The sequence below is a fragment of the Rutilus rutilus genome (genome assembly GCF_951802725.1).
Source record: "Rutilus rutilus genome assembly, chromosome: 24".
NCBI lineage: Eukaryota > Metazoa > Chordata > Actinopteri > Cypriniformes > Leuciscidae > Rutilus > Rutilus rutilus.
This window is the reverse complement of record NC_140228.1, coordinates 14,963,336-15,107,514: the sequence shown is the minus strand read 5'-3', so window position 1 is coordinate 15,107,514 and position 144,179 is coordinate 14,963,336. Positions and strand designations below refer to the sequence as shown.

Here is a 144,179-nt window from a genome sequence, read left to right as displayed (position 1 = left end):
TGCCCCACGCGTACAGCAGATCCCCAGCTTACCTCCTGTTGTGAGCTTTCATTCCTGCACATTTTGATGTAGGTTTAAAAACACAGAATTTGTGTTTTTTTTAGAGCATTGACTTCACTTTGATGACGAATATCAATAAGTTTACACTTTGAGATGTGGTGGGTGTTGAATAGGAAAGTGTGTTGAGATTTGGAATGTAGTGCATAACATCATATGAAATACTTTTATGGTGTGTTTTTTCTTGTCCTTTTCTAAAGTTTCACTGTACACTCTCAAAAAAGGTACAAAAACTGTCACTGGGACAGTACCCTTCAAAAGGATTCTAATATGTACCATTTAGTTACTAATATGTAAACTTTTGGTACCAATATGTACCTTTTGAGGGACTAATATGCACTCTTTAGGTACAAAGGTGTACCTTTTGAAAAGATACCACCACAGTGACAGCTTTTGTACCTTTTTCCATTAACTGGTATGGAAAACAGCTGCTGGACGAGTCTTTAAAATATAGAATTTTGTCCTCCATGGACAAAGTTATACAGGTTTGAAATGGAATGAGGGTGAATAAATGAAGTGATGTCAAAATTGGATTTTTTTTTTATTTTTTATTTTTTTATCTCTTTAACCACAAAGTCAGTATTTATATCAGTTGATTAAAGATTGACAACGAAAGAGAGAGGCAGAGATGGGGAGGCAGGTAAAACGGGAGGGCTGAGGAATCCATTTTTAATCGCTCCATGGTAACAAGGCGAGCTGGCCATCACCCAGAGGTCCTCATTAAAGGCATCAGTGAGCCAGGTATTTAATAACTGTCTACTTTGACAGAGCTTCACAATCACATGGAAGTTGAGGTAAATGGAAATTGGCAAGCTATAAGACTGCTAAGCATACCTGCCAGAGAAACTCTTCCTTTTTATTGTTGTTTTTCTTTATTTCTGTCATAGCTAAAGTAATCACTATTTCCTAATTAGAGAACTATAATAGGTTTGAGAGACCTTAGGTTTGAATAATTGGAGTAATTTGTGTAATGTAGATATATAAAGCTGATAAGGGTTTGGTATGAACAAAAAAATCTGTCTGTCTGTCTCTATTTAATTGTCCAACTTTCATCTATTTACCTATCTAGATATATCTATCTGTCTGTCTGTCTATTTAATTTTCCAATTTTCATCTGTCTGTCTAATTGTCCAATTTCCATCTGTCTGTCTCTATTTAATTGTCCAACTTTTATCTATCTATCTGTCTGTCAGTCTATCTGTCTATCTAATTGTCCAATTTTCATCTATCTATCCGTCTATCTATCTTACATATTTTTTTTGTGGCACTAATATTTATATAAATATAAACAATATTTTACATTTATATTATTTAATTATTTATATTATCCATTATTTATAATATAGCCTACATAAGTAGCCTATATGATATCATCAAACTTGTAATTCTGAATATGCATGGTTTCTGTGTTTGGGGAAGTTGCAGGGCATTCCAAATGAAACAACAAAAATAGTCCAAATGAAGACGACTTCTACAGAAATCCACTTCAGAAAGCAGCGAAGAGTATACGTCTGAATTCAGAACGCAGTTGCTGAATGTGTGGTGAGGTCTACGATGGCCAATCTAGTCCAAAACCGTACTTGCTATTGCCCTTATAAAGAGTTCTGAGAGAGTGGAGGGAGAAAGATCAACGGTGCAGAAACTCTGACACTGAGGAATTACATTGGAATGATCTTATACTATAGGGTCTAAAAGGGCACAAGACCACAAATCTGATAACAGCAGCCATACGGGAGGCTCTTTTTCCCCTGCGGCCGATGGGACATAGCTCTGTGGGGATGGGTAGACAGTTAAATCTGCTGAACTAACGCGGTTCAAAGGCCACATCCAGTAATCTCCACACGACAGGGCCTGCAGCACTCTCACTCTGTCCTGGATCTCAGGGAAGAGCAGCTGGCGTGGGAGCGGTGCAGTCACATTACACTGGCACTTTTCCAGTTTGTTTGGAAAAGAGGACAGGGTTGAAATGCCTGCAGTATAAAGTTGCTCACAAAAAACGTAAAGCAGAACACAGAAAGTGATAGGAACAACAGTGAACCAGTTCTGCTGTGCTGTAAACCAGGTGTGATCTTGGTAAAAATCAATAAAACACTGCATTAAGACTTCAGCAGATTCCGCGGAATGCATCGCATTAAACATAAAACTGTGTCAAAATAAAAAGTTCCATTTGAATTTTAAGAGCTGCACCACTGTGCATAAACTTTAAAAGGCTTTATAATAAAAGAAAAGCACTTTGGAAGCTTTGCTTAAGCACAATAACCTGAAAATTGGACACATTTGTTTGAATCCAGAGAACAGCGGCGTTCCAACACACTGTCTGATTTGCTTCTTAATTTACATAACTTTCATAAGCCTGCTTTATTGATTTATTTATTTTGCTATTTCATCCATTTCTAAGACTAACCCTTCAGCTCACAGAATGCATCTTTTGTGTTGCCATGAAACAGTCTAGAGCTTTATTAACCATATAACTGGGAAAGAAAGGAAAGGGGGGGAGGGGAATATATATTTATCATTCTCCTCTAACCCCAAATAGTGTGATAATTGGATTACGAGTTTCCACAAAACACCTAAAAGTGGACGCTAAAGCAAACTTCAGTATTCCAGTTATGATAAATATGTAGGCAGAGGTTCTTCATCAGAGGATTGCTGGCTTTTGAGCCTATTTAATTTAACCCTGAATGCCGGCCTGCTGCAGGATGCTGCACGCCGCTGGAGCGATAAGTTGAGCCGGATCAAAGAGACGACTCTATTTATGCAGAGGGAATGAGGTATGTCACTGTCCCAAGGTACTGGGTGACACTTCTGAACAGAACTGAGTACCTCAGGATTTCTGTTTTGCTTGCTTGTATCTTGTGCTGTTTTTTTTCTTCTATCTCCAAAATGTATTACGACCATACATGCATACATAAACAAATATTTTTTCTGAAATGTATTCCACAATTATTTGCACCTCTTCATTTAATACTTTGTGCAGCCCCATTTGCCAAGATAACAGCTCTGGATCTTCTCCTATAATGTGTTATAAGGTTGATGAACATAAGGCAAGAGATCTGAGACCATTCCTCCATACAGAATCTCTCCAGATCCTTCAGACTCAGAGGTCCATGCTTGTGGACTCTTTTCTTCAGCACATCCCACAGGTTTGGGTCAGGGGATGCCCATGGTAGAACCTTCATTCTGTGGTCGGTCAACTATTCTGTTGTTTATTTTGAGATGTGCTTTGGATCATTGTCATGGAAGATCCGACCACGGCCCAGTTTAAGCTTCCTGACACGGTCAATCAGGTGTTGATTTGCAGTTTTCCCTCAATTGCTTTGGATTCTTGAATGCAATTTTTTCTCTCTCAAAACAATAAGTGCAGTTCTCTGAACAGTTAGTTTTTTGTTTACATCAGAATTGAATTTCTTATTGATTTAAGCCAATTGCATGTGTTTTGGCACGTGTGCAAAAGAGTAATAACAATTGTCTACAATTCGCTCAATAACTAAATGCACATGGCTTGCTGATCAAAACTGATGAGTTGATTCTCAGTGACATTTACGAACTCTTCACAACTTCTAAACATTCTTTCACCGCGTGAGCCATCACATGGAAAATTACCCATTCAATTATCAAAATCTGTCGGACATGCATGTATATTCAATAAAAACCTGTGACATGGAATGTTGGTAATGTCTGCTAAATTGGCAAATGGCCTGCCATTGTAATGAAATAAGAATCACAATCTTACCAATCAACCAATCAAGTTTGGAAGCATACAGTATAGGCAATATGGAATTTGCCAAGCACAATCACTACCTTTTTTGATCTTCAGAGTGGGATTGAGATACTTTTCTGATTGGTTATTCTGACCATGCCAAACCCACCTCTGGATTCTTCCCAAAAACTTTTAATTTGGTCTTTTTTTTTTAAAGATCAAATCAATATAACCAGCAAGACACATGTAGTTAGGGTAAACCCCCACAAACAGCCATATACTTAGCAAATATTGCCAAGATGAAAAATTGACTTTGTATGTGTGAGTGATCACTAAGGTGAAGCTAAAAATATACCATATGAATGGGAATATACTTCAGTTAGATTTTTTCTCATATATATATATATATATCAGCAATAGCAGCAAGGCAAAGCACTTCTTTTCTTCCCCGAGAGAAAGTTCATTATTAATTAGACATTGTGCTTCTTCACTGATGTTAGTCTCCCCAAAGACAGCATGGTAACCATGGATACCAGATTCAAAATTTCATTCCCATACATATGAACAAGAATGCATGCAGCTACATTGAATTCATGGCCATGTCAAGCTCTAGGCTATACTGTGTGATCCAAGCATGTATTCTTTTCAAAGACTGAACATTTGAAAGAGCAGAACACAAGAGTTCTTTCAGCCATTTGTCCATGTCCTTATATATTTGTGCACTTCTGGGTAAAGAAACCCCAAGCTGAACAAATTTATATGACGTAAATGTATTTTTATTATCACAGATATTAGAATATTAAACAAAATGTGTTATTCTACCATGGTCTGTAAGTTAAGTAATATATCAAAAATATATTTCATTTAATTATACATTAAATACAAATAAAAGTGGCATAGATGGCTATTCAAATTGATTATTGATTTATTAATAATCAAAGTATTGTCTAATCTGATTAATATTGTCAAATGCCTCATATGTGTACGAGTAATTCATACAGAATCTTTTAAGGTATTATTAAATTTGACAGCCATTATTTGAATTTTTATTCCATTTTAATTCTACTCAAGTTCAAATTAAATTCTGCACCTTGTTTGCCACCTGAATTCAAATACACAAACTGAATTGCGTTTTAAAAGGTTTTTCAGTCTGAACGCCGCACAATTCTGTCCATAATATAATATTTCATATCTGCTATTGCCCAAAATGTGGACTGGGGAAGTATATCTCTTCAATTTTAAATAAGTTATGATTTTTGCCAATAGAAGATCAAAGTAGAAATCAGTTCAGATCTGCTCAATATGAGCATTTGTAAGATTTCTACAGAATCTGCTTTGCTTTCAAATTTAAAGATGTGGCTGCTCAAATACATGGTTTTAGTCAGCAAAAACTAAAGTAACCAAATCCTGGATTCATATTCTGGGATGAATGTTGCTTTACTTACAGTCTGTTGCCATTTCACATGTGCATTTCAGCACAATTAAAGTGCAAACTTGACAGGAAACAGCTCAAATGGACCTGTGTTAAAGGGAGACTCTAGACCACTTACTATTTACTTTTTTCTAATAATATGTCCTATAAACTGTCTGTGCACTGAACATGTGCCTTTTGAATATTAATCACACAACGTTGTGTTTTTAATATTCATGAGTCAGTTTTACAGTCGTGTCATCCTTTCATATTTCAGATAGCTGTTTTTTTTTGTTTTTTTTTCAACAAGGTTATTTTTTCCCACTTGACAGGTTAAGTATGTTAAAAAAATGAAAACCAATATTTTTAACAACCCAACCTCCCAGTTAACAAATATATGTTCTAAAAACATTTAGCTAATGTTCCCATTAAAGTGCCCATATTATGCTATTTCAAAGGTTCCTTATTTTTTTTTTCTCCTATACAGCTTTACATGCATCAAAGGTAAAAAAAATAAAAACCATAAAAATGTAAATGTTCTCATAATATACATTGCACATCAACACATTTCTCAAAAGCTCTAAACCCACTCACCCACAGATTCATTCTCTCTAAATCCCTCTTTTCTTAGAGCCTACTCTGCTCTGATTGGTCAGATGGCTCAGTCTGTTGTGATTGGTCTACAGCTTACATCAGGTGTCAGAAACGACACATAACCATGTCTAAATTTCAGCTCCTGAGGCTTCATAAAGCTCAGTAATTGTACATCAAAGCATGATAACTACCTAATGACTGAAGTCATTGTAAGCTGTAAGATTTTGAATAGTAATTCTTTCCGATGGATTTGGTAACACTTTAGTCATTACTAGTGTGTCATTACTAGTGTTATGATCTTCCAAATAATTAGTAGTTCCTTTAGAAAGATGTAGTATCTTGAGTCATTACTAGTGGGTTACCATTACCTTTTATTATAAATTATGCATTATTCATGTTAATTATGTATGTAGTAGTTCTTAGTAGTCTTCAGTGAGGTATTGATTTAGCTAATAGTGAGCTACCACATTCAACTGAGCGCTATTACTTATTAATTTGTTAATCAGAGTTTCTTGTTAATTGTATAGAATGTTAATAGTGCGTTACTCATTTGTTCCTGTGTAGTTATTCATTAATGAAGCAGGAACAGTATTCTAAAGTGTTACCCATTTTTGTACTAACATTTTGAGAACTACTATACCAGATAACTCTGACTGAACGTTCTATTAACGTCACTGAAAGAATGTTTGCTCATTACTTTAGCTTGGCTCCTTGACAATGTATACATTTTGCCCAAATGGCTCATATTGGAAAGCAGGTGAATGAGGGCGTTTGTATATACAGCACTGTCCTGTTCTGTTCTACACTGCAACACTGAGTGCCCTTGAGGATGAGCCAAGTGACAGAGGTACATGATGAACTCTAGACTGTGCACTGTTTTTATGAGTGATGTTTCAGAGATCTGTCTGGAATAGTACACTTTTACAACAAGCATGCAATGAGAAAATGTGCACAATTTTTGTAGAAAATGTCATTGTCAAATGTGTTTAAAAAAACATTTCAAGAGTACAAAAGGAAAATTAATATGCAATAAAAGCAGCAACGGTCTAGGGACTCACGCTTGTGAGTGCTTGTGAATTTTAACATTCAACATAATTGAAATCTTAAAATTAAAATTGTTAATCTTATAATCAAAAAACGTCGCTGCAAATTTGTAAGTACAATCAACTTGGATGTTTAAGTTATTTAAACTCAAATTACATCAAACTGACTTAAAAATGAGTTGAATCTTGCATAACTTTTATTTTAAAAGTTTAAAATTGCTCAACTTATTTCGATGAGTTAAAGTAATGTAAAAACATATGTTGTCATAACTTATTGATCATATAATTTTTTACAGTGATGTTTTAGAATATATGATAAATAAACCGTATACACTATATTCATTGTTTTTTTCAGTTATATTTTGGAGATTTTTGTCATAATTCTATTTTTGTGGTTAGCTTCACTCTTTTTAAAAAAAGGTTCCAAAACGGGGTTTTCGTAGTGATTTTTTTCCTTATAGTGTAAAGAATATTTTATCAATCTGAACGTTTTTCCACTATATAGAACATTTTGTGCAATGGAAATGGTTCTTGATGGAACCATCAGTGCCATTAGGTTTTTTTTTTGCAATCGCTAGGACACATTTCTCAATACTTAGGTCACTTTTTCAAAACTCTTCACAGTGAGCACAACAGCAGTCTATCTAAACTGTGAATCATTTATCATTGCTTTGGCACAAATTGATTCAAATTACATGAATTAATTTCTCACTCAAACTACCGCCAAAACTCTTTACCCACAGGTCAATTTGCACGTTAACATACTCTTTTCAAAACTTAACATACCGGTAATAAAAAATTTAATTAGACAGCAATATGCTACATATCTACAGTAATACCATATTACAAAGTGAGTTTGTTGGTTGAAAACCTTTGCTAGTGTTATGGACGAATCAGTTGATTTGATGCCTGAATTAAGTGCTTTGGTAGTTTTAGTGCATTTTGAACGTGAAATTAACTGAAAGTTGAAAGTTGGTAAGGAGAACTGTGTGAAGAGTTTTGAAAGAGTGACCTATGTATTGAGAAATATGTCCTGGGGATTGTAAAAAACTGTAAAGAATCTTTATTTGGCATGGATATTTTTCCATTGAAGGTTAAATTCTTAAATGGTGTGGACAGGAAGGATTTATCTGTCTGGCTGTGTGCAGGTGTCCTGGTTTCCCCTTTAGTTTTAACTCAGTGGTGTCTCATTTTTTTTTTTTTATGTTCAGAGCTATCCAGTGTCGATCTTCTCAGCAGATAGAGAGGGGTGAGCTGCCTGCACTTATATCAATGACATGATGATCAATAATAACCCCAAAAAAGCTTTTACCAAACCAACGTTAAGTCTTGGTCTAACTTAAAAATTCATCACAAAGTCGAATGACTGCAAACATTGGGCTCTTGAGGTTCTTATGGTTTTATTTATTTTATATTTTATTCTCCCTTGTACTTTTCTTTGTTTATTCTTTGTTTATTCATGCTTTTTTATTTTGCTCAGTTGGAGCACAACCAGCCTTGATTTGAAGATCACTTTTGTAAAAGTGACTTTAAATGGACACTAAAAAAGTGTATAAACAGGTAAGTGTCATGTTGATCTTTGCAGCTCTAAGAAGAAACTCTATGGTAATCCAATTTTATTTAAATCTGCAAAGATATTATTTAAAAAAGCATTTTTTCTCTTTTTTTTAAATAGTGGAAGCTGGTTAATTTTAGTTCAAAGTCTGGCACATAATATCTCTGATTATTCTGAAGTGTGTTGCTTCAGTGACAGGTGTTATTGATTATTCATTTCCTATCCTTCAAAACAGCTCAAATGAAAAGCACTGCTCAATATTTGAGATGAAGCAAAACATTTCCATAAGTCTGTAGAGCTACTTTGGGTTCTTTCTCCAGCAGTCTGTCAATTGCACAGCATCATTGGAAGTGTCATAAAATGGTTTATTTATAAACGATCACTCAGCATGGTCAAGGGCTCTGATAACCTTGGATAATCCCACAGATGGTCCTTTGTTCCATGGCACAATTTGCGCTAAAATGAAAGGCATTATTCTTCAGTCAATATCTAATTTTCTTGTTTCACCAGGTAGAACAGAAGAGATCTACTCGGCTTCCTGCATGCAATTTTTATTGTGGTTTGCTGGCACCATTTGTCCTATGCAAATGTGTGATTTATTCGTGAGCTTTAACAGTGTATTGCAATGACAGAGAGGCACCATGAATTCTGGATTAAAATTGACAGCAGTTCATTAATTTTGATGTCCCTCAGCATGTGTGTTAGCTTCTCTCTTATGCTGTTATTGCATTAGTCATGGAGTACTGTACACCAAAATCTAAAACATAAGCATATCACAAGGGCAACCAAAGGAGCCTAAGACGAATATGAAAGAACATCGGTTTCAAAAATAAGTGTGATTAATATCACTGACCTTCAAATATATTTTTACCTACATACATTTAAGTAAAATGTTTGTTGTGTATTGTACTGGAGGAAAATTAAAGGGATATTTCACCCAAAAATGCAAATTCTATCATTGACTCACCTTCATAACTTTCTTTCTTCCATTGAACACCAAAGTTTAGCAGAATACCCAAGCAGCTCTTTTTCATGCGATGAAAATGGATGGTGGCAGGGGCTTTCAAATTCCAAAAAGGACAAAAAATAAATGCCATATAAGCATAGTAAACGTGGCCCATGTGATGTGTTATCAGGCCGGATCTGGGAATTGGCTGAGCCCACCCAAATGTCACAGCCTTGCCCCTCCACAGGACTCTTCCATCATTTGAAGAAGACTTGGTTGTAAGGGTACCGATTATACTGTATTTTTCTTTTTTGAAGAGATTCCAATCATATTTCAAGCCATTCAAAACCATCATGGCGAACAGTGCGCATCTGAATTGTCTCAGCTTAAGGAAATAATACATTATTTATCTGCTTTAATATATCAGACTAATTGTCTTATCGGGCCAATAACGATAACATTAAAAATGGGCCGATACCAATATGGTGGCCGGTATATCGTGCATCCCTATTCATAATTACTTAACCACTATTCAGCACTGGTGCAAGAGTTGTTTGAACATCACCCACATTTTAGGAAGATGTTCCGTCCACCTATTCTCTTTTCCTGAATCCAATTGAGGAGTTGGATATAATCGCCACCCTTACAACCTAGTCTTCTTTAAATGATGGAAGAGGCCTGTGGAGAAGTTGAGGCACAAGCATGTCAAGGACGGATCTTTGGACTCATGAAAATATACAGTATGCTGTGATGTTGATGAAATTATCTTGCCAGATGCAAATGAGAGGCAAGATAAAAAAGTTCATTGATTCAATGATTGCAGTACATTTATGTATTTATTTATTTACTTATTTTATTTTTTTGACAAAAACTCATTATAATACAACTTGATGTTACTATTTATTTTTGATAAATGCATTACTAGAATAAAATGCAGTGCTTCATTATGCAGTGAATATTGAACTGTTTCGCCAACATAACAGTGTGTTTAGTATGTTTTTTAGAGCAACACAAGTTGGGCTTGTTTTAACTTGAGTGTCGCGTTGTTAGAATGCAGCTGCATTTTTGGATCATGGATGCGGAACACGAAACGCAAGCGCAACAGTCAAACAGTGCATGTTTACATTGAAAAACAATGGAAAAGTAGCAGCAGTGCAGTGGAATGGAAAATCTAATGTTAAATAATGAGACCTTATTGTAAAGTGTTACCAAATAAACTTTCGTTATTCACTGAAAATCTTACACGACAGCTGTGGTCACCATTAACTTTCAGTGCATGGAAAAAAAGCAGCATGGACATTCAGCTAGAAAAAAAGTCACACGGGTGATGAAAAAAAGAGTCAAATATTCCATTTATCATTAAACTCCCACTTCATAAATTCACAAAGAACTAAGTATATACAAATTTATAAATTACATTGGTTATGTATATGATTATTATGAAATTATAGGGGAAAATATTAAAGATTAGGAATTCAGTAGCCTATTCAATGTTTCCCACTCTCCCAGATGAGCAATGAAGGGATCCAGACAGGATCAAGACATGCACGCCAGCTCCATTCATAAAAGCAGAGTGTCTGTATATGCAGGAATTTGACAAGCATCCACCAGTCTTACTCCCCCTGAGGAGGTAAGAGAGGCCAGGCTAAGAAAAGGACTAGCTTTTATAAGGGGAAAGGAGAGTAGGTAAGTTTCCTCTGTTTCTTGCTCAGTTCATCTTATGAATTATTGAGAAAGAGAAATATATGTTGGGTGGATGGAATGGGAGATGTGTAGCATTAGTAGTTTGCCCTATTTTCCCTCTAGCTTGTTAAAAGCAATTGTCCAACCAATTTGTCATTCTGCCCAAAACGTCTCCTCCAGCAAATGCTGACGAGAAATAGAGGGAGGTGGCATGAAGATGAATGTCCTCCCCAACTACCTGCCCAAACCTCACATTTCTGTTTAACAAATGATAAACAAAAGCAAAACAAACTTGACTCTATATTGAGCTCCAGTCTAGGTGCTGGAATCTCATGTGCTGATGAGAAGAGACCACACCCACCTTCAGGACCTTGTCTGCATATTCTGACACCCACACCTTAGATTTCAATTCATAATGAACTGCTGTTAACATCTGTTGTGCACTGTTATAAAAAGTCGCCAATTACAGCCTTCAACAACAATGTGAGCGTGAATTACACCCACCACAAGCAAAGCTATTTATTGAGCTGTGGCTTATGTTGGGAACTTGTCGTATAGCAAGTTTTATCACCAGATGCACCTATTCTCTAAAAAACGATAGGTCAAACATTTCAAAATGCCAAAACATATATCTTGTGATCTGATTTAATAAGTGTGACTTATGCACACTAGATACCAGATAAAGTTGCTAATTTGCAGTGTATTGTAGACTGAGTCAAGGGCTGCATCTGAAAACGTAGGCGGCTGATTTCCTTTTCCAAACTGATTTCAGACAGACTTCTGAAAGGGTGGTGTAACAGTTTAATGATCTACAGCAATATAGAGCGAGCTTTGGTATCAACTAAACAAATATTTAAAGGGGTGGTTGATTATGATTTCACTTTTCTAACTTAAGTTAGTGTGTAATGTTGCTGTTTGAGCATAAAATCTGCAAAGTTACAATGCTCAAAGTTCAAGTCAAAGGAAGATATTTGCTTTTAAAGAAATCGATTTTTAAGAAATCAAAAATTTTCAGCTCTTACCTTTAGGATGAATATGTTAGCCTTAATGTTATAAATAAGGTGGTGTGTTTCCAAAACAGTGACAAAGTTCACATTTAGGAGATCTAAGCATTCAAAAGTTACAGTCTCTCACTTCCGCTAAAATGGATCAGGGATTTTTATGACGTCACCACAGACTTCAGCTTCTATCACATCTTCTGTCCAATCAAATGCTCTCTAGAATCTGAAGCATCCCGCCCCCTCTGCTATAAATACGACCTGGCCAAAGCGACCGTGGCTGTACCTGACTGTACTCAGTGTCAGCTGCTCGTTCTCATCAGTCCCATCAGTTAACTCTCGGAGTTACTGGAGTAACAAACATATAGCCTACTCTGGGATATTGTTTATTTCGAGTCGGAGTGACTGTCAGGCACGTCCGAAAGCGAGTAACTTTAGAAAACTGGATCAGCGCTGACTCTGTTTTGAACGATTCAGTTCGATTTGGTGAACTGGTTCGACCGGTTGAACAAAAAAAAGAACGATTCGTTCACGAACCGTGCATCATACCGTTGTCACGTCACGGAGCAATATGGGTTGGAGATGTTATTCGGCTGCTCAAACGCTCGAGTTTTATTCGGTTTTCAGAATGAAATGGCTAGAATTTATTCACATCTCTAATGTTACTATTGAATCCAACGTATCAGCGCTTGGATCATTTCCATGGGGCTGTCAAGTACAACTCACAGTCTGTGTAAACTAAACTAAACGCTATTGGCTATTAGGCTATTGACTAGGCGAAGGAGCCATTCAATATGTCCCGCCTTAGCTTCCTGTTTCAGTGGAAATGATGTCAATGCATCAAACAAAGCTGCGTGTTTCAAGGCACTTCAGTGGGCCTTAGTCCCGTAGCTCAGTGTTTCTCAACTCCAGTCCTCGTGACCCACTGCTCTGCACATTTTGTATGTCTCCCTTATTTAACACACCTGAACCAGATCATCAGCTCATTAGGAGAGACACCATGAACTGAACTGAGTGTGTCAGATAAGAGAGACAATACAAAATGTGCAGAGCAGTGGGTCACGAGGACTGGAGTTGAGAACCACTGAAGTAGCTGGTCTTCTTGCGTGCTTTAACCTCGCGCACAAGCAGATCCGTTTCCTCTCTGGAGACGGGTTCCGTCTTTCCACTTGCAAATTCCGCCGTGTAAATAGTGAATCTGCCATGGTGCGAGCACAACTGGCTCTTAAAGGGAATGGGAGATGAGACTCTGATTACTGATTACTCTGATTGCAAAACACATTACTCATTAAGAAAATAGGGACAACCCTTTTAGACCATTTTCCCGTTGTTAAACTAGTAAAAGTTAACATTCCATTTTATAATTTTGCAAACATGATGGGCACATTACTTTTAATGTTCTCTGAACATTTTAAAACAACTAAAATGTTTCAGAAAAAAAAGTTCCATGAACAATGTATAATGTTTTTGTGCTAACATTTTGAGAACAGAGATAACTCTGAACTAACGTTCTATTAACGTTACTGGAATAATGTTTTCAAAACTTTGTGAGAACATTTAGCCAACGTTCTGAGAATGTTCCCTGTTAGCTGGCAGCCTTTTTCTGTAATGTAAAAATATCTGTGTATTCTATTGAAATAAACATGTGTTTGTGAGCAACATTAAACTTTTATATATCTTCAGTCAATCAGCATTGCCATGACAAAAACTTTAAGGAGCAATGCATTTGTCCCCTGACTGGAGAGCCTTCTTTGTTATTCCACTGAAGATGCCCCATGTCCATTTGAAAGTAAAGAAAGAGCTTCATAATGAGATTTATTTCGAGCTTCAGGCCATGAGCTATTGGCTGAACGGTGGCAATCAGCAAAAGCTGATGCATTACTGTAATTTCCTTTGATTTGCAGCGAATTTGATCACAAGCACTATAAATCTCTTGGAAGCTTGCAGAGGAGCAGCCTGGGTTGTAATCATGCCTTTTTGACGACCTTCTATTGTATAAGAAGTAGGAAGAGAAATGGAGATGAATGGCCACAGCGTGGTATTTATATATATGACTGTGTTATTTACAGAGCTCTGGTGGAGAAGGTATCCAATAATGCAAGGAAAGTTTAACTTAATGTATTCCAGATGAAATCACGCTCTGGCATAAATATTTCCGTTGGGAACAGAATTGATTGTGGATATCACACCAGGAAAACCTAATAATGCACATCTGACTGCTTTAATGGGAAAGTTTACACAAAAATTAGGCTACTCATTAGGCTACCCAAACTTATATGACTTTATTTCTTCTGTGGAACACAAAAGAGTCATTTTCTAAGAATATTCTGGTCACTCTTTCATAAAATGAAAGAAATATCTGAGTGGCCAAGATATAAGAGTACTTGATAAGAGTATCTGAGTGGCCAAGAGTACTTTTTATGTGTTCAAAAGAACGTAGAAAATCAAGTGGGTTTGGAACGACATGAGTGAGTATGAGTAAATGATAACATTAAAAATTTTAGGTGACTATACTTGAATGGGAAATATTGAAATTTAATAAAGTCTAATGTGGTGATTCACGCTCATGATTTTGAATAAAGATGTGATCAAATTAATCCCAGAGGTGAGGATCTCATTAAGCAGAAGAGCTAAATTGACTGATTTTGAAATATAAATGTTAAAACAAGTTTTGTCCAAGCCGATCTCACGGCAAATCATAAAAAAATTTACGAGGTGGCTAATTCGTATGAATTCGTACGAATGACCTACCCCTGACCCCACCCCTAAACCTACCCAAAACTGGGGTTTAGACAAATCGTACGAATTCGCACAAATTGGTCGTGAGATAGCGTTCCTTTTGTCATGAAAACTCTATGAGTGTATGGCATGGTAATGAGTATGTTGATATGTTTGGTCTAGGATGAATAGATCTGCTAAGCTGCTGCAGAGCAGGTACGGAATTGCTACTGCCAATGCACACAAGACACGCTACTGTGAGTAAGTAAGACAATATACTGCAGCATACATGAATTACCCATAGCAGATCTATTCAGGTGAAGCTGGGGAAGGTGGCAAATACTAACCAAGTATTTGAATTAGGGATGCAACGATACCGATACCAGTGTCGGTATCGGGCCTGATCCTGCGCTCTCGTACTCGTACTCATACTCAAAAAAATGCTCTGATACCAACAACCGATACTAGTGTTTGTAAAGTGTTTGTGTCCAGACAAAGAAACATCGACAGCAGAGAGTATAATGGGGATAAAACAGAAGGCCGTCTATAAAGTAAATGTATCTAATTAGTGGAATATTAAACAAAATATAGTAAAGCCTATAGCTGTGGTGCTCGAGCTGATAAGCGAAAACGCGCAGTGGATTGAGCACGCGGACACGAGAGCGTGTCGAGCGCATCCCTTTTTCACAGACATCAGTGGCAAGTTTGTAGCTCAGTCGGATGTCAATGGCAAATAAACAAAAATAAGGCATGCAGCTTATTATTAACGTTACCTGAATTCTGTTGAATTCACTTGATTGCTGATCGTTCACTCAGCACACGTGTCATTTGGATTAAAAATAAATCGTATGTAAGTAAAACATGAACTGTTACCGGATTTGTTCTTATTTTATTACTGATTGTTTACTTGTCTTTAATAATGTTTTAAATTTACATTAATTAGGCTAATAATTTTGCTGTTGTATCAAAATTGGAATAGAGAACTGGGATATTTCACTGGTGCCTAAACATTTGAACCACTGACAATCCTCAGCACTGAGCCCTTATGGAGCCGCCCTAAATATGCACTGTGCTGTTGCATAAAATATGATATTTGCTGAACAAATTATATTCTTTTGGTTCCTCTACCCAATACATTTAAAAAGTACAAATGCATTAAATTGCAGGTATCGGTATCCTGCATCAGCAAGTACCAAAAATGTAAGTATCGGTATTGGACTCGTTCTGGAAATCGGTGCATCCCTAATTTGAAGGTTGAGCATGCAAACTCATTGGCTACTGAAACGACAGGAACCAATCAGCTGTGCCCTAGAGAATGATGTGATTGCAAGCAGGTTGAGTTAAGGACTTAGTCTCTAGACTAGAGTTTCATGACAGATCTTTGTATTTACAACTTTAAATTTAAGTTGAGAAGATGTTAACTTCAGAACTTCATTTAATACCTCTAGTATAACTCAAGGTGACAGTCTTTCCTATAAGGGTAAATCTTATGACTGTTTCCCAGTGTATACTGCAGTTTAATCAAATGTTGTGGTTCTCAATAACACAGTGTGCCATCCATTTCTGATGAGCTTTCAAAGAGCTTCGACAGACTGTGGAGCTCACAGTTCTTAAGCCAAATGTCATTTCACTGTGAAGCAGTTTGCTAAGAGGCGTGTTTATTAATTCAAAACAGAAAGTCATTTCATTTCTAGGAGCTCGCTGTACACCGGCTTCTAATTGTATCCAAATTTTACTGCTCATCAATAGATCTCGAGTGAATTTGACTGCTTAATTCTAATAATGCACCAAAATTTACTTGAATGAGAGAGAGATAAACATTAAGAGCGAATTAAACACAAGTTAAACACACAATGCACACTGTTTTGGGTAAGTGTCTTTATGTGAGCATGCAGCTCACTGTGGGAACACTCTGGGCAGCCCAGCGTTACACGGCTCTGTCGACATGTGTGGGTAATTATAAGGTAGCTCAGTCTGCGTTGTGACAGACCCATAATGATTGAGTCAGACAACTCTTAGTGGAACTGCAGGCAGACTGATTGCCTGTTCCCTCTCCATCAGAGACCAGTTAGGAGAAGACCTGCCAAATAGCCAATCACAGTTGTCTCAGAATGAACCAGAATGTTATCTTTTTCTAAGATTTAACACATACAGTGAGGCTTAAGTCTGAAATCACTAGTAAAAATGCTGTTTTTGTTGTTGTTGTTTTGTTGCATTTTTATTTATTTTTTTCCTATTTAATTTTTTTTGCATTACAAAATAAATGTATCAGCATTGACAAAGTTGAACTGAAAAACCTTTTGGGTTAGTAAGATTTTTTAAATGTTTTTGAAAGAAGTCTCTTATTCTCACTATAAGGCTGCATTTATTTAATCAAAAATACAGTAAAACCAGTAACATTTTGAAATATTATACATAAAAAATAAAAGTAAAACTTTGTCAAAGCTGAATTTTCAGCATCATTACTCCAGTCGTCAGTGTCACGTGACACTTCAGAAATTATTCTAATATGTTGATTTGGTGCTCAAGAAACATTTCTTATTATCAGTGTTGAAAACAGTTTTTGTGAACAGGATACTTTTATTTCAGGATTCTTTGTTATAATTCAAATTGAACATATATTTGAAATATAAATATTTTGTAACATTATAAATGTGTTTACTTTCACTTTTGATTAGTGAACAGTAAAAGTATTCATTTCTTTTGAAAAAATCTTACTTACCCCAAATTTTTTAACTACAGTTTATTTATTTCTTAGTATTTGGTCTGTCACCCTGTTGCTTTGATTTGCTTATTTGATTAGTGATCGGAAATAGTGCTGAATCTTAATATTTTATTATTTATTGCACTGTACATCATAGTATTTGTTCTTACATTCAGATGTTTATATTTTTTGATCACCCAAGTGTCTGGATAAGCACTCATATTGCTTTTGTTAAGTGTAAGCTAAATATTCACTTGTATTCATATTTATTCATGCCTCGAAATGAGAAAAACATTGTATTGGGCTATTGAAGAAGTTTAATTTGGTAATTCATCATGTTGTATAAAATACAGTATGAAAAATGCAATGTGCTCGATTTCGTGAGCCACTGTGGTTGAGATGAGAAAGTCATTTCAGTTTACTATTTGTTGTGTTTGATACAGCCAAATATTAAGTGTGCCCAAAAAAATTGAGTTTTATGAAACAACATTCTGTTTAAAAATGCATATGGATTTATTTTTTCATATTTTGTTATGAATTATCCATGAGCATTGACTTAGGCCTATACTTTTCAATGAGAATCCTTAAATTTTGCAGTGCTAGAACTTTAGTGTTTAGTTACATTTTACAAGTAAGAAAAAATTTCATAGAGAGTGTCAAAAAACTTCAGTTGCTTAATAAATATATAAAATAATCACAGTATGACACGATGATATGAGAGAATGTTTCTATTGTTTGCTCCAGTATGCTCTGACTGACAACACATCCAGCCATCTCTGCTCTTTTAAAACAGGGCGATTTCGGCATATTGAACTCAGCCAGTCGTCCTGTTTAGTATTCGGTTCTCAAACTGAGCCGAGCATATGTAGCTTAACTTGACCTGCCAACACCGATTCTATGGTTGAGAGAGCACAGGACCTGCTAGTCAAATTTATTTTAAGGCTCTTCTCAGCATTCTGACATAGGTGTAGACAAGCCGCAGATGTTTTAAATATGAAAAGTGTTATGACTGAAATAGGTGTCTCATCATAATACTTCAATCTGAGAAAGAATGCAGAGGAAATTAAATGTGAAGTGTAGTGCCTTATATTTCAATATATTTAAATTCATGTCTTTGTAAATGCTATCAGCTGGATTACCCTAAAAAATGCTGCATAAGCTCAGCCTTATTTGATAGCAGACTGAATGATCTTCATATCATCTGAGTTAACATTGTCCAGTGACATTTCATTGCCCTTTGTCAAAATGAAAATATTTTCCTAGAAATAATGAAGCTTCATGTATTATTAACTTCCCTTTACCTTTCAATACTTTAACTACCTTTCCATCTCTCTTCTTCTATATGTTCAGATTGCTCCTTTCAAATGGCAAATCTCATGAATGGACTCAAGCCATGCAGTATAACTCATCAGGTAATTATTCAACATCCAAAAGCTAATTTCGTGTTTTTAATGGAGTCAGAAATTTGAACAAATAGTTATCCAGCTAGTCTGATATATCATTTAAAACAGCATGAAATCATAAATTCAACACATGCCCTTGGTCTGTGCCTGATTTGTCTTTGCATTTTATTCGATTTTCATAATCATAAAAATATGATTTTCATAATCATAAAAATATGATTTTCCTCTTCAGCAACTTCTGACCTAACCAAAGCTGTGTGGGCAGGGAAAAATGAACCAGTAATATCACAAAATATAACCGGAGTTGCTCACAAACCAACGAAACACATCCTACCATTTATAATCAAGCCCAGTCTACATTATTTCCTGTTATTTCCTACATTATTATGTTCTCTGTCACTTTTAAATATACAACATTAAAGAAGTTAAATGTGTTGTGAATGCATTTTAATGCTGTTTTTAACTCTCATGGTCATTTTAGCTTAAAAATAACAAGTTGATATTTAAAGTTGTGCTTAAAGAACTTAAAGAAATTGATACTTAAAGGGATAGTTCACCCCAAAATGAAAATTAGCCCATGATTTACTCCACGATTACAAATACAATCGAAGTTATATAAAAAAAATGTCCTGGCTCTTCCAAGCTTTATAATGGCAGTGAATGACTGTTCTGTTTTTAAGTCCATAAAAGTGCATCTATCCATCATAAAAGTGCTCCACACAGCTCTGGGGGGTTAAAAAGACTGCTTAAAGTGCAACTTACGCAACTTGTGACGTCGGAAGTAACGTAGTACGTCTTGGCGTAGTGTAAATATCGGCAGTACGTCGCATTACTCGCATAAGTTGCGCTTTAGGCCCTGTTTACACGAGAACGCTCGCGGGTGAAAACGTAAAAATATTTTATCAGATGTGCCTTTCGTTTAGACGGCGACGGCGTTTTTGGGGCTTAAAAACGCAAAAAAGTGAAACCACCCTCCAGAGTGGAAATCTTAAATATGCTCCACCGTCGCATTCCCGTTTAAAGGGTAAAAACACAAAAGTCTGCTAGACAGTGAAGGTTGTACGCAGGCGCGCGGACTTGGTGTTGTTGTGTGGCAGTGCTTAATATTGCCACCTAGCCGCCTGGAGTGCATACTACATTGAATTTCACACACTTTTGCGTCACTATATGCACGCAGATTTCCCCGCCATAACGCTCGTCTAAACGCAGAATAAAAAGTGATAACGCAACGCCACTTTTTCTCTTCAGTTCGTTTCTGTGTAAACATAGCCTTAGACTTAGTGGAATTGTATGTTCGTTTGGCCAGAAGCTAGTTATTTCACTTTATAAAGTTTTAAACATTGGTTATTTTTCTTACACAAACGCATCACTTCGCTTCAGAAGGCCTTTATTAACCCCCCAGAGCTGTGTGGAGCACTTTTATGATGGATAGATGCACTTTTTTGGACTTCAAAACAGAAACAGTAATTCACTGCCAGGACATTTTTTTTAAATATAACTCCGACTGTATTCGTCAGAAAGAATAATGTCATATACACCTAGGATGATTTGAGGGTGAGTAAATCATGGGCAAATTTTAATTTTTGGGTGAACTATCCCTTTAACGAAAATAAAGTTGATACTTCTTGAATGAATCTTATGAGAACTGCATAAACAAAATGTCAAGTTAATAACACGCTTTCAGCTGTCCTCCATGAAAATCGTACATTTATTTGTGTTTGGGGTCTCAAAGACCCCAGATAAGCATGAATGAACGTGATGGATCCTAAACATAAAAACAGTATAGTCAGTCTCAAGCCAGCATGAAGGTTTAAAGAGATAGTGTGGACACTAATGCTATTACTACAACAACTGATAGTGATGGTGATGATGATTTTTTTTTTAAGGGATAAGTTTATTGTTATGGTTCCCATTTTGTAGAATATATCTACACTGTAGCAGCACAATGCACAGCATGTTAAAGAAGCACTTCATAATCTTCAGAGATGTTTGAAGCATTTCCATTACAGAATGAGACCGTCTCTTCTCAACATGAAATGGTTTTGATACAAAAATGGAGAGAATTTAAATTACTGTGAAGATGATCACAAATTTACCATAAAATGCAATTTTAAAACAATTTTCAGGTCTACTCTGCAATAAGTAGCGAGCAATCTGAGAGTTCAGTGTTTCATCTACACATAATTTCAGACTCCTCAGATACTTAAATCTGCTTGTGTTCCGATTCAGTAATATCGGTTACTTGCAGGCAGGATCCATTAAAACATGTCTGATGCACAATCACTGTGGCAGCTTAAGAGGCACTATAAGCGTTATTGACCTGCCGAGAGCATGCGGTTGTGAAAATTGCACTGCGTGGTTGTCAGACTTTCTCAAAGTTAGAATTTATTTTAAAGTTTCTATTTTTAAGATTTTCTATAAACAAAAATTATACTTCTAAAAGATGATCAGTATTTTGGTCTGCACGCGTCAGCTGGTAAGTCTTGATTTTACCATGAGATTATCTTTTTCCAGACGAAATCACAGAGCAATTAATTGTTGTACGTCTCTGAGAAACTAACAGGTGTTTTGGTCAATTAATCAGTTTAGTGAATGATCCAATAATTCACCCAGAAAGAAAATCTTCCTGGATGAATCAGTGTTTTTAATGAATCATTTGACTAAATGATTCAATTATTCATTCATAAAGACAGTGGCTGCATCTGAGTACTACTTCCCTACTATATAGCAGGCGAAATACACTATAAGGAAAAAGTCACAGTATTCATAAAATGGTCATAAAGTAATTTACAGACAGTCACTTACCAGCTAGTCAGACTGACAGCAGAAGTTCTGTCTGGACTTCATAGCAGCTTTCATTGGCTAAGGACCGCAGAAGAGGCCATCTGACTGACATGTAAATCAACCATTCATAGTTTGTTTTGTTCAGCGTCATGTTTAGGGGTGTGACAATGTAAAGTCAATTGTCCCAACAATAACAAACTGGCGTTTAAAACTCTTGGATGTATTTTAAAGAGTCTATGCCGTAAAATCCACATACTTTTGAAAATACAGCATTTAGTTGATCATGATAAGCGCTCATTGTCTTTGTTTCCAGGTGGACTGTTAAAGAATGCGACACGCATGTCTCCCGGAAATCCTTGCAGCATATTCCCATATATTTTTGTTCCGTAAGGGACAACTATCCATTTCTCAGTTTCTTACCTGCTTACTTCAATTATCTGCCAACCTGCATATAAACTTGCTATTTGGATATTACCTGTATTGCATCCTTCTGTGTTATGACACATACAGCACCTTTAAAGGATCCTTTGAAGGAAGACAACCTATGTTTTGCATCTTTCATTCAGCCTGTTTTGAAGTGTGCATCAAGTGTATCCTTCGTGTCCTCCAATTACCCACAATCCTTTGCACACATTCTAATTCACAAAAAAGAATGAACAGAAAATGAATGGCATTGAGTTTGTCCAATTTTACAACGTAATCCAAAACAAAAAATTATTGATGATTAAAGCATCATGTTTTCTTCTGTTTTGTTGTAAATTAATTACATAATGCTAAACTGTACATAATCACTGGAGACCACATATGGTTGTCATTACCTGTATTGCATTAATAGAAAGGTTAATACAAAGGTTTTTTATTTTTCAAATTTTAATATCGTAGTCATGCGCACTTAGACCTTCTCATTATTTAATGCTGAGGAGGACTCTAGCCTGAGGAAGGACTAGACTGGACTTCCATTTGAGAAGCACGCTATAATAACCCTGTAATCCTGAAGAACTTGATTAGCTTGTTCATGTGCGTTTGATTAGTACAACTCTGCAGGAAAGTGGTCCTTGAGGGCCAGAGTTTAGAACCCCTGCGGTAGACGCTGCATGTCCGTGAAGATTAATTGTAATTGACAATTATATATGAAAACATGATCAAAATGTTAAAACAATAAATATTCAATTTAAGCTTTGCCCTGCTTTAAAGAACAAGAGTGAAAATGCATGAGCATAGGTGACAGAAGGTGAAGGTGAAAGAAACACAATGTTCAAGTGAAACATTTGTTAAATTTCTAAAACATGTTGTTCTCACATTTGCTATTCACACCTCTTTTTTTCTGCACTTTACATTTACCTTTCCACAAAGTTCGTCATCTTAACACCATTTTTCCTTGTAGCTACATTTGATTTACCTCCATTAATAATCTCCCTCATTTTGCATTGCTGTAAAAGTTTAATATTGTTTGTCTGACAAAACTTTTATCTCAAAACAGTTTCAGAAGGCAGAGTTTTAAAGGAACACGCCGCCTTTTTGGGCCTTTGGCTTATTCACCGTATCCCCCAGAGTTAGATATGTCCATACATACCATTTTCATCTCTGTGCATGCCGTAACTCTGTCTGACGCACCCACCGCTAGCCTAGCTTAGCACAAAGACTGGAGGTAAACGGCTCCAGCTAGCACACTGCCTAGAGCCCTGCACGGGGCAAAACATCTAGCCCTAACCGAGACCTGGCCCGTGGTGTACAAGCCCTAATCCGGCCCCAAGCCCGAAAACGTCTGCAGTTTTTCAGCCCGAACCCGACCCGAGACCAACATCAATATCACTTTGAGCTCTCTCTGACGCGCGGTCTCTGATGCGCGCTGTCTCTGCTAGACGCACACACATAGGCCTACACGCTACTAGGTACAATTTTATTATGGGCCTCAAACATAACTACCACCACCGACAATTATGCCCACAAATATTAATACAGACTGTCCATTACAGAGAAGCATAAGCATGCAGTAGTAGAGAATATTATATAGCCAAATGTGATCCAGCAGTAAATAAAGATTTACGGCCTACCTTTCTTTGATGTAAAGTAACTTTACTGAAGAACAACGTTTCAAAGAACTCTTCGCCAACTGGCTAACGTTAAATAATAATACAAATATAATAAAGCAAAAAAAAAAAAATCCGTTGAACTGAGTGTTAGGCTCATTCACTGTTTATTCGCGATCGTTGTGAAGAAGGAGAATTCCCGGTGGCCTGGCGACTAATTTGGCCTGCTGCCAGCTAGCGTTTTTATATATATATATATATATATATATATATATATATATATATATATATATATATATATATAATACTACTACCTTTACCAGTGATCATTTTCGAATTCGTCATTCAATAAAATTATTAGAATTGGTCAATTTGGTCAATAAAATTATTATTATAAAATAAAATCATGAATCTGTTAGTCTTGACTGGCAAGGCTATACGATTCGACTTTAATTGCATCACCCGATGATGGAGAGAAAACGGCCAGGAGCAGAGAGGGGAAGGACAACGAAAAAGAAAGCATTCAGAGAACAAGCATCAAAATGTTGCAAAAATGTTGCAAAATGAATGACCTGTTCAGGGCTTCAAGTGCAGGTCAGTTTCATCTGTAAATACTGTACTTTTTTCTTCGTTAACTTAGTATTGAAATGCTAGCAAATGTAAGCGGTAGCGCCCCTATTACTATCGTCACTCAAAATACTGTATGCTAAAGGAGATTAATATTATTTAGTGTAAAGTTACATTAGTAATTTAGCAGACAAATATTAACATTTATGTGGTACTGGAAGCAGGGAGACAAGAGTGATAGTGCAGACATCAACAAAAAATAATGCAATAACATTTTATTAGACAATTTAGAAAATTATGTCTGCCATTTGGTGAGGTTTAAAACTTTTTTCCTTTTTTTTTCTTCTTTTTATCAAATGAAGGTGGAGACAGTCAACCTAGCACTAGTTGTGGTGCAATGATCACACATTCAGCCAGGGAATGAGATGACATGTAGAAGCAAAATAAGATTATTATTTTTTTAACATATTGTATGAAATATAGTGTTGCTAAATGTTGGATATTTAAGTAATTTTTAGATGAAAACAACAACATTTTGTCATAAATATAATACTTATAAAAAATATGCACACTTTATACATGCATACATACACACACACACACACACACACACATATATATATATATATGTGTGAGCCTACCGTTCAAGAGAAAGCCTTTAATTATTTTACACGGCCCCAGCCTAAGGATTTAGACCAATAAATGTAATTTAGGAAAAAATAGGGTTGTCCGTGTTTCTAAATTTTATTTGGGTTCATGGGATGGCGTGGATGGGTGTGGGATTTCCCGGTCTGAAATTGTGTCCCAGTCCGGCCCTGGTTCCCAGTATATATACAGTTAGAAGATGGTTGTGTCTCATGTGACCTTGTTATTCGTACACGCTGTGACTATACAAATCACAACATGTAAATAGGAAAATGTTGGCGTTATTTTGTCACTTATTGGGAGCAGTATGCTAGCTGGAGCCGTTTACCTCTAGTCTTTGTGCTAAGCTAGGCTAGCGGTGGGTGCGTCAGACAGAGTTACAGCACGCACGGAGATGAAAAAGGTATGTATGGACTTATCTAACTCTGGGGGATAAGGTGAAAAGTCCCAAAAAGTCGTTCCTTTAAAAGAAAAGCTTTGTTTAGGTTGATAGTATGTTATTTTAACTCTGTGTGTCTAATGAATATACCCCAAAAAAGAACTCTTTGGCTGAAAATGATTTAATCATGGACAGTGGTTCCACACGATGGAACCATGTTATCTCAACTCAAATACTTCATGTTGGATGAACTTAAGCAAAGTGAGTAAACTTAATTAAAATTAGACACGTCCAAATAACTTAATTCAATCACATGGAACCACTGTCCATGACTGAATCATGTTCAACCAAAGAGTTATTTTTTGGAGTGTAGGCTCTGCAAACAGAGCCTTAAGCGCTGTTATGAATACATTAATCAAAAGCATAAGAGCTTGAGTCGCATCGTTTATTCTCTGGTCATTTATTTCTGATATGCACAACCATTCATTATTTACTTTTGAATCATTTAGATAGTAATGCTAAACAAACACTTTATTCTAAACCCAGAAAAACTTTAATTGCATCATGCTATCATCAATATTTTACTTTATTTGTCATCGACCATTGCATCTAATATACCTTTTATTTATAGATCTGAGATACAAATAAAAGAATCTTTTCTGAATCAGCTCAGGGAAAAAGAAATATGAAATTTCAAATGATAACTGAGCTTTTAATGAATCATTAAACAGGGAACACTGCTGGGATGAAATATTCTTTGTATTTTTCTGAGATTCTGTGGCCAGAAATTGGCTGACAAGACTTTAGGGGTAAAGCTTTTCACCATATGTGAGATGAAATTTGTGGCCACCAAGCTCAACACACTCCTTTGAACTTTCTATTTCTATCATAAACTTACATAAGTTATTTGTTTATTTTTGAGAACCGTAACAAAGAAAAAGGCTTTGAATTGTCAGCAGCCTCAAACCAGGGGGCGCTCTAACAAGGAGGCTATATATAAACTAGGACTTCATTTAGTTGTTTTTACACCATAAGACTAGAACAAATCCAATCCAAAAAATACATTTTTAATATAATTGCACTTGTTAAGCTAATCGAACATGTTTATGAACCTCATGCACAAATAGTGAAAGATGTCTATTTCTTATAGCTCTGTCTTTTTATCTGATGTCAAAACTCTTGTTGGACAAAGTCATGCTTTTATCTTTATTGTAACAGCTTTATCTGGAAGGAGAGAGACACCAATTGAGTCCAAGTGTTGAAAATAAAGTCTTGATGTTATCGCCCATCAAAAAAACTGTTCAAACATGTGGTACAATAACATGGAAGATTTGCACACAGAGTTTAGATAATTAAACAGTAAAAAAAAAAATGGCACATTGCATCTCCCAATGACCAATGTAGTTAACGTTGTCATATAGTTTGCAGAGTCTGCCAGAAAAGTTAGAAGGACATGTCAATGATAGCACTTTTACAGTTGTTCAAAAGCTATAAATCAATGCTCTGGTTTCTCAATCAAGTTTCTCACACACACACACACACACACACACACACACACACACACACACACACACACACACACACACACACACACACACACACACACACACGCACAGACATACACACACACACAAAAACTCCTTTATTGTTATTATTCATGCAACTCCAGTAATCTGGTTATGTTTATCTGTTTCTTGCCAGGCAGGACGTAATGTGTACGAAATGGCAGGCGACTCCGACGATACAAGCTTGTGCGTTTCTTACTGGCTTGTCTCAGGAAATCGGCCTTATCAGTCTTGCCCAAGCTGTTATACAGCAGAATAATTTTACAGCTGGCTGAGAAAGCCTTGGCGACCCTGGATCGTGTGCTGTGCAGGCAAAATTTAACCTTGGTGTCCCTTATCAAATTAGAACTGCCTTTTGTTTACTACCGGCTGACAGAAAGCCATATTTGTGATGGGTCTTTTTCTCTGGGTGAGGCCAAGTCGCTGATGGATCATTTATGATTTATGTATATGTGGCAAAACACACTGCTATATACAGCACTGACATGAAACCATAGAGACCATGAGATATTTGTTTTGCTGATAAATAAAGTAACCTGTGAGGGCTGAGCTGTGGAAGACAAGTCATACATTTCTACAGGTTGATCAGTTGCCTTAGACGTCGGATTATTATGCACAAATATTTGACTTTTGAATGCTGTGATTGCCCAACGTGAATTTAATATTTCAGAGAGCTGTGCAAAATATTTATCTATTCTGGATGCTATTGCCAAAATAACCATTTATTCACTCACATAATATTTAGGCCGACAAATAAAAGAAAAATTCTAAAATGACAACAGCAGAAATTAAATATCAAACAACTATGATTCCTTCTTTGAGGTTATCAGTTTATATTATAACACATATAGAAAAGATAATAAATGCAGAAATTAATTTAAAAAAAAACTGTATTTATTGATTTATTTAGGCCTACCTCTTTATTTAATCTATCTATCTATCTATCTATCTATCTATCTATCTGTCTATCTGTCTGTCTGTCTGTCTATCTATGCTTGATTTGCATTTTACAACATTTCCAAAGCCTATTACTACAAATTGAACAGGACAATACAATAGAAATGATACATCAGGAAGTAAATAAGGTGCTAAAAACAGAAATACAAATGAGAAGAAAATGAGAAAGAGAATCTATCTATCTATCTATCTATCTATCTATCTATCTATCTATCTATCTATCTATCTATCTATCTATCTATCTATCTATCTGTCTGTCTGTCATCGCATTCTGGAAGACGACCTCAATGGGATCCGTGTAGGTGTATAATCCACCTCTAGATGTCGCTGTGACAAACGTCACACAGTAATCTGGAGCTCAAGCGCTTTCTTCGGCACTCGTTGATTGTACACAAATGTGGACTGGACGCATGCTGCTGGATACCCATTCACAGAGTGAGTACACGAGATACACGCTGTATCTAATAACCTAGCGGGCTGACAACCTAGACAGCGATGTTATCCGCGTTTGATGCCCCCAAAAAAACTTGTTTCTACTCAAACGCTGAACGCGCATACGTCTGCTGTCTAGGTAAGTTAGTCTGCTCTCTAGGTTTTGAGACAGAGCCAAATGTCAAGTGTTCAGTAAGTGCTTGTCGCTGTGGGTTCTCTCGCTGTACACTTTGATGGCATGTTTATCTTCTCCATCACTTTTATGGACGGATTATTTCTCATAGTTCATCCTCTGTATGTATTAATCTTCGTGATGTAATGATTTCTTTACGATATCTCTTGAGGTTTGCTTTAAACTCGGCCTGCAAAATTGATGAAGTAGTGAGCTTTGCCAAAGATTTGAGTGAAATCGTGCCAGAGCTGAAAGCTGTAGATAATGATATTTGACTTTCATTAAAAATACATTCTGTCCCTGAAGAAGCACTTGTGTGATTTACTTGTACACATAATGAGGGAGTTAATAAAGTTTGTAAACTGTAAATTATTTGGGCACTCAACCTTAGAATGAACTCTGGCTCTTCTTTAAAGTACAAGAACTGATGTCAAGCAGAGAATTTCCCCAGACTAAGTCAGAGAGCCTTGAAATTTCATTCAATAGAAGTAATTACAAAAACACCCAGAGGGAAAAAACGACACAACAAGGGCCAAATTAATTAAAAACACAATGGAGGAAAGAAAGAACTCACTTTAGCCGTTGACAAGGCTGATTTTGAACTGTACTGACAGTCTTGTCTTTTGAAGTAAAAAAAAAAAAAAAAAAAACCTTCCTCAACCAGTCTTTTACTGTGTTGTGATAAAGATAATTGTGTGGCGTTTACCCCTCAGAATCACCTTGTTAACAATTCAATAATAGTAATTATAATCATTTCACTCATAACATCTTTGTACATAATTGCACATTCTCAAGCAACTTATACAACAAGCACACAGGTGTGACTTTCTTCTCTGGAACTTTTAAAGTATTGAGCTGGTCACTCTATTCCATGTAGTTACAATCAATGGGAACTTTTCAAGGTTTTCCAGATTCAAATTTAAGTAGACTATGACTTCTATGCCATAATCGAAGTCAAGTGATAATGTAGCTTTGTGCAAGGAATTGATTCGCTAATTGAACATTTTCTGCTGTAACTGTTTATTGAGGCAATGAGTCGAACTTGAGAGTCAGACAAGTCAGATTTATGAATGATTTATTCAGAATGGTTTTGTGGACTCATTGTATGTCTGCTTGCACCAATTTTCACATGTCGGAATGAATCCAACGCATTTTCAGATTCTGAAAGTTCTGTTTGAACCCTAAAAAAGTATGGGTCACATATCCGTTTACATGTGTTGTACATGCATTCCGAAAATAATTTTGTCTTGATGACATGTACTGTCTGAAGAGCTTTTTTAATAAATAGTATATTCAGTCTCCTCCACTAAGCAGTTCATGAGATGTAAAAAAAACATACACACTTTCGTAAGGGGCAAAACGTATGTAAACGTATACGCATTACAGCACCAGACATGTGTAAAGTATTTTGGAATCCAATTGAGAAAATGTTGATTTGTATTTTTTCAGGGCTACAACTCCCCTTTTCAATCCAATAGAAATTTTATTTGGATTTGGATTGATTGACATGTTTATATCAAGGCTTTTCAGTCCAATTTAGCCATCAGTCCAATTATAAATAGTGTATTTGCATACATGTAATCTGCCATTGATAATAACCCATACACAAAAGAAATATATTTGAAATATATTTTCAGTATATATTTTGGAATATATGCAAATATTTAAAATTGGCCCGATAAATATATTTCACACTTAACATCATATATTTTTGTTATATTTCAGAATATATTTCAATGTATTTGGAATATATGCCACATATATTTTGACACTTTTGGGGACCCATACGGAAAAAAAATACATTGAAATATATTCTGAAATATATCAAAAATATATGATGTTAAGTGTGAAATATGTTTACTGGGCCAATTTCAAATATTTGCATATATCCCAAAATATATACTGAAAATATATTTCAAATATATTTCTTTTGTGTATGGGAAGACTTAAAGGAATACTCACCCTCAATCCATCCTAGGTGTTTGACTTTCTTCTTTCAGCCTAACTAACACAATCAGAGTTATATTAAATAATATCCTGGCTCTTCACAGCTTTGTTAAGCCATTAAATAGTGCCTGAGTTTTTGAAGCTCCCAAAAGCACATCCATCCATCATAGAAGTAATCCATGCGACTCCAGTGGGTTAATAAATGTAATGGCAATTACTATAATTATTGGCTTCTGGCAATGGTTGTAAGTTCCGTCGGAAGGGTGACCTCTGACCGCTTCGCTTCAGAAGGCATTTATTAACCCACTGGAGTCGCATGGATTACTTCTATGATGGATGGATCATGGATGTGGTTTTTAGAGCTTCAAAAACTCAGGCACTAGGCTATTCAGTGCCATTACGAAGCTGGGAAGGATCGTTTTTTATATAACTCTGATTGTGTTCGGCTGAAAGAAGAAAGTCATATACACCTAGGATGGCATCATTTTCATTTCTGGGTGAACTATTCCTTTAAATTCTTCACTCAATACTAGCTTCACATGACTTCAGAACTATTATAATAAAGTGCATGAGTCATATGAGCCAATTTTATGGGACAGTTATGGGGGTTTTGCATCCTTTTTTGAAGCTGGTAAAAAAATTACCACGACGATTCTTTAAACTGTCTCTTTTGTTTTCCACTGAAGAAAGAAGGTCATACAGGTTTTATTGGACATGCGGGTAAATAAATAATGACAAAATAAAACAATAAATGATAAGTGTTCATTTATGGGTGCACTGCTCCTTTAAAGGAATAGTTCACTTCTAAATGAAAATTCTGTGATCATTTACTCACCCTCAAGTTGTTTCAAACCTGTATGAATTTCTTTCTTGTGCTGAACACAAAAGAAGATTTTGAAGTTAATGGGTAACCAACTACTCCTTTAAGGCCCAACTGCTTGAGTTTGAGTTTCTTGAGTTTCAATGTCTTTTTGACAGCACTCTACTTTCATCAATAGTTTTGTGGGTGTCAGGTTGGATTAGCCCCTTTTAGTTGCTATGTTGATCCATTTTGTCAGAGTGTTAGGGATGCACCTCTCTACCTTCATTGATCTGTTATTCTCAGTGGGATTGATCCAAGTAATGACATTTTGCACTGTGTGTTGAGTAAATAATTAAATATTTATCTCGCATATAAAGCTCGAAGTGTTGTCCTCTCAACCAGTGCTTTCATAATCAGCCAGGATAAGATATCTGCTTCAAGGACAGAATACAACAATCAATGAAATTCTCTTTCTGGCCGAGAAGCTTGAAACTTTTCAGTTTATCATTTAAATGATACGTTTAAAAGGCTTTATAAAGGTCTGATTACATGTTCTGTCTACAAACGTTTGAGTGATTGAGGAAACGGTTGTTCTCCCAACATTTGGGTGTACCTTTCGACCCACCGCGGCCATAAGGTCATGATTGAGAACATGGTCCACAATTGTGGCCCCTAGCCTATTTCATCAGAAACATGTCTACAATCTTTGATCTCTTCCACTGTTCTGCCTCCGTACCCTTCCACCTCTCATCCTTACTCCTCTTCTTCTTCCCGGCCTGTTGACCCTGTTTGTTTCCTTGTTCTTCTTCCATTGTCAGAATTTGTAACACTGTGTTGTGCGTAGACGCTTGCCAAATGAAGCTTCATGAGAACTTTTGAAGCTCTTTTAGAGAACTGGTTGATCATTGGTCATAGCCCTGCACACCATCTAGCCCTTTACATTTCCCTTCATTAGTGAAATTCAGAATTCATCTTCGCAATTCATCAATTTAGGACACATTTACAACAACAAAAAAGTCTAATAGAAATGTATAGAAAATATGCTTGACAGTTTATGACAACTAGCTGGAACTATTTTGTATTTAACGATTTATGCAATGAGCCTATGCCTAGATGGTTTGAGGGGTAAGACTATTAAACAGGGAACCATGCATTTTGATCAACATGACATAAGCAATTGATAATGTATGAAACAGACAATTGTTCATAATCTATTGCATTAATGTACCAAAGCATTTGCAATTTGTTCAAAAGAATGAGAAACTGCTTTTATGATGTGTACAAGTGACTAGATGATGTAGTGTAAGTAGTTTTGAGAATTTCAGTTGTGATCTGAGAAATGTACCAAAGTGACTGTGTCACAGAAAACCTGTGTGTTATGAAACAGTTCTATTAAAGCGCAAGTACACTTTAAAAAATATATACTTTAAAGATTTGAAGTACACTTCAAGTGCACATTCGTTGCAAATTTTATACAGGTTATTTTCTGAAATTATTCAAATAGACTAACAGGTAATTATCATTGAATTATTCACTCAAGGGATTCATTCAAAAACACTAATTCATTCAGGAATTAAACACTCCTAGTGTTGCTAGGAGGCATGCAGCGTTTGATTCTGTTTTGGCTTTATTATAATAAGCAAAAATACAAGTGTAACTGCCAATATTGTGTCTAAAAGGTTACTCATGTTAGCTTTTGTTTATTGAGCAAAATCACACATGCGAGTTCCTGATCAGAATAATCTGCTGTGCAGACCAGTAATCTGGCTATGTGAGACTACCATGACCTAATCTAGTAACATATTACAGGAGTAGAGCATAGGTAAATTAGATAGGAAAAGTTAGTATTCACAGGACCGAGAGTTCATGTAGGCAAGACCGTGAAAGAAGGTGAGCGATGGAACATTTCTTCCAAGTTTTTATCTTGTATTTTAGACGTTAAATGGTCTATCGTGTTTTATTTTTCAGTGCATTACTTTATCTGTCATAATAGAAATAGAAACCTGCTAGAAACCTGTTGTTTTGATTAGAACATCTAATTTGCCAGATCTTCTACAGAGATGAAGAACTTTTTGTGTTGTCTTTTAATATGTTTTTATTTGTTTTCTCCTTCAGTTGATGAATCCAGCTTATTATAAACACGGCCATGGATGAGTTCGCTCCATTAGATTGCCTTTTGCCTTCAGGTAATTATTCATTTGAAACCCATTTAAATGTCTGAATGTATTTATTCTTGCCCATGCATGCATTTACACTTTGTCCAGAAGAACATAAGCCTAAACAGTTAATAAATATATCACAGAAGTGCAGCGCAGTTACAATTTGCCACTTTGCATGTTCACAGTTATTATAATGTGCTGGCTTACACGTTATAGCTTAATTTTAATGAAAATCTTTTACTTGCTGAGAAAAAGATTTTCAAAGAAATGAAATGGTTTCCTGTGTCCATCATGCTTCTCCACAGTGTTTATTCAGGTGTAATACTTTTTTAGTCGTTTACTTGTTTTGCACAGATAAGACTACACCAACACAGTCATATTGATAATGGCAAATTTCTGTTTGGCATATTTTATCACACAATGTGGGTTTCTGGGTGTGTTTTTATTAGATCTGTACATTTATTATTGGTTCTAAGAATAGATGAACCTAAAACTGTTTTAAACTGCTGTTTTCTTGAGCAAAAATCAGGAACTATTAAAACAAGCCAAATTAACACAGTGGTTTATTTCCAAGTTCAGGCAGTGCTGGATGTGGCTGTCTAGTTTTTTGCTTTTTAACAGGATTGTAGAAGCAGTTTGGCATTCAGCTAATGATCTCAGTCAAGTTAACTTTTTGCAGAGCCCCACCCCCATATGCAATAGCTGGACAAAACAGCCCCATTTAATCTGATAGCAGTCTACAGCAAAATAATAGATTTTTTATTCAAAATGATATCCCTCTCTGGGTAGGTGCCCCATAAATACATGACCAGAAAGTAAGTAATCAGGTTCTAATGATTGGCCAAGAGTTGCGGCCATGCTTTTTAATATGTCTGAGACCGCCTGGTCATTACAGTAATGAATGCATTCTCAACGACTAACATCAGCTTATAATGTCCGGTTCCGTACAAATTTTTGCTGGTAAAGTGGTGAAGGTCGTTTACTGTCAAATTCAGTAAATTGTAAAAAAATTAGTGCCGTATTTTTTGTGTCCTACTCACAGACCGCACACAATGCTGTTTAACGAGACTGAAAAGGCCTTGTGCCCTGTGAGAATTCTTAAACCATGCTCTCTATAAAAGGTTAGGCTCAGCCATTCTTACTGTAATTAGAATTAATTTTAGAAATGTTAAGAGCGGTTTTGGCTGTAGACTGGAGTGCAGTGTTATTATTATTATTATTATTACGGTATTATTATTATTGTAGGATTACTTTTTTTATGTTTTTTGTGTTTTTGTTATTTTTATAAAAAAATATGTATTAAAGTTTATAATTTTTTAATTTATTTTTAATATATGGATTTCAGTTTTAGATATTTTAGTAATTCAATTTAAACTTCTTTTATTTCAGTTGGTTTCCTAGGCAACATTTAAAATTTCGTTTAAGTTTTTTAGTTTTGACTTTTTCATCTAATATTTATATTTTATAAATATTGCATGAAACAACACTGCTGCAGTGGTGGAGTGTGAAAGCCCGAAGAGGATTAGCATTATTACAGTGCGTGCCGTGCATATAGGCAAGTCAATATTCTGATCTTATTTTTTATTCAAGCCCATTTTACCAATTCCAAACCACATCAATCTTAATAACTATTACTTTTCTAGAAGTGATATATAATTGTTAATGAGGGCTGGAAGTGAAAAATTATCAAGCAGGTTTTCTTTTACAGGTAAAATGGGCCAAAAGGAGATTTAACTCGCACAAAGTAAAAAGCTATTAAATGCTCATGAGAAGGATGCAATACTATATACATTTCAAAATTAAGGGATGACCATTGGACAAGAAATGTTTATTCGGTCAGCAGGTTCACAGAAAAACAGGTAAAGTAAAAAAAGATATTAACTACAAAAGACTTTAAGTATTAAGGCAAAGAATTAGGTGTGAAACCATCAGGAACCCTAGTCTCCAGTGCCACCATTTTACAAAACTGTAACCTAGTCTACAGAAGTACAAGGTGTCAGTTTCTCTGAGACTTTGCTAAGGTAAGATTCTGAAATCCCCACTTAATAAGAACCACAAGCTGAAGTGTTGTGAAATACATGAAGACTGATTGTTTTAAAGGCGTTATAGACAGATAGGTTGACAGTGACTCTTGAGGGTCCAGCACCACTTCCTCTCGTATTTGAGGAATTGATCTTCCTGAATCTGGCAGTGAGTTTTTGGAGTTGATTTTAAGTCCATCTCCTTCCCTGAAAGGTTCGTCTTGCTCATTGTTAGTAGCAGTTCACACCGTGACTCCCTCACCACCGCCGCTGTTGTCTGACTTGAACTGGTGCTTATCCCTCAAGAGTCACTCTCAATCTATTTGTCCATAAAACTATTTTGAAAGTCAGTCTTCATCTATTTTATGACAGTCAGCTTGTGATTCTTATTAAGTGCGTGTCATGTTTCAGGATTCCTTGCCTTAGCAAAATCTCAGAGAATCTGACATCTTGTACTTCTAGAGACTGCAGGTAGTTTGCAGTTCTGGAAAATGGAAGCCGTGATGGAGACCAAGAATTAAAGTTGAAGAATTAAGTGTGAAACCACCAGAAACTCTTTAAAATCTTTTGCAGTTAACATCCATCATTTCCTCTCGACCTGTTTTTTTCTGTGCCCCAGTGAACATTTTGATTTCTTGTCCAATGGTCACATCTTAATTTAGCATTTTCTATAGTATTTCATCCTTCTCATGGGCATTTAATAGCTTTTGACTTTTCAATGTGAGTTCAATCTTTTTTATTGTTGTTGTCCTTTTTACCTGTAAAAGAAATCCAGCTTAATAATTACGCACGTCTGAATATAAGGCGTTTTCACTTCCTGCCCTCGTTAACAATTATATATCACTTTAAAATTATTATATTCAAAATTAATAGTAGTTATTAAAATGTATGTGGTTTGGAATTGTTTAAATGTGCTTGGGAAAAAATATTTTTAGAATATCGATTTGCCTATTAATTATGCACGCACTTCTGTCTTATTTTTTTAGATTAAGAAATACAAACATTTTTTATTGGAATCTCAACTTAAAAGTATTTTTTTCTTGCTCCTAAAGTAGAGCTCATCTCTCATGTAAAGAACTGGTTTTAGTGTGTTCTTGCTGTGCTTAATTTTCACACCGTTTTCCCATAAGGTCCACATACTCAAGAGATTTCGAGACAAAAGACTCATGAGAACAAAAATACCCTGGAATAGAAAGATGTGACTTTACACTTCTCTGATATGTTCTATATAGCCCTTCAGTGAAATGAAGTCTAAAGACATGGCCTAGATTTTTGACCTAATCCAAAAATACGCCATTCTCAAGTCTCAGCATGTCCTTACGATCCTTCGATTCATACATATTCAATACATTTATGTTTAATGGAACTCTGTTTAGAATAAGAAATTGCGTTTCATGTCCTATTCATTCCAATTTGTGAACTAATCAAACCCAGCTTGTTTATATGTTGAATTGCAAATGTGTTGTATCCTAATGAACAGCAAGCTTCTCAGTTAATTTGGTATATGATAATTTCTGTGTATTTCAATTGATAATTCCCAGAGAAGAATATTCAAATGTGGAAAACGTCCTTGGCGCCCTACTACAAGTGCATGCTGTCAAAAATGCAATTTACAGGAAGAAGAGATCTGTGACTGAAATGTGAAAAACCGATTTTGTATAACTGTTGCAAAATACAGATGTTGTCCTTTCACCACTGCCTAGGGTGTTGCGATAGCTCTCATTATTTTATACGGTGTTTTCGCACCTCGAGACCTTGATATTTACCCAGTCTGTTCCGCAAGATGTGTTCTGTTCACGCCCACATCAGTATACTTGTGATTTATTCTGAGACAGTTTTGACACATACACTGTGTACTTCACTTGTCATGTTTCCTCATTCTGTGAAGTTGGTGATTCTTTTTCTAACAATGTGCAATAAAAACAATGCTGTAATGCTGACACATGTACTTAATCCTGCCAGCATTTCGCCATGTAGAGACTTCAATTGTAGCATTGTGCTGTTTGGAGAAACATTTGATTAGCTTCATGTTAGAATAACTATAATTATAAATGTGAGTGGCTTGGCTCTGAAATGTATCGCAATTAAATGTGTGAACCCATGCATTTTGTACTGTTTTTGTGGACTGGGAGGCCTTACAGAACATCATCTTGAAATATAAATAACGCGAAATTATAGATTTACCAAATTATGTTGTCTTCTATGTAGTGTTTCAGGCTGTATAGTTGGATCAATATGTGACAGAAAGCTTATCATAATTAGAACTGTGGTTTAGCGGTTAGATGCACTGCATGCACACATTGAGCTTTGGTGCTGTGAGTTTGAGTTGGGCAAACCTATATTGTTCTGAACCTGTTGGCACCTCTTCGTCCCATTATTTACCGTACTTTTCTTGTCACTGCTTCTAAAAACCTTTTATTTATATAAAAATACAATGGAATTATAGGGTTCGCCTCTAACAAAAAAAGTAAATAAAATGATATTTTACTACAAAAAGTGTAAGATTAAGAATTTATTTCATAGTACCCCTTTCCCATTTTCATTCATTTATTTGTTTGTTTGTTTGTTTATTTATTTATTTAATAATTCATTTATAAAAAAAAAAAAACGTTTAAAAAAATCTGTTCTTTACTGACTATAATTGATTTCCTGTAGTATCACTAAGAATGAAAGTGAAATATATTTGTGTTATTTAATATCTGTAAAATTAGCTGAAATTGATTTGTTAATATCACACAGTTTGCTACATATAAAGCACATCTAGCAGTTGCGAAAATGCATCAGAATTTGTGTTTAGGCAATTACCAAAGGCCTGTATTACCTGTATTATTATCACAGTGTATTATTATTACAGTTATTACTCTTGCTGTTTTCATTGGCTGCTTCTATTTATCGCACAAGATTAAACCAAATATTACAATGTGTTTTTCTCAGTGGCACACTGTAAATGAAAGAGACCACATCATAACCACAGGATGCTATTGAAATATGTCTGCCCATTAATGTTCACTTTTGTGTTCTTTCACCAGGAAAACAGAGGATTTGCTTGGTTATCCTAAATCAACCGTTGGATGAGCGGTACTTTCATGTACTGTGGAGTAAAGGTATTGATTTTGTGATGAACTTCACACATCAGCCTTTGATTTGATGCTTGTCTGTACTTGTCTGGCTTGCTTTTGCAGTAGAGAATGGTGAGATAGCTGGCACAGAACTCTCTAGATAAGGTCAGACAGGCCTAATTGGTGAGATATAGAGGCGCTGTATGCTATAAACCATAATGCATTAGTCATCTTTTTGATCCCCCACTGGATGATGTACGATTACATAACTTTTTTGTTTTCTGTTTGTCTTTATAGTGTTGTGTGCTTTCAGGTACCTTTATTGGTTGATCCCAAACAATTTTCAATTGCAGCCGGATTTATAGCTCTTGTATTGAATTGTAGATCATGACTAGTTGTGTCTCGAATTATGTACTGTAATGTATTATACAATACGCACTTATATTATGCACTGTGTTCTCTCTTGTTGGAATTGACAGTGTGAACCAGTGTTGTTATTGTTAACTAAAACTATTAAAATGGTTTTCGTTAATCTAAAATTAACCATTGGCAACAAACTGATAGAAAATAAGCTGAATCACTAAGGTTACTACAACTGAAACTGAAAAATAAATAAATAAAGCTGAATAGAAATATATATATATAAAAAAAAAAACACTAAATAAAATTGACAAGCCTGTAACAAAATTACTAAAACTTAAAATAAAATGAGAATGAAAACTGAAAATATAAAATATTCAAAATATTAATAAATATAATAGTATATAAAAATACTCAAATAACACTGATGTGAACACACTACTTGCTCTAAAAACTGGCATAGCATAATGCATAAAAATGCACATAGAAATCAATTAAAATTTTAATCTAATTCATTTCACGATATTCTAATTAATTGATTGAATTTATTAATAAATGTTTGCTGTGAAACTTCCTTAACTGGAGGCTATTCATTACATTAGACATTACAGTACTGAGGCAGATGACTAAATTATTGAAAAACATTTTTAGCTAAGGTTTAAGGGGGCATGATTAATTGCATTCATTTTCATTTTGCATTATGTTTTCGTAATTAATTGGACTAATTTTGTGCATTCATTTGATTGCCCTAGTTTTTACATCCAGGATTTTTCACATGATTTTTAGGGTTAGCAAACCGTTCAGCAGTAAAAATATGTAAAGAAAACGATGAATCATTTGATGTAGACTCTTCTCTTAAGATAGTTGCCGGTTTGGTTCTATGCGGATGAGAGTTTGTTAACTATGTTGCATTAGTTTTTTTTTCTCTCATTTAAAAACTCTTGATCATAACTCCCCTGCCATTGCATCATCAGAGCTGCTGTGCATGTTTCATGCAGCTTTGCTCTGGAGGCAAATCAGGTGGGCGATGAGTGCGTTGCTGGGAGCAGGGTGAGCTTATCCAGATGGTTTCCTTGAGGGACCGGGGCAGGGCGCTCCACCCCTCCTCCAGTGAGCCTCAGAAGTGCAGCCCTATGGGCCTGTGGCACCACCAGCTCTCTATAGGGCTGGATGATCAAAGACTGCTCTTTGCAGATACCAACACATTTTTGGACTCTTTTCAAAACTGCTTTCAAAAGTTCACTTCTTTCTTAGTCCAGTTGTGTCATTAGTACTTAATTTAGAACCGGAAATGCTTTGTGTGGAAGTTACTAGTGGATTAGTAGATGCCATCAGAGTAGCTGCCATGCTTAATTCAAAACTAACGAAAACAAGGCTGCGAGGAACGGAAATGCAGTTTGTTTGTTACCTGTGTGCCCATTATTGATCCTTCTGTACTTCTGTTACTCACAGCCTTGTTTTTGTTAGCTTCAATATAAAAATGGCAGTTACTATTTTGTACACTACCATTAACTCAAAATTTGGGTTGGTAAGATTTATTGTTATGTTTTTGGAAGAAGCATTTATTTGATCAGTATTAAGCCCCTTTCACACAGCGCGATGATTCCGGCAAATTGCCGGCAAATTGCCAGAACGCCTTCTGTGTGAATGCAAACACGACCCGGGATTGATGCCGGCATTGATGCCGGGTTGGGGACCTAGTAACATTGCTGTGTTCAGTCCCGGAACGCGCGCTGTGTGAACAAAAGCCGTAATAATGCCGTGTCGTAGTGATGACGCTGAAGCCGGGATCGTTCGCCAGCTGTGAAACGGTACGTAATGCGCAAGGTTATGATCGAATCAGAGAAAAAAATGCACAAGCGTGGTTTCTCGAGAGAGAAATCGCAGCTCATAAGCAAACTTAAGACGTTGCTGAGACATTACTAGTCACATCAATGTCACATGTCTTTACGGGATTTTTACGGGTTGTGTGTGAACGCACTCTCTGATTCCGGAAAATCACTGGTAGTGTGAATGATCCAAAATCAAACGAACCCGGGTCACTTTATCCGTGTATTTTCCGGAATCTCTGTGTGAAAGGGGCTTATAGACTAAAAACATTTTTATATTGTGAAATATTATTACAATTTGAAATAACTGATTTTATTTTTTCATATATTTAAAAATATGATTCCCTTTGATAGCAAAGCTGGATTTTCTGTAGTCTTTAGTGTCACATGATCCTTCTGAAATCATTTTGGTGATCAAGAAAAAAAATCTTATTATTATAACAGTTGTGCTGTGTAATATTTTTGTGGAAACTGTGATGAAATTTTTTTCAGGATTCTTTGATTAATAGAAAAAACAACATTTATTAGATTTTTTTTTAACAATGTTAATATCTTTATGGCCACTTTTGATCAATTTAATCTGTCCTTTCTTAACAAAAGTATTAAATATAAACTTATATTAGCTAACTATTAACTATGACTTTTGCCTCCGTAAACTAAATTACTGCTTATTAGTTAAGGTATTGGGGTAGTTTAGGTATTAAGTTTAGGTATTGTGTAGGTATTAAGGGTTGTAGAATATGGTCATGAAGAATAATTCATTAATATGCATTTTAATAAACAGCCAATATCTTAGTAACATGCATGCTAATAAGCAACTATTTCATTGTGAGAATTGGACCCTTAACTAAAGTGTGTCACGGGTTGATGCAGGAAGGCAGATGAAGACGATGAATAAAGTTTCAAAACGACGTTTAATGAGGAAAGTACAAATACTGCACAGACAGGCAGGGCAACACACACCAAATGATGTTAAGACCGAACAACTAAATGAGAGGGATGAACTTAAACCGATAAAGCAGACACAAACGAGGATAATTAAAGGAACACAGCTGACACAGATGAAATAATAATGACGGTTACCAAGGAGACAGCTGAGTGACAGGAATCTGAACAAAGACATGTAACAAATGACGACAAACTGAAGGTTCATGAAAATGTTAAACAGAACACAATGTGACAAAGTGTTACCAAAAATTATTTTTGACCCCAAAGTTTTGAATGGTAGTGTAAAGCCAGAAGTTTCCCTCGGATAATTGGTATGAAACAAGTTGAAAATTCATTTTTGATATGCCCAAATCAAATCTGTTTCATTTTTTAAATTGGTGAATCCAAAGTTTCCAAACCACATCAATCTTATTTTTAAGATGTATACTGTAAATATTTTTTTGCATTGTGTCTCAGTCAGAATGTTTACATTTATATTTTTATGAAGCTGTATTACACTCATTTTTATTCACCCTATAGACGACATTCACTATGTAGTGAATGTAAATGAGTGTACGAGTCAGCGGTTTTGGATATGAATTTGTGTGTAAAATGTCACTTATGTTGTCTCACGCACCTTATTAGTTCATCATTATGGTGAGTCATGCTACTGTAGACATGAGCAATGGCAAATCTTCCACACTTACGCTCTTAGTTGTTGTACAAGAAAGTCTCTTGCCATTCTAACATCATCAGTGATATTAATCACACCTGACATTGACTACGCTGTCAAAAACAAATTTCATCACTTGCAAAATTGACAGTATTGACAGTCAGTCTTAAAGGTTGAAAACTAAATCGGATTTGTGAAAGCCTCAGTCGTCTCCTGTAAGCTGTTCCTCTCCACCTTCCTCTAACACTGGGGTTTATTGAAGGAAATGCTTCAAACGTCCTGTTTTGATAAAAGCTTGGTGTGTTGAAGAATTGACAGTGCCACAAAAATCAGACACACTCTAGTACAGCATTTCTCTCTCCTGTCCAGAAACCCTTTTTCCACATACCGTGGTATGTGAAATCATTATTATCCTTTCCTCGGTATTGGAAAGTGTGAAACAGCCTTATGTTTTTTGATGGTTTGTTTTTGCAATATAGCGAGGATTGGCAGAATATTTTTTTTTTTTTTTTTGAGCGTTTTGGTCAATGGACGGATTCTGAGTTTGGATCACTTGATTGGCTTGATAATGATTTTGTGGCGACGTTTTGTGGCTTTTATGCCATGTCTGTTATAGATTTGAGGCCGTCTATGTTCGTCAAGGATTCTTGAAAAATATGTATCACGTTTCCACAAAACTAATAAGCAGCACAACAAACTGCATTTTTCTTTGATTTCTGAAGGATCATGTGACACTGAAGACTGGAGTAATGGCTACTGAAAATTCAGCTTTGACATCACAGGAATAAATTACATTTTAAAATATATTCAAAATTATTTTCAACTGTAATATTTCACAATATTTTTTACTGTATTTCCGATCAAATAAATGCAGCCTTGGTGAGCAAGAGACTTTTTTCAAAAACATTTAAAAAGCTTACCTTCCCCAAACTTTTGGACAGTAATTTGGACACACGTTTAAAATGTAGCTAAAATATTGATGACTCATCTTGTACTCCACTGATTTTTGTCCAATCAGATCTCTAGAATGAGAAATACCAATGCTGCAACAGACAGCAAGAATCAAATGATTTATGCCTGTGAAAAAGGCTATTAGAAAACATATTCTGCTCAAACTTTCTACTTCAAAGGAAATACAAAATTATAGACTTAAATTAAAAGTTGTGTACCCACTCTTTCTCTGAACTCTTTTGAAGAAACCAGCTTAAAAGGCAAACTAACCTTCCATTTTGCTCGTTGACCACTCGGCCCTCTTTGATTTACAGAGGCCGCAGGCTTCACTTCACTTCCGCTACCAAAAGACATTAAATCAGCGACAGCAAAGTCTGCCTCATCAATATTTGTCCCCCATAAAACACAGACCGAGTAGCAAAAGTTCATGACAGGAAGAGGAAGCACCGCTGGTGGATTATGAAGTGTTTATTTACAAGGTTATCTGTCCTGCACCAGGGCTTCAGTGAAAGAGCATTCAGAGATGATTTACCCCCTCCAGCATCTCCGTGCGTCGTAATGCTGCCTCACCAAAAAGTGAGAATGGTTGGTTGTTTACTATTGGAGGTCCCACCGTAAACTTCTTTTTGATTGTAATGACTCACTGATTCAATGTTCCTTACTGTTTGAACGATGCTGAAAGATGATTGGCATTCAGAGTCTTAGACGAAGCAGCTCACATGATCTTGCAGCTGTGATTGAAACCACAGGTTAGGTATTCACAGCACATTTAGAACTGGCAGCAGTTTAAATGCCGTCGATTCTCAAGATTCATGGTCATGAATGTTAGACTATTGCCTTTTGTGCTCTGCATGTGGTTAAGTCTTCATTTTATTGAAGTCTTCATATTAATAGATTTGCCTGGTGTTGAAATAATGAGTCATTTGCATTCAGCCTGGAGCTTTCAAGTCTTGCTCCTAGATGTAGTTCACGGCTAGACTGAATTACGCCCTGTTTTTTTCCAGTTAGAGATGTTGCATGCTGTTTACTTTGATGGGGTCTTTACAGAACAGCTTCTTTGATTCACCTCCCGAGACTGCATTGAAAACGCCAGTGTAATCACACTATGAACAAATAATGATGTCTTTGCCAGACCAATTTAGCTGTCTGGGAACTAATGAATTACTGGCCTGGATGCATCATCATGAGGCATTATTTCAGAACTGAAGAGCAAATGATTTTGCAGTGTAATCGTGTAAACATGGGTCCATGGGTCATTACAGAGAGGAGTGAACCTCTTTTTTTCTTTTTTTTTTTGCTTTTCGATTAATTATTTTCGAATTTTGCACTAACAAACCACTCTTTTAAATAGTCTAAAATAAATTATTTGAATAAAAAATGCAATAAAACAACATGTAGAAAATACTGTCTTGACCCCCTGGGGTCGGCGGTTGCGCCAGCGCAATCATCACCTCGCTTTTTTTCTTATCAGTGCGAAAGAGTTACCCAAATAGCTCAAAGATTTTTGTCATACATACAAGTCTTTAAAACACAAATAAAAAAAATCGATATGTATGTTCAAGAATATGGAAATAAAAAACCTATAAACTTTACACTATATACACTTTTTGTCTATTCAAGACTTTACTTAAATAATCTTACGCACAATAATGCAATGTCTTAATTCATTAAATTAATTTAGGGGCTTTTCTCAGCATGGATGGATACCGTTGATTTTGTACGATGAGATTTTTTTTTTTTTTTTTTGATGCAGAAAACTTTTAACGTTTTTTCAGTTACAATAAACGAATAATCATTTTAATGACTTTTCTCATGTGATTAATTGATCTTAATTGACAGCCCTATTTTTGTGTAGTGAATGCCCTGTTGATATAGGAGACTCTCGGTAGCTTATGTCAGTCAGTAATTGACCACAGAATAGCCTTTAAACTGCAGACACTGCAGTACAAATGCAAGGTTGACTTTGATTTATTGAGTTATGTAGTCTAAGACATTGTTTAGAAGTCTAGACAAGTGGGAGAACAGACAACAATGGCAACAAAAGTGTCATTTGTTTGTCACCCAGAGCAAGATGACCCTTACAAGCATTCATAAAGTGTATTATCACGTTTTCAGGAGTGCAGAATTTTATTCAGTCATTGAAGGTGGCATGTAAATTGAAAGTGAATGTTCTTGTGTTGTTCAAGCGCTTCCACCCCCTTCTGTGTCACCAGTACAGGTGTTTAACTGTTTAAAACATTTCCCTTGATTCTCCTCATGCTTTCACCTGAAAGAAGTTGTTTTCACAGTATGCCCAAAGTCATCCTGTCCATTAGGATTGCAGGAGTGTCTTACAAACGCATTCCATTATTCATGAGGCGTATGATCCAATTCTCTTCCCTTGACGCTTGGTCATAAACCAACTGTGCTGACAAGATTACGTTCTTCTTGACACGATCTTTGTGACAATTCCTCACTCTCATAAGCATAACATCTGAGTGATTGTCCCAGAATAGCGTCTTTGTTTCATGCAACCGGGAAAATGTTCCCTCCCTTTTTCATGGAACTTATGTGAGAAAAACAAAACAAAACATAAAAGTCACCGTCGTTTGTACCAGTTGGGTTTGTGCATGTTGTTTTAAATAATAGGATTGCAGGCTTATAACCAAGCTACTTGATAAAAAAAGGAAGAAAAGTCTTCAAAGGAAAGCCGTCACTCTCAAAGCACCTGGTTTAAAATAACTAATTTATTCAGTTAAAATTTTACATTCCTGTTTGTTACTTCTTGCTATTGTCTAGAGAGTGAATCCCACATCTGGGACTATATGCAAAATTGTTAAGTTTTGAAAATCTATTTGTACTCTTGTGCTTTTAATGTCTTATTTTAATTTTGGGGATGGACCTAGATATTTCTTGTGCAGCACTTTGGTCAACCAAGGTTGTTTTAAATGTGCCTTGTAAATAAATCAAATCAAACTTGAAACATCTGTGTGCTTTCGTTCAGAAGCTACAAAAAAGTCAAGAGCACTTCTTCTGAACTTCTGCTCGTGTCAGACTTCAAAGTCGGCAGGATTATCATTTTAATGTCACTTTAGATGTTTTTTTTTTGTACGTTTCCAACTGAGCATATGCTGCGACATCTTTCCAAGATTTGTTAGCCTGCACTGAATTCACAAACTAAAAACCGAATCTCAGGTAACACTTCACGTGAAGCCTGTTTATATAGTGCTTTATAAAGGTTGTCATAATATGTATTTTCATAGTTTTATTAATAGCTATTATGCATTTTTTTACTAAAAATATTTTGTGTTTTATATATTATTTATTATAATAATACTAAATCTGAAATATATTGCAAAATATATACCATATGAATATGCTTTATGCACTTTTTTATGCAGTATATTTAATAATTTTAGGATGTTATTTATTTATTTGTATGTAATAAATATACCAATTATGTTTTTATACATTTATCATATTAATTGTATATAATATTATAAGATTGTATACAATTATACAAATATTATGTATATATATTTAAATATATACTGAATTATTGAATATATATATTCAATAATTTAATAAATATTCAATAATTGATTAAATAAATGTTTCTATTAAATAAATATATATTTAGTTGTTATAATGCATTATAAATGAATATATAGGTGTACAATTTTAGAATATTTTCATATTTATTTATATATTTTATCTGTTTTTCATCAAAGGTAATACCTAAAGACATCATTATGTGATATAGTATATGAAGTATTACACAGTGTAGATCAAGATTCAATATGTAGATGTGGCTGTCATATCCCTTGTCAAAACCAGTGGCATGTTTAACTGGATTTAGCTTCCCACTGGCCTTACCTTGAAAATGACAAGCCTCACCATGCTTATCAGAATCGATGATGATCCTGACAGGACAGACTGACCTTCATCCTGAAATGATTAGTGCTTTCACGAAAGGCACAAGGGAGCCATTACTGTCATTATGGCCATGATCTAGAATAATCTATTTGTTTTCATTTCGGCATGTCAGCAGTTACCGAGATGGGCTCTGAAATGGCTTCAAACGTATAGCCGTATAATGTGATTTCAATGATATTTACCTCTTCACTCATTTTTGCTCCGAGATCTAAATTGTAATGAAGGCGATCAAGGATTCATCTAAGCACCTCCTATTTCTTTCTTTTTTTGCCGTTTCAGCCAAGATCCGGGCATGTGCCGACGGAGGTGCCAATCATCTGTACCGGCTCACGGAGGGTCGTCGCGAGAGGTGAGAACCTATTTTGGCTCCCATCACTATTGACTCGGAGGGCAGAGATGGATCTGGTGATGTCAAGGTTCTGGTGTCATTGCACATGTTCATTCTCAGAGCTGCTGGACTTGTAGGAGGCCTCAGGAGTATCCTGTTTGCCAGAGTGCTTTCAGAGGACTTAACTCCTAATCCATCACCTTTTGTCAGTGGCTGACAGGCCAGATTCATCTCCAGGCCTCTAAATTGGGTACTTCTCTCCTCTCCTGAGCGGTTTTCAATTGTTTTCTTTTCTTTTGTTTGGGTCCCCTTTTCATTCTACCACCTAAAAATAAAGCTGAATATCAGACTCTCCAAGCATGGAGTGATGGAACTAAACACATACTGGAGCATTTGTTTATTTAAAGGGATAGATTGTCCAAAAGTTTAAATTCTTCATTACTTAGCCTCATGTCCCTCCAAAAACAAATGCTGTTATTTTGTCACCTAGAAAATGTTTAGTTGTCAAGCTTCAAAAAGAACAAAAAAAATTGTTGTATGGACTATTTTGGTGACTTTGGTGTCTTTACATTTCGTCACCTTACTAAAATAATTGCCTAAGTCATTTGATCTTCAAAATGACTCGAATTATTTTAGGAAGGTGACGATTTGGAAAGATCATGTATTTGGAGACAATGTTTGTCTTTTGTTAAAGGAACATTCCAGGTTCAATACAAGGTAAGCTTTATCAACAGCATTTGTGGTGTAATGTAGATTACTGCAATAAGTAATTTTGACTTAATCCCTTGTTTAATTTGTTAAAAGCAAAAATCGAGATTACAGTGAGGAATTTGCTGTATGAGCCTGTGCAGCTTATGATTTTATTAAAGCACAGTAAATTAATTATTTTGTTCAAACTTATGTCAGCTGTTATGTATTATGTCAGCTGTTAAGTAGTTCTTGTCATTTTTACAGTCATGTTAGGGTTTTAATGTTGAGTTGTCATGGCAACAAACTTGTAAAATTGAATGCACACAGAAAAGTTTACTATTTATGTATACTTTTGAAACAGTGAGTATTTTAAATGTTTATGGATTGGCCCTATTCGCTTCCATTGTAAGTGCTTTTTATGTAACCCAGATTTTTGCGTTTTTTAAAGAAAAGGAGCGACAAGTGGAAACCTTGTGCAGCAAGTGTTGTCGATAAAGCTTAAAGGGTTAGTTCACCTAAAAATGACCCAAAAATAACTATAGTCACTGGCTTCCGGAAACGGCCATACGCGAGGTCACTCTTCCGCCGGAACTCTACTCGTGTACAGCCGTTACCGAAAGCCAATAAAGTTGTACATATGGATATTTTTCTTACAAAAACTCATCGCATTGCTTCAAAAGGCCTTTATTAACCCTGTGGATTTGTATGGATTACTTTTATGTTGGATGGATGCGCTTTTTTGGGCTTCAAAATCTAAGGTACCATTCACTCCCATTATAAAGCTTGGAAGAGCCAGGATTTTTTTTTTTATATATATATATAACTGAACTCTGATTGGGTTTGGCTGAAAGAAAGATGAAGGATGGCTTGAGGGTGAGTAAATTGTGGGATAATTTTCATCTTTGGGTGAACTAACCTTTTAATTCAAGTTGGCAGCATGAAGCAAAAGAAAGTAGTAAATTCGTAATTCGTAACACAATTTTTTGTATTTAAAAATAGCCACTGTCTTTTAATGGCATAACAATGATTGTTAAAACTTTTAATTACTGAAACCATGAAACGCTCTCCCTCTCTGGCAAGTACACTTCTTTAAATTGATAAGCATGATATTGGTTTTAAAAAGCCTGAGCCAGTCAAATTATTCAAATAGGATAATAAACAGCAAATTGACATATATTGCGCCACATATAATAGACTGAGCTGCTGCTTCAAAACAGCTGGTTTATTATGACGGCAGGCATATTTAAGGGAGTCAGAATCTCTTCATAGGGAGCTAATGATCCGTTCAGCACACTGCCAGTAAAGTATGTTTCGACTGCGATCGTCAGAAGCTTGTTGTTTTGAGCTTATCAGCTTGCAGCAGCACTGCCAAAGACACCTCAAAGGACGTTCCAAAAAATAAACAATCTCTTCTGAATGCACACATACAGCAGGCCCTGTTCCATGTCACATCCATCAATTCTCTTGTACCTGTCATTGCTTTACTCCATATGCTTTTGTTGTCATCTGTAGATTTTATTCAGAGCTGCCAGAACGGAGTATAGAAGTCTTCTCCAGACAGTTAGCCAAATGCGTTGTCATTAGGGAATATCTATTCGCTGGAAATTAATTGGGTCTGAGCAACAAGCAAAATATTCCATATTTGGAGATGAATATCATCAACAGATGCAGTGCTTTTTTAGTTCTTCCTTTGATGGAAGTAAGGAATTAACATTTTTGAAGGAATTAAAGGGATACTAAAATTATATTTGTGCTACCCTCATGTAATTCCATACATTTCCAATGAATTAAAACAATTGTTTGATTCAGTCAAAACTGATCTGAATAATTCAGATCTTTTTATCGAATTGGTTGATTTGGTTCACAAAATCACTCTAAATGAATCAGACCTTGAAGTGAATCAGTTGACCCAGTTCATAAAACCAGTCTACATGATTCAGATATTTGTAATGAATCAGTTGATCCAGTTCACATAACATATATTATTCAAATATCGGTTAATTCCGTTTTTTTTCCAGATCAAGTTCACAAAACTTATCTGAACAATTCAAATATTTTTAATTAATTGGTTAAGTTAACCTTTATTTAACCAGGCAAGTCACTTAAGAACAAGTTCTTATTTTCAACAACAGCCTGGTTGATTAGATTCACAAAATCACTCTAAATGGATAAGATCTTCACGTGAATCAGTTGATCCAGTTCATAAAACCAGTCTAAATTATTCTGATATTTGTAATGAATATTTGAATACAGTTCATAAAACCAGTCTATATTAATCACATATTTGTAATGAATCAGTTCCAGTTCACATAACAGATATTATTAATTCAAAATATTGCTTAATTCAGTATAAAAACAAATGGTCTGATTGATCCCAGTCTTTTCAATAAATTGATTGATTCAGTTCACAAAAATGGTCTGAATGATTCAGATCTTTTCAATAAATGTGTTGTTTCAGTTCACAAAACCAGCCTAAAGTTCAACTCACTTGCCAGTGATCCCCAGCGCGTTGAGGGTAGGATCATCAATGAATAACAACTTAAATTGTGGTCTGTTTCTAACACAAGAGTTATTATGTTGAAAAGATGTGAGGGTGCATAAATGATGACAGAAGTTTTGAGTGAACTATCCCTTTAATTGAAAATTGCTGAGTTGACCAAAACCTACCGCACAGTGTGTAACTAATGATACTTGCAAATCTGTCTGCACATTGTGACATCTTTTTGTTTTATGCTCATTTGTGAGCAGCGATCATTCCCAGAAGTCTTTTTGATGCAGGACCGGAACACATTTCATATGTCTGGCAGACCTCTGGCCTTGCCTAATTACATGCATCCACAGTGATTATTCATTTTTAATCTCACTGTGCAAACAGGAGCTGACAGGGAGGGAAATCTTCAGAGCTGGTGCACAGATCAAGACACATCCTGTTATTATCTCACACTGCCTTAAATGTAATTACTGCATTGACCTTTCCTGGTACATTTTGATTAGTTTAGAAAGCTCAGTTTTATTTTAACTGAAGTAGTGAACACACTATTGCTTTGGAGCTCATGAAACATACCATGCTTTATTCTACTATTTGCAGATGGTATCGGCCATTATTATGGAACAGGTTTCTAGTCCCAGAATTTCTGGATTATCAACATTGATCGCTCTCTGGATAATCTCAAATGTTCAGATGTCTCATTAGCTGTTAGATTGGTACATAAATACATTTCTCTTAAACCCGCTACTGTTTCAAACAGACAAGTGAGAGCTTCAATCTGAAAGTTTCATTAAAGGGGTAGTTCACCCAAAAATGAAAATTCTGTCATTATTTACACAATCTTAAATTGTTCCAAACCTGTATGAATTTCTTTCATCTTTCGCACAAAAGACGACATTCTGAAAAATGTCAGAAACCAAACAGTTGATGGACCACATTGACTTCCCTAGTATTTTTCCCATACTATGGAAGTCAATGGGGTCCATCAACTCTTTGATTACCCATGTTCTTCAAAATATCTTATTTTGTGTTTAGCAGAAGAAATAAATTCACACAGGTTTAGAACAATCTGAGGGTGAGTAAATGATTGCAGAATTTTCAGTTATGGGTGAACTATCCCTTTCAATCTTTTAATCGCTGTGGTACTATTTTCACAAGTAAGTGTAAATGTTAATCTGAAGAATCATGTGACACTGAAGACTGGAGTAAAGGCTTCTGAAAATTCAGCTTTGCCATCACAGGAATAAATGAGATTTTACATTTAACCTTTTTCTGTCCTCTTTTAATCTACTTATAATGTTAGTATTTTAGATTATTATTTTTTGGCCATTCCTTTAAGACTTCTATGTGTAAATTACTGTTGTTATGATTGGCTACCACATATGAAATAAGTAATAATGCTTACTAAATAGTTTCAAAAACCAACAATGAAAGGAATCAGTCCATCAGTTAAAGTGAAAATCAAGCTTTTAATGTTGTTTATACTGTATGTCTATGTGTTGTTTTTAATATGCTTTAAGACAAACCATATGCAAATTCATAAGTCAACACCATTAATGAGTATTTTCTCTTTAAAACTGCAGTGAACCAAAGACAGTCTCAAAAACACGGTTTAAAATCGCTGGTGTTTCTGACAAACTACCTTTTAACCAATCCCTTCAACGTGTGATTGTCAACAAGTGAATCTCTGAGCTGGTGTGAGTGAGTGGAGGCGGGGCTAATTTGCATATTCATAGAACTGTGTATACTAAATGGGGCAAGGTGTAGAGTTACTTTCAAGCTATTTTAAGAATTGTTTTTTTTGTTTGTTTTTTTTGTTTTATTATTGACTACAGGGGGACTTTAAGGTTGTACTAAATGAACAGGCGCTTCAGCCAGTAGTTGTGACTTCATTATCGTGACTATGAATAATATTAAGCAGGGAAGTTCAGTACACCTATTCAGACACAATGTGTGTCACCATGGATACACAGTAATGTACAGTACTTCAGCTTGGTACTTGTTGTGTGTCTGTAGTTATTCGAACTTGTGTGACCTTTACTGATTATGAAGGATTCGAAATTGAACTCTGAGGCATAATCAAAAGCTGATCGTCTGTTCAGATGCTCCACTCAGGAGGGGCGGCTTTATGATTTCAACAGACTGCCTGTAATGAAGCAACAGCTGAAGAGGTCTCTTGAGGGGTCTTCTGAGAGGTGTGTGAAACTGCCAGGCATAAAGCAGGCGATCTGTTATTTAAGTCCTGAGTGGGCTTATTGACTTAAAAAATAGAGCGGAATTTGTGCTGCACCAAATGAAGCCAATACCAAGCTCCCCTGTTGATGAACAGTCACATCACTTATTAGAAAACAAAGGCTGCAACAAAATACAAGACGTTTAAGGATTTGCATGTAGTTTTGTTCCTGAATGTCACTTGGGAGCCCAGTTTTCACCTCCCCACATCCTCATTGATGTTATTTTAGAGTGCGTAACAAGAAAACAACCAGGAAGCCAGACCGATAACTGTGATCTCGTCTGTCTGTCTTGTATCTTTGGGCTGTGACAAAATGAAAGAAGCATCTGATGTGACAGAGTGTCTGATCTCAGGTTCTCCCATTGGGGTTGGTCTTGACCTTCTGGAATTACTTCAATTCTTAATTCTAATTTTCTCTGTGCCGGTCCAAATCGAGTTCTTTTCCAACGAGGTATAGTCCCTGCGTTACGATTAAGTTTAAGTGACACTTTAATTTGAATGTAAAAGAGGTGTATTTTGCCTCCAATTTGAGCTCTGCGGTGGGAAGAGCTGTTTTGCTGATAAAATGTCAAAAGGAAAGGTTTAATTTAGCTTCACCTTAATGTGGCCGGAGAACTGTCACTGCTGAGGGTTATTTATGGGTTCCTGTTTAACCATTGTCTGTTGGAGCGCGACAACAGGAAACTTAAACTGTTTATTGCTTTGAATTGCTTTTTCTTGCACATTGAACCCTTGGTCAAAGCCAGAAGTGTTCTAGATGATCCAGCTTTTTTGGCAGAAAGATTAATTGGGGCTTATAAATCAATTAGTAGGTGCACAAATTGTAACCACGTTGAATCTTAACATGATATAATTGATCACTTTTTGATTTACGTTTAACGGTTCCATTAATGGTTTTCACATTTTGACCCCTTGTTACGGACAGAATGTTTTATTAACTCTTTCCCTGCCATCGACTTAAATTTCCATCATTTATGAGACAACGCTTCCCTGCCACTGATGGAAATTTCTGGCTTTCCGTGTTTTCACTGTTATACGGTAGAGGGGCGCTATTAGGCATCTTCTGAAAGAGTACTGAATCTCCTGATCAAAACGAAAGAAAAAGAAAAGAAACAAGCAATATCATATGTAATTATATGCATATGTAAATTAAGCACGATCATCAACATTAAATAGCATATAAATCAAAACTACCTAATGTTACTGAATGAAATGTCGACCCAGGAAGTGGTATAGGACTGTGCAAGCGTTGATGGACTCGATTCTACTCCATCTATGTTTTGATCGTCGTTCTGAATTTTCTCAGCTTTATGCTTAAAATGTTGCTTTTTTAATGAAACTTACCCACATTCTAGTGTTGATTAAAAAAGGAATGCATGAAGCTAGAATAAAACCGTTTTTTTATATATATGTATATATATATATAAAGCTTGTGAGTCATTGTTTAGTGAATCAACCCTGTGTAGTCTGATTCCTGAAAGAATGACTCTAATGAATATGTTCTTTTTAGTGAATCAAACTCATAAAGTTTGCAACTAACTAAGAGAAAAATCTGTTTAATTACTGACTAGTTGTTCATTACGTTGTTGAGTTAAAGATGCACATTATAGATTTTTTCAGTCAGTGAAATTTTTGTTTTGTTTTGTTCGTACGGCTGCATGATATTGAAAAAAAATACGATGTGCGAAAACTGATTAAATAATGTGATATTCGAAATGCGATACGATAATGCTTAAGGTGTGTAAAATAAACGTAAATTATATTTAAAATGATATAACCTACATACGTTTCACATTCTTTTTGTCAGAAGAAAGCATCCCTACAACTTCTGAAAGTGAACAGCAGTGTTTCACTAGTAGCATAAGAAGTGTCATTTTAACATCAGTGTAAACCACTGGGTTTAGGGTTTCAGGTAGGCCTACATTAGGTTTATTTAACAACAGAAATTGAATAATCAAATGTAAAAATATATGCTGATACTTATTAAAGCTACAAAAGCTATTCAGTCAAGAGCAGTGAGGGATTTTCTCTTTTGTTCATGACCCCAGTTGTTGCGATATGTACATTTGAGATATTTCGATACATTGCACAGCCCTATATTGTTCTTTAATATATGTGACCTTGGACCACAAAACCAGTAACAAGGGTAATTTTTTTTAAATTGAGATTTATACATCATCAAAAAGCTGAATAAATAAGCTTCCCATTGATGTATGGTCTGTTAGGATATGACAATATTTGGCTGAGATTCAACTATTTGAAAATCGGGAACCTGAGGGTGCAACAAAATCGAAATATTCAGAAAATCGCCTTTAAACTTGTCCATTTATGTTCACGATGTGGCTGCATCCACTCACAAAAATATATTTACGGTAGTAAATTTACAAAATATCTTCATGGAACAGATCTTTACTTTATATCCTAATGATTTTTGGCATAAAAGAAAAATCGATAATTTTGACCCGTACAATGTATTGTTGGCTATTGCCACAAATATACCCGTGCGACTTGACTGGTTTTGTGGTCCAGGGTCACATATAGTTTAGTCCAAGAATCAGATTCCATTATGCTGCCTCTAAAAAGTCATTAAAAACAGAATTGCATTTCTTATTTTCCAGTTATTTGTTGTTTAAATGGACTAAATGAATAATTAACTTTAAAACATGAGCAGTAGAAAAACTGATGATTGTCTTAGCAAGCTTACTGTCAATTTAGTATCATTGGACTGGCTTTTTTCCCCATACAACCTGTTTATAACACAGCCGGTGTTCTCCTGGTCGGGCCTCAGATTCATCCGTGAGATGAAGATAGTGCTCCTGTAATCCGCTGCCGTGTTATTCTTAAACCAGCTCGGCAGCGCATCTCTGCTCATTCAGCGGCTACATGCACCGCCCGGCGGACCGTGAAATCATAACATCGAGTCTTTATGCTTTAATGCCTACCTATACCCACGCTGCCTTTCTTCTATCGGAATAAAACGAAAGAAGCCGCGACATGATCTGCCTTTCTCAAAATGAATACTCTGCCCATCTGAGCGAAGAAAATCTTGTCATGCCTCCGTATATATCGTAAATCTATGTTGCAAAAGTTTGGGGTGAGGTATACGGCAACGGCGCGGTGTGCATCAATTCTCTCTCAACCCCTCACTGTGTCAAGAGGCTGTCTGTGTCGCTCTTGTCATGTCTGGGGACAGATAGTGCTGTGAATGGCAGGCATTGAATGGCTCTAGTGGGGTCCTGTCACTGAAGCTTTCCATGGCCCGTGTCAGAGACGCACCTTCATTTCACATGAATAAAGGATCCGATGGCTGCACAAATTGTGCCTTTTTACCCATCACCCTCTTCTCCCACTCTCGCTCACATCAGTTTCTCTCTCTCTCTCTCGTCTTCCCATCAAGTTTTCTCCCAGACTACATAAATGGAGACTTTGATTCAATCCTGCCAGAGGTCAAGGCGTTTTACACAGAAAAGGTAAGCGTACTCTCTCTGGGACTCTCTCGTGATGTCTCTTTTACTTTCTTTTTCTTGTCATATGTTTGCATATGCATATATTTTATATTCATATTCAAATTAGTTATAGTGAAATTAGTAATATTTCCAGAAATTGTTTTAATAATTTGCTTTGGCTCCAATATAATTAGAATGAGGTGATTCTTTAATTTTAGAAACATATTTTCTTTTAATTTCACACACTTCATGCAGTATAATTGGGTATTGTACATAGTGCATAGTATTTGTACATTTAAAATATATAGCTGCTTTTATATTTTAGTGTCATAGTATCATATTTGGGGGGTCCTTCACACAAAACAAATTGAAAATCTCTGGTCTAGAGCATGAAACCATTGAAATTCAAGAGGAAAATTAACAATTCGGGTTTCTAAATGGTTATTTAGCCTATTGTATTTTAATAAATATGCATAATATTTGGCCTATAAAGTACATCATAATATTAATGAATTTCGATGTTTGATTTTAAGCACTTTTGTACTTTTGGTCTTGTTTCCTGAAACAAAACCCTTTGAGAGCCACTGGTATAAATATATATCCATACATTCTCCAAAACTGATATAAAAATATGTTAAATATTAATGTAAGCTCTTTTGCAATATTATTTATGTGGCACACAAAGTTGGGCTGACAGCACTTTCTGATTGAGATTCATATTTTGTCCTTTCTAGCTATGGCCCCCTGCCACTCACTTCCTCAAGTCATGTAGATTTCACAGATTCACACCACTGACTTCCTGTCATTCTGGAAAGGTTCAGTGTGGTGTGGTATCAGTCCAGTGGCTAAAGCTCTTAACAAAGCTAGTGAACCTGTGAAGTGAAGTGTTACCGAGAGGCCTCCACTGTGCCCTTGAGCAAAGCACTTAACCGCACTCTTCTCCTGTGGGACCGTCTCTGAAATTAGTGTACTGTACGTCAGTTTGAATGAAAACCATCTGCTAAGTAATGAGTAGCAGAGGTTATTTGCATTGTTATAATCCTGCATACATGCATTTTTATGTCATTCCTAAGCCGGTGAATGCGGCTTTTGGGGGAACCGAAGTTTGACAAACCATGACGCTTGAATTTAAATGGGTTTGAAAAGGAATAAAAACTAGAGTGATGCTCTGTGGAGGATAAAGGAAGGAACAGAAACAAGCTCCACGGATGACGTTTGGATGCAGGATTTTTGTGGTACCTGCTGCGTTTGAGAAGTCACCTGCGACGGCCGTGTATATGCAGCCGATCGAGGGACTGAGACTGGAAAACGAGCAACGTTCACCTCTGCCCTTCCTGACACTCAAAGAATTCGCACAGCAAGAGATCCCATTTACAAAACACAAAGTGCGATCAGACAAAGCGAGAAGCCTGAGGACAGTCTGTAGTGTATCAACTTTAAAGTTTCAAAACTTTTTTTTACGATCAGAGAGGCTGTTGTTTTCCCCTTTAGCCCCATTTTTATCAAAATACTTGATCTGATTTTGTTGGTCACATCAAATTCTGAAATATTTCAATATTTTGTAGTGGTCTTCAACACAGTGTAAAAAGATTTAATAGGAATAACTTCACTAAACAGTTGTCACTTTTTCACACAGTATTTCAGGCCAAACTTGCTTTTTATTTTTTTTATCACAAACGTCCTTCTATGATGTTTAAGAGATAATAAATGTGCCAGAGAGTATGTAAATGAAGTCACCATGACTTTTTTTCCTCCTGTCTATGTAAATGAGTCTCATTATAGATACTATTTGCATGCTGCAAGTAATATTACGCTTATTACCGTTTACACCGTTCCTTGATTTGCATAAATCCTTTGCTAAATCTGGTGCTTAACACATTACTAGACTGTGTGCATATAAAATGTGTGTAAAACTTGTGAAAAAAAGATATTGACCAATTATGCATTCATACTTAACACATTCATATAAACTTTTACCAAAATTCTTGTTGTTGAATTCAAAATTCTGTTTATTTGTCAGCTATCCACATACTTGTCTTCCAATTTGACTTATTTTGCTCCAGAACTGCAAGGTAATGGAAACGCCTGACCAGGATCTGACAGACTTCACTAAGTGCTTGGCCATTATGGTGGAGGAGATCAAAGCACAGAAATTGCAGGTTGGACTCTATCTCTCCTCATCTGCATCTCTCTCTGTCTGTCTGTCTGTCTGTCTGGATGTTTCTGTCTTGTGCTTCAGACCCGCTCCCCAACTTTTTGACCCCTTTTGCGCCTCAGAAACACATGTGACCACTTTGCATTTGTAGAATATAAACGAATCTGTCGTAATGAACCGCGACTTAACTGCCAATCAATTGTGGCTAAATCGTGCAAAAAAAAAACCAGCAGTAAACTTTGTCGGTTACATGCTTTAAACAAAATTACATCTGAAATGGAAAAAAATATCCATATCTGGTTTTAGTTAACCCTTGTGAAAAAGAAGTGAACTTTAGCATACTTTTATACTTTTTTTACACAAAACTTTAAAAGCATATACTGTACTTAAGTGTGAACAGAATGTAATGATTTAGGATACTTAATTGCATGGTAATTGTTAGAAATATAATTATACATATTTAGATAATAATTACAAATATTTAGGTTTAAATGTATATTAAATGCACTTATTTGAGCTTAAGTAGGGCTTAAAGGCTTAAGTTCATCCAAAAATGAATTTCTGTCATCATTTATTCACCCTCAAGTCGTTCCAAACCTGTATGAATTTCTTTCTTCTGCTGAACACAAAAGAAGATATTTTAAATAATGTCAGTAACCAAACAGTAAATGGGCTCCATTGACTTCCATAGTTTTTTCCATATTATGCAAGTCAATGAGGCCCATCAACTGTTTGGTTTCTGCACAAATTCCAATGTCAAATGGTCACAGAAAACATTTTAAATGAATTTTACCAGGTTTATACTGGCCCTTTGTGATTCCATATCAAAGTGTGTTGCTCTGCCAAGCTGGGATGCAGGGAGTATGTGTACTAAAACACAAAATATACATTTTGAGATGAGTACATTACAATGGAAAGAAAAGTGGAAACTCAAATTCATTGTGAAACCTGAGGTGGTAGAATTGCGGTGTACATTTTCACTTTTTTTTTTTACCCGTCAAACATAAAAGGTGAGCTCACACCTCAGCTTCAGTGTGAATTCACATCCTCCAGGAGCTGTCAGAAAGGTTTTGTATGGATATTGTGTGTGTGTGTGTGTGTGTGTGTGTCTGTCTGCTCCTCCTCTAAACCCCAGTCTGAGCTCCAGGCTTGTCAGACTGTCTGTTGGTCCTCACAGAGATGCCCATCACCGTCACGGACACTCCAGAGTTTTACCAATATACGAGCCTCAAGCTCAATCTACATGCATACTATGGCCTTCTAGCTTTTTCCCATTGTGTTTATATTCACCTCTGTATCTCAGCTCTACCTTTTGTGTCTTCAAGCTCTCGCGAATGACTAGTAACACTTTTAGAAGTGACTAAGCTTAGCAATTCTCTGTCAGTCTTTCATTGTCTAAAACATGACTACAGCTTAAAATATTTATTTATCTGCTTGTTTTAAAGTGTTGACCCCAATCTGGGTGTCTCAGCCTAAGATGACACAACAACAGAGCGCCCATCGACATTAATGTACTGTTTGATGCATGTTGCACAACAAAAAAAGCAAGACCAAGCTGTGGTTGATTGTTTTACAAGTTCATCCTGTCTAATTGAGCAGTTCTTGGACAGAATAAGTTGCAAAGTGGACCAGACATTATGCCAATAATTACAAAAATGGCTCGGTGAGATTTTTCGTCTGGGTGTCTCTGATTTGTGCGTGGTTATAACCCAAAGTTTGTGCTGTAATCATGAGAAAAGTTTGAACTGCCGTATTAGACTTTGCAGGGAATGTAAAGGTATACTTTGACCTCAGACTCCAAGTACAAGTTGCGAACATATCATTTCTGCTTCGCTTTTAAAAAAAGTTTTGCAATCAGTCTACATAATTACAGAGGCACTGTAACTTGAACAATTTATGTGTCAGATGTCTCATAAGTCCCGCTATTTAAACGAGCCAGTAGGGGCTGGCAGTGAAGTGTTGATTACCCACTGTGCATTTTAAAGAGTTTTTTATCTCGTAGAGTTGTTGGATCTTACAGGGTGATAGGTACATTGCAGCAGTCAGACAAACGATCCCGGGAGCAAATATCAAAGACATTCTGCCAAGTCAACGCTTTCCAGTCCACGCTGTTCCCTTGGAATACTTTCCATAATGTATGACTCTGTTGTTTAGTGAAGACGCACATCATTTTTGGCTGCTGTGGGAAGGAAAAAGCTACGGTGCAAATTTGCAACAGCACTTTCAGAACATTTATCTTCGACTTGCAGATTCTGTCGCACAAACACTCTTTCGTTTGTACGTTCGTTCATTCATTTGTTTGTTTGTTCGTTCACTAGTTTAAAAACTGGGGTTGCATAAATAACCTTTATCCATTGCTTTGCTCTCACAATCGCTGATTTCTTTGTCCATTTGTTCATTTATTCATTTGTTTGTTTTTTCATTTGTTTGTGCAAGAGCACTTTTAAAACATTTATTTATTGATTGATTTGTTTACCCATTCATTCATTCATTCATTCATTCATTCGTTTGTTCGTTCGTTTATTCATTCATTTGTTGATTCATTCATTCAATTGTTGGTTCATTCATTTGTTTGTTGATTCATTGTTTATGTCTTTGTTCCGTTGTTTGTTCATTTGTTTAAAAAAATTTATTCTGGGGTTACATAAATCATAATCCACAGCTTTACTCCTACAATCGCTGATTTGTTTGTCTTTCATTAATTCACTCTTTTGTTTGTTCATGCAATAGCCAATGCCAGCCATTTTTAAATCATTTATTCTGAAGTTGCATAAAGAATCAATATCCACTGTTTACACAATCACACATTCATTCATTCATTTGTTGTTTGTTCATTTGTTTGTGTAATAGCACTTTAAGAAAATCTATCCTGAAGTTGCATGACAAAAAATCGAATGCTTTGCTCCCACAATCATTCATTTGGTTAGTTGTTGGTTCATTCAGTTGTTTGTGCAATAGCACTTTAAGAGCATCACTCATTCATCTGTTCATTTGATTGTTCACTCATCTGTTTGCAGATTGACACCATCATAACACTGGGTGGTCTTGGAGGCCGCTTCGACCAGATCATGGCCACAGTGGAGTCCTTGTTTCATGCCCAGAAGATAACGGATTTGCCTGTGGTGGTTATACAAGACCGTTCTCTGGCTTTCCTTCTCCAAGAGGTAAACACTTCTCTCTCTCATTAGCATGTGCTAATCAGTGTTTGCACTTGTGTGCTTTTGACATCCTGATTGTAGCACTTAATGATCAATCGTGATATTAAGCAATTAACAACTGCAGAGACACTTTGCTGCCTCTTCTGTTGTTTCCTGTTTGTGCACTTTTAAAGGATCTGAATATCTGAATTAACGCTAAAAATACAAAAGATAGCCTTATGCATTGTCAACATTTTTATACAACAGTACTATACCCGAATATAACAATTACAAGCATGTGAGAGATGCATATTTTTATTTTATGATGTTTTAGAGATGGTAATATAAAGACCAACTCATATTTGCACAATAACACGTACAAAGCCCTTATTTTTAAGTTTGTAAAACATTGCAATCTTGTTCGACAAATAAGAAAACCTTACAGAATTGCTCTAGCTGTGTTACTTTACATTCTGTATGAGAACATTTAATCAAGCTCTTAGGCCCATAGAGAATATAAGACATTGAGATGATTGTGAGACTCTGAATGTTGTAATGGGCCAGAAATTTAAATTAATGCATTTCAGTCTGTATAAATGTCCTTGACTGTTTCAATCCGACATAAAGCAGACTTATAAAACATGAATTCAGTTCTGTGCAGAATTCATTTGCTGCTATTCTTGGCTTTTCAGAGACTGATCAGAATTAGTTTTGAAAAGTCAAACTTTGAAGTTTGTACAACTCACTTTAAGATTAAAATAAAACATCTGCATTTATATATAGCATCTAACTTGCCAAATGCAGTAGGTGGTAATTATGACTTACTGAAAAGTTCTCAGAACATCCAAGCAATTTTCGAGAGTAGCTGTAATTTTAGAAGCTTCATCATTCATCTTACTTCTAAGTCTGTGCGTATATAGACAACACTCCACTTTATAAATGTGATATGTGAAATTATCACAATATTTAACTAGACTGATGTTTGTAAGTGAGAGCTGTGAACCGCATTGCAAATGGTAGGTTGTCAGTGCCTCTTCATGTGAGAAAGTGGATTTCTCTCTGCTGGTTTGCAGTGGAGGATCATATATGAGCATTTGAAGTCTCTCTTGGCATTCTTATCAGATGATATTACACTAATAATGAATGCTGAAACTACCCGCTAGTCAAGACTGTTTAAGATGTTGAGTGCTAGTTTTGTGCTGAACTAGTTGTTGGACTTATAAAGAATGTACCGGTCACACTATTATTCCATTCAGGTACAATGACAAATGAATGATTGTTTTTTTTATTAATTAAAAAAAAATTATACTTTAAAAAATGTAATTCATAATTTCTCTCAACTCATCCACCATTTAGGGGAGCTCACAAGGTTTTCAAACAGAGTTTCACCTGCATTCTGTGACCTTCTCCTGCTCTTTTTCTCACACTTACAGGGCAAACAACACCGACTGAATGTGAACACCGGCTTGGAGGGGAAATGGTGTAGCCTGGTTCCTGTGGGCTGCCCTTGTCTTACCACCACTTCTGGGCTTAAATGGAACTTGGGTGAGTTACATGCCTGTAGGCCACAGGTCTGTCCACCCACTCACACACCAAAACACAGACATCCCTGAGGACCGTGCCCCAGCCTGTACCATCCTCTGTGCTCCATTTACATGGCCCTGTCCTAGATAGGAGACATTTATTACCCATGCCAGCTCAAATCTCTAGCAAACTCTCACTGATGTTACAGTTGATGCAGTTTGTCATGCCTAGATTTAGAAAGATCTCACATTTGCATCATTGTATTTTGGCTTCTCAATGGCATTTGCTTTTGAATTGTTCGTTTTGTTTCATAAATACGCTATTTCCTTCAGGGATGGTCCATTGATAGGATGGCTCTCACAGATTAAACTAGAATAGAAAGAAAGAAAAAAACAAGTTTTGGGGACATTGGTTTTGTACTGTGTACTAGACATACTGCACAGTACAATCCATCATCACTTTAACATTAGACAGTTTTTACTTCCCTTTTTGAATTATATAAAGGAACATGGAGTAATTTTTGCTCTTCTTATATTAAATGTGAAGTTTATAATTGCTTCGTGACCAAGATCACCAAAGTCTTGCAGAAAATATTGTTTTCATAAACACTACCCCCATCTGCCATTATTTAGAACTGATATTCTCAACTCTGGTTTACTTTACTGCACCGTTTAAGGGTGTTCTCACACTTTAATTAGGTTATCTTTGTTCTTTTGGTCCTAAACAAAAAAATAAAAAAATAAATTTAGTCCAGGTTCGCTTAGCATTTATACTGTCATATTGTGACACAGAACCTAAAGATACAAAAAAAACAGCTTTTATGATGTATATTCTACGACGGAACTTGTCGAACATCCAAAACAATGCTGTGTGCTGGGCTAAATGTGCTGGTCTAAATGTGCGTATATATGATGGAGCTGACAACTCACGAAGAGCTTATAAAATATGTAAAAGAGTCAAAACAGCGCAGGAATCCCTTTGTCATACACAAATGATCTGCTGCGAGGAGCCGAGGTACTGATGCCTGTACCGCACTGTGATGGGCAACATCGCGACTAGAGAACCTTCTTTTCAGCGGCCTCAGTCCGCTTGTTTAGTGTGCAGCAGGGTTCGGATGGCAGCGTTCCACTTATTCAAATGAACCGCACTAACAGAGCAATTGCACCAGTGTTCATTTTAATTGAATCAAAAACATACCAAGTGTGAACACACCCTAACTCTAATCCTAATCAAACACACCTTAACAAGCTAATCAAAGGCTGTGTTCGAAATCGCCCCCTATACACTTAAATAGGGCACTATTTGAGAGGACAGCCATTTGTAGTGGTGTCCGAAACCATTGTGGACGTTATCGAGCGCACTCATTTAATCCCATAATGCACCACAATAACAAGTGTACACTCGTTAGAGAACACTCAACAGTTAGAGAATACCCATAATGCACTGTTAAGGTTGTGCCGAATGAATTCCCACGTCTCGCCAGAAGATGGCACCTGCAGCTGAAACAGCAAGCACAAACTATGCAAAAGTGGCAGCCCTTCCGGCACACTCAGTGTCCGAATTCGCTCATTCAGTTTCATTCACTCCTTCAAGTGGACTATATTAGTGGAGTAATGTAGTGAATAGTGAATGAGAGTATGGGGGGCAAACACAGTTAAGGTCTTCAGGATTACTAGAAACTTACCAGGCAGGTGGGTTTGATCTAGTTTGATGAAGGTCTGAGCTAAACTCTGCAGAAAAAAGGGCCTTGAGGGCCTGAGTTGAGAACCCCATGTTTAGACGAACAGATGGTTTGAAGAAACTGTGCAATTAACTTTTCAGGATCAACTTTTTTTTTTCAACTGAATCAAACTTTAGTCATGCAAGATCTGTAGTGGTTATGAAGGGCTGTAGCTCTGAGTGGGTGATAGTGGGCTGCCTCCTACGTGCATTAAATGTTAAAGGTGTGCCAAATGATTGCTCTGACTGAAGACATTAGAAGGAATAGTAATGTAGCCCAACTGCTTGCCTTTGATCTGCTAATGTGAGCTGTCAACGGGAATAATCTCCAGTAAGTTTTCTCTGGAGGCTGGGGCTCGTCGTGAAAAAGCAAGCGCCCCTCCTCCTGTTAAATCTTTCAGAGGGCACAGGGGCTGTTGTTATGCTGGGACTGAAGTGACAGATACATGACTGAGAAGTTTAGCTTTATTGTGTCAGCCTCCTGATGTTTCTGTCAATGGTGAATATTCCACTCGATTGTGGTTGATGGATCTGGACTATGACCTTTGACCTTGACTTAGAAACAATCAGCTTGTATATGCATAGGGGTATTGAAAAAGTTGGAAAGATGAAACATATTTATGCCTTAAAAAGCTGGTCTGTTGAAATCATGGGCCTCTACGGTAAGTTTTAAAATGCATTAAGGCAATATAACCAACATATAACGGCTTATTGGAAATGCCTCTATCTACATTTTTGTACCTGTACAATTCACTGCAGTTTTTACCTCAATGGGCAGTAAAATACCAACAACTTTTATTATTTTTCACACAAATCATAGGGGCAGATTATCGATTAATACACGTATTTTTGCGTATTTCATTGCACAATACTATGTTATGACCTCAAACACTTTTACCATAGAGCATGATTTGTAAACTAATACATTTTGATGTTGGCATTACTTACCAGCTCAATTTGTATAGTATTTCTGATATTGTAAACTTGCTTGGTAGCTCATCTGGTACAGCAGGTCCAAAACCTGTAATGAAGTGATGATTAAAAAAAAAATTGTAGAAGCGAGCTAAAATGGCGTAGTTGCTCCAGCAAATGCGTTTTTAGAATAGAATAGAATGAGGCATTTATATAGCGCTTTCATGTGTACTACTGTACACCCAAAGCGATTTACAATCATATCAGGGGATGTCTCCTCAACCACCACCAGTGTGCAGCATCCACTTGGATGATGCGACGGCAGCCACAGTACAATAGCGCCAGTGCGCTCACCACACACCAGCTATAGGTGAAGAGAGGAGAGAGAGGAGAGAGAGCCAATTCAATGTAAGGGGATTATTAGGAGGCCATGATTGGTAAGGGCCAATGGGTGGAATGTGGCCAGGACACCGGGGTTACACCCCTACTCTTTACGAGAAATGTCATGGGATTTTTAATGACCACAGAGAGTTTTTATCTCATGTTTGCTTTGTTTATGGTAGGGATTAGTATAGGGGGTATGTTATATTCAAACATGATAAATATTAACCTTTATCGCCACAGTTCGGACATGTAGGCTAATATAATTAAATGTTAATGTAATTAGATTCACATTCATAGGATTGAGATAAAACTGAACATGATGTCGCCGTTGTTCTCTACGTCATAAATATGCTGTAACTAATCCCGTCAACGTGCGGATGGGCTTTAGCAAATCATTAACTATCCCGGTATATTTTTCTGTTGATATGAAAAATCGTGTACATTAAGCAATATAGCGGGTGAATTTTGTATATGATATATATTATGATGACCCAGCCACGACCCATCTTCAATGCTCTTACTGAGGGAAGGAGGTTGTTGGCCAAGATCTCGCAATACATGGCCCCATCCATCCTCCCCTCAATATGGTGCAGTCGTCCTGTCCCCTTTGCAGAAAAGCATCCCCAAAGAATGATGTTTCCACCTCCCTGCTTCACAGTTGGGATGGTGTTCTTGGGGTTGTACTCATCCTTCTTCTTCCTCCAAACACGGCGAGTGGAGTTTAGACCAAAAAGCTCTATTTCTGTCTCATCAGACCACATGACCTTCTCCCATTCCTCCTCTGGATCATCCAGATGATCATTGGCAAACTTCAGACGGGCCTGGACATGCGCTGGCTTGAGCAGGGGGACCTTGCGTGCGCTGCAGGATTTTAATCCATGACGGCGTAGTGTGTTACTAATGGTTTTCTTTGAGACTGTGGTCCCAGCTCTCTTCAGGTCATTGACCAGGTCCTGCCGTGTAGTTCTGGGCTGATCCCTCACCTTCCTCATGATCATTGATGCCCCACGAGGTGAGATCTTGCATGGTGCCCCAGACTGAGGGAGATTGACCGTCATCTTGAACTTCTTCCATTTTCTAATAATTGCGCCAACAGTTGTTGCCTTCTCACCAAGCTGCTTGCCTATTGTCCTGTAGCCCATCCCAGCCTTGTGCAGGTCTACAATTTTATCCCTGATGTCCTTATACAGCTCTCTGGTCTTGGCCATTGTGGAGAGGTTGGAGTCTGTTTGATTGAGTGTGTGGACAGGTGTCTTTTATACAGTTAACGAGTTCAAACAGGTGCAGTTAATACAGGTAATGAGTGGAGAACAGGAGGGCTTCTTAAAGAAAAACTAACAGGTCTGTGAGAGCCGGAATTCTTACTGGTAGGTAGGTGATCAAATACTTATGTCATGCAATAAAATGCAAATTAATTATTTAAAAATCATACAATGTGATTTTTCTGGATTTTTGTTTTAGATTCCGTCACTCACAGTTGACGAGAACCTATGATAAAAATTACAGACTTCTACATGCTTTGTAAGTGGGAAAACCTGCAAAATCGGCAGTGTATTAAATACTTGTTCTCCCCACTGTATATGGCTTCATTAAACCAGTATTTCCACTTGTCATTGTGCAGCGTTCTACAGTAAAGTTGAGCAATTGGATCTCTGAGTGTGAGTGGAGGCGGGGCTAATTTGCATATTCATGGTATCACATATATCAAATGAAGCAAGGGTGTAGAGTTACATTCAAGCTATTTTAAGGCATGAAGATTTTTTTTCACAGGAAAAAACTTTTACATTTGTAATTTTGGTGATTAAAGATTAGTTTTAAAGGATACAATTATTGACTACAGGGGGAAATTAACTATAGTTTGTGATAATGTGGACAAATAAAGTTATACTAACAACTGTATCTTATAAAGTTGTATATATATAACATGCATATTTGTCGTATCTCTTGGTGCTGTGTTTATTAGTCTCGTTTTGTCTCATTACACTCAGCTCTTGCCGAGACTCCCTTGAGCCTTGAGTGTGATAATGAGAGAAACATATTCTGAGAGATAAACTACCAGTAATCACTTTTATAATTTCCTGTATGATCTTGAATAAATCTGCCTTTTGGGTTTTAGAAATATCTAATACAATGGAGACAAGTTTGAAGATATGTCCTATTTCTAATATTATTTAAGAGTAAATATAATAAAAAATGTAAAGCACACCATTTCTTTTCATTTTAGCAGATTATTCGTTTTTGAAAATCCAGTTTTAATGATTGACTCCGGATATCTTGTTTATAAGCTACAGGAATGAGCTTTATTAAACAGCTTTATTAATAACTGATAGCCTGTTAATATTTGCTCTGTTTACTTTTTGAGGAAAATGATGTTTTGTGGAGTTAAGTTGGTGAATTAATGATCTAAACAAATCCTGATTGTTACACAAGCTTGTTCAGTCTGAGATGACTGATTTTCTTTAGATTGTACTCGTGAAAACGTTTTACTTATTATTAGTGTTGAAAACAGCACAACTGCTGCTATACTGTATGTACTAAATGACTCTTCTCTCACCATTTAAGCCTTAATTATTCCCAACATTTCATGGATTATTTATGACCACAAAAGTATTTACTTAAACGCTAGTAAATATAACTAGATAACAAGTGCAGGAGTGTGTGAGTTTAGCTTTTCACAATAGCCTAAGGCTGACCTAGCTCGGCGTAAGAGACTTCTGCTTGTTTTCACTGGAGTTAGTCCATCCAGTGCTTCCTCTTGGGAAAAGGACCTGGCAAGACACTTAACCTTAAGCAACTTACCAGCAACTAGATGACACTTAACTCTCATAAACAGCTCTCATACACACACATAAGACACGGCATATGTGTGTAAATTGAGAGGAGATCCAGAGTATGTGTTTATAAAACCTTTGGGAATATATTAATGAATGCATGACGGAAAAATGCCAAGGTGAGGTAATCATGATAAGCAAGAAGTACCACAACTCAAGACTTGCTTATACATGTATTACAATTATTTTAAATAACAAGCCACAAAATGTCCAGCTACACTAAGGGCATGACTGCCGTTTTCTGAGAGCTTGCAATGTTATGTTTGGTGGTGAATGTAGAATTCAGAGGCTATTGACCTTAGTCTGATCACCAATGCTCAGTCCTGAGAAAGATAAATTAGTTAATTTTGTGCTAGCCATATACCATCACAGCAAATCATGACTTGATGCTTTGATGAGTGATATTTTCTGTTTTTTTTTTATATGGAATGCATTTATTATATGTAAATATTAATTTGTGATATACTGCAGTATATGCTATTTTGCCCTACTTGTGGACAACATGTTTTTTTTTTTTTTGTTTTCTTGCAGAAGAACTGCATAGGATTCTCCCTTTAGGGGATTTTCTGTAGAGACTTGTGAAAGTTTGAGTTTGCTGTTCTTCAGCTATTAAGGCTAAGCACTAAATGAATTTGTTGCATGTTCTATTAGCTTTGTGGCTAGGGAAATACCCATAAGCCTTTGCAATTTTGAATAATTTCATTTTGCGTTTTAGCTCAAAGGATGGTGACTTGTGGGGATGTGTAAATAATTGCTAATTAGAATTCATAACTGCTTTAGGTCTTTTTAGTTCTTTTGATGTGCTGTTGAAGTAGTTTTGTAAAGTGTTTAACGTTCCCTTGTAGCATTTCTATGTAACTTTTGGTCACTATACCGCTACTTGTTGGAAAAAGTCGCTTGTTAATGGAAAAACTGCAGCTGACAAAGTTAGTCTCCAACACTGTACTGCTACTGTATGCTAATAAGGCTAATGTTAGCATATACTGCTAATGCTAACTGACATTAGCATGTTTAATTTGATGTTTCTGGGAGGCATCATGTAAAGCTGTTGAAAGAACATTTTGTTGCATTTAACACCCATCAACAGCCTAGAACTAAATTATTGTTGGGTTGTCTAAAAATCTTGTAACTTGAAATACATCTTCAAGAAAGTTCTTTAAGTAAAACAAATTTTTTAAGTGTTAACCAAGTTTTCCACAACTAAAGGCTGATTATAATGATAACTATGACTACAAAAGTACATTTATCATTCTAATTCTATTAGAATAATGAAGTCCACTCCACAGCTATCACTCTCAGAAAAAAAGGTACAAAAGCTGTCACTGGGGCGTTACCTTTTTAAAAGGTACACTTTTGCGAACAGTGACCGTTTACTGACCAGCCTTAAAGGAGCCGCCCCTTAAAAACTGATCATTTCAGACATAGTGAATGAGGGTTGAAAATAACTTTTTTTGTATATATTACAAAAAACCTGACATTATAAGTGAACTTCAAAGAACATAATAAAATCATTTTAAAAATGATGTCATGACCCCTTTATAGAGCTTGAGCATTTAAAGCAACAGATGACAAAACTGCACAAGCACACTTACAATAAACAGAATGTTATCGTCCGTTGTTGTGGACACTAGAATTATTGTTATAGTTATCATTATAATAGTTGTCTTTCATGGTGTGAACTGGCCTTAAGACTATTGATTACTTAATAAAAAAAAAATAAAAAAAAATAACTGTGGAAGTAGTTAAGTTAAAACTGAATAATTGTAATCAAATCCATATATTCAGAACACCATATGAATTTTGAAAGCGCTCTTTTAAATGAAAATAGAGATCTCGTAAATGTTTCCTAACAGAACAGAAGCATTTCTGCCACAGCTGCATTGATTCAGAGCTTTTAGCTGAAGTGTTGTTCTCCAGTGGACTTTAGGGTTTAGCCTCATAACAGCACTCATTCGAACCGTTCGATTCGGCTTTTGTAACGCAAGCTGTGATATTGCTTCCCTCCTCTTCAGCAGCACCTCTGCAGATGATGGCACTTACAACAGAAGCCCTTCTAACCCCAGACTGTGACACATCCAGCGCAAAGCGATGCAGCTCAGATGGTCAAGGTTCCTGGTGCTTACAGGATACGATTTTTGCGTCCACTGAAAAGCACGCTTTGTCTGAGAGATGTCATTGACGGCGGTGTCTTCCGAGAGGTTATGAGTAATTCATTAAAGGCTGTTTAATGGACGCCCGCTGTGGCACCTGAGTGATTTAGAACCTCAGACTCTCATTCTTGGTAATAGCGGCAGAATGGGATGACTTTACGGCCCATTACTATTCTGCTCCCTTTATATTGCTGTAGGGGTAGATATCAAGGCCAAATATTAAAGTTAGTTATCAGGCCATGGAAGGAGCCGCATTTCGAGGGGGTAATCATGGCATCATTTCGATTTTTGATAAGAACTTCGTAGCACTTAAAGGTCTCGCTATAGCACCTGTAGAGACCTATAAAAATGTATTTCGGCTCAGTCATGTAATGCTGCATGTAATGTTCCATTTCACTTTGAGCCTTTGAAAACAGCTCATGTTGTTGCACCTTGAGATCATTCAAATAAAAAGCGTTTTGAGTTCTTAAAGTCACATGACAGGTTCACTACCAGGTTTGACAGGTTTGGGGTTATTTCGTCGCTGTTTTGTTGTTGAATATCATTTTTAACTGCATGTCATACTGAGTAAAATAAAATGTTGGAAAGTTACTTTAAAACTGTAACTTGCTAAGCTACACTACCAGTCAAAAGTTTTTAAAAGAAGACTCTTCTACACACCAAGGCTGCATTTATTTGATTAAAAATACACACACAAAAACAGTAATATTGTGAAATATTATTACAATTTAAAACAGCTGTTTTCTATGTGAATATATAGTGTGATTTATTCCTGTGATCCAAGCTGAATTTTCATCATTACTCCAGTTTTCAGTGTCACATGATTCTTCAGAAATCTTTCTAATATGATGATCTGATGCTCATGAAACATTTCTCATTATTATCAATGTTGAAAACAGTTATTTACATTTTTATTTCAGGATTCTTTGATGAATAGAAAGTTCAAAAGAACAGCATTTATCTGTAATAGAAAGCTTTTGAAACATTAAACACTACTGTTCAAGGGTTTGGGGTCAGTAAAGGCCCTTTCACACTGGACGCGATTTTGACGCACGAATAATTCGCGCGATGGTTTTATTTTTCGATCAGCTGTTTGTGTAATGAGTGCTTCCACACCGAACGCGAATGTGCTGCGGCGAAAAAACGACTTTTATTTTATTCGCTTCGATGTCGATTTTTTTTTTTACTTTTGCGGCGACAGAATAGGCTTCAGCCAATCATATACTACAAGGACAACGATTTGAAAGACAATGTGTGGCGTAGCATTGCCAACCAACACGGTTATCACGACTGTGAGTGTGTTGTGTGATAGTTTTAGTCGTTGTATAGTCCTGTGCTGTGTAGGCTAGCAGGCTAAACTACATTTGGGATAGAAAGCTAACACTATTACGTCAAAGATAGAGACAGAGACCGTGTTTACTTTGAACATGTAACAAAATGTAGTGAGACTATGCTGCTTTTAGTATACTATACATTCTTTGTGTGATATCTACAGTTTCTAGTCGAATGATTTTAACTTGTAACACACACACATACACTCACTCGCGCACTCTCACACACACACACACACTCACTCACTCACTCGCGCGCACACGTTACATGTAATGTGTAGTGACATTACAAAACGCACTGTGTGAAGACGCAAAAAACTGCACATAAGCATACTCCCCTTCTGACTCTGTTCTTTAAGATTGGTTGCACCCAAAACCTTCTTTTCTGTCTTTTAAAGAAAATGAAAAGCTCGTCTTCACTGGATGATGATGATGAAGTGTCCATGTTTTCTCAGCTGTCGGCGCGAAAGTTTTGGAATGTTGAAGCTCTCTGAACGTCACAGACGTCGCAAATTCGCGTCGCGGCTGATGTGAATGGTTTTGACGCGAACTATTCGCTTTTTCGTTACGCATCCGGTGTGAAAGGGCCTTAAGAATGTAAAATTGTATTTTTCGGGGAAAGAAATAAAAGAAATCAATACTTTTATTCATCAAGGATGAAATAAATTGATCAAAAGTTACAGTAAAGACATTTATAATGTTACAAAAGATTATATTTCAAATAAATGCTATTCTTTTGAACTTACTATTTATCAAAGAATCCTGTAAAAAATAATTACACAACTATTTTCAACATGTTTTTTGAGCATCAAATACACATATTAGAATGATTTCTGAAGGATGACATCATGACACTGAAGACTGGAGTAATGATGCTGAAAATTCAACTTTCATCACAGGAATAAATGACATTTTAAAATGTATTAAAATAGAAAACAGTTATTTTAAATTGTCATTTCATTTATTTTTATCAAATAAATGCAGCCTTGGTGAGCAGAAGCATTAAAAATCTTACCGATCCAAAACTTTTGACTGGAGTGTAAAGTAACAACAGCAACCCTTTCTGAAAACTTACTGACCCCAAACATGTTTAATGTGTAGTTTTAATAATAATAAAAAAAGAAACATTTACAGCCGTTGACATTGTTGGGTTGTATTTGTGTTTCTTTGTAGAGGGAGGATGAAAACTGGTAGTGGAAGCAGAAAATGAAGGGTTGGGGACAGACTTCCTTCTGTTCGTGTGAATCTTTAAAGGACGTCACACTGTTCTTCTCAGAACGCCTCAGTGTGAGTTTGTGTAATTTAGAGCGGATGGGCAAAAGCTTGACATTTCAACCATTTGAAATCTAATGCCACTAGCTGTTTCTGGTGAAAGTAATATGACTCTCTTTTCTTTTATCCAGTCCTATCGTGGATGATGTTATTACTTTCCCAACAGGAAATCCAGAGACATTCTTTTATCATATAACTCCTATATTTGTAGTGATTGTCTCTGTTAGTTATGAAGGCCTTGAAGGTGGGGTCACAGTTTTATAACATACCGTAATATGCAGCTTTGCTCTGTGTTTTGACCATATGACAGATCTGGAATGATTGAATCAATCGTAAGTTAAATTACCATGAACCTCTCAGCAGGGTGATGTAGAATAGTTGTCGTAGGGTGTTTTTACGGAAGATCGGTCAACGCGAATATTTATTGTGATTACTGTGGTTAAATCGGGGCATTTATAGCTTTGCTGTCAGATTTCAGTTATTACCATAAAGACCTCTGAAGGACAGAATCTATTTAGTGTTTTTTTCATTGCAGGTAGATGAAAGGACAGCTTGTCTCCTTTTTGCTTTTATTCTCTCTCTCTCTCTCTCTCTCTCTCTCTCTCTCTGTGTGTGTGTTTTATTTTGTTCTTTAGCTTTTCCCTCAGCCTCCCAGTCAGTGTCTCAAAGAAGAGAATAAAGATTGTCTGAGGGGAAGTGAGTCCTCAACAGGAGGCATGGCTAATTATCAGTTACCAAGAGGTCATTGCAACATCTGACATCTAATGCAGATGTAAAGATCTAGAGAATTCAAATTACACACACTCACATTATGACTAAGAATAATAACTTAAGAAGTATAAAAAAGGAATACATAAATTAAGTTGTAAATAAATTTTTAATTATTTTCATATTTAGAACATATATATTATTATTGTGGTATTTTTTATTTAACTGGTTAATTTTTTTAGGCAGAATAAAATAATTTTAAAATATGCATTTATTCAGTTATTTTAAATAAAAATATTTTCAACTGAAATATTTATTTGATTATTTTTTCAATTATCTATTTTTGGTTAGTTATTTTAAATAAATATTTTCAACTGAAATATTTATGAAATTATTTTTTCAGTTATCTATTTTAAGTTTAGTTAAGTTAGCCATGTAATAAAAAAACAATGTGCAGTCAGCTGATTTATATTCCCTTCAGGCAGCCTTTAGCAGTATAAAATAATAATAACATAATCTGGTAAATCTCAAATCATTATTTGTGTATTTATTTATTTGCAGTGTAATATGACATAATGTGCATTTAGTTGGTTTATATTTCCTCCAGGTAAAAAAAAAAATCAACTATCAATAAGCATTTATTTAGTAAGTAGCTGTATAATAAGGCACAATGTACAGTCAGCTGTTTTATATTCTCTTCAGGCAATACAAGACCATTTTGCATCATGCTGTCAATGGAATATATATGAAAAAAATATATATATATATATATATATATATTTCTTCTCTGACACACAAGATATGTTGCTAAAAATAAAATGTATAATTTTATGTAGGGGGCAGGTAAATATCTGTGACCGGGCCAGTGAGAAAAAAAAAGAATTGTTGAGCCCTGCCTTACACACATACATTTACACAAATACAACCTTTGTGTACATGACAAGAAGCCCATTCTCTCCCTGCTTGAGTCGCTATGCACAGCAGTTCATCTGTCACTCCTTCTAGAGCAGAAAACATGGAGATTGTAGGTTGGAAGTCGTGAAGCTCATTCGTGTGGAATAATGGCTCTCAGATACCTCTACTCCATCTCCGGCAGATCGACCAGCATCAGGGACTGACCACAGAGAGGAAAACCATGTGAACATTAGCCATTCCTGTGCAGACAGGGGGTGCATGGCTGGAAACATTAGTATAGATGTAAGAGGAAATTGAGACACATGGGAGCCGTCTCTGAATGTGTGCAAGCTCACACTTATGAAATGAGAGTGTGTTGGGGAGGAAATAGAAGCGAAGGCCATTTACGAAAGAGGATTTATATTCTCCGCACAGATGGACACAAGAGCAGCTTTTCTCACGGCATGCTGTGGTGATATTTTACCAAGACGTAAACCTCTGTTTTTGTAGGTGGCACTGGAGATTTGCAGTATCTGCATGGTGAGAGTGTGAAATGTTATAGTCTGACACACACACTGATACATGATGTATTATAAGCAGAGCTGTAGTTAATCAGTCTCAATCGGCCAATTTTCCTGTTTGAGCATTAAAAAGTTCTGCAAAGTTATAAAACACAAAGTCCAATCAAAAGGGAGTTATTCTCTGATTGTAGTCTTGAGTTTCCTTCTGGGAACGTACACATCACAATATTCCTCATTTAAATAATTCCCACCAAAGCATACACAAAAAAGGGGGCAGGCCTGGTTGAGTTGCGTTTGTAGAGTGTTGAAACTCTCACTCGGATTAAGGGGATTCATAGAGACAGGAACTAAACAATGTGAAAAATAAAGTTTTTTTTCAGTGAGGTTAAAATGTTAGAACTACAAATGATACCTCCAATTAACCCTTAAATGCATGAATGTTTTGCCAATCATTATTACACATTCGGGTCTTTAGCGACCCGTATCTATATCTAACACGGATGGATCTCTACCTGTCGCGATTATAAAACTCTCCTTTATATTAGAGTAACAATTACAGAAGAATTTTGTTACCTTTTGGAGCTTGGAAGGGTTCAGTTTGAGCAGATGTTTTATACCATCATCACTGTCCTCGTTTCCCAGTACATTCAACATCAATATTTTGATTGCTGACAGCTTCTTCGCCAGATCCACCATCAAGTGACAGTGACACTAATATTTGATTGTGTTCAGTACTCGCTCTGCAGTAAATCGCTGAGTCAGTTTTGCTGATGATACTTCCTATTCTTTTGTTTTCTGCCTGCGGTAACTGTGAGTGAAACGTCACTTCATCATTGTGTATCAGACATTTGGGTGTGAACACTTTTGACTTGGGCCAGTAAGCAACCAACTTGAATGGCAAACACCATTAATCATTTCTTTAGGAAAAATACAAGACTAGTTTATAAGGTCACCACTTGAATTTGGACTTTATTGCTCCTGCGATGGACAAGAAAACGCAGTGTGCTGTTACGCTCTCTGGCTTTCATCCTCTGATGTGTCCTCTAAAAATAGTCATTTTTTGTTAATACAGGCCAAAACAACCCAGCTTCATTGATTTTAGTGTTTTGTCTGCTGAGAAAAGCTGAGGGAGGAGATAACAGCAAGGTTGGCCTTTGATACTTTATAGTGCGATCTGACCAACAGGTCCCGTTGAGACCGAGCGAACACGTATAGGCCGTAGACTGTTTTTAAAAGGGTCATTTGAAGGTTTTCTTTTAGAGTCGTGGTTATAAAAGGCTGGTTGTAATCTCTGTTTCTGGCATGACGGAGGTGAGCCTCTTTCTGTCTCTGACTCTTGTCAGTATAGTCTGCGCTCCCTAAAACACAACCCATACTTTGGGAATTGAGAAGCCGATTAAAGACGTTTTCATGGATCAAATTATGCTGATGGGTTTATAGGATTTTGGAGGTAAAGCAGGTTTGCCGTAATCACCCTACAGCTGGTTGACTTTCCAGGTCGTCTGTAAAAAAAAATTAAGAATGAAATTCAATATTTTCTAATAAATGATCAAACTGCTCCATATACTTCACTCCAGGCTGTGCATGGAGAGGCTAATCAAACTGTCATAATATATATGAAAATTTATGGAGTGCAGATCAAAGTCAAACCCAGGAAAAGGGGATTGTTTTGTAATTAGTCTCCTTCCTTTTGATTTTAATTAAAAACAGCTCAATGCCAAACTCTTTGGAAATCACAATCTGCATAATATATTTAAAAATGCATGCTCACTTACACATCTATTTCTGAGATGTTTTGTTTATTTAGAATGTTGTGCAGTTTCATTTTATTTCTGAATAATATTTTTATTTTATTATTTTATGCTCTTTTAATGTATTTTTTGCATCACACTGTCATTGTCTTTTTTAGTTATTCATTCTATTTATACTTTATTATTTAAATTAAAATGCCATTTTTTAGTTTATATTTTTATTTAATTTGGATGTATTGTAATTTAATTTCTCTTAAGTGAAGTCGACTTAATATTTACTTCAGTTTTCTATTTCAGTTAAAAAACAAAAATGTTTTAGTTTTTGTTTTAGTTTTTGTTGAAATGTGTTTTGTTTAAATGTGCTTATTTGTTTTGTTGAATCAGGAAGGAAATTGGAATTGGCAGAGAGAAAACTGTCATAAATCATTTGATCTGAAATCCTGACCTTCCCGCCCAGGGTAATGATAAAAACAAATGAAATTGGGGAATCGATACAATGCCGTTGGTTAGGCCAAGTAGCTCAGAGATTTTGGTCAGTGCCATTAGCTTGCGTGGGTGTAGGACAAAACAGGACAAATACTAGTTATAACTGACAAAATAAACTAACCGAAATTACATGTCATTATTTTGTGGCACATCAAATCTGGGGGAAGGTGTCGTAGATGCAATTACTTCCACACAAATGGTCTTCCCACTGCACAAAAAGCTTCTTTTGAGGTCTTGAAAGATGTCAGGTCTCTTAATGGAACAATGCCTGACAAAGCGTCCTGCTCTGCATTCTCATTTGCATATCAGAATGACTGTGAGCGTGCAGGGATAGAGCTTCAATTCCATCAAAAATCGGCTGACAGGTTTTGTTCAGATCAGGAAATAGCAGACTCTCTCTCACACTCTCGCAGTGCGATGACAGTAATTCAAACTGGGCTAAATGCAATCCCACATTATGCTCACTGTTAAGGTAAAGTGAGCATGACTCAGCAGGTTTTTAAGCACACCATAACTCTGATTGTTAAAGCGTCTGGGAAGCGGGCAGAGCTTTTTAATATTAAGCTGTCAAATGGATAGAGGGGCGAATCCCCAGCAAGAATGACTTCAGAGGGACTCGTGCTTGTAGGAGTCCCAGAAGTGTCTTTTCCCATTTCGCTAATGTGCTCCTTAGCCCTGTGAGAGACAACTTCGTTGCTGTGAATTTTAATGATGCTTTTAGGGGTTGGGAAATGTGTAAAGACGAGAAAAAAAAACACAGCATCTGAGATGCTGTTAGACGGGATCAAAAAAAAAAATGGATGTCAAAAGGCAGTAGAGTAGAGGAATCTGAGCCTGGGGCGGAAAAATCCTTTGAAATTACAAATATGGGCCGGTTTGCGCGTCTGTGTGCGCAAGCTTTAGAGGTGTTAGTGGTTTTGTGAGTTTAAAGAAACGGAACAGAGCCCCTTTGATCCGGTTCAAGACATTTAAAACAATCACTGGAGTCCTCCTTTCATAAAAGCGCTTTGAATGACATTGACATCCCAGAGTAAATACTCAAGTCTAGGAGCTGCTTTAGTGCTTTAGATTTGGAAAGGTTCAGAACATTCCCATCTGTTAATCAGGATCTCTTTTCATTTCAATGTGACGTCATCACTTAGAAGTAATGAGGTGGATTAGCCAAAACGCATCCATCTCAAGCCTCAGTCACTAGCTGTGTCTCATTTCGCATACGTCATTAAGGCTGCTTCATTTCAGTAAACTGATCACTACATTACAAAGACATGAAGAAATTACAGCAATTTACACTTCACTGGGAAAAAATGATAATTATTTTTCTAAAATAAGACAAATGTGGCCTCCGAAAGAAGCAGCCTTCGAAATGAGACAAAGACAGCCCTATCAAAACTCGGCACACGTCAATTCCTGTCCTGCATTAACTCTTAAGGCCGTGACACAGCATGCCGACGGTCAGGTGATGTCAGGCTGTTTTTGAGCGTCAGTGTTTTCCGCACCGTTGGCTCTAATCGGATGCTGTCGGCTTATTTATTTTTGGGATGATTCAGCATGTGTCGGACCGTCGGTGAGAAAGAGCACTCTGATTGGCTGTTCAGCTTAGCCAACGAGTCAGTGCACGAGAATAAAAGTGTTGAAAGCAAGTCAGGACTGTACAGACAGAAGGCTGTTATCATTTTACATCATCTTACCTGAGCATTCGAATGCACAAATATTTTCACAACAACATGAGCCGAGTGGAATGAAGAAAGCAATCAGCATGATTGATATTCAAAATCAATCGCTGCTTTGTATACCTGCAGTCGGTATAGTTTAGTTTCGGTTCCCCTTTTTGAATGACCAAAATAGAGTATTGATACCTGCTGATATAGACAGATATTTACTTTCACGCAGAACGCCTTTAGGCCTTTTGGTGTGTTCAAGCGCAGCTTTTTGCCTCAGACGACTTTAGAGGTTGTAAAGTTTTGGATCAGTAAGATTGATTTTCAAATAAATGCTGTTCTTTTGAACTTTCTTTTTGAATCTTGAAAAAAAAAAAATGTATCACGGTTTCCACCAAAATATTGTAATGCAATAATGTTATTGCTTATTTTCTGAAAGATCATGTGACACTGAAACGGGAGTAATGGCTGCTGAAAATTAAGCTTTGCCGTTGCATTTGTAATTATATTAAGAAAAGATAAAACGTACTGACCTCAAACTTTTGAACGGTAGTGTTTGTAACTAACCACCTACAACTCCTCAGTCTTTTCTAAAGAAATCTAGTTCAGTGTCATTTTTCTTCACCTTGATGTCAGTTTCTTCACAGTTATATTTCACCTTAATAACTGTAAAAGCAATCTCGTTCCATACCATCTTCTCAAAAGGTCTTGCTTCCTCCACCAAAGTGCAAAAGACAAACTAATGATTTTTCTTTTTGTTATTTATTCACTCATATAAAGACATTCTCCTCATAATAAATTAGTCATGTTAAAGAACAGCTGAGTGCAGGATGATAGCCTTTAAACCTATATAGACTAATTCACTCCATATTGTCTGCAAGGTTCAATAAGGTGTATTCACTTTAAAACTCCATGAATGTATAACCTTGGCTCAGCCTGCGCTCTTCAGACGGCGGTTCACTTTAAGACTGAAACATTTTCATTTCTCTGCATGAATTCGAGCTGTGTTGCATTTTCTAGCTTTTATTGTTTTAAATTGAGGCTCTTTATGACGGGTGTTGCTGAGACGCCACTCCAGCATCTCTGTTTTGGAGGAAATGATGTAACTGCGTGGGTCCAAACTGTCATATTCCTATGGGAAAGCAGAGCAGAGCCTCTCTCATCTGAAGGTCGAATTAGCATTGTGTCGTCGCCTCAGCCTTGTAACCTCCCTCCAATGAAGCCATAAACATTTAATAGAAGCGCTATCAATGCCCACCAGATGGCTCGTACAACAGCAGCACACCTCACCTCACACGATAAGCACGGAGCAAGACGAGTTTTTGGGGCATAAAAGTACATTTTTTGCTTCAAAATTCTCGACTGTGACTCAGCCCCGTGGCTATAGCATGTTTTCGACTCGGTTCCTCTCTGGGACTCCGTGTAATTCGCTCTGTAAATATTGGATACTTAAGCGAAGTACATTGGTTCTGGAAATGCAATTACTGCATGCAAACATCATTGTTATCAATAACAGCGACGTTAATTTCTGCTCCTGCCGCGGCATCAGATATCGATCAGAATCGAGCTGAGGAGATTGCTAATGAAGTTTCCTGGATGCTCTGAGGATCAGCTTTGTGTTAAAGCCTTAACTGTACAAACTTTAATGTTAGTCATGCTAATATTAAGGCGGAATGGTATCCAGTTGGATGCAAACATTTGTTCTCCCTCATGGTTACTTTGACAAAAGAAGCCACAATAGCAAATAGCAAACTTTTTATTAAAGACTTAGAGCCTATTATCACTGCTACTGCTCAATCTTATGGTTAAATATAGATTGGAAACCTAATTTAACCTGCACTGCACAGTTTGTGTGACAGATATGAATGATACTTTAAATTATGTGGCTTGTTGGGGTGTGATATTACGTTTCTAGCCGATCAAACTTGCACATTGTGGATGATATATATATATATATATATATATATATATATATATATATATATATATATATATATATATATATATATATATATATATATAGTTATTAGTTCTATAAATTGAAGGAGGTAGGTTTTTTTTAAAGAAATACTTTTATTCATCAAGGATGCATTAAATTGATCAAAAGAGACAATAAAGTCATTTATAGCCTGTTGTTAGAAAATATTTATATATAACCCTTTCTATTTAAAAAATCCTGAACAAAAGTATCACATTTTCCACAAAAATATTATGCAGCACAACAGTTATCAACATTGATAATAATAAGAAATGTTTCTTGAGCAGCAAATCCGCATATTAGAATGATTTCTGAAGGATCATGTGACACTGAAGACTGGAGTGATGATGCTGAAAATTCAGCTTTAATACAGTACCAGTCAAAAGTTTGGAAACACTACTATTTTTAATGCTTTTGAAAGAAATCTCTTATGCTCATCAAGCCTGCAGTTAAAAACAAAACAAAAAAAAAACACAGTAATATTATGAAATATTATTACAATTTAAAATAATGGTTCTCTTTTTTAATATACTTTAAAATGTAATTTATTTTTGTGATGCAAAGCTGAATTTTCATTAGCAAGTACTCCAGTCTTTGGTGTCTTATGATCCTTCAGAAATCATTCTAATATGCTGATTTATGATCAATGTTGGAAACAGTTGTGCTGCTTAATATTTTTTTATAACCTGAGATACTTTTTTCAGGATTATTTGATGAATAAAAAGTTAAAAAGAACTGTATTTATTTAGAAGAGAAATCTTTTGTAACAATATACACTACCGTTCAAAAGTTTGGGAACAATAACTTTTTTTTTTTTTAAGAAATTAGTACTTTAATTCAACAAGGATGCGTTAAATTGATAAAAGGTGATGGTAACGGTTTATATTGTTAGAAATGTTTTTATTTTGAATAAATGCTGTTTTTATGAATAAATGCTGTTAACGTTTTACTCATCAATGAATCCTGAAAAAAGTATTCCAAAAAAATATATTAAACAGCACAACTGTTTCCATCATTGATAATAACTCAGTATCAAATTATCATATTAGAATGATTTCTGAAGGATCATAAGACACCAAAGACTGGAGTACTTGCTGATGAAAATTCAGCTTTGCATCACAAAAATAAATAACATTTTAAAGTATATTAAAAAAGAGAACCATTATTTTAAATTGTAATAATATTTCATAATATTACTGTTTTTTTTGTTTTGTTTTGTTTTTAACTGCAGGCTTGATGAGCATAAGAGACTTCTTGCAAAAGCATTAAAAATAGTAATGTTTCCAAACTTTTGACTGGTACTGTATATCAGGGATAAATAACATTTTAAAATATATTCAAATAGGAAACAGTTATTTTAAATTGTAATAATATTTCACAATATTGCTGTATTTATTTTAATTAAATTAATGCAGGCCTGGTGAGCATAAGATACTTTTTTCAAAAACATAAAAAAATAATTATAACAACCCTAAAACTTTTGAACGCTAGTGTAAAAAGTGCAACTGCAAGGAAACATTCTAGAAAACACCCAGAACACTTTTAAGAATATTTTAAGATATTTTGAAGAAATAATGTACATACATTTCAACCAAATTCATGATAGATGTTTTGGGAAATAGGAATTATTTACAATTACTGGAAGTAAAGCAGATCAGTATTCATGTACGCATCAGCCTCTCCTCCACTGCATGCATATCTGTGTTTATTTTCCTGTATGTTTACATGAAGAGGTTTCAATGAAGCTGCTGTGATGTGATTTGGCGTTAAGTGTTTCACTCGAGGCTGAGAGTTTCTGCTCATGTCTGTGTGCACTCACTGCCTCAAGGCCCATCTGTCCCCTTCTCAGATGCTGCCACACACACCTCCACAGCACACTGTTCAACTGCGTTCATCACACTCTAACACTGTGGCTCGTCAGCATACTTTTGATGAAGAAAACATTGAGAGGTCAGGGATCTCATTAAACCGCTGCTTTGATAAAGGCTGCTGAACTGACTTCCCTCGTGCTGGTGAATTTTGCAGTTTATTTTAGGTATGTTGTACCACAACAGGCAATATAGATACACACACACACACACACACACACACATATATGGTATGGTATGGTATACAATAAATATCAATATATACAGTTTATATATATATTACATTACGTTGTATTTTGATTATGTATCTGTATAAATATAATATATAAATAACATATAGTGTTAATATTATTTATATATTATTTACAGTAATGAAACCTTATTTATTGTTTCATTATATTTTATGAATTATTTCAATTAAGGGAATTGGAATTAGTATTTAAATTGTTATAATGCAAATAAGCTTAATTTTATATAATTATTTAGTTAATTATATAAAAATCTTTTTTTTTTTTTATTTGATGATGAAATTTGACATCTTGTCTAATTTTGTGAGATTAAACCACTGCTAGCCTACTAGTGATGATTTGTGTTTCTGCTCTCCACAATAATGCATCTCACATGCCTTTTAGGTGTTTAGACTGATGTTTTGAAGATGCTGGAAAAATTGGTGAAACATAAAAAAAAAGTGAAAGAAAATAAATAATATATGGTATTTGCAATATAATATAAGTCTTCATCATTTTTAGATGTATTGCTGAAAATGAAGGACGCAGAGGCGACGCCGTGTCAAAGTGCTTTGTCGCCACCACTGGTCAAATTAAGAACTGCAAGATGACACCAGACACCGCTTTAGGTCTTACCGTCTGATGAAAAATATTTATCCTTTACTCACTAAATGTGCCTCTGTTAAACTGCAGCAACCGGGGGTGGTAAGTTAATTGCAAGGTTCAGTCAAGGTTATCGATGTTTAGATCTCTCCAGCTATTGTGTGTTTAAAATTGAGTTAATTATCAGTGTAACTTGATTAACTGGAGGAGCCCATTGTAAATAGTTCATCTGTTGTGACAGACTAAAGTCAGTCGTCTCTGCTTGTTTCTGCTGCCTTTGAAGTCCGGTGATATTTCTTTAGACTTTGAAGTCTGTTTAGTTGCCTCGGAGTAAAACAGCTCATCCAGCGTCAGCTAGTGTCTTGTTTACTTCGTTTTCTCTTGCCTCGACCGTATAATATATTTGGGGAAATATCATTTTCATGTGATTGTTTATGCGTACTTACTATGCAGTGGAATTAAGTATTCTTCGGCATAGGCAATTAAAGGATTCTGGGTCTGAATTTTATGTTGAGGGTACAACTTAGATTTTAATGTTATGTCCTCTTTTGTGTGTATAGCCTACACTTAAGCCTCTAAGTATACTAAAAAGTTGTCTTTCACAATAATATTGTAACTTATATTGACTCAATTCCAATTCCAAGGCTACTTTATATTCTTTAACATTTAATTTAAACCTCCATTATTGCAGAGCATCATAACTTACATAGGCCTGTTTCTTTTTGCCCATTTTGTTGAGCTTAAAATCCTGGTTGAAGCCAGTGGCATCTATTATTATAGTGGCACATACACAACTATGGTTATCAATTATCAAATCTATGGAATCAACTGCGTCCGAATGTAAAGTTTAACAATATAATGTAAGAAAGGGTTTTGGTTTGATCATATGGCATGTCCTAGAGAGAAACACTTCCTTTTTTTAAGGAAGTTTCTTTACACAGTCTTTGTATCAAGATGTAAATACTGTATATTCATGTAAGCAGAACAGTTTTGCCACTGGGGGTCAGTATGATCTCACTTTCGGACCAGCGGAGACTAACTTCTTGAAAGGTCTGTGAAACTGAAGCTGAATTTAGAACTGCATACTGTAACTATTCCTGCCATGAAAAGATATGTTAACAATAGTAATTGTAGTATACTAGTATGCATTGCATTTCTGAATTCAGCATGAATGAGAGAAGCTGAGATATGATTCTCATGAAAACTTCTTGTAGAAGAGTACCAAAAGCATAGCCTTAACCAGTCTGGTGCTCCTAATAATAAACTCTGTTCCGCTTCAGTGACCTTAAATGACTTTAGTCAAGGGTGTCTGATGTTTTAAGGGACTACTGAAAATCTTAATTTGGTCACACACCAGCCAACAGGTATAACTCCTTTGTGAGTAGCACCTGGGTCTCACTGAAAGAAACAGCAATGCTCAGTGATCGAGAGAAATGTAGTCTTTTGTTGCTGGATGGCTGGGGCCATTGAAGTGAGTGGCATTGAACTCTGTCTGGCACCCAGATTACAGCACCGCTGCTGCTCGGGGTTTCCAGTGAGCAGTTCAACTGAATGAGAGACCCAGAGACTGAGAAAACAGCGGCGTTCCCACCAGGTTAAGCGAGGGCATGTTTTCTCCCGCTTCTCATTAGAACATTTTCACAAGCACCCCCGGGCGGGTTTCGGGGGGCCGATTTAATTAAAACCACAGTGGGCGGATTTGAACATTCACAGCTTTTGGTGGACACTTGACAAAGATTTTTTTTTTTTCTTATCCTCTCCACTTCCCACCCTTCTCTGCACCTTAATACGTGAGGACCTTGACTATTTGGTATGTGTGACGTAACACCGTACTTATTACCTTTTGTCTCCTTTTTTAGACAATCAGATATTGGCTTTTGGACAGCTTGTAAGCACATCCAACACTTACGAGGATCACGACCCCAAAAAAGGCAGAAAACCTGTGACGGTCACCACGGACAAGCCACTTTTATGGAGCATGGGAATTAAACGACTGTGAATAAAGCACTGGAGCACCAAGCCTTTAAAAAAAAAGTGCCTTTTTTCAGCACCGACAACAACCTTTTATTAATGAAGACAATGAGTAGTGTAACCTTTGATTTATTAACACAGCCAAATATAAATGTTTAAATGTTAACATGCACAAAAAGCATGATTTATACAAATGTTTGCATTCGGTCCATCGTCGTTTCCGGCAGCCGCAGGTCTGTTTGGCTTCACAGCTGGTTCAACCACCACTGTTAACAAGAGAAACAACAACAATCCTGTTTTAATCACTGAGTAAATCAAAGGCTGAATGTAACAAAGCACCAGATCAAAAGGCAATTTGCACATTATCTTTAATGCTCTGTGGTAAATTACATGTTAGGAGTTTAATGATTTTTTGTAACCAACAATTTTTCACAATTATAGCAATAAAGTTTGAATTACACTAGTAATTGTGTTTTGTGTTTGTGTGTGGATTACTTACACGATGATGTTGTTGATGGGGATGTGGATGAGCTTGACAAAGAATCCAATGAAGCCCATGATGGCAAATCCAATTGCTGTTGCCATGGCAATCTTTTGGAATTCTAGACAGCAAGGGAAAAAAAAAATAAGCAATTTTTTCATAATTAAAAAAAGAGAGAATAAAGTTCAACTTTAAATATTGTCAATTAAACATTGTATATAGTCTTAAGTCAAAGTTATTTTAATATCTCTGAAATCAAATGGTCTACATAAACAGGCTGGTAAAACAAAATACAATTTTTAGAGTTTATTTCCAAGCATAACTTATTTCACACTTTTCTATGGAAGTTTGATTCTGACACAGAATAAAAAGGTAATTCTTTTCTCTCTCATTCATATATATATATATATATATATATATATATATATATATATATATATATATATATATATAATGTAAATGTAAATACCTTTTTTTAATTATTATTATTCTATAGCAGAAACAAGCTTCCAATTACATTTTCTGATTTATTTATTTTTTCTCTTTTATTTCCTTTTTTACCTGGTTTCACAGATAGTTCCAGACTAAAATGCATGTTTGCATGTCTTAAAGTATTATTATTATTTTTACATCAGTGCCATTGTTTGTCTCAAGATAAAGTAGTGTAATGTTTAATGTTTTTAAATGTTTCAATGTTTTTTCCTAAGGCACATAATTTTTTATGAAACTACTTAGTCCTAATCCTGGCCCTAAACCAGGCCTTTAAGTTTTAAACTGAAGATATTTAAATCAGTTCTAGCATCAGTTATCCTGATTTTTGTTATGCTTATCAAATCTGTGCATTTTAAAAGACAATGGACCGGACATGCCTTTCCTATCTGGCTTTGTGCATCTTTTGACGAGCCTGATGGAGTCCTTGACGAACTGCCTGCTGGGCTCCACGAACTGCATGACCTGATCCATCCTAAAGTGAGGCTGAAAACACAACAGAGCATTAACTTCACATCTGTGAGAGAGACATCATCAGAGAACAGAGCAAGCACAAGCAGATCAGTCACACATCTGCAATGCTACATCAACATCTCACATAAACCACTTAGCTGCTACATGTGTTAACAAAATTAACGACGTATGAATTTATTTGTATCGATGTCATCATTTAGTTGATCCTATATGTAGATCCAGGAACACTCCACCCCGAAACCAAAGTACAGGAATCATATGAGCTGAAAAGCTAGTTAATAAAATATATTCTCATAGGGAACCTGTGGTTAAACCCCTAACTTAGCGTAGTTAACTAACCACAAGTCTTTAATAACCGAAATGACTAACTTAACGTTACTAATGTAACGTTAACCTTACGGCTTGACTTGCTAGCACTGTTAGCCTGAACGCTGCGGACTTTCCTCTGGATTAAAAACAGCTAACGTTATAACGTTAAATGATTTTGAAATTGATCTTAAAAAAAAAAAAACAATAGAACATACGCAAGAAAAAGTGAAGTATTTTGAAACTCAGATTAAGAAAGTGATCAGTCAGAAACAGTGTTTAACGTTACCCTGTGAAGCTCAACGATCACATCCGACACGTCCTTAGTAAAGCCATAACTCTGTATATCCTTATTTTAAAGCTAAATTCTTTACTTAATACCAATATAGATTTCTAAAGACGCAAGGTAGACAAAAAGAAACTTACCTGTGTAGACAAATCAAAGGATAAAGCAGTAGTTCAGCTGGATGTGACACACACTGACTCCTCTGTGCGTTACGCCACGTATATTTAACTGAGGAAAGACTGACGCAGCGCTAGAGCGACGCATGCGCACTGGCTCACAACTCTTGCGCACAATGACGTTCTCACTGCCATCTAGCGACTGGAGTTTAGATCGCAGAGACTTGTCCACATCATCAGTAGAGCTAGATAAGCATTGTAGAATTTGTGTCATCATAGCCATCAGCTAAGGTCTGTCTGTGAGGATTGTTCCTGGCATATGTAGCTATACATATAAAGCGAATTTGCAAACAGTTTTTCTAAACAATTTACATTTTTCATTGCTGGTGATATTTTTTTACATTTAGCCAACTAATACATTATTAAAATCAAGTAGGCCTATCTGTTCAAATCATTTAGGCCTAATGGTCCTGAGCTAATAGGAACTAACAATGAACAACAGTTTAACAGCAGTTAAAATTTTATTAACTAATGTTAACAAACGTTAATAAATAATGTAAAAAATGTAAGCTATTGCTCATTGTTAGTTAAGTAGTTTCTAGAATGTTAGTATATTCCTGTTTGTAGTTCTAATTGGATCCTCGTCGAACGTGCAATGTGTTGTGGGCAATATTAACCGTTAGAGTGCGCACAGATCTGCTCTTCTGATTCCAACCTGAAAAAGTAGACTAGACCATCCGGGTATCTTTGTAATACTCAATTTAAAGGTGAACTAAGTAACTTTTTTACTTTAACTGAACAGCTTCGGAGTCATTGGAATGGTTATATTACTTATTTCGGGTTGAATGGTGGCCGTTTCGCACCCCCCTGGTGCCCGTGAGCGGAAAATTCGCACTTGCAACTTTGAGCCGGCGGGCCGCCGGCCGCCGCGTCAGGAAGTATCGTGTGATATCAGGTCTCGCGATGTAAACAATTGCTTTACGGCTAAAAGAAATCTGCTAAAATGCTGTCATTATTGCGCTCCCTCATGCTGTCCGAACCCGACGGAAGAAGACGTTTTAAAGAATGTCCCATCTGCTTTGATGTCGTTGATCTACTAGCCTCTGGTGTCTGAGAATCACCAAAGAGTTTTTACAACAGTGTTGTCAAATATCTATTCCGAAGCTGTGGGGGGAGCTCTAGAGAGAAACCTGTGAGCAAAAAGCGAGAATACAGCGAAGAAATCCCGAAGCTACTGAGTGCTGGTTTAACATCCTATTTGGAACACACTTAGGCTGAATCCGAAATTGTCCCCTATACCCTCACATAGGGCACTATTTGAGGGGACAGTTATTTGTAGTGGTGTCCGAAACCATAGTGGACGTTATCGAGTGCACTCATTCAATCGTAGATGTACACTCTACGGCTGCCCGAATTCGCTCACTCGTTTCCATTCACTCCTTCAAGTGAACTGTGTTAGTGGACTAACATAGGAAATAGTGATTGCGAGTTTAGGGGGCGATTTCGGATTCAGCCTATTTCTCATTTTGAATAGGCCTACTATTTAGGACGGATAGTAGGCTATGCGAATTGGGACGCAGCATTTGCATTCGCTCACAAACCTTTTGAGTTCAACGGAGCCCCTAAAAGGACGTGGTATGCGATTTTGGACGCAACCTATAATATAACTATATCATATTTTTTCCACCACCATGTCCCTTTAGGGGCTCCGTACTAAGTGGTTCCATGCTATGAGATAGCAAAAAGGCAAATTAAGTTGATTAAATACATAGTTCTGGCATAAACTCTAGATGGCGCAGGCTGATAAGTCTTTAACTCATTTGGTAGCGATCACATCATTATCTACATGGCACAGCTGATTGGTTGCTGTTGCATCAGCGTCCAATGAGCTGTGGCTCAACATTCAGACAAATACCGGGGTGTTGCTAATAGCAGTCTGTAGCGTGCTTTCAGAAACCCTCCACCTTCCCCAGCTCCACCTGTATAGATCTGCTACGGGGGTTATTTCATGCATGTCTTACATGCTCACAGCAATGTCTGTGAATGTATTGACAGTAGCAAGTCTCTGTACTTGCTCTGCAGCAGATGCGTAGCAGATCTATTCCGCCAAGACAATTAACATTGCCATATCCATTACCATGGCAATCTCTATCACCATACTAATCTCCCGAGAGTTTTCATGTCAGAACTGTGGATATTACAACAGCTCTTCAGCAAAACAAACAAACAAACAAAGCCAAATGCAAATTCATAAAATAAAAAGATTTAACAGACCAAATTACATTTAAATTCATAACATGTCTATTGAAATTTTAACAGCACAACCAAGGGCATTAAAAAAGAGAGAATACAATGTACAATATAAAACAGAGCTGATTCAGTCATGCATTGTATGGATACTACAGTTTCCATTATCTATGACATTAGTACAAAAGCTTTTATTTCCGCTCGTGTAACAGTGTCACTGAGAGGAGCGCTCGATCAGTCCCATGTAATGCTGAGCATCTGACAGCTGAGTTCCCAGAGTTTCTGAGCCATTTCATCATCTGATGCTTCTCTTGAACACTGTGCTGGGGCACAGTCACTGGAAACAAAGATCCTCAGGTTTAGTGATCATTAATACAGCTATAGAATCATATCTATTGCATGTTTAACCTAAACACATTTTATTATCTTACCTACCTCCTAATGCAAATTAATATGGTGTGCATATTGGGACGTGAAAATATAGGAGTAAGAATTCTATGGTGCATTTTATTTTTTATAATACTTTGCTCTGTACCTGTAATATCCTCCACTCTCATTGTCCAGCTCCGGCTCCACAGCGCAGTAGATGGTGGTCTGCGCCCCCTGAATAGTGGTCTTGGTGAAGGGGCTGAAGACCTTGACTGCGATCTGCACAGGCTTGCTGAGGTTCCTAAACAGCTCTGACTGCACCACACCAGGATGGAGGGAGTACACAGTCACACCACTGCCTAGGAACATGACCAGATTTCATTATGAGAGTTCACATATTACACACACCTGCGTAAAACAACAAAACCAATGATTAATACAGTTGGGTTTTCTTTTTTCTTTTTTTGGTACTGCTATGTGAACAGAATTGTTTTAATAGAAATAAAGTATTGGATTAAATCCTTCGATACCTGAAAATGATACCTTTATTGCCTGCATGTAAACTACAAAAACGCAAATTTGTAAAAATGACGACGTCATGCGCATGCATATTTTTGCACGTACCGTTTATTAAGTTGGCTTGGAAAAGCCAACATACTGATATGTATTTAAGCTTATTATTCTTCTTAGCCAAAATTTCACCACGCTACTCCTCCTAAACTGTTCAAGTTACAACCACTAAACTCAGACTAAACCTTCAAACTGTTCTGACTCGAGTTGCTTGCTCTTTTCAGACTGATCAGACTAACGGTTTTCCTAAAATTGCTGATCAAAAATAGGAAAAATCCCATAGACTTTCATTGCGGAATGTTCAAATTGAGCCAAGACTATTTAAACTTCAACTGTATAAATTAAAATTTTGACAGTTGGAGAGGCTCATTAGACTCCATCAGCTGCCATTCTATGTACTATTTCTAATTCATTGAGACTCATTTAAGCTTTCTTTCTTTCTTTCTTTCTTTCTTTCTTTCTTTCTTTCTTTCTAACTCTTAACTAAATTCAAATTTTGACAGTTGGAGAGGCTCATCAGACTTCAACAGCTGCCATTCTGTGTACTATTTCTAATCCATCGAGACTCATTTTCCATTCTATCTAATATTTCTAATCTATCTATCTCATAACAACCACCCAGAACACAATGGCAACCACCTAGCAACCACCCAGAGCAATTATATGACCATTTGATCGTTTTTCATGTGACGGCAACAAAATATTTGTAATTGTTATAAAAGGATCGAGAAAGACAAAATCAAGAAAAAACGTAATACTTCAAACTACTTTAAACTTCTCATCCAAACTTTTCCAAGCCAACTTAAAGTTTGTCTCGATGAACTTTCGGAACTAGTTTAACATGACATCGCCATCTACTGGCCTGGCATGCATAATACAGCGTTTTTAATGGTTTTCACGGATCCGTGTGAACGGGGATCTTTTTGACAACGTTTCTGTTTTTGGTACAGCATTTTTGTGTAAATGTTCCAATGTACAGTGACATTTTCATGATACTCTAACCATCTGATTGATACATGTTCAAAAACTTGATTATTGCCACAGTACATAGCCTACTAAAAAAACATGGTACCTTATCCAATAAACTACAGTTTCTTGTCTTTATTTTTTTTTTTATTAATGTGAATAATGTATAATGTATTGTTAATTCTAAAGTGTAGATCATGTTAACCCACTAGTAATGACTAAATCCGTCAGAAGGAACTACTAATTATTTGTATCAGTATTCTAAAGTGAAGATCATGGGCCACTAGTAATGACTCAAGTGTTACCAAATCCATAGGAAGGAATTACTATCCAAAACCTTACAAAAATGTTGAAAAAAAATTCCAAAGCTTACAATGACTTCCGTGATTACTGGGGAGTTGTCATGCTTTTCACTTTAGAATACTGTAAATATAAAATAGTAAATAATAATAAAATAAAAAAAGTATTTCCTTCTGAAGGATGTAGTAACACGAGTCATAACTATCCAAAACCTTACAAAAAACTCAAAAGCTTGCAATGATTTCAGTCATTACTAGAGAGTTACCATGTTTTTGACTTTAGAATACTGCATTACTCAATTGTTCCTATGTAGTTAATCATTAAGACGGAACAATATTCTAAATTATTAATGTTATTTCGTCTACATTACTCCCCCTTCGTAGTTAAGCTGCATGTCGTCTTAACAGAAAAATCCTTCAGAATCTGTATCCAACAGTGCACATAGAGAATTAGGCCTACTTAATTTTAATAGAATTACTGGTGAGAATTACTTGTGGTATTCCTCATATGGTATTTCCCCCTCTTTGATATAGAACCTCATGAATTTCTAGTTGAATGTCCGCTTTGTGATCTCTGTGTGGCTATTCTGAACAGTTCACAGGTCATCTGTTATTAGATCTTGAGTTTGAATTGTCACATGAATGAGAATCAGTGATAAGCACAGAAAACAGGACATTCTCCTCATGCTTCATACAACCCTTCATCCTTAAGGAAGCACTCAGAGACTAACATAGAGATCAGTTCTGACCGAGCGCCTTCCTCTGCCACTGTGTGTTGGTTTTGACTGAGCTTATGTAGTCTCAAAGGGAAAAATATCGCATTTAAAGTCACCATGAAATCAAAACGGACCATTCTTGTTTTTTTTTTACTGTGGAATTTATTATACATTATTTATCCCTGCATGTCTTTTTTTATTTTTTATTTTATGTATCTTCATAATCTGACTGTAAAAAATGATATGATAAATAAGTTATGACAACATTTGTTTTTACACTCATCAAAATAAGTTAAGCAATTTTCAACTAAGTCATACAATATTCAACAAATTTTAAGTCAGTTTAATGTAATTTAAGTTGAAATGACGTAAACATCCACGTTGATGAGGCAGCAACTATTTTTTACAGCAATACCTTCCCCTCCCTCTTGCAGTGACATCTCTTCTCTTCTGATGACGTGTTTACTGGCACAAGGGCGGGACAACCTGTCACTCACCTGAGATCGACCAATAGCAAACCATAACAATCCAACTATCCAATCAACTCCGGATGGACAAAATAAAGTCCCACCCTACATTTTGTCTTGTTCGAGAAGTCATTTCATGTCGACTTCAGTGTGTGTTCAACTTGTAGTTTGGTTCTCTTGGTTCTTTTGAACCAAAAAAGAAAATGATACATTTAGTCCTGGTTCCCTTGGCGTTAACACTGTCATATTTAAAACCAAATCTAGATAAAAAAAAAAAAAAAAACAGTATGCTTGAGTATTCACACCCTAATGCCACGTTGTTGTACTCGCATACCAAATCAAGCAGTGTTCAGGATAGAGAAGGCAAACAAGACTTTAGTTCGTGTCCTTAAGGATCATGTTTAGTCTAGTATTGATAGCCTTGCTATGAAGGTCACATACCCTGCAGTCTTTTAGCCAAGGAGCGTGTGCAGAGGATGTTAGCTAGCTTGCTCTGGCCGTAAGCCCTCCGCGGAGAGTAACCCTTCTCGCTGTTTATGTCATCCAGATGGATGCTGCCCCACGTATGGGCCACAGAAGCCACGTTTATGATCCTGGAGGGGGTTGATTTCTTGAGGAGGTCCAGCAGAAGGTAGGTGAGCAGAAAATGACCTGTTGGTAATTTGAAGAAGATAAAAATAGTCAGGGGTTGCACCTTTCATTGTCCCTCATGTCCTGTCATGTCCTCAATAAATGCATGGAAGTGGATGTATATGGAAAAGGATGTGTACTGTATGTGAGTGTTTAGTTTCCTACAGGAAACCAGCTTGGGCTGATAAACGAGTAAACAGCACACACTGTCAATTTACAGGGTCACTACTCCACACTAGTATTAAGTCTGAGACTTCCTGTGTTGCCTTATACATAGGGGTAGTCTATAACCAAACACAATTTGTGCTTAATTTAAAAGAAGTCGCTTTTATTGACTAAATTACTTGGTTTACTGCTCAGAAAGAGTAACAGTATGGATTAGATACAGGAAATCTAATTTTACTAATAGTCTTATTTTTTCCTGAGTCACAATGAGTGTTTACATCTGCAAAACACATGCTGATAATTATTTGCTGAAGTTTAAATCGCCTCAACTTCAATTTCAAAATACAGACATTTACAGACAAAATATTGTGTTCTTGTGAACTTTCTATTCATCAAAAAATCCTGAAATTTTTTTTAGCACGGTTTCCACAAAAATATTAAGCGGCACAACTGCAGCAAATTAGCATATTCGAAAGATTTCTTAAGGATCATGTGACACTAAAGACTGGAGTAATGATGCTGCTTTGCCATCACAGGAATAAATTCAATTTTTAAATATGTTAAAATAGAAAACAGTCACCTTAAAATGTAGTAATATCTCACAATATTACTGTTTTTACTATAGTTTTATTCAAATAAATGCAGCCTTGCTGAGCATGAGACTTCTTTCAAAAAACGTTTGAAATATATTTTATACGATACACCTTTTTATTGGAAGCAAAGGAAGTTTTTCATGAAATGTACAGAAAGATGCATCTTTTTATGGCCATGATACTACTAAAGCCCATTGGCTAATTGAAAAAAAAAAAATGAACAAATGTCCTGTCCAAACTTCCTATTTCAAAAAGAAACAGAGGATATAAAATTCATCATCATAATTGTCAGGGTTCTGTTATGTTTTATCTGTTTGTTTAACAGAGAGTTGTTTTGCTCTGTTTTCTGTTCCCTTGTTCCTGCTCTTGGTTTGTCTCCTTGGCTTCAGGATGTTTGATTAACTCTGTTTTGTTCAGTTCTTGGACCGTTCACGTCCATGTGTTTGACGGTTGTTCTCTTCCTCTTCATAAGTTATTTGTGAGAAATCCTGAGTATTTTATTATCTATACGAAGTTTGTAATTAAATCTGCACTGCTGTGCATCCATCTCTTTATTTGACCTTCTGCAACCCTCAATCTGTGACAATAACACTGTACTAGAGAGTGTATGCATGTACATACAGTAAGATAAAGTCTTTACCTAAATGGTTTACACCAAACTGCATCTCAAAGCCATCTGCAGTTTTTGAATATGGGCACATCATGATTCCAGCATTGTTGATCAGGATGTTAACTTGCTTCTCCTCTAAAATACAAAAATATGCATCAAGAGCCATAAGCATATTGCATATATTCATATAAATGTGTATATAAAATCTTAATATTAATACAATAATTATATACATTTCCTTACGCCAAGGAAATACATAACAAAGCTCTAATTTAAAGTAATAGTCAGATGTCTTACCCTTGTTTATGAGTTCTGCAAATGCTCTGATGGATTTGGTATCTGATAAATCAAGTTTTTTCACCACAATGTTTTGGTTTCCAGAATCCTCCATTAATTCTCCTCTGGCGGACTCTGCTTTTTCCAGGTCTCGACAGGCCATGATGACTCGAGCCCCTGAGGACATCATAAAGAAGCTGATGGAAATGTGCTTTCCAGTGCAAAAAGCCACAAAACAGAGTAGCTATCCTTCATGAATCTGAAATCATTCTGTTTATATATTCCGGCAAACGTCCTTCCTGTGAAATGTCCTTGCATAATAATTCATTTGGTGTTAAACTGGGATGTAAGGCTGATGAGCTAACACAATAGCTGTTTGCCTGGTAATTACTGTGCAGAACGCCTATTATCCTATTCAGAGCAATTTGGCTGGCAAGCATCAGAGTTTCTTTGTTGGAATTCAGCGGGTCCATGTGGGAAAGTGTACAGTTTTACATCTCTTTGGCAGATAGCATTGTAATCCTGATGTTTATTTATCAGCATGCATTCAAAGCTTCCAAGAGCCTGTCATTTATTATAAGATAAAGTATTTGCTGTTTTAATTGTATCACATTTGACATTAGGACACCGAGTACGATTTGTCCTCGCAGTTGTTGTTATAATCCCAGATCATGCTGATTTTACGCAATATTTTAAAGAGAAATAAGAATCCAAAATTAATCTGTCAACAGCAACAATAGTGCAAATACAGTGTGATAGATTGCAATTATTCCAGCTAACCTCCCGTACCCCCCTTCTAATTAGAGTGGCATCACACATGGCATGGTTTTGTCCCGGAACAGGTTGGCAGTCGATGCCGTTCACAGCATGTGCTTCGAACAGAACAAATCAAATCATTCAGAGCATTTTTAAGGTTTTCCTTTTAAGGTCAAGACTGAGTTGGGACGCATGTCCTGAAAACTAAAATGAGGTCTGTTAGTTCCTTACCTCTTCTGGCAAGGTCTCTCGCTGTCTCTTTGCCTATGCCTGTATTAGCTCCTGTGATTATGACCGTTTTATCATCAAGGCATACAGAAGAGCTCCACTGACCACAGAAGAAATTTCTGGAATTGATTACAGAGCAAATGTTTATATATCATAGTGAATATCTAAAGTGAAGTTGTGGGTGAGAGCGGGGCTAGTTGTCACTCCAGTGTGTTTTGTTGTATCATTGTTATTACTCAGGAATTAAGTAAATGCACACTGTAAAAAAATGATATGATTAATAAGTTATCTTGTTTTACATTGTTTTAACAACTTTTTTATGTTATGCAAGATTTAACTCATTTTTTAAAGTCCGTTTAATGCAATAATGACTTAAACATCCATGTTGATTATACTTAAATTCAAGGCAGTTAAAAAGTTTAAGGTACTTAAAAATGTAAAATATAACTTATAATGTAAAAACATATCTTTCTGAAATATCAGACCATTGTTTTGACTTATAATATTGTAGCTACTTAATACTCTTAAAATGTAACTTAATTTAAGAAGGTTTGAAGTTGTTTGAAACCAACATACAAACTCACTTTTAAAACACATTTATGCAACTGCATTTATGACCTCAGTTGCTGACTGAGATACAGCCCATATGAAAACTTTCTCGTGTGACAACTAGCCCCATTCTCATATATTTAAATTAAACCAGCTGGTATAATCCAGTACAGGCATAGTAGTGGGAATTTAAATAATTATATTGTTTAAAAATACTGTTTAAGAGCAGTGTTGGGTCCCATTTATCCAGTTATGAACACTTTGGCGAAAAGAAAATGTGTATCAATCCAGTTTTTCAGACTCCGCATTGCTTACCTTATTGAGTGCATTGTTCCAATATTGTCTGGTTCCCCTCAGCAGACAGTTAGTGCTCTACTCTAGCGTCCTGTGTAATTTATGAATGAGATATTACTATGCGGTCCGAATCCAAGCCCCTCCCGTCCAGAGCTCTGTCCTCTGGCCAATGAAACGCGACTGAGATCAATATGAAGACCGTTCAGGCTCCCACCGCTCGCAGGAATGCGCTCGCTGTGATGGCCTTGAACTCAGCTTTGTTGAATTGAATCTTTTTTGCAAGGTTGGACATTCCGCTACACGTCACCAGAACATACAATACATTTACGTCACCCACTTAAAAATGAGCCAATTTATGCAAAAGCAGTGACCTTGTGCAACCACTAGATGTCCTTGTTGTGTCAGCCTGATGTTCCTCACGAACTATTCACAACACACTGAACATTGTCTTACTGTACCTCAGAGAACCAATGTAATTAAATTTAAGATAGCCTACTTTATTAGTGACGGTAAATCGTTAAGTGAACATGAAGTAGACATTTTTTATCTTTTGTTTTCTATCTGCTCTCGTTTGCTTGCACCTACTAGCCAACTATCCTTATTAATATTAGGCCTACTTAACATTTTATATCCCCTTTAGGTAGCCTACTCCATTCCAAGACATTTATATCCCATTAACACAGTATTATTTAGCTTTCGTTTATTTTTCTACTGTGTCTACCAGGCATACCTATGTCTATTTGTCTTGCGTGGCTGATCATATTCCGTTTTCAAATGACAATAAACTCATTTTATCCATTACTAGCTGCTTTTAATCAGAAAGTTACGCAGCATGTTTCAGTAATCACATACCTTGCTGAAAAATCCTACATAAACCAGCATGAATTCGATGTTAGTCTAAGTTGGTTTATGTTGGATTGAGCTGGAATATAGTGCTAGGGTCAGTTGCACAAACTAGCCACTATATTAATACATCTAGTTTGGCCAACTAGCAGTTGGATAAGAGGTAATCAGTCTTACTAATCCCATTCAAACTAGACCAATCTACCTTTTTATGTAACTGACATACATTTTATGTAACTGCCCATCAGCATTTCTGCTTCCCATGCTTGGAACCAGCAAACCAGAAACCAGCATCCAATGCTGGTCCCAGCATGCAAAACATAGGCTGCTGGATTTTTCAGCAGGGTAAACTTTCAGCTTTCAAATGTCAAAACTCCTTGTTTCTCTGAATCAATAACATCCAAAATATCACAAAATTAATATAACACATGAATACAGAGAGGGGCATTAGTATGAAATAAGGCTGAGGTGGAAGTCATATCTTCTCATTTCCAACGAATCCCCAGCAGGTGGCAGCTGACAGCCCACAGTCTGCTCGCAGTGTTCATGTCATCTGCGGCTCTGGAGCACGGGGCCACGGCACAGTTACTGTGAGAGATCATGAGACAAACTATTTTACGAAACAGTAGCGTGAGGAAGCAATTTGGTTACTGCCAAATTTAGCATTCCTAACGCAAAATAAAAACCATGTTGTGAACAGTAGTGCTTGCTTATGGGAAAGATGATCATTGAGGTTATTATTTAATGAGTGCAACAGCTAGCATCAGCTATACTGTATTCTAGTTCTGACAAACCTGTAGTAGGTTCCAGTGGGCAGGCCAGGAGTGACGGCACAGTACAGAGTGGTATATGCGCCTTCAGCGGGGGTTTTTATCAGGAAACCAAATGTCTTCACAAAGACCTGCAGAGTCTTCTTCAGATGCCTGACGATCTCTGTCTTCACTAGGCCTGGATCCACAGCATAAACACTCACTCCCATCGCTGCCACAGAAACATCACTCTACATGAGCTACAGTTAGAAGAATGAAACGTGTGCAAGAACACTCTTATTGCCTTAATGAAGAATGTTTGTGGGTTAATCATGGGACAGTCATGTTAGGATAGCATACTGATCAATTAGCAACGCATTATTTGGAAGGTTTGCCCGTCTCCCTCTGACACTTATGATCTCCTTAAAGGGATAGTTCAGCCAGAAATAAAGATTCACTTTCAGTCATCATTTAGTCACATGCCCTGAAAGTAAAAGGGGAACGATTGACATCTTGGACACTCATGCACCATTCATGCAGAACCCATTTGTGTTTAAAATGTGAGATGCAGGGCAGTTGAATGGAAAAAATACACAAGGTCTATAGGCATTTTTTCAAGTTGAACTTCTTTTAGCTTGAACACTAGATAGAATGCTGTATCATGCACGAGAAGCTGCAATGGGTCAAGCATGTCCGTATAGGGGTGTCTGTTTAAGGGCCATTTCACACAGAATGCGTTTTTGCATTCCACTGTTTTCCATTGTCTCGTGCATGACACCAAAATAAAAAAAATTACCACAAAAGGTAATTAGCAACTTTTATACATTTATTTTGCAGTTGCGAGTTGCAATAGCGAGTTTAAAGCTGCGTCCCAATTCAGAGGCTGTATCCTTCTTCAAATGCGGCCTCCAAATGCGTCCTTCATTTCCCGTGCAATGAAGGATACAACAGATGGATCCTTCAAGGCCTTGCCTGCCCCAGAATTCATTGCGCTCCAGTGACGACAGGACAGGAAATTGCAGAATTACACTTTTAAACGCTAGTATTGGGTTCCAACTTACTCAAATATCTAATGATACAAATGTAAAAAAAAAAAATATATTTTTTTTTTAAGCGATTCAAATGTTTACATATCTTATTTAAAGATGCGATTATATATAGTTTATACTCTTTATTATATACAGAAATTGACCATGGTGAACATATTTAAACAGTTTGTGAACCCGGTTTTATTGTTAGACAGTTTAATATAACTTTCAAAAAAGTTCAGTACAAACGTTACTGTCACTGATCAATGGCAGCTGTCACAGTTGCTAAGCGACAAGGAGAATCCTCTGTAGGCTAGACCGTCACATTTAAAGGGATAGTTCACCCAAAAATTAAGATTCTGTCATCATTTACTCAAGTTGTTCCAAACCTGTATAAGTTTCTTTGTTCTGCTGAACACAAAGGAAGATATTTGGAAGAATGTTTGTAAACAAACAGATCTCGGTCCCCATTGACTACCATAGTATATTTTTTTCCTACTATGGAAGTCAATGGGGACCGAGATCTGTTGATTACAAACATTCTTCCAAATATCTTGATTTGTGTTCAGCAGAACAAAGAAACTCATACAGGTTTGGAACAACTTGAGGGTGAGTAAATGATGACAGAATTTTCATTTTTGGGTGAACTATCCCTTTAACAACACTTCCGCCCATCGAAGGTGTGGCCTTTGAAGTCCATGTCCTTCGAAGGATGCATCCTCTGAATTTTTCAGTTTTAAGTTAGTCGTTTTATTTATTTCTGCTTTAAAATAGTAACCAATCAGGTTTAGAACTGAATGTTTGTATTTTAACCCATTTTTGCCCATTTTAGATACATTTGTTTTCATAGGCTTTATGTTACAAATTGTTTGGAGGACAGCACTGGGCAGGATGTGGAATAACATTGTTTAAAATAATGGATTAAAATAAATTTTTAATGTATAGTTTCATCCGATTTATCGGAAAAATAATCGTAAGTTGCAGCCCTAGTTTTGAGTGTGTGCTGCTGGCGACTAAAACAAACTCTTTTTTGTGTATATTCGTGTACTGTGTGTTCATTTTTTGTTCTTCCTTGTCATTTGTTCATCATGTTCCTAAAGCTTTATTTTGCTTCTCTTCTGCATTGCGTTCGTGCATATTGGGGGTGGAGCAATGAAAGGAGGGGTGTGTTTGTTTGTCGTGTTCAACAATGATTCTCAGAATTTGCTTACTGCTCCTTTAAAACATTCCACGTAAACATTCTTCTGTGTGAACTGCCCATTTAAAGGTGGTTTCCTTTTTTTCTACAGATTCCTAAAACATTATAAATAAATCCTAGATTTGATGTGGAATCAGATTTTTGGATCTCACTTTATAGCCTATGTTTTATGCACGATCACATGCTGGCTCTTACCTTCCACTCTCGTGGCCAGCTCTCGTGTGAAAAGTACGTTGGCCAGTTTGCTCTGTACGTAGGCCTTCACGGGATGATAGCCTTTCTCACCGTTCAGGTCCTCAAAGTGGATCTTTCCCATGGGGTGAACCAACGAGGAGACATTAATCACTCTAGAAGGAGCTGAATGCTTCAACAGATCCATTAGGAGGAACGTGAGAAAGAAATGTCCTGAAGAAGAAAAGGAGTCATACATCACATGTCAAGTGTGAACAAACTCTATAGCTGCTTAACAACAAATAAGGACTCTTTGATATTGTTTGAAAGAATGAGAATGACTAGTGCACTTCATCATACCTAAATGATTGACTCCAAACTGTGTCTCAAAGCCGTCTGCTGTTGTGGAATATGGGCAGATTGCCACTCCAGCGTTATTAATCAGCAAATGAAGAGACTTTTCAGCTAAAATAAAGTGATAATAATGATGGGGTTGATAAAAATAATGATTTTAAACATCCGAATAAGAGTTAAATCTGATGCATTGCATATTTACATTATATATATTTTCTGAAAAATGTTCTTCAACCATAACTCACTGTTGTAAATCAGTTCAGCAAAATCACAGATGGATTTAGTGTCGGCCAGATCCAGATTCCGAACCACCACGATGGCGTTGTCCACGTCTCTGCTGATGTCACTGGCGGCCTGCTCAGCCTTCGCCATGTCTCTGCAGGCCAGGATCACCCGCGCGCCTCGGGATCAATCACACACTTTGTTCCATTATTTGAAACACTCGGACATTCTTTTGAGCAATTTCAGGGAAAACATATTCTGGATAGGCCTAAACATCAGATCAAATGGCTACGCAGTCAGATCTAATATATTTCATCTGTGCCTCTCTAATATGAAAAGAAGGCTCGATGTGTTTTTGGCCACAGTACCCACCCCGCTTTGCCAGATCCTTCGCCGTTTCTTTCCCAATCCCAGTGTTTGCTCCAGTCACTATAGCAGTTTTTCCATCTAACCGAATATCAGATGACCAGCTTTTGGTGAAAAGCCCTCTGAAAAGAATGAATATAATAAGCAATACCCTTCAAAAGGCAGATGTCAGATACTAACCATTAGCCTATGAATAGTAAAGGAAAATATCATGGAAAATATTAATACATGTTTATTTTAATGTTATACGCATATTTATAATAATTTATTTTATACTATTACTAATAATAATCATTAAAAAACATTTCTATTAATAATATTATAATGAATGCTCATATTTCAATATCTGTTAAGTTAATTATACCGATTGTATAAAATAAAATAAACACATTATTATTAATAATAATTAATAATAATAATAATTGCTAAAATTCCAATATCCCTTGCGTTAATACTGATTATTTAAAATAAAATAAACACATTATTATTATTAAAATAAATTATTTATGATAAAAAATAATATACATTTCAATATCTATTAATCAAGTTAAGTATACTGATTATAAAAAAAACAAGTACATTTGTAATAATAATAAATATTTAAAATTCTCTTAATCAATTTAATTACACTGATTGTTTCAAATAAAAATGTATTCATTTTTATTGATAATAAATTACAAAATACATTTTAATTTATATTACATAAGTTCATTTTATTGATTATTTTTTAACTAAAAACAAATACATTTGTATTAATAAAAAAGAATGATCCAAAATCATATATTTCAATTTAATAAGTTTATTATTTGTATTAATAATAAAAATTATAATCCAAAATAATAATTGATACTATACATTTCTATCTCTCTCAATCAAGTTTAATATACTGATTAAATAAAAAGCACCTTACCTTAACACATTCATTTTCTCAAAAGTTTCATTACATGTGAACCAGCAAGAAGGATCTTTTTCACAGCTTCTCATGATACCGAGTGTCATAATAAATACTCGAGTGTCATTTGTACTTGAATGAGGACAGAAAATCCCCTTTCTTTTAACTGAGGTCAGAACGAATTGATCATGTTTTGCATGCAAAATTCATTTATTCGCTTTATACTCTGCATATATCTGAAAGGCCACGCTGCTAAATAAAGCGGTGTGTGTGACCTACTGGCTACGCTCACTGAACATATTCCAGGAAACTCTTACACAAAATGATCCCCACTGGCAAAATGTTTCACTTGATTTTAAAGAACTTTCCTTCCTTATAACACTAAATCAATATTTTTTTGTCAAAGGCACTGCTGTTTTATTTCACATAAACATCCTTTGGCAACCACAGTGGATTTGAGTGAACCTTAAAATGGCCAAAAACTACACACCAATGCCAGTGAGTGCTGTTCGATCTTTAATGATGGGAAACTCAGTTCAATTTTTCATCTTAAAAAAATCAGGTAGTTTCCAGCCAAGCCAGAGGAGCACCTGTGTCCAAACCTGGGGTTCTCCCATCACCTGATAGCACATGATCTGTTAGGACATGACTGTAACATATGAGGATCACTGACAGTGACACCCTTAACAGTGACCAACGGGAGATAGAGTGATCCATATCTCTTTTTTTTTCAGTGGGCTTCCCCTAGAAGCCCAATTCTCTGCAGATAAGAGCAGAAAAGCAAAAGTGGATTATTCATATAAAAAAATATATATAAAAAAAAGCACTTGCTTTAGTGCTGCCAAATCGGTTAATCACGATATATCGAATGTAACATAAATATTTGTGTTAACATATGTGTATATGGGTGTTTCTGCAACTACGGGCACTTTTGACTATCCTAATTTAAAAAAATAAACCTCTATGAATTTCAATTTTAACCATCACAGTCTGTAATACATATAAAGATTTACACAAAATAGAATGTATTTGTTAAGATTTTAATCTGGAACATGTTTATTTTTTATGTTTTTCGGGTCATCTTCTTAAAAAGTGTCCTTACCGCAATGTTAGAATAACGTTCATTTTATACATTTTTCTTTAGTAATTTCTATAATTTTTTTTATATATTTAAATAGCTTTTTCAAATTTGATGCAGTTTTGTAAATACTGATATAAAAAAATAGTATACAAAATAGGGAATTTCATGTTTTTTTCTATGCCATGTAAAAAATTTACAGTGACCTTAGATGTCAATTGTTTCCATACACACAAAAGATAACATAATTAACTTTTTATGACAGATGTTGCAATTTCAATGTGTTAATCATCTCAACTTAAGTGTAAAAATATTTTTTTTTGCAAATGAAAATGTGAAAAAAAAGAAAATAGAGCAGTGCTGTCAATGACAGCACAATGACATCTTGTGTCGGTAAGGACAAAATTTAATTTTTAATGTAAAAAATGGCATGTTTATATATATATATACTAATATAAATACTAATATATACTTAAGTACTAATAATATACTAAATATTTGTAATTTAATATACAGTAAACCTTGAATTTGTCTCTACCGCAACAAAAAGTCTTTACCGCAACACCCAAATTTGCTGCGGTAAAGACATGTTGCGGAAATGACATTTTTGCTAATATTTTAGCTAATTGGCAGCTAGCAAGGCCTACCACATTAGTTTTGACTCTTAACATCTTAATATATGTGAATTCAACAGTAATATACATTTATTTTTAAAATGTAGTTATAAATGCACAATTATTAAGCTGAATGGTAAGGACGCACAATAAATACTAGAGCAAAAAAGATGATGTTTACCTTATTTTTTTGGTATCTTGTGAGTGAGGTAGTGTGGTGGTCCAGTCTGTCAGCAATGTGCTCATGTGATAATTTCTGTTTCCATAGACACTAGACTTGTTTGTGTTCGATAAAATGTCATAATAAAAGCTTTTTTTCATTGTTGCGGGAAGGACTCAAAAGTGTGGGACAGGCACATTTAGTTAAAAAAATCATAAAAATGATCAGTAAATAATACAAAGAATTTTAAGATGCTGTAAATGAATCTATATATTAAACAATTCCATTTGAAATAATGTCATATTGTAAAAGAATGAGCTAATTTTAAGTATCTCAACATTGAAACCACGGGTGTGGGACATGAGCAAAAATGGTGTTTGGACCTATAAATGCTTCATAATTTTACATTAAATCATATTATTTATTCATCATTTTTTATGTCAAGGTGTGTATTGACACTACGTTTATATTTATGAAACATCAAATGACAAATTTTAACATAAATCAAAAATTTCACTCCTGGGACTTAAAAGTGCCCGTAGTTGCAGAAACACCCATATATATATATATATATATATATATATATATATATATATATGTCTGTGTGTGAGTATACTGTACACACACACACACACACACACACACACACACATCTTGATGACCAGCTATATGTGTAAGAATTTAGTTTACATGTGATTTATTGACACATTTAATTTATTTCTTGAAGGATTGATTTATTTAATCTGTTGTTTCAAGATGCTGGGGGGTCCATGGAAATATGAGATTTTGTTACATCCTTTTTTATTATTATTGTAAAATAAAAAGGACATATGCATATGCTAGATTATCTTATTTTTTCCCCCTTACCACTGTCATCTTTAGTTTGCTCACTAGTTGGCAAAATGATCGATAGTGCTTCTGAACAATATTTATTATGAAAAGTACAAATAACATTGTACTGGAAAAAACACAAACTTGAATTGAATTGAAAATTCATTTCTGTAACAAAAATATTGGTAACACTTTATTTTAAGGTGTCATAGTTACACATTAGCCTACTACATTTTCTTACTATAGTAATAACAGTAAATGATGCATAAAAAGTAACTTAACAAAACACTAACTGTAACTCTATAAGTACATATAGTTAATTAATATTACTCTGTACTTAAATGAGTAAGAAGGCTACAATGTAACTACGTCACACTTTATTTTAAGGTGTCCGTGTTACAGTGATACATTTAAGTACTGAGTAATAATAATTAACTACATGTACTTACTATAGGGTTAGGGTTAGGATTGGGGCACTGTGAAATAAAGTGTTACCAAATAAAGTGTAACCAAAATGTCGTAAAAATGTCATGTTTCTTTGTTTTTTTAGGGGGTCCCTCACTAGTGGATCCATTTCCACAAATTCCTACGCTTATTACAATAGCTTTCCACTAGATGGCAGGACAATTCAACATTCAACATTCATCGTTATAGTCACGAGTCACCAAATGTGCCTGAAGGCTCCTCGAGCAGAACCACATTAAAAACCAGTCATAAGTTCCTGTTTTGGCAGACAGAACTCAACAACAATTTTCATTGTTTGTGTCTGTTGCCATCCCAGACTTGTGATTATCCCAATCACAGCTGAGCATCCAGCAGCTTTTGGTGGAATTCTCACCTCATGTGGCTAAACACTGTACTTGTGTTTGCATTGAGCTCGCGACAGCTGGTAACGATTCACAGCTATTTATATGCATTATGTCAACATTGGTTTTGCTCAAATACTGAGGTTTTACCGCACATGTGGTTAGTGATGCACAAGCAATAAACACAGCATATCACTAAACCAAATAGCTTTCTCATATCATCACACTCATTTAAGGGAAATAAATTGTTTCATACAAACAAGCTTTATTTACAGTAAAGGGTGGAGAAAATCACCATTCGTGTATCAGAACATTGATTTTTCAATCACTATATACATTATGTTTGTGAATAATGTCCGTGATAACATGTTCTGCTCCAGTTAGACTGACTTGTCGGGTTTGCGGCACGATAAATAACACACAAAAAAAAGATTAACAAATATTTTTTTAAAAAATATAAACACCACAAATCAACATCCCCATTTGTAATTTCCATGTTACTAATAGTCTGAGATTTAACAACACCATAAAACGGTTCTTGCCATGAGGTACGGGACGATAGCTCAATTTCAGAGAAGGCCAAGAGAAAGGGACAACGAAAAACATCAAGCTTTTGTTGTAATGGCTACGTTTGTGCTGTATCATTGTCTTCGGCCAGCGTTTGGCTTCATGTCGCACCAAGCCACTCTTTATTCTGAAATCAATGTTCTGGACTTTTGCTGTCATCAGATCATCAATAGCATCCGCACCATAGAAATCCTCTCAAAGCTGACAACAAGTAGGCTACCTAATTTATACTATATAAATACATAGGTCAACAAATGCACAGCATTTTTTTCATGAAATAGCACTCATACGGAGAACATTAATCAATAATAATCATTTAAAAAAAGTCCATTCCTGTCTTTTTAATTTTTATTTCTGCCAGGACCAGTCGTTGGTCATTTCCTGTACGGGCAGGTGTTTTTCCACGTGTCCGTTTGTGCTCTTGGCCTGCGGTGTTGTGCTTGTGTTAGATTTGGGTTCACTTGGAAAGCTGTCCTCATTAGATTGTTCCTGAACCGGGCAGCTGAAGGGTTCGTCTGTCCCCCCGCTGCTGCCCAGTGATGTCTGACTGACGTAGACCACGATGATCTCACCGCTGAAGTTCATCACCTGCCCGCTGGAGATAAAAGTAGTGTTGTTGTTTCCTGTCACCTGACCTGACAAAAATAGGCAACGCATCAGAACTGGTGTTAGCGGAAGGTGGCAGAAATAGTATGCAATATTTCCATGAACTAAATATTCATTCCTTTCCTGTAGACAAATTAACGTTATTTTAGTACCACTGATATACTATTTTTGTTCATATTTATACTTACTTTATTTCAGCTAATTTCTCATTTTCATTTTCATATAGGCCTATTATATATATATATATATATATATATATATATATATATATATATATTAGTGCTGCTGTCAAATTGATTAATCGCGATTAATCGCACCTAACATAAAAGTGTGTAAATATATAATGTGTGTGTATGTATATATATATATATATATATATATATATATATATACATATATATATATATATATATATATATATATATATATATATATATATGCCTACATATTATTTTTATTTATTTTCTGTCAAATCGATTAATTGCATCGAACAAAATTTTTTGTTTATATAATATATGTGCGTAATCTGCGTATATATATATATATATATATATATATATATATATATATATATATAAATGTGTGTGTGTGTGTGTGTGTGTGTGTGTGTGTGTGTGTGTGTGTGTGTGTATAGTATAAATATACATATAAATATACATATACACATACACATAAATATATATATGCATATATGCAGTGCTGGTCAGAATTATTTGCCCCCTTGGTAAATATGATCAAAGATGGCTGTAAAAAAAAAAAAATCTGCATTGTTAATCCTTTTGATATTTTATTTCAAAAATTTGCAAAAATCTAACCTTTGAAGTAAAACAATTGAAAGTGGGGGAAAAATCACATTATGAAATAAATATTTTTCTCCAAAACACGTTGGGAACAATTATTTGCCCCCTTTTATTAAATACTTTTTTGCAACCTCCTTTTTCCAAGATACCAGCTCTGAGTCTTCTCCTATAATGCCTGATGAGTTTGGAGAACACCTGACAAGAGATCAGAGACCATTCCTCCATACAGAATCTGTTGCTGTCACAAAAAGTGTTTGCTGCAAAAAAAGCTCTTTTTTTGTCTTCATCTTCCAGATCATCAGGTCAGATGAAACAAAAACATTAGCTTTTTTTGGCAGCAAACACTTAATATGGGTTTGGTGCACACAGGGATAAAAAAGTATCCCATGTGTAACATGAAATACTCTGCTGTATCTTTAATGCTGTGGGCCTAACGTTCTGCCAGAGGTCCTGGACATCTTGTTCAGATACATGGCATCATGGATTCGATCAAAAAATCTAAACCTGACAGCCTGTGCTAGAAATCTTGTAACGGGCCACGTTTGGATCTTCAACAGGACAGTGATCCAAAAACAAACATCAAAATCAAAACAAAAATGGGTCACTGAGCACAAAACCAAGCATCTGCAATGGCCAGACCCGAACCCTATAGAAAATGAGTGGGCTGAACTGAAGAGAAGAAGCTCCAACATGGATCTGAAGGATCTGGAGAGATTCTGTATGGAGGAATGGTCTCTGATCTCTTGTCAGGTGTTCTCCAAACTCATCAGGCATTATAGGAGAAGACTCAGAGCTGTTATCTTGGAAAAAGGAGGTTGCAAAAAGTCTTTAATAAAAGGGGGCAATTAATTGAGTTTTGGAGAAAAACATTTATTTCATAATGTGATTTCCCCCCCACTTTCAATTCTTTTAGTTCAATAAAAGGTTAGATTTTTGCATTTAAAAAAAATATATATATAGTAGTTAACACTATTAACCCTGATTAATAACACTCCTGGAAGTTGAACAGGACAATTTTCAAGGCTAAACATTTTGCATATTAATGTAACCCTATTACAGTATTTAGTCATACAAGGAAATGGCTTTGTAGTCTTGCTGCATGTCTTGCGTGTGAATACGCTGCACTACTGCTTTAGATGTTTAGTGGTCTCCATAAATAGTCTACATTACAAACTGGAAGCTAATAATGCCACATAAGCACTGACATGGCAAAAAAAGCTGTTTTTGTGTCAATCCCTTTTGAGCAACGAAACAGCTTCCTTCCACTTAAAACTTCAACATGGGCAGATTATATGGTTCCTTTTTTTTTCTCTCCGAATATACACACAGACTATCAGTGACTCACATTTCACACATCTTTTAGTCATTTAGCCGCTATTCCATAATGGACCCTACTCCCACTCTTTGCTGTGGCTGCCTGCCATATTTTCACAAACACGACTTACTGGAATGCACATGACCTGAATGTGCTTGTTCTAATTATTAATACAAGATGTAATGCTTTATTCTATAGTGTTCAGGTTACTGTGTATTTACATAAGAAACGACTGAATAATACTAATGAGCTACACGTTTATACATTGTGTAATTCCTTTGCAGAGATGTAATTAATAACAATAGGATGGAATACGAGTAAAACAGACACTTTGAAATAACGTTACTGAAATGGAAACATTTATTTTGCCACTACTTTTGATTATAAATAATAAATGATATAAAATTTAAACTTTTTTTTAATGTATCCTTATGTTCAACAAGACTGCAACTTTTTAAAATAAAAAATACAATAAAACAGTAATACTGTGAAATAAAATGTGATTTATTCCTGTGATGGCAATGTACTCATTCTTCAGTGTCACATGTTCCTTCAGTAATCATTTTAATATCTCACTGCTCAATAAACATTTCTTATTATAATCAATGTTGAAAACAGTTGTGCTGCTTAATATTTTGTTGTGAAAACCGTTATGCATTTTATCAGGATTCTGTGATGAATAGAAAGTTTAAAAAAAATTTGCTAATATATATATATACAGTGCTATGCATAAGTTTAGGCAACCATGCTAAAGTTGACTAAAAAGAGGAATAAAAAATCATATTTTGCAAATTTAACTTAATGCCTTATTTTAAAAAATTAGGAAAAATCCAACCTTTAAGGACACCAATTTTCTTTGTGAATGAATAATGTATCGTAAATAAATAAATGTTCTTCCTTAAAAAACAGGGTGCATAAGTTTGGGCACCACTATGTTAAATTCCCATAGAGGCAGGCAGATTTTTATTTTTAAGTATTTTTTTTTTTTTTTTTTTAGGATACTATGCATCCTGATAAAGTTCCCTTGGCCTTTGGAATTAAAATAGCCCCACATCATCACATAGCCTTCACCATACCTAGAGATTGGCATGGGGTACTTTCCATAAGATCATCTCTCAATGCAAATCAAACTAGCTATTAGGCTAACTGAAATAAAATCATGCCAATCTCTAGGTATAGTGAAGGCTATGTGATGATGTGGGGCTATTTTAATTCCAAAGGCCAAGGGAACTTTATCAGGATGCATAGTATCCTAAAAAAAAAAAAAAAAAAATACTTAAAAATAAAAATCTGCCTGCCTCTATGGGAATTTAACATAGTGGTGCCCAAACTTATGCACCCTGTTTTTTAAGGAAGAACATTTATTTATTTACGATACATTATTCATTCACAAAGAAAATTGGTGTCCTTAAAGGTTGGATTTTTCCTAATTTTTTAAAATAAGGCATTAAGTTAAATTTGCAAAATATGATTTTTTATTCCTCTTTTTAGTCAACTTTAGCATGGTTGCCTAAACTTATGCATAGCACTGTATATAACTTTTCTAACATTTTATTGTCTTTACAGTCACTTTTGATCAATTTAATATGTCCTTGCATCCTATCTTCTCTCTCTCTCTCTCTACATATATATATTCATTCATATTTATTACGTAGATTTTTATATATATTTAATTTATAAGTTTTATATACAATTATATAATATTATTTATATATTAATTTATTAGCAGTAGTTCAATTTATTAGTAAAGAAACATAAACATATAATAAGGGCTGTTTTCTAGCACTTTTAAAGGTTTTACATATGGATCCAGTGATCTAGAAATGCAATAAATAGTGAGTAATTCAATACAAAACATCAGCTGATCCAGTTTGTTAGCTCAGCCATCTGTTTCCAAAATGACTCTCACACTGCATTTTTAACCCTCTATAACTGAGAGGTCGTGTCTTTGATAGTTTCCAATCTTTCATCATATCATACTGTTTTTGCCCATTTGGAATAGAATCGCACGGCAGTGCTTGTAAATCTGGCATAAGCGTGCCAAATGAGTTCAACAGAATCCTGTGTACTGGAGTCTGGACTATGACTAGCAACAGTTTCGAATACCTCAGATGCACAGACAACTTCTCATTTATTTTGTCACGATTTTTGCGTGTGTTAATGTCTTACCGGATGTGAGGGCGGCATCTGAGCACTGGTTCTGGTACTCCGCGTCAGGGTCCGACAGTTTGCGGTCATCGCTGTGGATCAGTGAAAGGCCCTGGTCGTTAGCGCTGACAGACGGCAAAGGGGGAACGGTGGTGGAGTCTATGCTGCAGCAGCAAGGTTCGTTCTGTCTATACAGCCCCTCGACCAAACCTCGGTCCCCGTTGACGCCTCTCATCTCCGACATGGCTTCCTTGCCAGCAGGGCTGCTGTAGTCCAGGTAGAGTTCCTGCGAGCGCTGCAGATCCACGTAATCGCATGCGGGCGGGCCGTCCAGCGAGCAGCTCTCACACAGCAGAGGCTCTTTCAGGCCGATAACCTGCACGTTTCCCGTGGCGTCCCCTGTCCTGCAGGAGCTGCACGACGCCAGGCCCGTGGCTACCAGCTGACTGCAGTCCTCGTTCTCTCCCACCTCTATGGGCTCCTTCATGGAAAGCACACAGCTGCAGGAGCTGCCTGACAGGGGGGACGACGGCCCGCATCCGGAGTCCACGCTGGAGCTCCCAGACGAGGTTTCGGCTCGGTCCTGGTCCGTGGAATCTGACATTTCTGGGATGGTTAAATTGGTGCTGGGACACATGATCAGGGACTCCGGAGGGGTTCTTTCTTGGCAGATTAAAGGGTGGGTTTGCAGACCGTTTCTAAAGTGATATGAAGTCACGGTTTCCTACAAGAAAGCAGGGTTGGTAAGTCTTTATGCATCGCTAGGTTTTGAAACAAGTTTTCAGATGTGATTACTTACCTGTCGATTCCTACTTCCTTTTAGGTTTTGGACGCATGTGCGTAGATTTACTGTGGAGTCGGAGAATAAGCTTTAATTAACAAGATAGACAGGAATCTACCACAAATTGTAGCAAACAAACATGATCCCGAACAACATTTACCTGAGAGGAAGTTCAGCTTATCTTTGCAGCAAAACAAGAAGAGAACGACCAGCGATACCACGATGATGACTGAGAGGATGGCCACAAGCACCCAGGGTGTCATACCTGAGGAAGTTTAGGTTTATTCGTTACACCGGTCTGTGAAGGTTCTGTGTTATTCGGGTCATCATAGAGGGCTTAGTAAAGTTTGTCTCTGTTGCTCAATCACATTTATTGCTCTTGGATGAGAGGCGAAACTGCTTGAGCAACAAAGAAACACATCCAGACTAATCCTACCAGACATTACAGATACCAGCCAACACATAAAATATGGGTTCCTAGTCATTTGTAGCTTTTTTTTTTAAACCAATTTTACATTGACTTTTATAGTCATTTAACATTGGCAGATTTTAAGGAGAAAAAAAAAATATATATACAGTATATATATATTTTTTCTTTATAGGGGTCAATAATTTTTTATCAGTACTTTCAAGAATTTGGTGCATTGATTTCCAAAAGATGTGACATCATTTCACAATATTGCTGTTTTTACTGTATTTTTGATCAAATAATTGCAGAGTATGAAAGAATTCTTTCAAAAATATTACAAAATATTCTTACCAACCCCAAACTTTTTGAATGGCAGTGTATAATCGTTAACTATGAGGCCGAAAATAAAGATCTGATATAACCTACCAGGAGAATGGAGTCCACACACTACATCTGTCTCAGTGCTTCCTGGCTGTTTTTCGGTCTTGCCAATAGCTTTACAACTGGAAGAGAATTAGACATATCAATACAAGACAGCCCAAATAGCCCGGCCACTTTTGGTTTGATCCGTCTCAATTTTCTCCTCTAAGAGCAACCACAAATGAAAGAAAGAAAAGGGGCTCTTTCTAAGGGAAGTGGTGGAGGAATTAATCATAATACCAGAGTGCGGTAAGACTGCGGGGGCTTTAAAAAATGACAGAGCATGCCTGAGACCTTCCCCAGACAAACAACGCCTGTGAGAATGAGAGCTGTGACTTTGCAAATGAGCCCTGTTAAAGGATAGATCTGCATGTGTGACGCAGAGGACAGGCATCTTTGTGGCACACACTCCCAACTGTTGTTAAACCTATTGAGCTGTTATTGTATTTTTTTTAATAAGAGCTGTTATTGACTTTTTAAGCTTAGATAGAGAGGCATACTCACTCTGTCCATCTCTTGCAGGATTCTATTGATTTAGAATCTGAGAAAAATCCAGGTAGGCAAGTCACACAGGAAGCTCTGCCAGTCTCTAAAATGAAGAGAGAGTGATAAAAGATTATAGATAGAGAGACGGACTTACACTCAGACAAATTAGCACGCTTAAAAGCATATTACAATTTATTCTTATTTATCATATCTAGATAATAGTTTTTTTTTTATTCACTTTGGTACTATTTTCACAAGGTGTACATTTTTTAAAACTCTTAGTACTAATATCACAACAGATCATCAAAAGTGTACTTTTTAAAAACATTTCAGCATGTTTTCAACTGTTAGTACAATACACAAAATAAGTGTTTCATCTATATAAATAATTCATTAAACTGCCTTTCATAAAGCTCTTACTATCAAACTTTTGATTTGCATCTCTTCTCGTTCAGTTCAATACATTTTAATCCAACTGAACCTAATGGTTGATCAATGAAATCATTTGGTACACCTAGATATTGATTCTATAGACTGTTTCTATAGAACTTGTTCGCAATTTTCCGATATGGATTACCAAATGTAATGAATTATTTTTACATAAGTGATTTATAGATAATAACCACCACTATGTCCAAAGTGTGTGCACATGCATGTGTGTGTTTGTGCAAGAGAGAGAGAGTGAGAGAGAGAGAGAGAGAGAGAGAGAGAGAGAGAGAGAGAGAGAGAGAGAGAGAGAGAGAGAGAGAGAGAGAGAGAGAGAGAGAGAGAGAGAGAGAGAGAGAGAGAGAGAAATTTGCAATTTGTGAACATAAATCAGTTCAAGGGAGAGGAAATGCATCATGGGAGACAGATGGCATCAAATACAGCATTTAACATTACAGTATGTATGCCATGTGATACTGTAAACAGATTACCATGCTAGAGATTGCCACATTACTGTAACTTACCCTTATAAATGTCAACTATAGTATAGATTCAGTCATATGGGACAGTGAGAGCATTTACTGTACTGCCAGCAAACTCTGTTCTAGCACAAAACTTCATAGCAGTTTCATAACTTCATCACACACAATAGATAGATACTATTACAAACATTATGGATTCAATTACATAAGTTAGGTCATGTAAGTGTATTTTCTAATGTGGCATCTGTAGCCTATATTACTGTAATTATTTCACCATCAAGGGTGATTTGAAACATGTATCTTGCATTGTCTGCTGTTGAATGAACTGATTGTTAAAAGTATTAAATTGAAAGAAGATCATACTGTTGTGTTTCGGTGATTAAACCAAATGTTCTCATTACATATTCCAATAATGAACTGAAATGCGTATAACTGTAATGAAAGCATGGGATCAGGTTTTGAAAGAATTACTAGCGAAAAAGAAGTATACTTCAAGTTCATTTTATGAAGTATACTTAAGTAATGTTCAAGTATATTTTTTAATATACTTGATGTAGTAAGTATACTGATATCAATGTGTACTTGTAGTAAACTTGTAAGTGTACTATTTCAATACTGCTTGGGACTAAATTGGCCCACTTTTAGTATATAAAAGTATACGTTTAAGTGTAGTGTAAGAGTAGTAAACTAAGTACACAACTAGGTTTCTCATTTGTAATGCATCTGTACTAGATAATATATACTAGTACATAAAGTATATTTTTGAGAAGTATATAAAATGTAGACTGAAAGTATACTTTCTTATTTTTAGTTTAAAAGAAGTATACTAATAGAACACTTGAATAAACTTTTTTTTCGTAAGGGTTAAAAGTGTGATCAATTTAGATTTTTGTACAAAGAGTTTTGAAAATGTACACCTTACTTGTGAAAATAATACCAAAGCTGTAACTTTATTTCCTTTTTATTTTTCATACTCATTTTCTTCTCATTTGTATTTCTGTTTTTAGCATCTTATTTACTTCCTGTTGTATAATGTCTATTGCATTGTCCTATTCAATTTGTTATATAAGTAGTGAAAATATTGTAAATGCCAATCAAGCCTGGATGGACGGACGGACAGACGGATAGGTAAATAGACGAATGGATGGATGGATGGATAAATAGACGAATGGATGGATGGATGGATGGATGGATGGATGGATGGATGGATGGATGGATGGATGGATGGATGGATGGATGGATGGATGGATGGATGGATGGATGGATGGATGGATGGATGGATGGATGGATGGATGGATGGATAGATAGATAGATAGATAGATAGATAGATAGATAGATAGATAGATAGATAGATAGATAGATAGATAGATAGATAGATAGATAAAGCCTATAATCTACAAAGTGTAAATGTCAAGATACTAATGATGAAATGTAAACTACAGTGTGTCCACATTCATTTCTGAGAACTGTATTATGATGTTCTTTCCATTTGGCACTAAACCTCGTGCTCCACACCACAGAGCTGGAACAGCCACTGATTTACTGCACTCTCAATTACGGGTACACTTCATCTATCTATAAGCCACATGATTAATGTCTCCCACATTAAACTTCGAAATGAACTTACTAAAGGGGTAGTTCACCCTAAAATGTAAACTCTGTCATCATTTTCACACCTTCCATGTTTTTCATGTCGTGAACTATCCCTTCGTGATTTACCAGAGTAAAAATAGTTCTCATTTGCCCGTAAACATGTTCCTGATGAACTTTGTGTAGAGTGACCACAAGCTCTTACCACCCATCACGACTCCTTCTCCCGCAGGACATCTTTGAATGGCCTCACAGTACTCGCAGTTGATCAGAGAGCAGTGGAAGCCCTGCTTGCACCGACACGGTTCCGCCGCGGTGGGGTTGTGTGGAAGGGTACGGTTAAATCCTTTCCCTGCAGAGGAAGATTGATGGCGGGTGTTAAGAAATAATGCAAAACCAAACCATACTCGTTTTTTACGCGCATTATGTGACACTGACCCTCATCGCAGAACTTCTGACGAATACACTTAGTGTCACTGTTCCAGTCCGGCTGGTACTCATCACGGGCACAATCACGGCACATTGTCGGACTCCCGTCGCAATGGGAAACAATGTATTTTCCTGCATTCAAAGGAAAATCTTACTGAACTAAAGATGTAAAATGGGTTTGCAAAAGGTCAGTTAATACATATTGCATTCTATATTTTTTGGTAGAAGGAAGTCATGGTATGTTATAGTTGTTTTGGGTGTGTGAAGGCCTCTTCCTCTTTCCCTCATCCTTCTGCTTTTTCAGATGGGAAAAACCAGCACATTTTGACCTGATCTTGTTTTTCCCAGACATCAGCTTCACTCACACCATGAAATGAATGAATGGGTTGCAAAACGGATGGGTTGCTCTTCATAGTATAATTAACTAGTCTGTATTACTGCTCACCTGGTTCACATTTTTGGCAGCATCCCCCATTGTACTCGTACTCGTTCTGTTGGCAGCTTATGGCCAGTCCTGCCTGAAATGAAATGTTTAACAATAGTTCAACGAACACGTTGGCTCTTGTATGATAAAATGCTTGTGATGTTCCTCATTTGCATAAAAGCATTTGCATTCACAATATTTTTTATGTTTACCATGAGAGAGAGGTAATCAAAATACAAGAAAATTGTGTCAAAAGATCAGATCTGGTGTTAAAATATTAATAATGCAATAATCAAAATCTGTCTGTTTTATATAACATTTACACTACCTGTCAAAAGAAATGAATTACACTACCTTTTTATATATATATATAAATAAATGAATACTTCCGCATATGAGATGTCTTTCAAATACATGAAATATTCTTTCCGGCCCCAAATTCAAAATCTATATTTTAAGAATGATAGTGTATTTTCGTTGCTGATATTTTCTTTCCATTCCAATATAAAACAAACAGCAATCTTCAATTTTCCGAGCTAGTTTTATAATAGCTTTTAACCAAAGGGTCCAGACTTTTAGTCAACATAAAGTAATTTCCCATTCATTTTGAACAGTCCATTTATTAGTGTACTATTGTGAAAGGGCTTTCTTGATTTTTTTTTATAATTGGTGCAATGGCATTCAGGCATTTTGTCTTGTGTCCTAAGCATTCAAATACTTTTTTAGGGTCACTATATCTCTAGTCCGTTTGGTGATTTACACAGCAACTCAAAAACTACACAAAGTTTGGCATGTTGAAATCTAAATGTTGGCTCTCGGAATGAGAATCTTCAAGGCATAATCATCATTTGAGTGGTAAAAGCATCAGAGAATGAAAGAGAGAGGGGGAGTGTGTGTATGTGTATGTGTGGAGGGGGTGTATTGCCCAATCCAAAAACAAGAAGAAAAGCACAAAAAAAACAAACACCCACATCCCTCCAGATACCACAATGGCATTCCACGGTTTAACAGCAGGGCAGAATTAAATGCAATCCTTTAATTCAGCGTAAATCTGAGAAAAACCGTCCGTAACTCATATAAAAGACAATAAAAAAGAAAATAGTGCCAAGCTCAGCAACCTGGGCTCTCGGCGAAGGTGGAAAGGACTTGGCTGAAGTACTAAGTGTTTCTTAGGTAGAAATAATGCTCAAATTCAACTTTTTTGCACAGCACCGTTAAAAAAAAAAAATGCTTTCAAATCAGCACCACTGGCAAAGCCTTAGTTTTCTGTATTCTAGCCAACATAAAATGCAGGAAGAGAAATCATTTTTGTTGGGGACTATAGAAGATGATATATGAAATATGAATGCTCTCTTTATCTCTCTAAAACAAGGAAAAAAACAGAAGCAAAAATTTTCCTATGCGACCAGGATCAATGGATTTATCCATCATCAGAAAAATCCATGGATATCATGGAAATTCATGAGGAAATAATCCTTATCAGATTTTTTGATGACAACAAGCTTTGTCAAAACAAGTGACTAGCGCAGGTCACTATTCAACAAAAAATCAGGAAGGAAAACACAAATTTATTCAAATGATGAAACTTAAAACATACAAACAAAGATATTTACTCTAATGAAAATCATGAAATGAAACATGACACTTGAAAATAATCTCCTTTTTGTTTTTAAGACGTTGATCATAGTTAAAGATGTTATTCTGAGGGTTTTTCTACCACTGCTGAAAAACCTAAAGGCCTTTTGATGGATGCATGTGAAAAAACACAGGAAACCAAAGGAATGTTTACAGTTCATTTCTGAACCTGCATTTGAATGTAAGGCTATACTCAGGCAACACAACATATTTTCACTGACTAAATATATAAGATCATGGTCAGTGACGCCCTGGAAAAATTACATGTTAGAAAATATACACCGGACATTGAGAAATCTTTTCTCACAAGGTCTCACCATTTTGAGCTGCATAATGCCAAAAGCACTATGGGAGTTCACTACAGTTCTAATGATTCAGTTGCTTTCCTTTGCATTCATTCTGTTTATGAATGCAAAGGAAAAGATAACAATGAAGTAACAAACATAAAGCTATGCTGTGTTAACGATACTAAAGTCAAATCAAATAAAATCGAAACAAAAAAAAAAACTGAATCTGAAGAAAATGATTCTCCCTATGGAAGTTTGAAAGAGGAAGCACCATTTCCAGAATTAAGTTTCCAGATACTGACATTTTCTTTCATAACTCTAAAACCTGGCAAACACAAGTTCAGGCCTGTGTGTGATGCAACAGAAAACATGTTAAAACTTTTGACCTGACAGGACATTAGACAACTAAGAAAGACAATTGAATGAATGAATGAATGAATGAATGAATGAAAATGGGCTTTGACAAAATAATACGTATCAGTAAAATTTGCTCATATCACAAACCAGAATACAGAAATATTCCTATATAAGGGATTTTCTTAACGTTTACATGGGAAAAACATTTCTCTGCATCCTGTGGCCAAATTCAATCAAAAAGGTTATATGTAAATGCAGTTTGGAGTTTCACACAATTCCTGTGAATGTAATGATAATTTACATTTGATAAGCATCAAATTTACATTTGGCTGAAAAATCCAATGATTCCTTGTAAACAAAAACCCCACACACTTCACACTTATGGTTAAGAAGACCATCCAAAACAATGAAAACAGCAGAATCCCGGAAAAATTTACATGGAGTTCCCCTCAAAGTGTGCAACAATTCAGCGAAAAGTACAGAAAAGCTAATATCTGACCAAAATCTGCTCATGACAGGGAAGGAAAGAGTTTGGATGCGTCTCAAAACCCAGTGAGCTGGGTACATTTTTGGGCATCTTGAGCTAATTCGCCATGCAGTCCTAAAAATGTCTAGTTATGTCTATTCAATTTTGAGACACAGACTGCTTAGCGATGGGATATCCCAATATCCCTGTGAAAGATCAAGTTACATACTTAGGAATTGTAATTAATAAAGATCAGAAAACAAGATGTAAACTAAATTTCGATCCTCTAATAATGAAAACTCAATTCTTGGCTGCAGAGAGACTTGTCAATAAGAGGAAGAATTCTACTCTCTAGAATTCTAACGTATGCAGCTCTCTCCTTGGAGGTCCCTGTCAAACTCTCTAATTTACTAAGCAGATGCTCTTGGCATGGTCCCTAATATACAAACATAACTTTTCCCCACACAGATATTACTTATGGAACAATAAGGATATTCTCAACAAGAACAAATCACTTTTTTTTTTGACAACTGGTTCAAAAACGACCTTCTTTTAGCTGGATAGTTTTTTAATTCACAGGGCAGACTTTACAACTATTTAGATTTTTTACAGAAATATAAAATTCCTATAACTGCTACTGAATATGCTATTGTTTTCAATGCTATTCCCTCTGGAGTGTCTTTTCTGTTGCAAGGTTCTACATTTCCATGGCCACGTACGTACTTTTTGAACCTAACTGACACAATGATCGGAAATGTATGCTTTTCTGTAGAGTAACAAAAAAATATATTATAAAATCAGAGCTCTCTTCCAGAAAGAGATAATGACAATTCCTTATGTAATACCACACTGGAATAATACTGTAGAGAATTTACCGTGGGAAAAAGTATGGTCTTTGTCTCATTAGTATCTGCTTACCAATAAAGTTAAAGAAATAACATTAAAATTAATTCACAAATGTTACCCAACCAAAGCCTTTCTTAGGAAATATAAGTCAGACATGGAAGTGAATTGCTGTTTTTGTCACTCTCCTGAGGAAGATGTCATTCACTTGTTTTGCCAATGGACTCACACAGAGAAATTTTGGTCAGATTTGTTAATCTTATTTTGTAAGTGACTTTTCTTTCTGTTTTAATGTTTTGTGATGCTTTCTTTGGTTTGTTTGACTACTCAAAAGAGAAAACAGGACAATATATTACATAATTAATTTGTGTTTCCTTCTAGCTAAATTTCACATACATAAGCAAAAATTGACTGGCTCTAAACCTCTCTATTCTATATTCAAAGATGATCTAGACAAATACATGGAAACTATCCAAAGCTCTGTTAATCCCAAAGCATTGGGAACTATCTCTATATTAATCCTTTTTGTCCTCTTAAGGTAAATGCATTGCATTGTTCTTTTTTTTTTTTTTTTTTTTTTACCCTGGCAGCTTATTTGTGTCTTTGTATCTTTTTTTTTTTTTTTTCATGTCTATCTGTATTGCTTTAATGCTTTGTAATGTTTAATAAAAAATATATAAAAAATGTGATGGGATATTCAACTAATTTCAGCGAAACGGTTCTTTTGAACAGTTCATTTAATGAACCGGTTAAAAACGAAACGATTCATTAATTCTCTTGACATCATTTGGACTTCACTAATGTGTCCCAGTTTAGTTTGTTGCAGCCATAATCTTAAATTAAGCATAATCACATTAAACAATGTTAAAATATCCTACATCACTTACAAAAAAAAAAAAAACCTTTAAAAAATCGTTTCGTGTGCGTGTTTGGTACTGTCTGTCAATAAAGTAACAAATTTGCATTGTGTTTTATTTGTAACATTTCCGCCATTCGGCTAGGCCTGTTACTGTTCGCCCCCCAAAAAAACTTAGCATAGCCTACTGATCGCCCCATCAGTCAAATCTTCACTCCAAGTGCTCTTACATTACCGAGTCTCGGCTCATTAATTCGAACTAGGCATTTTCGAAAGGCAGAGACTGTTTTGTTCACGGTTCAATGAGCAGCTTTGAGCTGTTAACACAAGAACCGTTTGGGCCGATTCAGTCAGATCGAACGAAGCGATTAGACCAGTTCTAAAGATTCACTGCAAAGGTCCGACTCAAAAGAACAAGTCGTTCACGAATCTTACGTCGCTAAATGTACACAAACCACTTTCCCAACAAAGTGCTGAAATGCAAATAGTTGAATAAGGCAATTTGGCATTGTGAGGATGAGGATTTTTTCAGTAAAAAGAGTGAAAAAAATTATAATTTCCCGGTCATAATAAATTCCCGGTTTATAATAGCCTAATCCAGTGCCATTCAAAAATAAAGTTTGGTTTACAGGAATCATTCGCAAAAGCATACCTGCGTGCATAGAGCAAGGACGAAGTGTGTGATCCATCCTTGAAATATCCAACTAGCTGAAAAATTCACTCTCATTATTCTAAACTTTAAAACAGGACTCTGTAATCTCAGTTTCACTATTGTTGTATTGTCCAGTGAGGATCAGCAGCAGACGTCTGTGCGCTCTGGGATGAAGGGATGAAGCTCCAGACTGCTGTAGTTCATTCCCAGCGAGCATGTCCCATGATGTTCACTCACTCACCCACGCCTCGACTGCTGCTCTCCTTGTGTTTCCACTGCTCTACAGTCATGTGGAAGCTGCTCAGTTTCTTACACGCTCCTCCCAGTTTTCGTAATCAAAGTATTCCACATATAAACGGGGTGACGTTCATAACAGCCAGACAATCACGGCTGCACTTTATTTTACAGTACGTGCACATACAGTGTACATATGTGGACTGGGCAATGTAAGATAACTACATGGGTTAAGGTTAATTTAGGGGTCGGTTCAGGGTTAGTAGCTAGTTATTAGTTACTGCAATTGATAAGTACATCACAGTATGGATGGGTTACAGTAGCTACTGTAAAATAAAGTGCTACCACAATCATTATCTGTCATTATTGTTCAATTCTGTAGCACTTTGGTGCAGTGAAGATGAAATAAATGACTTTTGAAGTCGTATAAGGTAGCGTGAAAACCCCATAAATCAAAAGTTTAAGATATCTATTTGCTAATATGCAACAGCTCAGTGCTGGAATACTGTATCCTAATAGAATGCACTTGACTTACCATTCAATTTCCAGTGTGGTGAGTGAACCTAAAATAAAATCAGCCATGATTTCTGAAATCTATTTCTAAATGTTAAAACGTGTTATGCAAAATAGGGGAAAATATGGGAGAATATACTGTGCAGAATTTAAAATGATATGATCAATAAGTTATGACAACATTAGGTTTTCACATTGCGAGCAATTTTCAACTTTTTTTGTATGTTATGCGATTCAACTCATTTTGAAGTCAGTTTAATGTAATTTAAGTTGAAATGACTTTTCTTTTTCTTTTTTCTGTTTTTACAATCAACTTGGATGTAATCTTGTTACAATCTTGTTGGCAACAACTTATGGTAAACAGATAAAAAAAGGACTTGATTTCCATCCAATCAAATGTTAGGTTGGCAGAACTCAAATGATGTGCAGGAGTGTGATCATTTTACAATGTTTCAAACAAGGCTTATTCAGTCAGATGTTATAACCGTTTTATTAAAAAGTTGGTGTAAGTAAATAAATATTTAATTGGACTTACTATTATAGTGCAAACTGGTATTTATCTATTATTGTAATTTGTTATCACAATCATAAATACTGGTTTGTAGCGCAAAGAACAAGCAGTTTGCCATTTACTGTGTTTAAGAGAAACTCCATATTTAATGCATTAAATATTTTGTAGGCTCCTGCTTTTTCCATTATTTTCAGTAAATAAACCTTAATTTCCCTCAAGCCCATACTTGCTAATATTCAAGAGTATAAATCCTGTATAAATAAGATTGGTTTTGTGGTCCTGGACCAGAGAGTTCTACAATTCTCAGAGGAATATCATATAGCTAAATGATAAATGTTTCAGATTAAACTTATGGTCCACTAGTGTGTGGTCTCTCTGAGCAGAAGGTCTCTATTTAATGCTAAACTGTGAGTTGTTTGCCTGTAATTCTTATCTTGCTTAACTGCCAACTCATAATTGCTCACTTGGCATCTGTCTTAGAGGGTAAATGGGGCAGATACACGTAGCAATGCTTTTGGGACATAGGTGGGGTGTTTGAAATATTGCCAGAAGTTTCTCTAATTCACCATCCTCTCACTTTCAAGCACAAAACATGCTGCCGTGTCTGTTCCTTTAAGCCCTCGCTGCCTGCTTTGAATAACAGTCATCAGTAAAGCTCAAGGGCATGTTTCGGCATCCATGCGCTCTCCTCTATGCTACCACTGTACCCTGCATGCAAATCAGGTGTACTTGGTGTCCTCAATTCCTGGAGACTTTTCAAAGCTGCTGTCAGGCAGTTGTAGAGATGTCATAATAGACCCGATTGTTCCAGCATGAAAACAAAAACAACACCCAACCAACCCAACCTGATGTGAATATGTTATGATTTTTGAATTCAAATTCATCCTGATATTTTTTAGGGGGCATAGTCAAGAAAAGTCAGGGTGATGCATGCTATCCTGGTATTATAACAAAGAAAAAAAAGTATCTTTTAAGGAATTAAATGCTTTGAAAGAAAAAGTACTGTAGTTTGGTATAATTTTGCATCATTTGTAAAAAAAGAAAACAAAAGCTTCACTGCTTTTTAAAATGTCAAAAACTTGCTTGCGAAATCAAAGTTGTGTGGTGCAACCAGTATAAATGTATAGAACAGGAAATGACATCACTGAGAGGGCATCTGCAGACTCTTATGACTGTCAAGGTCAGCAAGTCTCTTAAAATATAAATATAGAAGCCATTTCCACAACATATGAACAAACGTCATGACAAACTCACAATTATTACATAAAATGTCAAAACTATGATATAGTCATAATTATGAGATAAATCAAAATTGACAAACGACAAAATTAGACACCAAGTCAAAATTATTAGAAAAATATATGACAAAAGTAGAAAGTATAAGATACTAAATCATAAATTAGTTTAACTTATGAGATGTCGAAATAAAATACTACTCATAATTATGAAACAAGTCAATTATGACATTGAAATCTATCTAATAAAACAACTTTGTCATAATTATGTCTCCTCATTTTGACTTTTCGGAATAATTTCAATTTGCACCATGTAATAAGGACTTCATATAATTGTACTTTTATCAATTGATCTATTCTCATAAGGCAAATGTTATGAAACTGCTCCAAGATACGAAAGTTAAGGATCCAAAAGCAGTATTTACTAAAAGGGTAACCCACAACCGTAATCCACATCCATGCAAAGGTCATACACAAATTAACAATCCAAACAATGACTGAACTAAGGTAAACTGGGAAATCCAAAAGGCCAGGCAGAGACTCGATACAAGGCTCAGTGATGCAGTACCAACAACAGACATGCAAGATCTAGCAGTGACTGATAGATCAGGCTTTATAAGGTGAGCTAATGAGACACAGCTGAAAACAATAATGGAAGATGAGTCCAGGCAAAGGTTGGGAAATTAAGTCTTTGATGGAATGGCAAAAGCCTGTTGGGGACCACCTTAATGGCTTCATGTGCGACGTTCATAACGACCCGGAACTCTGGCGGGGCAGCCATCTTGTGAGGAAACCACAAGTATTTTATTAAAAGGGTAATCCACATCCATGCAAAGGTCATAAACAAACCAACAGTCCAAACAATGACTGAGATAAGGGCAAAGGTAAATGGGAAATCCAAAAGGCCATGCTGAGAATGGAAACCAGAAGACATGGCTCAAAGATGCAGTACCAAAATACATGCAAAATCTAGCAGTGACTGATAGACCGGGCTTTATATAGGGTGAGCTAATGAGACTAATGAGAAACAGCTGAAAACAATAATGGAAGATGAGTCTGGGGAAAGGATGATGGGAAATGAAGTATTTGATGGAATGGGAAAAGTCGTGATGGAGTGCCCCCTGTTGGCTCTCAAGGGCACTCCAGCTGGGGATCGTGACAGTAAACTTTATCACTGTCTTTTTTAAATCTCAGAATGACTTATCTTATGCATAATTATGATTTACCAATGCATGATTCTTTTCCTTATGTGGCAGAAATGGACTTCCATATATTTGTCATTGAGCCATTTTGTCTTGTTAAAACCAGATCCAGGCCGGTCTGCCGTATCTACCAGCAAATAAATACAAAATTCATCCTCCCACCTGTAAAATGTATATTTGATTCACTCACAAATATGCATGTGTTTTTAAGTTTTAGGAGAGGAACCCAGGCTGATACTGGCACTTTCCAAAACCCTTCGCTTTATAGTTTGCCATCAGAGTGGTCGCATATTGGCTAGAACTCAAAGCTTTTTAGTTCCCGTTTGCCATCTTGTTATGCACTCAGTCAACAGCACAACAGGAATAAAAACACGGAGAGGCGGAATGTTCCCGTGGTTTTAGGCAGCCACTCTCTCTGGGTTTGGCCATGGTCCTGACGTCTGACTCACAATCCTCTTCAACTCTTGCCCTGCTCTCATGAGTAACTTATCCCTGCTGATGAAATTTCCATATACTACTGTACATCGGCTCCAAATCATGCGGTCACCTCGTGCTAACTAAAACATTTTATGCAAATACCAGCTTTGTTTTCTTTCTATATGAGTTGAAAGAATTCTTTTAAGAAGAAAAGTCAGGCTTGTGATAAGAATAAGGGTAAACACAAAAGTTAAAGATTAAAATTAATATGCAAATTTCGTTTTCCTTCAGTCAATAAATGATTCACACAAAGGCTTCTGCAGAATCGTACCAGTATTTTCTCCCGCCAACTGCTGACCATGTGATCAAGAGGTCCTTGAACTTTGAAACCTTTATTCCAAATGTGGAGGAAAACAAGCCCACGTCTTTGTAGCTTAAGTTTTTTTTGGTTGGTTTTCAAGGCCACGCGTTTATTGTAGTAACACCTGTCGAAGTTTAAAATATGCGTCACAATTCAGTTGCATTAGGGACATGCTGTGTGTAAACTGATATGAACCTCTGAGTCAGATAACACGAGGAACAAACAATGTGCTGCTGATTTGCTGTATCAGAAGTACTTAAGTACAGATTTATTATGATTGTTGTCAAGCCAGATGTCTGAGAAAGCAAAGAATCATCTAAAAGACAATCTTAAAGAGTTCAAGAGACAACACACAGAATCAGAAGTACATAAGTACACAAGTGGTCTTCGCTTTTTATTTATTTTATGACACGAATGTTCAAATATACATGATATTGGGTACTGTTCTCTCAATTCACTGTATTTTACAGTTATTTACTGTTGGAGCATATCCAAAATAAGAGAAACAAATCCCCGGACAATTTTACACACTTATAGAAAATTTTATCCAGAGACACAGCAACACATAAAAGTCGAGACAAGGAAGGAATCATTGTTTTGATTTCATAAAGTTCACATTGTCAAAAACAAAAACAAATGTAGTGATGTAAATAAGCCTCTGAAATAAAATGGAAATAAAAAAAAATGGAAAACATTGAAACAAGAGTGCAAATTTCTTTGGAGGCTGGAATAAATTTAAGACATAAATATGTTAAAAATACAGCCTATCAAATCAAAGACGAACAAAAGAAAGGCAGACGATTGACTTCAAGTAGGAGATCCCAGAAAGTGGAGGATCATGGGAAACACCCGAGCAGCTCTCATTTCTTCCTCTGGAAAACATTAGCCAGCATGGCACCGGAGGTGGTCAGCTGACCCATCTTACTTAGAAACTTGGTCTTCGCATCTTCGCCCACCAGACTCGCTGCAATAGAGATGGACCTGAAAGGGGACAGCACAGCATTCAGCATTCGACTTTGCGGCTGGAACAACATATAAAAGTATGACAATCTCAGGTACTGATTATGTGCTTTATTTAAGGTTAAAAGAATTTATTGTGATTTTGAAAATCATTTTGTGTGACCTTTATAGCCATACTAAAAGAGACAAGTGATAATTCACCTCAGATCTTGAAAATAAATAAAAGGAAACAAGAATGTTCAAACTGTGAACTCAACGCGACGCGGGGGGGGGGGTAATTAATGACAGAATTGAAATTTTTAGGACCGGTATATCGTGCAACACTAGTGTGGACAAGCTATACGCGATACGATACTGGAATCGTATCGCGTCACGTCTGGTTAGGATAAAGTGTTACGTGGATATGTACAATAGACTATAAGTCTTGGTGATTCATTTTTGATTATTCAGCTCAAACGGTCAATTTCATTTAACTCTTAATTCTACTATTCATTTGCATCCTCACTCTCTGCGTGGCATTTGCCATATATTAAAATATGTCTGTAAAAATAAGAGATTTATCACAATTTATTATAAAAATATCATGCTTCCTTGTAATTATTAAATGCAAAACATGACTTGATTATACACAAGAAAGCTCTTATGTACACCAAAGCTGCATTTATTTGACTTAAAATACAGTAACCGTAATATTGTGAAATATTATTAATTTAAAACAACTAATTTCAATTTTAAATGTAATTTATTCCTGTCATCAAAGCTGAATTTTCAGCATCATTACTCTTCAGAAATCATTCTAATATGCTGATTTGGTGCTCATGAAACATTTCTAATTATTATCAATGTTGAAAACAGTTTGTTGTGCTGCTTAATATTTGTGTGCATTTGCTTTTCAGGATTATTTGATGAATTTCTTTTGCTTTTTTTATTTGTGATATATCCGTTACAACCTTTGGTCGATAAGGACATACAATTGCAAGATGGCACATAAATATTGTTGATAAATAGAATATTTTAACACCATACCCAAACGTGGATAACCCCCCCCCCAAATTCTATAAATCAAACACTTTATGTATTAATAAGCATCACTGCTATATCACCAACATGTTTTGTTCTCTAAAACATACTAAATATATTTCTCTCACCCAACTAACTAAATATAAAAGATCCTGGATAACTCATGGCAGAACAACCTACGCCATTTGTGAGAGACGGATTCAAACTGATGTATCATGGCTTGTCGTGACAGTCGCAATGACAGACTTCGCTGCATTTATAAAGTTCAAACATTTATAAATATCCCACAGAGGCATGGAACAAAACCACTGGAAGCGTTGCTTAGACACCACTGTGAAATTAAGACGACAAGTGCCGTTTATGATCAAGCCACATCTTTAAGTTCAAGGTTTTAAAGACTGCCACACGTGTTTGCAAGCTTCATTTTGGAAACCCACATTTAGAAAGAGTCCTTAGCAAGCAAAAATCTGACTGCACATACCCTCTCACGTCTTCACTACATCTAGAGTCATTCAACTCTAGAAACTTGCACACTTAAGCAAATAAACACCCATTCTCTGCATATCATTTGACCTTTTATATAAGAAAAAAGCCGAAATTGCAGTGGCAAAATGAGAAATTCAGATGCTTAAAGTGTAATACGAAGCAGCCTACGTACACGCCTGCATGAATGGAGCGGGTTTGCAATAATCATGTGGCTAAGCCTGATGGGAACTATATTAGCAGCGGAAAGACTGAGTCAAACCCAAGCTATTAAGGAAATTAGCATGCGTAAAGCTTTCCTGGGTACTATACGATTGAGTAGGTGTACTTGAGAAGTGTTGTGAAATTAGTTTGTTTTTACTCTGCTACAGAATGAGCACTTGTTCGCTTGTTACGTTTTGTGGCCAGGGACTGTTTATACTGAAACTGAAGTGTCTGTATTTATTAGCTTAAATGTAGTGATTTGAGGCTCCGTTTACAGTAAACAAGAAGACAAATCATGGTGAGCCAACTATGAATAAATGAAAGAGAGTGTCTTCTCACCCTTGTGCCTCGCCAATGCCTTTGTTCTCCACCTTTATTTCACACTCCTTTATCATGGAACTGAGAATAACCTAAAGGACAAACGGGAAAAGGAGGATGTATTCTTAGAGCACTGCTGGGAAGTCTGACATACACGCAGACACACACGCACATCAGCTGGACATTACTAGGCAAAGGAAATTAAATAAATAGAAATTGGGTGTTATGACATGCAGCATAAAAAAATGTTAAGACGACAAGACTGGACCAGGCTAAGGAAAGTGACTCAATGTTACGGGTCTGTATTTAATTAGGAATTATAGTTGGCTACTGTAGTAATGTCATGTAGACATGAAAATGAAACTATTTAGGACATTTTTGAAATGTTCGATTTAATACCTCATGCTCAGGAGAGAGCTGCTCCATATCTGTCCTCAAACATCTCAGTCCAGGGAGGAAATGATTCACCATAAGTTCTTCAGAAATAACTGAAGCCCCAGAGTTAAGAAAACATACCTGTAAAATATACACGTCTTCCCCTTAAATGGTTCAGCACGCATACTTGAAAACTCCTTAATATAATGTCATTTAATATAATACAATATAAGAAAAATTGGACATGAAAATAAATATTCACAACTAAATAAAACCAAAAATTGCACAAAAACACTAAAATGAAATAAAACTATAAAATACCGAAAAACAAAACAAATCTACACTAAAACTAAGGTCACAGAGTGAAAACAGTAAAAACTAAATAAATACTATTTTAAACCTACAGTAAACCTGCAATTAAGGCTGTTATTCTATGAAAGTTTAATTAATTACAAGATATACCAATTCATTATTTTAAATACATGACAATTAAATCACATATAACAATATTTGATGTGAAAAGATATTATATCCATAATGCAGAAAGAATATAAAAATTTTACTACATTAGCAAATGTGAAATTTTTTAATAAATCTGCAATTAGGGCTGTTAATCTATCAAAGTTTAATTAAATTATATACAAATTAATATATTAAATATGTCATTTTCACAGAAAATATACCAATATTTGCTGTGAAAAGAAGTTATATCCTTAATGCAGAAAAATATATTTTTTAATAAATTAAATGTAATAACAATAACAAAATGTGTATGAATCTTCATTTTCAAGAGTAACAGGTAACTCAGTTGAATTGCTGTACTAAAACTCCAAATGAACGAAACCATGAATTAAACAACAGTGTTAAAATATCAGTTATCAGTATCAGCTTAAAGCTTCATGACTGAATAGAGACCAAAGCAAAACAATGACCACCACAAAACTTGATATAAACTGAACCGTGAGAAATCTGCACTGCTAAACCCCTAACAACTACCCATAATGACTTGCGCTTTTACAGTGCGTACACACCAGTATACAGTCCACTGATTCAGACTCAACCTCATATTGATCATGTTGCAAAACCTCAAAACACAGACAGGACGAGGTTTTATAAAACTGCCTGGGGGGCAAGCCACTGCTACAGGGGGGTCTCAACCGTGGCACAGCGGACAAAAATAAAATGAAACTGAGAAAGATTGTGGGGGGGGGGGGGGGGGGGGTTAAGACAAAGGAGCATCTGCGAAGGCATGTATGCTGGGAATCCTGACCAAAGGGCTGGGCTAGGCTCTCTTCGCTCAAACGAACAACATCACAGAGCGTTTAACGACAAATTCTGCCATCCACCCTGCAATTTAGTGTACAAATATGGCTGAGGTTATTTTTCTTTCTTTCCCTGCCAGCGGGATATGCAAACATTTTTCACAACGTTGAAGCTCTCAGAAGAAAAGAAAAAGAAAAAAAGAGAGTGAGAATGCAAATCCAGCTATGTTGGAGACTCATGTCCAGCTTAAATAGTTGACCATTGCTTAAAAACGCAAAAAACAATGGCCACACAGTTTGTGTGTTCAGTGTCTGTTATTAAGTTGAAACTGTGGTTATACTGTGAAAGCTGCCATACGCCACAAAATCAGTAGAGAAACCAGTGAAAAATGGCTTCTGCTCCCAAACATCAGCACTGGAGGTGTGCAGTCCAAATCCGATGTCTATATGTTTGCAATTTGTAATCAAAATGGTCGCTCTTAGAGAAAAATCAGCTTCTGGTAATTTTTGAAATGCAAACCGCTAGGCATTACTGAGGCGCACAAAAAATGAGAAAAAGCTTGATTGATTTATTGAAAAAAAAGAAGAAGCCTGAAATAGTCAGCCAAACAATTGCCCACAGACTTTCATGGACTGTCTAGTGTATACTTTCCACCAAAATAGCAAGGGTTTGGCAAAATGGCAAGCTACAATTTGATTGGCTGGGTTTTACTCAAATATCAGGTTTTTAAATCGCTGTATGAGGACATAAAGCAGTGTTTACAAGACATTAAATAACTATAATAAGTGTTTTTGAGAAATAACCAGACACTGGATTTAATACATTTCCACAAAGAAGCAGCTCTTATCACATTTAGCTACAGTATGTTTCCATCCAAAGTTGCAAATTAAACATGCGCAAAATTGGAATATCGCATAAAACATTTGCGAATAAAGCAGAGATTCTATTCCAAGTGTTCAAGAGAACAACATCACTTTTTGGGAAATAGGCGCACAAACTGGTAATAAAATTCCTTGAGCGAAATGCAATAAACGCTTTCATGTTATCTTGCGTTTGGATGTCTGGTTTTTGGGAACGCAATCGTGATAGACACTTCTGGGAAGTAATTACACCCAACCACTTTGATTGAAGACTTTGGCTCAGGCATTTCAGAATAACTAAAACAACATTTGATATGCTGTGTTGGTCCACTGGTTAGTCCAATCACATCCTCTGTTGAAGTCACGTTAGTTTTTTTTGTTGCGGATCAAGGGATTTATTCTGCAAATATGCTTCCATTGTAGTTTATGCACAAGTCTTTTTATCAGATATAAATAAATAAAAATCGGCCTCAACTAAGCATAGTTTTTTTAATTCTTTTTTTTAGAATTTATGCGGATTTTGGTGTTTCCATCCAGCGTTTTTTTACACGATAACCCCAAATTTGCATAAAATTTGAATAAATAAACAAAAAAATATATAAAGATCTGAAGCATCAATTTTGTGTGAAAAGTCATCACAATATATGAATGTATGATTGTGTCAGCACAGCACTTTTTGAGATTAGAATTACCTGCAAAGTGGACCAGACTTCATGCTACTAGTCAAAACCATGCTATGTGAGACAAACTGAAAGGTTATTAGCAGTCAAAAGTAGTTCTGAACAGACAGAACAGTGTCTAACTTAGAAATGACCTTTCCTTGACGTGACTATAAAGGATACAACAGCAGGATAAGGCGCTGTACGCCTCAAACAGTTGAGTGGCAATGTCAATTCTTTTACTCTCCACCGTCTGCTGGTTGTTGCACAGAGCCAGTTTGTGCAAATGAGGAAGAACAACTGTGGGGGGGAAAAAAAACAGGCAGAGGACAGAGCATGAAAAAAAACATCACAAAATACTTCTGCCAAACTAATGTGTGCACACAGTTACAGAAGCATGATGGTACTGTTTTCATCACATTACAACAAGCTATTGTGTTTTTCTCTGTGCAAATAGTCAAAACCTTTGCATAAGCATGTAACTCTTTATTTAGTAAATATATAGAGAAGACACTCACATTCATCTCTGAAGCGCGGCTCTGCGTTGGGTCCTACTCTTCCAAATGTTTTGATAATTTCCATGTGCAAAGAATGCTGGTCCTGATACTGGGGGTCTTCCAGAAAAGAGGCCAGCTGCATTTTCACTCTCTCTAGCAGCTAATGAACCCACACACACACACACACACACACACACACACATTACACACAAAAACATTAAATACATCTCTATAGCTTCTCTACAGTTTGTAAACTTGTGACAATTCATATTTATTGGAAAATTGTATATATTTGCTGTAAATAAGAGCTCTTAATATTTTTCATTTATTTGTATGAATCATATATATATTATGTTATATTAATGTTAATATTAGTTAATAAAAATACAACTTTTCATTGTTAATGTTAATTGCAACATTTACTAATACATTATTAAAATCTAACAACTAAGATTAAAAAATGTCTTAGAAGTATTTTTCATTGTTAGTTCACGTTAACTAATGTTAACAAATGGAAACTTATTGTAAAGTTTTAGCCATAAAATATTATATAGCAATAACCAAATGTATCTATTTTTCGATAATATAGCGACTTAAATATTTTAAAAGTGACAAATATATGTGCAGTGTCTGTAATATGGAAGACTTGTACCTCTTTTTGAGTTACAGTTTCCATAATTGTTCCGAAGGCAGGTATTGTTGATATCCTCACTGAGCTGAAAATAGAAAATACTGTCACTATACATCCAAAAGAAACCATTCATTTCCCCAATAAAATGATAAAAGATGCATGAATGGAACAGAACCATGAGATGCCAATCACTTGATGGAATATGTGCTAAGCAAGATGATTAATGTCACATGATCATTCCCATGTCAGTATGAAAACCAAAACAGAAACAAACAGACAACAAATATCCAAACCCACTGAAACCCCCCAGAAAAAAAAAAGAAAAAAAAAAAAAAAAAGAAAAAAAAAATCCAACTAAGAGAATGCGGAGAGGAGGTTTTTAAAATGTCTCATAGCTAGGGTTAACTCACAATTCAGGACCACTGCACAAGGTAATAAGGGCCGGAGCTACTCGCTTGTCAATTAAGGCTTCACTCATGCCTCGAAGAATCAGCTGCAAACCAGTCAGATGCAAAAGAGAGACGGGGGGGTCAAACACAAACGGCCAAGAACCTAGCAGGGAGGGGGTGGTAGAGAAGACTGTGGTTCTAGGGGCCTTGGGAGAAAGTGACTGGCAACCAAACATGCCACAGGCTACATGGATGGACAGATGGGCTGACTGAAAGAATGAATGGATTGCGAAAAACAGGTAGCTTCTTCAAGCGTGCAGTGGTTAGTGAAGCCTGAATGAAGAATGTTAGTACATAAACAAAATAAGCACAGTCTCTCAAGCCTTGGTTTCATCAGGAGAGACAGATAAACATGTATTAATTCACACCTTCACACTGACATAATGATCAGCATCAATTACAAATGGTGCACATACAAGGAATAATTATATTTGCTGAAATTAATAATGGTTGATTTCAAGAATAAACATGAATGTCTGTGCCATATTTCTACCTCAAAATAAAGAATAAAAAGTAAAAAATAAAAGAAAATTTTGGGATTTTTGCTTGTTTTTTTTTGTTATTTCCATTATGACATTATTTTCATAGCAATTACGCCTATTTATCCTTCTGTTGGTTAGTAGCCTATTATAATGCAAATAAATTATTATTATGAGAAAAAAATACTAGTGCTGTCAAATCGATTAATCGCATCTAAATGTTTGTTTACATAATATATGTGTGCATATATATTAATACATTTATACATTATATATATTGCTGTGTGTGTATACACTGTATATAACACAAACACATTTTTATACACACACATACATATATGTGTGTGTGTGTGTGTATATATATATATATATATATGGACATATACACAGACATGCACATTTTATAAATAAATATAAATATAAAAAAAATATATATATATATAACAAATATACACACACATACATATATTATGTAAACAAACTTTTGTTAGATGTGATTAATCAATTTGACAGCAAATACACATATGGACAATTAATTTTAAAATGTGGGAATTTTTTTTTTTTTTTTTTTTATATATAATTTTTTATTTCGTGAATAAATATTTATGTCTGGGCCATATTCCAACCTTAGAATAAATCTTTTTTTTAATTATTACTTTGTTTTTATGACTGTATTACAGTCATTATAATGAGAATGAGATTACTGTAATAAGAATTTGTGAGGGAAAATGTGGTTCATTGCGATGGAATTTTAGTGTAAAATATGAGCCATACATTTCATTAAATAATAAAAAAAACATTTCTATGTGCTAACATCCTGACTTTCATTTATATCAACTTTTATTATAAGTTAATTTTATCAAATTATTTGAAACCCATAAATCTTGGCTCCGCCCATCTCATGGCACAGGTAGGCGGTACTTTATAGGAGAGAGGCTAATAGAGGTGCGGTCTCCTGAGAGAACCAAGGCGGAGGGAGGTGCATGGATGAAGGAGGCAGGAGACTTACATTTCAGGATCACTGGAGAGAGTGATAAGTGCTGGAACAACTCTCTGAGCTACTAGAGTTTCATTCACCCCCTTCACCAACAGCTGATTGGTCAGAGCAGGGGTGATGTCACACAGGATGCATGGAAAGAGCGAGCACAGTGTCATGGAACACCGCAGAGAGAAAGAGAGAGAGAAACAAAAGAACACAAAAGAAACAACGGTAACAAACTAAAAAAAAACTGCGCAGACATACAACGAAAAACATGACAGAAGCCCAAAGAGGCGCTACACAGATGAATTAAATAAAAATAAGGACTAAAAAGGCCAGGCAAATTTAACTAAAGCTACGACCACAGATGAGGAGAAGGGGGTTTCTCAGATGGAAGAGTTTATTAACACTCCTCGAACCTTCATTACGGACTTACACGGGGCGTGTGTGTGTGTGGGGGGAGGGATGAAATGTGGGCGTTTGTTACGTAATTTTTGTATGGCAATAGCAAGCGTGCTGTGGTGCAAAAGACATACGGATGCTTTAAAGCGGCAACAACTTCAAAAACACATCCAGTGATTTGACAGATAACAGGGATGACAAGGCACAAGGGGGCCCTAGAGGGAGTGTGGAGAGGTCTGAAAGTACATATATACCACCTCACACCAACCATCAACATTTTAAATACATGATATTACAGCTAATCTGAATAAAAAACAAAGCATTAGGTGATATAAAGTAATCATTTGACTGGCCTGGAGGAAGGTAAATGTCTTTAAATATAAACTTTATTCACTGTATGGCTAAATAGACATTATGAATTGAATTGGAGGAAGGGCTTACCTCGAACATGCGTGCAGCTGTGCAGCGTACCAGTGCAGATGTATGGACCACTCCATACCAAAGCACCGTCAGAAGAAGCTCGTGATACGCTGGGTTTGCCCTGGAGACAAGGAACTGTTTCAGTAGACTATCACTAAATGACAGTTTATGATCCTACTAAACCTGATCTTCAAGACAGTTAGATTGCCATTAGCATGAAATGTCTGGCGCATTATATCATCTAGTGATAGTGGAAAGGATATGGGAGTGAAACACACTGGGACATGTTTTCTTTTGTGCAATACTGCTTAAACTGTTATTGTCGGTTTATAAGGACTCAACTTCAAGGATGGCCCACTGACCTGGATCCAGTGTGTGAGTGTTTTGTGTCTTTATGCCTTGTACATTTAAACATCTTCTTTTAAATAACATTTAGAACAGCTTGTCAACCCTTTGAACGTCTACGTTTATATTAACTTAAATATTTAATATTATCTAACTAGATAATAAAGATGAAGCTGTGTCTACATTGCAAGAATGACTTGTGCTTATTAGTAGGGGGGAAAATTGCAAACCGATTAGTAATGTTTGGCATGTATCCTTTACAGTAAAATAATTTAGGAATTTCTTGTATAATTATAATAACTGTACAATGTCCTGCAATTATTGCACATTTTATCTGTAATAATTTTCAATGTGAAATAGTAAAATACAATTATACACATATAAAAATAATTTAAAAATGAGTTTAAATATTTTTTAATAAATTATATATTTTAAAATAATTTAAAACTATGAAACCATAAAGTTGAATTATTAAAGCAAATGTGTAAAAATAATATATAAATAAATATTAAAACAATTAAAATAATGTTAAAACTATGAAATCATAAATAAAATAATAATAAAACAAACAGTTATGTTATGTATACCATCATGTTTCCAGTAAAAGCTCTTGGGAATTTCTTGTATAATTAATTATAATAATCTGTGAAAAAGTTAAATACAATTATACATCTAAAAATAATTTTAAAATGTATCTATAAATTGTGTAATAAATATAATTTTTTTGAAATAATTGTAAAACTATGAAACCATATATAATTATTAATGCCAATGTGTAAAAAAATTATATATAAATAAATATTAAAACAATTAAAATAATGTTAAAACCATGAAATCATAAAAAAAAAATATATATGCAAAAATATGAAGAAATATTACGCTTTAAATTTAAATGAATAAATAAATCTTGCCCTGGGAAGAAGCTTGGCGCACAAATAATATGAATTATGTTTTTTTTTTTTTTACTTTTTGGAGCTTCACAGGCCCTGATTACAGTTAAACAGCACTTTCTGTGTTCCATGGAAGAAATAAAATCATATGAGTTTGAAATAGCATGAGGGTGAGTAAATGATGACTATTATAACATTTGTGTGAGCTACTCCTTTCAAATGGATGTATTAATATAGTTTACATCATCTTAAAGGAATTACAGCTTCAGATGAGCTCATGCAGAAAGACATCTTGGCTGTAGAGTTAACATTGCCAACGGACACTCACCCCAGCTCAACAAATGAAGCTTTTAGACTGTCAAGAGGAGCATGGGAGAGAGATAGAGTGGTCATGACATCCTCAAGAAAGCCCACCAAGAGTTTACGGTCCTCCTCCTGAAACAAGTGACTTCATCAGAGAAAGGCTTTACTGAATTATGACATCCTATATCATGCGTACAGTGACACTCCTACCTGATTGTAGCATGTCAGGACTCCGGTTGCATAGATCGGCACCGTAGCCTTGGTAAGGATGCCGTTTCCTGCGGTGGCGTCTGCAGGAGACAACCCTTGTTACAATCACTAAACTTATATAACAGAACACTCAGTTCTATATTCAGTTGGACTGGACATAAGAGTTAACTGAATTCATCTGGTAAGAATTCAGAAAGACTCAAACCATTAAAATGATACCACATGCCTAGTTTTGTTGGCAGATACTTAACCATTGACTTGTTTTAACTCAACAAACATTCAAAGAATGAAAGAAAGAGCTCCATTTTCAAATCCCATGAAGAGCAAAAACACATATTTGACACACAAGTCTCCAGCTTGGGAAAGAGATATAGAGACTAAGAGTGTGTGTTCTCTTCCCAGCCCCTCCTCTGACAGCGGGGGTGTTATTCTTGGTTAACTGAACATCCACTCACCCACATTTTCCTCAGATAGCCGCAAGATTTCTTGGAATTGAGGTTTTACCTTCGAAAAGGAGGGAAAAACAACAGCTAAATTAAACTGGAAGTGCTGAACTGTGTAACTGAGCCAGACTATTTGCAGCACAAACTCTATTTAGCTACTTCGCTTTTTTCAAATGAAGAAAAAAAAAAGAAAAAGGGAATGCAGAGAGAGATTGCTGAAAGCATGGCCTGTCCTACCTTGGTGTTGGTAAAGATTTTCCCAAATGTTCGACATAATCTCCAGAAGAACCTGGAGAACTCGTGCACACAGGTGGATGAGGTGACGTTGATGCGTCCTACAATCTCTATTATCTGTGGTAAACTGTGGAGAGAAACCAGAATTAGGTCTAGTTCAAATGTAGGTGAAGACCATTTACATGCAACATGAGAACTACATGTCACTTCACAGTGCATTAATGTTAACAGATACAACTTTGGATTTTAACAATGTATTAGTAAATGTTAAGATTAACATTAATTACCTTACAATAAACAATACTTCTACAGGATTTATATTCTTAGTTAATGTAGTTAACTGACTAACCAAAAATTAGAAGGATTTCAAATACATTGTACCTTAAATGAAAGGGACAATATTATGCAATTTAGTAGCATTTAATTTTTTACAGCCAAAAATACTTAAAATTTAGTTTTAAATATCCTTCTGGATTTAAGCATGCTGTTTGGCTATACCTTTAGGATTTCAATATGTAAATTACCTCTGTTATAAAGTTTTTTTTAGTTCAACTTCAAGTTAGCGCGCCAACAAGCATGACTATATACATACTGTATACACAATAAGCATACTGTATACACTGTATAAAGTTTATCTTTGATGCAAACAAATTTAAACTTTGAAGCCTTTAAATATCATTTTTAATGCAAATGTGTAAAAAAAAAAGTTTAATAAATGTTAAAACTATGACATCATAAATAAAATAATACATGTAAAAATGCTTTAAAAATGAGAAATATTAAGTTATACATTTAAATGAATAAATACATCTTGGCCTCAAAAAACTAAATATGGCCTCACTAACTTAAAAACCTCTTCATGAGAATTAACTGAAAAGTAAAGAGACCTAGGAGTATAAAACCATCACAGTTCATAAAAATATGCTTCAGAGATATTGGACTCTGACATATGATCTTCAGCCATTTACAAAAACATATGGGGGTCTGGAGTCATTTGACACTTTCTGACCCTTAGTTTTCACTTATAAATGATCTAGGTGGCATGAAGAATAAGATTTGAATTATGAATACTAACATTACAGCAAAAGATCAAGGAAAACTGTTTTTATGAACACATATGCATGCCATTTAACTCTCTAGAACGTCTGAGGTGTGGCCTGCTGGTAGAGCACATGCTCCGACATGAGTGGGTGACCCAAGTTCCTGTCTCCACCTTCAATAAAAATGTCAAAAGAGGCCAAAAAGCAGAGGTCAAAAGGGGTAAGAGTGTGCGTGAAATATCCACTCACAACTGGTTGACCACCCAGAGCAAACTGTCCCATCCCGTAGTTCCTTCATGCTGGAGCTGATGATCATATAACTGCAGCAGAACTGCCAACTGCTCTCGGCTACCCATGATGGTGGCCACGTCCTGCAACGGAGAGGCTGGCCGCGGGAATCGGGTCACTGCAGGGTCACACGCACACGCACACACACACACACACACACACACACACACACACACACACACACACACACACACACACACACACACACACACACACACTTTAAAACCAAGAATACACCAAAAAAAAAGCAGAACTGTGCAAATCATCGGACACGGCCGCAGAGCGTAAATGAAAGAGCACTTTGATAGTGAGCCCAAAACCAGAGAGCAACCTCAACATGGCAGGAACCCTACAGTTACACTGAGTCAGGCGCCAGGTCTGCATCGCTAAACGTGGCCTGACTGAGAATGTTAGCGAAAAACGCGTGCGTGCACATGTTGACGTTGGCCGACCCTCACCCTCGATAGGAGGCACGTCGCCCTGTAGGTTGGCTCGGCTGGTGAAGGGGGCGTTCTGAAGCAGCACCGCAAACAGAGCCGGGATGAGAGACTGAAGCGCTGACAGATACATATGCAGCTTGTGTTCATCTAGACCATATTCACCCTGCTGGAGAGACAGAAACATACATTTGGAGTTGAATTGTTAGAATCAAATATATTCTAAGATTCCATTCTAAAGATTCAAATGTACAATACAATAATGTGTAAGAAAAAATGTTGGGGTCAGTAAGGTTTTTTGATGTCTTTTATGATCACTACGGCTGAATTTATTGAGAAAACAGTAATGTTGTGAATTCTTTTTTTTTTTTTATAACTATAGCTATTTTAGTATATTTTACAATGGAAAATATTCCTGTGATGTCAAAGTTGAATTTTCAGCATCATTACCCCAGTCTTCAGGGTCACATGATCCTTCAGAAATCATTCTAATATGCTGATTTGCTGCTCAAGAAATATTTCTTATTAATATCAATGTTGAAAACAGTTGTGCTGCTTAGTATTTTTGTGTATTTTTCTTTTTCAGGATTCTTTGAGGAATATAAAGTTCAAAAGAACAGCATTTATTTTAACCAGAAACTATTTGTAAGAATCTAAAAGTCTTTACTTGTCACTTTTGATCAATTTAACATCCTAGCTTACTGACCCCAAACTTTTGAATGGTAAAAAAAAAATTATTCTAAACAAATTTTATACTAAATATGCAATTCGGAAAAAACTGAAATATAACAGAATGGAAAATTAGACTCTAAATATTCAATTATAAAATGTTCAGATTAATCCATTCTAAATAATAACAAAAAAAAAAGATTAAAAAAAAAAAACAATTTAAAAGAGTCCAATAAAAAAAGATTTGATCATCTGAGTTTAAATATTCATTTCTAATGTAAAGATTAAAGGAATCTAAATATTAAATTCTAAAATTTTATTCTAAAGATTAAAGTACATAGATTCTAATGGTTCCATTCCAAATATTCAATCTTTTTAGAATTGAAAGATTCCATTCTAAAAGAAACAAAAAAAAGATTTTTAAAACATTCAGAACAGGCCAAGTCTAAACATGCTAAAACAAACATAATGTGGAACGGTGGTCCTGAAAAGGATGTAATTGTGTGTGTGTGTGTGTGCTGGTTTTCACCTTGAGCAGTTTCTCGATGCGCGTGAGGAGGGAGGGCATGAGTTGGGACTGTAAGTTGCCCAGCTCTGTGCACCAGGCAGCGAAGGCAGGAATGAACACTTGGTGGGTGGCACTGACCACCCTCTCTGACGGGTCGCCCAGAGACAACAGCATCAGCTCAAAGCCCTGATACACAGCCATATACAAAATAAAGCACACATACATAAGAAAATACTAGTAAAATGACTGTGAAATCTTAAAAAAAAAAACAATGCTTGAATGCAAAAGCAGCACACACCTGGGAGTATTTGTCTGGATCGTCGATGTAGCCCATTATAATACCTAAACTTTTCACCACGGCTTCTCGGACCATATCTGCTTTATCTTCAGCCAACATTTGCTGAAGCATGGACAGAACCAAGGAGCTTCGGATCTCCTTCTGCGCACACACACACATATTTGTATTGCCATGCCAGTTCTGAATCCCAGCACAGCATTTTTTTGTGTGTACTGCTATGATTGGTTAAATCATTAAGTGTTTCTACTCACGAGTTAGTGAGTAAACATCAGACACTCCATTATAGACAGGAGAATTCAAAGGCAAAAAAGGCACAACGCCAACAATCAGAGCACAGTTTGAGCCAAATCAGTCTCAATATATTCATAGCACTAAACGAACAGCCAGAGAGCGTTCCAACCGTAACTCTATGTTGTACAGCCACAGTAAACAAACAGCATTCCTCCATAGCAACACACACATGTGATCAAAGTGAAAATAAATGTAAACAGAGTTTGCACTGTGCCGATATTCGACAGTTTGATTATTTGATAATTATCGTTTGATTATATCAACATGCTCTTGCTTGACTACATCTAGAGTTTAGTGATCACTAACTGTGACATTGTTGAAA

At 35.9% G+C, this 144,179-nt stretch overlaps 5 protein-coding genes across 19 annotated transcripts in view; 1 reads left to right on the top strand and 4 right to left on the bottom strand.

Moving 5' to 3' along the window:
- The first annotated feature begins 28,084 nt into the window (after positions 1-28,084).
- On the top strand, positions 28,085-86,718 carry tpk1 (thiamin pyrophosphokinase 1). Of its 3 annotated transcripts, none has more exons than XM_084398621.1 (9): positions 28,093-28,174; positions 33,208-33,278; positions 38,302-38,376; positions 47,266-47,335; positions 56,123-56,195; positions 58,235-58,330; positions 61,344-61,490; positions 62,897-63,008; positions 86,140-86,718. In XM_084398621.1, the coding sequence occupies exons 2-9, from the start codon at positions 33,239-33,241 to the stop codon at positions 86,277-86,279; spliced, it is 753 nt and encodes a 250-aa protein (XP_084254747.1). In that variant the 5' UTR covers positions 28,093-28,174; positions 33,208-33,238; the 3' UTR covers positions 86,280-86,718. The 3 variants fall into 3 exon arrangements, with proteins under 3 accessions (XP_084254749.1, XP_084254747.1, XP_084254748.1); XM_084398622.1 differs by lacking the exon at positions 28,093-28,174 and adding an exon at positions 32,966-32,982; XM_084398623.1 differs by lacking the exon at positions 38,302-38,376 and having other exon boundaries at positions 28,085-28,174.
- Positions 86,365-88,533, bottom strand: sec61g (SEC61 translocon subunit gamma; the record flags this gene model as incomplete). 2 transcript variants are annotated; one of them, XR_014626132.1, is made up of 3 exons in its annotated part: positions 87,602-87,639; positions 86,751-86,853; positions 86,365-86,517 (listed from the first exon to the last, which is right to left on the bottom strand). XR_014626132.1 is itself a non-coding variant. In XM_084398624.1 (3 exons), the coding sequence occupies exons 2-3, from the start codon at positions 87,693-87,695 to the stop codon at positions 86,747-86,749; spliced, it is 201 nt and encodes a 66-aa protein (XP_084254750.1). In that variant the 5' UTR covers positions 87,696-87,707; positions 88,428-88,533. The 2 variants fall into 2 exon arrangements, 1 of the variants encoding a protein (XP_084254750.1); XM_084398624.1 differs by lacking the exon at positions 86,365-86,517 and adding an exon at positions 88,428-88,533 and having other exon boundaries at positions 86,747-86,853; positions 87,602-87,707.
- A 2,219-nt stretch (positions 88,534-90,752) lies between these two features.
- Positions 90,753-104,074, bottom strand: LOC311284066 (retinol dehydrogenase 14-like). The gene is made up of 14 exons (XM_084398897.1): positions 103,980-104,074; positions 103,076-103,191; positions 102,727-102,882; positions 102,488-102,592; positions 102,152-102,361; positions 99,776-99,962; positions 99,469-99,569; positions 98,160-98,187; positions 97,299-97,414; positions 96,333-96,488; positions 96,066-96,170; positions 94,479-94,688; positions 91,186-91,378; positions 90,753-90,987 (listed from the first exon to the last, which is right to left on the bottom strand). The coding sequence occupies exons 1-14, from the start codon at positions 104,066-104,068 to the stop codon at positions 90,885-90,887; spliced, it is 1,875 nt and encodes a 624-aa protein (XP_084255023.1). The 5' UTR covers positions 104,069-104,074; the 3' UTR covers positions 90,753-90,884.
- Positions 104,075-107,695: 3,621 nt separating this feature from the next.
- tnfrsf11a (tumor necrosis factor receptor superfamily, member 11a, NFKB activator) lies at positions 107,696-123,685 on the bottom strand. Its single transcript, XM_084399067.1, has 10 exons — positions 123,430-123,685; positions 118,355-118,427; positions 117,919-118,041; positions 117,686-117,832; positions 115,001-115,085; positions 114,503-114,579; positions 113,828-113,932; positions 113,686-113,735; positions 112,908-113,610; positions 107,696-108,652 (listed from the first exon to the last, which is right to left on the bottom strand). The coding sequence occupies exons 1-10, from the start codon at positions 123,502-123,504 to the stop codon at positions 108,366-108,368; spliced, it is 1,725 nt and encodes a 574-aa protein (XP_084255193.1). The 5' UTR covers positions 123,505-123,685; the 3' UTR covers positions 107,696-108,365.
- Positions 123,686-128,283: 4,598 nt separating this feature from the next.
- The window catches only part of relch (RAB11 binding and LisH domain, coiled-coil and HEAT repeat containing), a 46,406-nt gene continuing 30,510 nt past the window's right edge, over positions 128,284-144,179 (bottom strand). For 5 of the 12 annotated variants that reach the window (XM_084399021.1, XM_084399025.1, XM_084399026.1 and 2 more), the window contains 16 exons: positions 143,567-143,707; positions 143,290-143,454; positions 142,113-142,260; positions 141,616-141,772; positions 140,330-140,453; positions 140,105-140,153; positions 139,650-139,729; positions 139,465-139,571; positions 137,923-138,022; positions 137,110-137,192; positions 135,194-135,257; positions 134,563-134,701; positions 134,228-134,344; positions 131,287-131,375; positions 130,909-130,979; positions 128,284-128,883 (listed from right to left, as the gene is read on the bottom strand). In XM_084399021.1, coding sequence (XP_084255147.1) covers positions 128,763-128,883; positions 130,909-130,979; positions 131,287-131,375; positions 134,228-134,344; positions 134,563-134,701; positions 135,194-135,257; positions 137,110-137,192; positions 137,923-138,022; positions 139,465-139,571; positions 139,650-139,729; positions 140,105-140,153; positions 140,330-140,453; positions 141,616-141,772; positions 142,113-142,260; positions 143,290-143,454; positions 143,567-143,707 — 1,755 coding nt within the window. In that variant the 3' untranslated portion in view covers positions 128,284-128,762. Of the gene's footprint in view, positions 128,884-130,908; positions 130,980-131,286; positions 131,376-134,227; positions 134,345-134,562; positions 134,702-135,193; positions 135,258-135,582; positions 135,666-137,109; positions 137,193-137,922; positions 138,023-139,464; positions 139,572-139,649; positions 139,730-140,104; positions 140,154-140,329; positions 140,454-141,615; positions 141,773-142,112; positions 142,261-143,289; positions 143,455-143,566; positions 143,708-144,179 lie in introns of all 12 variants that reach the window. The other 7 variants (XM_084399019.1, XM_084399022.1, XM_084399020.1 and 4 more) reach the window with 4 other exon arrangements.

Bases quoted from the DNA above. Each gene is read 5' to 3' on its own strand.
- tpk1 (XM_084398621.1), top strand. From the start codon at position 33,239: ATGGATGAGTTCGCTCCATTAGATTGCCTTTTGCCTTCAG. The intron at 33,279-38,301 runs GTAATTATTCAT...TTCTTTCACCAG, and splicing joins AGATTGCCTTTTGCCTTCAG to GAAAACAGAGGATTTGCTTG. The intron at 63,009-86,139 runs GTGAGTTACATG...CTCCTTTTTTAG, and splicing joins TGGGCTTAAATGGAACTTGG to ACAATCAGATATTGGCTTTT.
- tnfrsf11a (XM_084399067.1), bottom strand. From the start codon at position 123,504: ATGAGAGTGAATTTTTCAGCTAGTTGGATATTTCAAGGATGGATCACA. The intron at 118,042-118,354 runs GTGAGCAGTAAT...CTTTGAATGCAG, and splicing joins CTGCCAAAAATGTGAACCAG to GAAAATACATTGTTTCCCAT. The intron at 114,580-115,000 runs GTGAGTATGCCT...ATTCTCTTCCAG, and splicing joins TCCTGCAAGAGATGGACAGA to TTGTAAAGCTATTGGCAAGA.
- LOC311284066 (XM_084398897.1), bottom strand. From the start codon at position 104,068: ATGACACTCGGTATCATGAGAAGCTGTGAAAAAGATCCTTCTTGCTGG. The intron at 102,883-103,075 runs GTGGGTACTGTG...ATTGATCCCGAG, and splicing joins GAAGGATCTGGCAAAGCGGG to GCGCGCGGGTGATCCTGGCC. The intron at 97,415-98,159 runs GTAAGCAATGCG...AATCAATTCCAG, and splicing joins GGAACAATGCACTCAATAAG to AAATTTCTTCTGTGGTCAGT.